This window comes from Ctenopharyngodon idella, chromosome 20 (genome assembly GCF_019924925.1).
Source record: "Ctenopharyngodon idella isolate HZGC_01 chromosome 20, HZGC01, whole genome shotgun sequence".
NCBI lineage: Eukaryota > Metazoa > Chordata > Actinopteri > Cypriniformes > Xenocyprididae > Ctenopharyngodon > Ctenopharyngodon idella.
This window is the reverse complement of record NC_067239.1, coordinates 12,732,653-12,867,749: the sequence shown is the minus strand read 5'-3', so window position 1 is coordinate 12,867,749 and position 135,097 is coordinate 12,732,653. Positions and strand designations below refer to the sequence as shown.

Here is a 135,097-nt window from a genome sequence, read left to right as displayed (position 1 = left end):
CTTCACTTCAAACTTGAGGAGGTCAAAGTCATTGAGATACTCCATGGCCAGGGGGCTCGGGGGCAGAGAGGGCAGTGGCAGAGACGAAGACATCACTGTATCAACAGGAAATTGTTGTTGTCTTTCAGTTTTAAAGGTGCACAACAACAGAGAAAGAAACAATAATGTGCCAAATTGTTTAAATTATTGTTTCTTTGAATCGAAGGCTTCCCGTTTTATCATCTGAAACTGGCAGATGGAAAAAAGGAGAGAAAATAGTAAGTGGACAGCCACAGTCTTCTTCATCAATACAGCAAATCATACTAAGTTACGGCCTAAAATAAAACATACAGACTGTTTGGGTGAAATTGATAAAGCTTTTCAAAAAGATGTTCAGATCATTCACCACAACATTCCCGAAAATCTTTTTTTTTTTTTTTTTTTTTTTTTTTAGGACCATTAAGATTGTGGGCCATTTGCATTTTGCTTAACTGTCAAATTATGTCAATTGTGAAGTATTTATTTTAACATCCTTTGTATTTGTTACTGTCTTGAGTTTATGCAGATTGTTATTGGGGATCAGAATTAAAGAAGGTCAAGATCAAAAAGTCAAAGTCACTTTAGAGCTTTTCATTTCAACTCCATATAGTGCAGGTACTGTATGTTAATATGTGACTAAATAATAGTTCTACTACATTAAGAGGTTCTGACTAACATACTTATGGTTGATGTGCTGGTAAGATATTATACACATGAGATTCAAGATTCACATGAGACAAGATGATTCCCAAAACTGGCTTGATATTACAATAAAAGCTGATAGTGACACCTTTGTTATAGAATAAAATGTAATATAATGTAAGACATTAATTATCACCATCTGGGTTTAAAACAGTTTTTATGAAACATTTCAGAACCTTTGTGATAAATGGCTCTTCATTTATTGGCTAATTATGAATCATGTTGATGTGTGGGTTGCAAACAGTTTCAGATTAATAGAGGAAAGGCCTAAATCCAATCCCATTATCTTAATCCATCAATCTAGTCATTCCACAGAACGGCTGCTCCTTAACATAAGTGTTATAATTTACAGCTGTACAACAATAGTGAATTTGTGAGGACTCATAAAATATAGATCAAAGTACTTTCATTACACAGACAACTAAACATCTTATCATAGAGAAAAGAACCATTCAAAGCATTTTGTGCTAAAAACTGAAAACTAAGGCATCATTTTTAAAAACTGACATTCGACATGTTCAAATGTACAAAAATTTAAATGTACAGCTTATATTTTTTTGTTTTAATACAGTAACGCGCAAAAAGACACGCTTAAATGATTAGACCATAAACTATATTTACTAAAAATCTACAAATATGAAGATACAATAGTAACATTTTTGTACTGAAACATCTTGAGATTATGCAGATTCTATATTTTATTATCTGACCTTTTATACAGTACGTTGAAATTAACATGTACTGAAGTTATTTAAAAAAAGTTATTTTCACTTCATATTGAGCAAGACATACTTGTATTAAGAGACTAGTTATTAACTATTAAAAATTTACAAACAATAATATGAAGAAATAAATATTCCTTTTAATTATTAACTGAACATTCATGTGCAATGCTAATGTTAATTACAACATTACAACAGTCCTGTGACGGTCAAACTTTTAAAACCATTTTTAAAGTTTCCTACAATCATTATTTAAATAATTACTGTGGATCGCTGCTAAGAGAATGATTTTCCTTCAAGTGGTTTCACATGTTCTTTACTTTTATAGCAATATAAGACAAGATAAAGTGGGAAAAGAGGATTTGAGAGTGGAATAAAAGAATGAGAACGACATGAAAAAAGAGTATAAGGATAAAACTAGCACAAATTTAGAGAGACAGAGAAAGAAATGTGTTAAAAGTCCATATGTTCTTACCGTGTGTTCATGTGGACAGCTCACACACATCCTGAGGTAATGACTGACTGATTGATTCCTGCCATGAGTGTGTATGTGTCAGTGTGAGAGCTTGTGTTTGGTGTGAGTGTGTGAGAGCCACTTTGGAGCTGATTGTCACTAACAGTAGCCCAGCCCTCCCCCCTCTGACCCCCACTCCAAATCCCCCTCCATCCCGTCTCTCTCTTTCTTTCTCTCTGTCATTTTTCCACCAATCAACTTATTCTGAAAATGGTAAACTGTCAAATGAGGGGCACACTTAGTAAAATCTAGGTTGATTTCTCCATTAAAGTTCTAAAATAAGCTGTTCAAAACACAATTATAAAACTAACAATAGAAAAAAAGGATTTTTTCAGCCAAATAGGTAAGGACTGTTACAAATCCATTATCTTAGGCCTTAAAAAAGTCGACGTCCAAAACCCAAAAATAAAATTCCTGTACATGTAAAACTAAAAGACAGTGAAAATGTATACATGAACATGAATTTACAGGTGTTCTTGTTTAACCACATGACTCATCACACCTGTATATATATATATATATATATATATGGCTAATATATGTCTGATAAATGATATATATATGTCTGACATGACCAATAGCAGACCAGTTTTTATTATAATATTCATAGAGAAAACAGGCAGAAACAGGCCTGATTATAAGCGATGAGCTCAAATGGTTCTCACTAGTCAGAGAGTCATTACATGCTGCCATCTAGTGCACTGACTGAAACATCACCTCTGACTCTTCAATATATTGGTCGTACAAATATAATGCTAGTAAGAAACAGTAAAAGAATGGAAAAACTATAATAGTACTACACAGTGTCTTTGCGTTCTTTTAAAATGTAATAATGGTACAAGCATCTATAACTACAGTACTTACTATCAGAAGTTTGTGTCTTGATGACCTGAAACAATTAATGAACCAAATTCATATTGTATGTAGTCAAGAAATCCTTTCTATCGAAATTGCAAACATAATTTTGAAAAAATCCCAAAGAAATGGGATTTTCTTTATATTCTAACATAAACCACTGTAGGTCTTTTAGAACAATACCCAAAGAAAATCCTATAAACATTTTTTTATTAAACAGACTTTATGAGTAGAATTTAAATAATAATAATAATAGTCTTGAAAATTCTCACATAATTTATTATAGGATCTATTTGATAAATAGTTGATTCTCATTTGATCGTTTTAGGATTCAAAATTACAATGGTGATTACATTAGGAATCATGAAATTCATAATAATACATTTGTCTTGTGCATAACAAAGCTTTTGTTTTTGTGGCTTGGTGTGTTAAGCACTATGTAATTGTGGAGGTTTACTGGTGGTCCAAAAATTGCCAAACTAGCACTTTTAATGATCCTGGGGGGCTGAAGTTGTTAATCTGAGGTTCCTAATAATGTCTCGTTGAGGAATCAATGTGGTAATAATGCCTGAGTAAATCTGATTTAGACACTGGGAGTAATACAGTGAGATGTGTAATCTCTCCACACACACACACACACACACACACACACACACACACACACACACACACACACAGTAAGATTCGCTATTGTCGTGGGGACTCTCCATAGACGTAATGATTTTTATACTGTTCAAACTGTATATTCTATCCCCCTACACTAACCCTACCCCTAAACCTATGCATCACAGAAAACTTTCTGCATTTTTACATTGTCAAATATAAACATCATTTAGTATGTTTATTAATGCATTTCCCTCATGGCGACTGCTGGCTGGTCCCCACAATGTAGGTGCTCTCAGGTTTAACTATCCTTGTGGGGGCATTTGGTCCTCACAATGTAGGTTAAACAAGTACACACACATGCACACACAAGAATTTCTCAGTGGATTTTGAAATTAGCATGTTCTTGGAAACTATACTTATAAAACACATTAGTACAATAAAATGACATATCTAAAAAAGAAAAAATCTTCTGTTATGTTCAGTGGGAACATTTTAAGTCTGATATATAATTTTTAAAATACTGACTGATAAGTTTTTGAGTAATACTTTTGAAAAGAAACCTAACCACTAATCACCAGTACTCCAGTTAATTTCACAAAAAGAAAAAACAATACAAATATAATAAATTAAATAGTATTTACCTTCATATCTAACAACCAAAACATAATATCTTCCTGCAAATGCCCTGATTTTTCCCCAAACAAATCCTCAAATGAGGTTGCAAGTATGATGAGAAGATTAAAGTGTGCAAAAGAGAGAAAGCCAAGCAAATTTGGTAAGTTTATGGAAGTATTTTTTTCTTCAAATGGCCATTTTACAGAAATCTAGAATGATGCATTTTAATGGAGCAAGCAGAGCCTCCAGCACGCCATCACTGTGTCCCCATCTGATCCTGTAGATACATGTCCTAATCCACACTAACACTGTTACAAGCAACAGATTAACTATTTCATCCAGCACCCCCCATCCCCCACCCCACAGAAAACACATTTTATAATATTACATCCACAAAGGTTTAATACTGTATGAACAGTTAACAACAAGAATTTTAAGTAAATTTTAATGGATTAAGAAAAAAAGTAAATTTAGATGAAAATGAATTGGCAGAACAAAAAATAATTTTATAACAGCAATACAACTGTATAAACAATTGTGATGTTATATCAGTTTAAGTCAGTTTTGAAGTAACATTCCATGTTTGATTTACTCCTATGAAATGCAAATTAACACTCTCACCTACCTTTAATTTGGACTTTGCTCTACTCCAGTTCTGAGTATTTCAAATTAACCTCTTAAACCTGAAGCTCAGAAACTTGGCATTACAGTGAATGTAAGGAATATGACAAACTCTCAACGAGTGCTTTTAAATTTGTTAAAATAGAGGCATGCCATTTTTATTGTAACGTGTGCGTAGGCAGGCAGGCGGGTTGAAGACAAAGATGAATAAAGTTCCAATACAAGGTTTAATATAATCCAAACAGGTAGAGCTACAAGCACACTTAACTGAAACGAGACCGGACAAAGACACATCAACTGAACTGAACTTATATACACAGATGATTAACTAAAATGATAAACAGCTGTGATGATTAGTGCAGTGTCCATGGTGACTGATTGTGGCGGGAAAACAGAACAAAGGAGCACATGTGATGAAAACAAACAAACTGAAAGTCCATGTGGTGTGAGGGTGTGACAGAACGCCCCCTCCCGGAAGGCGCGTCCTTACGCCGTAGAGAGGAGGTGAGGAGGATGAAGAGATGGTGAAACAGATGATGCAGGAGGCGGTTCCGGAGGTGGAGGTCCGACCAGGAGGAGGCGGAACAGAGGAATCCAGGTTGGTGAAGACATAGGTTGGAGCCAGGGAGGAGCATTGAGTAGGAAGTGCCAGATGGTGACCCAGGCCACAGCCAGGATGGTGGACCACAGTGACGGCGCTGGAGGGAGAAGCCATGGTGGTGAAGGCTTCAGCGCCACCTTGGGGACGAGCAAGGGTGACAGAGACGAAGGAGGTGGAACCCACGACGCAGATGGAGTGCTGATGGAGAGGAGTGATGCAGGAGACCCAGACGGCCGCGAAGGAGCCGCAGCGACGACCCCGAGAGATGGATGCAGGGATCCGGAGAACTGAGGTGAAGCTGGAGTGACCAAGGGCGAGGGCGGGGCGGAGGCGGAGGCTGAGGGAGGGCGGAGCTAGCCAGAGCCATAGAGGCGGAGGGCCGGAGGGCAAGGGATGGCCCGCAGGTTCGTGGCGAAGGTGACGCGATGTCTGACTCGGGTGAAGCGGACGGTCCAAGGGAGCTCAGCGAAACCGAACATTCGATGGTCACTGCAGATGTCGAGGGAGGGAGGCACGCAGGTGGAGGAGTCAGGGCGACGGGTCGAGGTAGAACGACATGATCAGAAGCTGGAGGCGGAGCCACGGGATCCCCACGCCCTGGGGGAGGTGGCTCACAGTAGGCCCGCGATGTAACCTTGCCACTGAGAGGAGGCAACGGATGTACAGCAGGACTGGTGGGAAACAACTCGGGCAGGACAGCAGATGTGGCTGAGACGACAAGCTGGCAAGAACATTAAGAAGAGGAGGTGGGAGTGGGAGGCTGGGTGGGACCAGTGAATCCAATATAGAACAGTCAGGCAGATGAAGGGTTAAATCTATATTATTGCCCAGAAACTCACTCTCAGTGACGGGTAGGTGGGCAGGGCTTCTGACCAAACCCGCGACTCCCACACATACTCCCTTGGCGCAGGATGGGACAGCCGACTCATACCCCCCGTCAGATGCATTCTCTACAGGCTCCGGTGTGATGTCGAGCTCGGTCACTCCTCCTAGCGCGGGCTCTAACATCGCGGCTGAGTCATTCGCTTCATCTGCGGTGGGTTGTAGCTGTCTCATCTCGCTGTCTGTGGGTTTCTGGCTGAGCACTGGGCTTGGCTGGGTTCTGGACTGGGGCCGCATGCTCTCCAGACACATCAGAATTCCCTCCAACTCAGGCTGGTGGTGTCTAGGAGGTTGACGGGGCTGTGAAAGTTCACCTCGATCCAGAATAGGGTCCTTAGGGTTTCACCCTCGAGCAGGCTGGTGACGGCAAGACGGGAAAACCCAACAGTGAAGGAGAGAAAGACATGGCTCTCCTGAGCCACAGCAATGAACTTTACCCATTCATCCATTAGGGTGGTCCGGTCTTCTGAAACGAGACCGGACAAAGACACATCAACTGAACTGAACTTATACACAGATGATTAACTAAAATGATAAACAGCTGTGATGATTAGTGCAGTGTCCATGGTGACTGATTGTGGTGGGAAAACAGAACAAAGGAGCACATGTTACTAATGAAAACAAACAAACTGAAAGTCTATGTGGTGTGAGGGTGTGATATTTATAGCCTGAAAAAAGGACCACTTTACTTGAAAATGTGATCTGTAAAAGCAGATCTAGTTTCTTGGGTTTTAGTTCCTGCCTCATTAGTTCACATGGTTTCTGATTGTCTTGTTAGTTTCCATGGTTACTGATTATGCCCAGGTGAAAAAACAGTTCATAATGTACTTAAAGTGCTCTATTTTCGCGCACTAATTTTGTACTTAATATACTAAAAATTCTTCTTTAGTACTTCTTAAGATAATCTTAAGAACATCTGTGTACTCAACTGTGCTATTTTGAGACACCATGAAATATGAACTAAAATGTGCTTTTAATATACTATCTCTGTATTTAAAAACTATATTTAGGTACCACTTGTAGTACACTATGGGTTCAAATGTACTATAAGTAGTATCTAAATACATTTTTTAAATACAGAGAAAATAGAGCACTTTAAGTACATTATAGAAATGCACTTTTTTTTCACCTGGGTGTTTGCCACCTGCTTCATGCTCAATTTCTTGTATATAGTGCTGTGTTGGCCAACTTGGTTTGTCTGTTATTGTTCTTGTGTTAACACATGCAGCTATGCTATCTTTTGTTTCTTCTGCAGATTCTTGTGAGATATTCAACTAAACTGCTGTTTAAAGGATCCCCTTTGCTGCTCTCCTTATTCATCCCCACTACTACTTGACACTTGTGTTTGCCACTTTCGCACCAGATAGTTATAGGAACTCAGTTATAGGAGCTAGCCATGAGGATAGTTCACTGGGTTCCCTGGTTGCATTCGCACCAGGAATAGGAACTCTGAAGCGGCCGACAGAGGTGTCTTTAAGCGCGGCATTTACAAACGCTAAAAACCGGTGGATGGAGGATGCCGTGAACGGAGCTGTGTTTGTTGTGTCATGGGTTTTGTGATAACGGAAATGGAATGAAACACATGATTGAAAGAGCAAAAAGTGGGGCTAAAGACAAAATCTCATATGAAAACTTTCAGTATTACATATCATCGAGGCGGGGGAAAAGAACACAACCCCGCAAACAACAGGTAAATGCCGTTATTGCTGTTTTCCATGTTTGTGAAGTAAATATTTTTACATGGCTTTTTGGTGCTGGTGTTTGACATGCGTTTGACCAATCAATATACACTTACGTCACTGATAGCTCCTATAGTGCTGGTTTAGACCCTACTCTGAAGTAGGAGCTAATTTAGTTCCCCCAAAAGAAATTCCTAGAACTAAAATCGTTCCTAGTTCCTGAGTTGCAGCAAAATCTGGGTACTTCAGCCAATAGTTTTAGGAACTGTGAAAAGGTTCCTCCGGTGCGAAAGCCCCTATTAGTACCTTTTTGCTTTTGTACCTTAGGGTACTGCCCCAGTGACAGCAGTGTATCTTTTTTTCTGACAGTGTATCATAAGAAAAAGGCTAAAACACCAAAAATAAAGCTTTGAAAATAAATAAATAGATAAATAAAAAAGAAAATAATTACCTGTGGCAGTTGTTTTCATGAGTTCACACTTACAAGTGATGTAAAAGAGTAAAATAAGCATATTTGGTGTGCTATCTGAGGAGAGGCTCCGAGCTACATAGCCTACATTTTAGATCTTAATTTGAATATGGCAACATTTTTATTTTAAAATCTTTATTTGAATATGACAAAATTTTCATTTAAAATCTTTATTTGAATATGGCATCATGATACCTCGTTCTACAATATTTCTATGAATAAATCACAGAGTTATCAGCCCCTATCAGCCATTCACTGTGTGCATAGTTAGTAAGCGTGCTGATATCATCCATAGCAACGAGGTCAACCCTGTCCTTTCTCTTAGCTTAAGACTTCTCTCTATTCCTTAGTAAAAGTTTGTCTCAGCAGCTTTGTGAATAGGTTTTAAGAGAAAACCCTTAGCTAAGAACTTTTACTGCTATTTAGGAGAACTCTTAGGGGTAAGATAATATATTTTGTGAATATGGCCCTAGAGCTTCTAACGGCAGCTGCAGTGACACAATGACTTTACCAATCTGCAACTGGCTCTTTTATTTAGAAGGTAGGATGTATTCCACTATATTGGGTGTTGCACTTTCTCAATCATAAGTAATATGAGTGCACAGTCTTAGTATTTCTAAAGTCTTTGACATTCATACAGACAGTATTCAAGATGCTACTGTAAGTTTCTGCGTGAATGGATCATTTCAAAAGGGGAACACAAATAAAACAAGGAACCTGGCTGTGACAACTAATGACTCTTGTCGAACAGGTTTCACATACACTCCCCTCATTTGTCCATAATTGGACAAACTGATAAACCTGCCTCAACTAATGCCATTGGTTAAAATAGAAGTTGACATGTCAGAATGGTTTGGATGCTCAAACAAACAAAACACTGGTTTTAATGCACCCCTTTTTAGGGAAGTAGGCATTCAACAGCTTTTCTTCAATAAATTGTTTAAACACAAATATATTGGATAATAATTTAATTCAATTAATTAAAAATAATTTTGTAATATACTGTATGTACATACAGAATCCGCAAATTTCTTCTCTTGGTCATTGAGGAATCATTTTAGTGAAGAATATAGGTTTTCTACACAAATGGTGTATCTTTGTAATGTTCCAGTTTTGCAGTGTGTTATTAAAGAGTCATGTACTGGATTTAAAAAAAATTTTTTATTATTATTTCATAATGTTTCCTGAGGTGCACTTATAATGTTAATATGACTTTTAAAAAAAAAAATTGTCATAGTTTAGAAATAAATGGCTATTTTCTACCCTGATTTTAGTCCTCTGATTTGAAAGCTGTTTGAAGGGGCGTGTCTGCTGTGAGACAGTGTAAACACTCACTGCTGTGATTGGCTGTCATCTTTGCATATGAAATGAATAAGTATTACATGTTGAACCCTCTCGAATACTTTTACCGCATGTTTACTATTACAGCTGTTGGTTTAAAAATGAAATATGTTACTTACAGTTTGCAGGGTCCTTGCTGGTTCCAGAACAGTTGGCATAGCCAGTATTGGGGCAGTGGTGACCTAATGGTTAGAGAGGTGGACTTGTAACCTTAAGGTCGCGGATTCGAGTCTCAGTACTGGCAGGAAATGTAAGTCGGGGGAGTGAATGAACAGTGCTCTCTTCCACTGTAATTACCCACAACTGACACAACTAACCCCCAATTGCTCCCGGGTACTGCAGCAAAAATGGCTGCCCACTGCTCTGGGTGCGTGTGCACTTGGATGGGTGAAATGCAGAGCACAAATTCTGTGTACGGGGCACCATACTTAGCTATACTTCATGTCACTTTCACTTATCATATTGCAACTTGTTCTTAAAACAGTTGCTGGTAAAATATACGGTACTAAAAGTCAGCACTGACGTGACTAGGATGTTCATTAAAAATAAACTAAATCCATTTTTCACTGACATCGGGATCCTTCGGCAGCTTACAAAGATGATGTTTTTCCACAGCCAGGAACAGCACAGTGTCTGCGGCATCACAATCTTGTTATTGTCACAATCTTATTGTAAACAACTATCCACTCACTGCTCATCGACTGAACACCAGTGGGTGGGGCCAACGATGCAATGATGTAAAAGTAGACATTGTTGCCTTGCTCCAGAGGCAGTTGTATGCAAATGATTGTGCCCCTGTGATGTCACATGCCACCTCAGATCCAAACGAAGATTTTTTACAGCTTGATTATATAAATGCTTTTTTGATGATGAGGACGTTTTAAGAAATGGAACTTGCAGAATGTATTAATGATACAAAGACCTCTTGTATGCCAAAAGATCAAGGAAAATTTGATTTCTCAAGTCATGACCCCTTTAATGCTTTCTTGTATGTTTTCATATATTTTGGTTAGTGTAGGCCCAGGTGAAAAAAAAGTACACTTCCATAATGTACTTAAAGTGCTCTATTTCCTTGCACTAATTTTGTACTTAATATACTAAAAATTCTTCTTTAGTACTTCTTAAGATAATCTTAAGAACATCTAAGTGTACTCAAATGTGCTATTTTGAGACACCGGATATGAACTAAAATGTGCTTTGTATTTAGTTATAAAATGTGCTTTATATTTAGTAAAAATGTATTTAGTTACCACTTGAAGTACACTTGAACCCATGTGGGTTCAAGTGTACTACAAGTGGTAACCCAGACAGCAACATAGTGTGGCCCAGATCCGGCCCACATCTGGTACATGTGGATTACACCTGGACCAGATGTGGGCCGGATCTGGGCCGACACTATGTTGCTGTCAGGGAACTAAACACATTTTTTTAATACAGAGATAGTATGTTAAAAGCACGTTTTTGTTCATATTCATGGTGTCTCAAAATAGCACAGTTGAGTACACTTAGATGTTCTTAAGATTATCTTAAGAAGTACTAAAGAAGAATTTTTAGTACATTAAGTACAAAATTAGTGCGTGAAAATAGAGCACTTTAAGTACAATAAGTGTACTTTTTTTGCACCTGAGAGTGCTTCTATATTTCTATATTCTATATAGACATGTAAGTGAGTGTAAACATACTGTTATATCAATATGCACAAGTGACATGTCAGAGCATTTTGTGTGTGTTTTTTACAGTGTGTAAACATGTATATGAATGTGAATATAGATATGTATCTGTTTATGCATGGAACATGCAGCCATGTCTGTGTGTGATTAACAGACTGGATTAAGAGGCTGATTCTACCACAGTAATCCGGTGTCAGATTAGCAGATTTGACTGATCTGGTAAACTGTCTGTAATGTAGACACCTCCCACCTGTGTAAAGACACACAGCATTAACTGAAGAAAATCCCAAGCACAAATGAACAAAAGATTGCTGTTTTTCAGTTGTTTACTGCTACTGTGCATTCTGTTGAATAAAAAGCTTTTGAACTGCACTGTTTTTATCAGCACAAGGAAGTAGTTTAATCTATAATTTCACAGCACACACTGAAATTTTAAAATAAAACTATTTTTATTAATTAATTTATTTAAATTATTGTTTTCTATTGGATTATCAGCCAATTTTAATACAGGTTGTATTGATTTTTTAATTACTTTTATTTACTTTTAAAATTAAAAAACTTCCTTTTAACTGAAATTAAAATGTCAGTGTAGATTTCTGTTTGTGTTTTCTAAGGGATATGCTTTATACATTTTCTGTTATGGGTCTTTTATGCTGTGTCATTTTAAGAAAAAAAAAAGTTTGATATTTAAGAGAGTGAAATCATTAAATATTTGGACCTCATGGTTTAAAGTACTGAGGTATGTTTCTCTTACAGATTTACTCTTATTAATTTTTGTTTGTTTGTTTGGTCATCTTTTATCAGGAAAAAAATCTAAGCAAATTTTTATCTGATATTTTTTTTTCACCAAACAATATGATTTTACACAGAATTTACTCTATAAATCAGTTTGTTGTGACGAGTTTAAAATTATGTTGTGTTTAGGGTTAGGCTTACTAATGATAAATAACTATTGGTACTTAGCAAAGCTGTAAATAATTAACATTAAAGGAAATTAATTAATAAATCGGTTAATGGATCTGCCATTGAAACATATTTGTTCACCACTCATTCTAAAATATTGGTGATCCTTCACCAATCTAAAATATTGGTAATCCTTCAATGTGGTGGTTATAGCCCTGTTACCACTGTATGTGCCGGATGTTGGAAATACTAGATCAGCAGTAACCTTTTCATTCAAAATTATGAAAATTGGCCCAAATAGCATCATTTCAGAGAATGACCAACTAACAGCTAAATATTCTGTTTTATCACAAAACAAACAAACAAAAAAAGCTCTATGCTTTGTTTTGTTTTGTCTAGGTGGGCTTTTGGCTAGAGTTAATTACCTCTGTCTGGTGACAGTGTCTGCGTTTGACCCTGAAACCCTCAAAACAACCACACAAACATGGGCATTAGCTATAATCTGGATAGAACAAAGCAGAAAAAACTGGTATAAGTGGCAGACAGTAAGTGGTAAAAAGAGGGTTAAATGTAGGTAAGAAGAGGGGAAGAAGTAAGGGATCAAAGGATTAGAATGGTCGATACATATTATCTTAGCCTCCATTCTGAAAGATGACACTAAATCTGTTAAACTCACCCACCCACCCATGTGTCCTACCTCTCACTCAACCCCACTCATCAGTTATGTCAGTTTTTGAATTGTGAACAATGTATATTCAAACTACACAAAAATTTTCACTCAGTGTATTGCCAATAAATAAATTCACTCTTTCATACAAAAGGAAAATGAGTGATAGCTATACAAGAACTCACAGCAGAGTGACTGTCTCAGATTTGTTTATTATACATCATATATATAACACACACACACATATACATACATATATACATATATATATATATGTGTGTGTGTGTGTGTGTGTGTGTTTATTACACATATATATCAACTGGATGCAAAAAGCATCTTTCTCCATTGACAGACATTTAAAATGGGAATTCTCTGAAATTTGTTTTTTGCAAGTAATATATGTGACTAATATTTTACTACATTATAGCTGGTGTTTTGGATGTATTCTTATTGGAGGATTCTTAAAACTGTGAAATAAACTTATATTTTGCCTTGTTTGCTGCATGACACCTTGGTCAAGTGAAGGAAGAGAGGAAAAAATAAGAGAGTGAACATAGTTAACTGTCAATGTGATTTAGCTAAACTTGAGACATTTACAAAGACCAGCCAGCAGACAAAAAATGAACCCCTTCTGTAATTACACTGACTTGCTCTACCTGTGATTTGTGTCTTTTTTAGTCTTTATGTTGGCAGTGTTTGAATTTGTTGCCAATCATGTTTCTTGGGGAAACAAGATAAGCCTTATGCATCAAGTATATGTCCATCTGCAGATCCGCACAGCCATACGTCATTACAGAATACCAGACCAAAATGGATTATGCAGCTCAGTTCGCTGCCTTGGCTCGTGAGAGCCCAAACTTTTTTATTTTTACTGAGGGAATTTGTCATCTTGCACTCACCTGACCCTACGACAACGAGAACCTGAAGTCAGTTTTCTGGATCGGGGCTAACTTCCAACATCCTGTCTACCTCACAGACACCAAGGGACTTGAATGGAAGGAGGCTGTCATTAGGTGTTTTTTTTTTTTAAATAGGTGTTAACATGACTACTAGTCGAACAGTATGACTAAATAATATTATTTCGTAATTATTTTGCAATATATATTTAACTTATTTTAACTTGTTGAAGTAGCCTTCTTCTTTGGCTAACTTGAAGGGGGCGGGCGCCCCCTATTGACCGGCAACCACTCATTACAGTAGGAATGTCATCTACATTTTGCAAGAGGAAACACAGTCTAGAGAACAAAACAGAAATGGTTTGGAAATATTACTCACCGGTGCGTTTGTTAATCTTTACTCTGACATTTTCTATTACCTCAATTGACTGGCTGCATTTCCTCTTGCAACATTCATGTAGTTGCTTTTCCTACTGTAATGAATGACAATATACAGTATCAATTCAAACTACAGGTTGCACAGTAAATAACAGAAATGCTTTAAAAATATTACTCACCCAGTGCTTTTTCATACATTTTAATCTGGCATTCACCATTTTTTTATTTTGCTTTAGTAGACTGGCTGTGTTTCCTCTTGCAAAATGTAGATGCCATTCCTAATGAGCTGTGTGTGCTTGTGTGTGCTTTTCCCTGTTTGCCATTTCAAAGTCCTGAGTCGATCATCTGTCTCTTCTTCACATGGACATATTCAGGTAACCATATTCAGTCATATTCAGGTGAGTCTGGCAACTTGACAAATATGTCTTTATTTTGGAGATCAGAGTTTTTGCAAACTTTTTATATTGAAAACTATAATACTAACTAACTGAACTAACTCAAAGGATTTACTATCTTGTGGCTCCCTTTAGTGGATAACATTAGTATTAGGGCCTTCATCTGAATCACATTGATAAATGGTTGATAATTTTTCATTATTACAATTTTTTAAATGATTACTCTTTCTTTTACTGATAATATACCCACATTAAACTCAAATTCACTTATTTCATGTTTTAACAGCAGAAGTTTCAACTTCCATATTTTAGCTAAGCAGTAATGGTACATTATTATATCATTATTATATTATATTATATTTAACAATTACATTCAGTCCTGCGTTAACAGTGTGATTCAGTCTGTGTATATATATATATATATATATATATATATATATATATATATATATACACACACCATATTGCCAAAAGTATTGGGACACACTTCCAAATCATTAAATTCAGGTGTTCCAATCACTTCCATGGCCACAGGTGTATAAAATCAAGCACCTAGGCATGCAGACTGCTTCCATAAACATTTGTGAAAGAATGGGTTGCTCTCAGGAGCTCAGTGAATTCAAGTGTGGTACCGTGATAGGTTGCCACCTGTGCAATAAGTCCATTCGTAAAATTTCCTCACTACTAAATATTCCACGGTCAACTGTTAGCCGGTATTATAATGAAGTGGAAGCAATTGGGAACAACAGCCACGGAGTGGTAGGCCACATAAAAATCACAGAGCGGGGTCAGCGTATGCTGAGGCGCACAGTGCACAGAAGTCGCCAACTTTCTGCAGAGTCAATAGCTACAGAAGTTCAGATTAGCTCAAGAACAGTGCGTAGAGAGCTTCATGGAATGGGTTTCCATGGCCGAGCAGCTGCATCCAAGCCTTACATCACCAAGTGCAAAGCAAAGCGTCGAATGCAGTGGTGTAAATCATGCCACCACTGTATTCTTGAGCGGAGGAGAGGTGTTCTCTGGAGTGACGAATCACGCATCTCTGTCTGGCAATCTGATAGATGAGTCTGGGTTTGGCGGTTGACAGGAGAACGGTACTTGCTTGATTGCATTGTGCCAAGTGTAAATTTGGTGGAGGGGGGATTATGGTGTGGGGTTGTTTTTCAGGGGTTGGGCTTGGCCCCTTAGTTCCAGTGAAAAGAACTCTTAATGCTTCAGCATACCAAGACATTTTGGACAATTTCATGCTCCCAACTTTGTGGGAACAGTTTGGGGATGGCCCCTTCCTGTTCCAACATGACTGCGCACCAGTGCACAAAGCAAGGTCCATAAAGACATAGATGAGCAAGTTTGGTGTGGAGGAACTTGACTGGCCTGCACAGAGTCCTGACCTCAACCCGATAGAACACCTTTGGGATGAATTAGAGCGGAGACTGCGAGCCAGGCCTTCTCGCCAACATCACTGCCTGACCTCACAAATGTGCTTCTAGAAGAATGGTCAAAAATTCCCATAAACACACTCCTAAACCTTGTGGAAAGCCTTCCCAGAAGAGTTGAGGCTGCAAAGGGTGGGCCAACTCCATATTAAACCCTACGGATTAATAATGGGATGTCATTAAATTTCATGTTCACGTAAAGGCAGGCGTCCAAAAACTTTTGGCAATATAGTGTGTATATATATATATATATATATATATATATATATATAATGCCATTCATGACCCCTTTAAATTTCTGTCATTCAGTACTTACCCTCATGTCATGCACCTTTTGAGGTCCGGAAAGGTATTAAAGATGTTGTTAAAATTGTCCATGTGACTACAGTGGTTCAAACTTTTTGTGCACAAAAACAAAACAAAAATAATGACTTTATTTAACAATTTGAACTGTTGTCATACACATTTAACATAGTGAGTGCAATGCAGGCTTCTGTGTTTATGTCCGAATGCCAGCTCAGTATTGGCCGACGCTGCACTCGTGAGCACGATGCATGCGTGTGATGCTGACGCAGGAGCCGGCCAATAATGAGTCGGTGTTCTGATGTAGAACCTAGAAAACGCTGAACTGTGTTCGTTACACTACCTGCGTATAACAACAGTTCAAATTATAAGTTGTTAATTTTGTTTTGTTTTTGTACACAAAATGTATTCTCGTCGCTTCATAACATTAAGGTTGAACCACTTTTACTTAATGACAGAAATTTCATTTTTGGGTGAACAAACCCTTTAAATCATTTTATCATGGCATTCCTCCAAAAAACGTTTTCATTTAATCCATGAAAATGAAATTACTTTTAATATTATGTAGTATGTAATATGTGTTACAAGTGGTTATATATAAGTAGTGCACGAAGACGAAGGAATCAGAAAACAGCCTTAAAAAAACGTACTCAGGAACACAGAGAAAAATGGGTCACACACACCTCAACGTTAATGCAGACAGGACAAAGACTGCAGGAACACAAGGAGTATAAATACTAAACCAAACAATGACCTAAGGAGTTAATTAACAGACATTAGGTGAACTGAATACAACAATCAAACACGCTGGGAAACTGGGTCAAATGACAGGGCACACTCAACTTTGACAAATGCAAAAAAAAAAAAAAAAAAAAACTCCATAAACTCACACACCATAAATACAATGGAAGGCAGTGAAACAAACCACTTATATTCATAAGTGATAAATTCAAACTTCCTAGCAAAGCCCAAAGTATTCAAATTGTCCAAAAAAAAAAAAAAAAAATCTATACAATAAAGCATGACTATAAATTAAAGCTCCAATAATAAAATAAGACATGCACAGATTCAGTACGTTTAGCAGATAAACAAGTAATTTTGTATATAAATTTGTCCACCACATAATGACAGAAATATTACAGAACTCCGCTTCTGGCACTGATGCTGTCCTGAAACCGCTTGCACTGGTTCTGCAGTGACACCCAGAGGTGTTTTCAGACAAGCTTAGTGCTATACAAAACTTTAAAGGTACCATTCTTCATTTTTCTATCTCATGGTGCAACCATTCCATTCTGCTAATAAGAATTAAGCTTTTCTCACTATAGCCTCCATTTTTTTGTCCTTTGTGTGTTTATTATTTTTCCTGTGTTAGGAGACACATCTGAAGTTGATACATGAACAATAACTGAGACCTTCAATAAATCTTTGAAAGAGGAATGTCTGAGCATGAAAATTTTCTTCTAGGTCTGTTCTAGTATAATCACATTTTCCTTTTTACCTGTGAGGAAGGGTGGAGCATCAGGTTAATGATTTATATCTATCAAGCTGATCTTTCTGTCAGAACACACCGATCTGGAGGGAGTGAGAGCTTGAGTGTTCAGGTAGGTTTCATTAACAAATAAAACAAAAATTTGATTATGGTCAGTCGAAATGACAAACATGTATTATTTGCATGGATTACCAGTGTGTATCAGTGTGTTTCTGTGCTTTGTGGGCAAGGGCCTTCTATTTATATGCTACGCCTTGCAGTTGGCAGTATTCTAGACATGTGACGGGACAGAGCGCTCTAATCTAAAGAACATTTTATCTCTGCACAAGTATAAAAGATGTTGTCCACCAACTCTGTATAAACCCTCAAATTTCCTTTAGCAAGCAATGATGGCTGGGCACTAGCAGGATTTCAGTCGACCCTGACCACCTCTTCAGTCATAAAGTGTACAGCATAGAGGGCAATAAGGCTAGCTAATCATTTCCTCAAAGGTTAACATTGGCCTTAAAATGCTGCTATTAAACACACTGCTTCATAAAATGAAAGTAATTTCTACTTGCAGCATAAAGTTTGGCCCAGTTTGTAGCTTATTCTACTGTCAGCATCAACAGACAGTCCATTTACATTTGTTTTGTTTCTACATGACATTTAAAAGCAATTTTATCTGAATTAGATGATACTACAATAATAGACTGAAATGCTGAAATTATTTATTAAACAGTGTCTATTTGTGACTGGCTGTATAAAAAAAACACTTAAGAAATGTATGTAAAAGTGTCCTTTGTGATTGTTATTTCTGTTTTTCTAATAATGGCGGTTGATACATTGGCTGATGATGATGATGATGATGATGATGCATCAGCCATTGTGTTATAAGGTAAATGAAAGGTATATTAATTCTTTGACTTATCAGAACAAGCATTATTCACTAAGTGATGTAGCATAATGTAGAGGTGTTAGTGAGGCCAGCAGGGGGTGCTCACCCTGTGGTCTGTGTGGGTCCTAATGCCCTAGTATAGTGATGGGGCACTATACTGTCAAAAAGCAACGTCCTCCAGATGAGACGTTAAACCAAGGTCCTGACTCTCTGTGGTCATAAAAAATCCCAGGATGTCCTTTGAAAAAGAGTAGGGGTGTAACCCCAGCATCCTGGCCGCTTTGAGTACTGAGAAAAGCCCTATATAAATGTAACAAATTATTATTATTTATTATATGTGTGTGCAAGCACACATGGAATGTCCATGAGCTCTAGGTACTTACATACAACATAAGAGAATAGAGAGAAAGAATTAAATGAATCAAAATAAAATATGTACATAATGTACAGTTAGAAAAATTAAAACAGGCTTTGAGAGATATCCGTGATGATGTTACCTGACCATTACCTGAAGGTTGACAAGTGAACAGTCAGTAAAAAAAAAAAAAAAAAAAAAAAAAAAAAAAAATATATATATATATATATATATACACTAATTACAAGCATAGATAAATACAATATATCAAAGATACAAATAAAGTAAACTAAAACTGTAGTATTAAGTAGAGATGTAATAATTAGGCCTAAATGTAAGATAACACTGTAGTGTTCACTGTATAAGTTAAATATAGATTAATCTTTGGTAAAACTGTGTTTTATTGTTTGATTATCATTAATGACACAGACAGCAGCAGCAGGTATTTATAGGCTGCTGTCAATTTAAGACCAAATGCATGGATCCAATAAAATTGATACACATCCAATTTCTTTCTGAACTGTTTACGTTCACTTAAGGCACAACTGTTTCTCAACTGCTTACATTCACACCAGAAGCACACAAATGCGCCTTTCTGTGTGTGTGCGCTTCGGGTGTGTGTGGCTGTGCACACAGTTAACAATGAGTGAGTACCGAATTAAGTTCTCTGTCGCCTCCCCTATGCGTTGGAATGGTTTAAAATTGCTTGAATGTGTAAATTGGCAAGACAAGACATGTGCGAATGATAAACTTTCAATATATGATGGTTAATCTTTGCAATTAATGCACAAATCACATGTGTGCCGAACCTTGGGGCCTGGTCTGTACAGATCACAGATCAACTATTCGTTACACCCCTGACAGTGACTGACGGTTATAGAAGTGGACAGAACAGTTTCGAAGACAGCTGAGTAGAACTGTCATTATATGGCAGACTGAACTTCTTCTGTTGACAAAAGATGTAGAACCTCTGTTGAGCTTTTTTCACAATGGAGTCTATAGGAGTACCACCAAAGTCCCTTTCAAGCGAAGTCTGTTCACTCGGCGGCCATATTTGCAATGCCTCCTGGCAGCTATTTCGGGCATCCAAGACCAAGTCCTATCTATCTGAATGGGGAAACCCTGAAATCTCAAAAACTGTTTGCCGAACTCACAATTAAATAACATATTTCAAATCAACAACAAAATCTAACATTAACTGCCCCATGCAGGGCCATTGACTGTAGACTGTTTTTTTTTTTTTTTTTTTTTTTTATTTCATTTGTCAGTGTGTTTTTGACCTGTTTGTACAATAAATTATCCACACTTGTGTAAGCACCCTTATCAAATAAGTCTTAGTGGAAACACACATCTTCACAGAAACTGATAATTTCACAGTATCAGTGAGCTTATCCAGATCAGTGACTGCGGCTTCAAAAACACTCAAATCAGTGCAGTCAAAACAGACTTATAGTTCCTGCTCTGTTTTATTGGTCCATCTCTTCACAGTCCTTATTACAGGCTTAACAGATTTAAATGTCTGCCTGTAGAATGGGAGAAGATGAACCAAACAGTGATCAGTCCCAAAGCTGCCCGGGGGACAGAGTGATAATGCATCCTTTAAAAGAAAGTAGCAATGGTCCAGTATGTTACTGTCCCTGGTGGGGTATGTGATGTGCTGTCTGTGTTTAGGCAGTTCACAGGTGAGATTAGCTTTATAAACACAACAGAGAATGATAATTAAAGAGTCAAGGTATTGTTGCTTCTTGTCTGTGATCAAATCAGATAGCTGTTGCAGCGTTGCACTCTCACAGGCTTGACGGCGGATGTAAACACACTAGAATAAATGAGCAAAACTCCCATTCTATTATTGCTTTTAAACTGTTTTTAAATTTGAATCCACTAACCTGGAAACCTTTTTGATGGTCATCCATTCATTTTGAAGACTTGTTCAGTGAATCAGCATTTTTTAATTTTTTTAAATGTTGCAGTTACATATTAACTGTTAGCTGTGTGACGTTTGAGTTTTTACTGCTGTTTTTTAGTGTCATGCTGCTCTAGTAAAGGTGAATCTCATCAGGGCAATGGAAGCCCAACTCAAGAAAATACGAAAAATGCTGGAGAAAGAATGCCAGATCAACCAGGAACTCCAGAACGAGAACCAGGAGCTGAGTAAGATCACTATATCAAGATATAAATGATTACTGCTCTTCACTGTTTTTCTGATTTTTGAGTGCACATTTGTATGTGATGGTGATTTATTTTAATGCACACTAGAATATTGTCTTCTTATTACAGAGAGACAGCTTGAACAGAAAGACAGATTATTACAGGTGCTGCAGGGACGATTGGATGAGCTCGGTAAGACAGAACAAACTAATGGATTCACCTCCATCCCCTTTCATTCCTTCATAGGTTACTATTAATAAAATATTATTAATTAATTATAACATAAAACATATGTTATAATTCATAAAAATGATGAAGGGTTTTGCTTAAAGCCCACACAATTCATATATCAGTATATATCAGTTTGGACGATTGGGTCACCTATTGGGTAGTCTCAGCCTCAGATGTCACGCCCAAGAATTTGGGGGATTTTTGAAGTCCTCATCTGGTTGGTTGAATTCTACAGGATGTCCGGGAGACGTGTGTGTCACGTTCTTTAACGGTCCGCCTAGAAACAAATGCCATGACGCGAAACCCCCTCATGGAAGAAGAAATCCGTCATGTTTACAGCTGTGACAATGAGCGTTTTCCAGAGATCAACTAAATGTTGGGTTTTCAAAAGTATGTAAAGTTTGTGGCTCCATTGTTGCAGTAAACTTGCACAACCATCTTAAATGAATAATTTATTAGATGCACGCCGGTCTGTTATTGTAGGGACATCGACTTTACATTTTCACGCCCCTAAACATGACGCAGAACAAATTGAACTCTGATTGGTTGCGTTACATGTCAGTCAAACGTCGAGACCTTCTGCCGTCACTCTGAAGGTCTGGCTACGCGTGACTACCTATTGGGTGATCAAAAAACATGGAAGAACTAACATTCGAAGCATTCAGCTGAAGATCATTTTCCACAATATCCCTGATCATTTCAGTCTGATCTTTGTCCTGTGTAAAGTTTAATACATTAAGATAAGTTCATTTGACTCACTTTTAATGTTGTCTGTCAGATTGCGCCCCTCAACAAAACAGTAATGAAATGCCTGAGGTTCGACAGAGTCGGGCAGCTGTCATGGCCCCGGAGCAAGTACCAGCAGTTCTGGAAATCACTGCCAATAGAGTCAAAAAAACCGCTAGGTAACTTTAAACACATACTAATAAAGAACCCTATGAATCTAATTCAACACCTGTCTCAAAATAAATCGAAAAATACTTTTGTTTTACTAACCGTCATGCTTTGTTTGTATGTGTCTGGTAATCAGTGAGGCAGCTCAGATTGTGAAGGCCATCCATAAAAATGACTTCCTTCGTCGTCTGGATGAGGAGCAGATCAGTATGATGGTAGAACTGATGAAGGTTCTGGACTGTCGTCCTGGTGATGACATCATCAGAGAGGGCACAGAGGGAGACAGCATGTACATTGTTGCTGGTGTGTATGTGTTGCTGATTTCGGAAATGCATACTAACATACTACCCTTACTGTTTCTTCCATATAAAGTTTTATTTGTGGAGGTGAGTCATGTAATAATTACCAGAGCTTCTCTGTAATTTTATTCCCTTCAGAATCGCTCATCTCAGTAAGTGTGCCAGATTTTTTACAGTCTGCGTGTTCATATATCTGTAAAGATTACAGTGTCTTTTACCTTCTATGAAACAGCCTGTAAAACAACCCCTGATAGCCTACTAGTGAACTGGCATGCCAGTAAAAAGCCAGTGAATCTGTTATATGCAGCACATGTCCAGCCTGTAAGCTCTTTGTTTCTCAAGTGTCTGAGGTGGACGTTGGTCATTCAAAAAGAACACAAATAGGTGTGCTTCTTAACTTATCAGCACTGGCTGCATATGGACTTATAGGGATAGTTCACCCAGAAATGAAAATATACTTGCCCTCATGTCATTCCAAACCTGTATATGACTGACTTTCACTGACTTTCACAACATTCACAAAAGAAGAATGTTGATATACTGTGTTTTGGTTATCAGTGACAAAAAAAAAAAAAAAAAAAAAAAAATTGTTCTACAGAAGAAAGTCAGTCATACAGGTTTTAAAACAATATAAGGGTATTTTTTGGGTGAATTAACCCTTAAAGGGGTTGGCTTAAGCATGTTTTATCACTGCCAATCAGATCACTTTGTTGAAAAGTTGTATTATATGATGAGACCCACATTTTTAAATTTTTCTGTATTTTCCATAAACTATAGACTCGTTAATGTCAAAAATTCTGCTGCATTTTGATATATTCTCATGTTTAACATATTCTGCATAATTAATTAGCACCTAAATACATTGTTGATAAATAAGTTACATGTCTGACACAGGCATCTCTGTGATTTTTAGACTTTGCATCCCCTACAAATCGACTATGCATACATTACAGACATCCACAGTAACAATTATTTTACAATATACACTACCTGTCAAAATTTTGGAATAATTAATTAATTAATAAATGATGGAATATTATTTAATGTTTTTAAAAGAAGTATCTTCTGTCCAACAAGGCTGCAATTATTTGATCAAAAATACAGTAAAAAGAGAAATATAAAAATAGTAATGTCACATGATTCTTCATAAATCATTGTAATATGCTGATTTGATGCTCAGTTAATATTATTATTGGTGCTCAGTTATTAATAATGGTTCTTATTATTATCAATGTTGAAAACAGATTCTGCTATTTAATATTTTTGTGGATACATAGTTTTTTTTTGATAAATAGATAATGTAATAAAATGTAATTATTTGAAATCAAAACCTTTTGTAACATTATAAATGTCTTTACTGTCACTTTTGATCAATTTAAGGCATGCTTGCTGAATAAAAGTATTTCTTTCTTTCTTTCTTTCTTTCTTTCTTTTTCTTACCCCAAATTTTTGAATGGTATTCTATCAGGATTTCCACAAAATATTAATGTTTTCAATATTGAGAATAATAAGGATTACATGATCCTTCTGAAGGATCTTAATTATCCCACATTTTTAAATGTATGGTAGTGAATGTCTTGAAAATGAATCTCATTTGAAGACTATTCGACAGTCGAAATGCATCCACTAGCAGAGATGTTGCAATATGGTATATGCCACAGTAGAAAAACATATTTGTGTGCATGTTAGTGGTCAAGATTACAATTATTCATGTATGTATGTAAGAGTGACAAAGAAACATTGATTAATGTGAACATACAGAGCAAAATGCCCCCCAAGGTCGACACGAAAAAGCACTCAGTAAAGTGTCATGAAATTCTCTATTTCAGCACAGGTCAGTTTTCACCTCAGTCTTAATTAAAAAAATAATGCATATGTTTGAAAGAAAGTACACAAGCACAGACTGTGAGAATGAATTGATGAGCCTAAATTCCATTTCCATTCCAGCGGGGGAGCTGAAGGTCACTCAGGCTGGACGTGATCTGCGAACTTTGAGCTCTGGCGATATGTTTGGGGAACTGGCTATTCTATACAACTGTAAACGCACAGCATCTGTCAAAGGTCAGTTATCATTCTGGAGTGATGGCTGAACATGAGTGATGTGGGTCACCCCCTACTGATGTGGTAAATAAGTGTTTTGATACTCTCTTACCCACAGCCATCACTGGAGTAAAGTTATGGTGTATTGAGAGACAAACATATCGAAGCATCATGACCAACAAATCCAAGAAGAAACGAGAGCAACTCATGGGCTTCCTGAAAACGTAAGACATTCTCGCATCACTTCAAGCTTATATTTAGCCTGTATTAGTAAAATATCAGATGCTTTGCATATTGTGCACTTTGAATCTTTACTGTTTGTATATTATTCATAATGTGTGTCAGTGTATTATTGCTGAGTAAGTTCTATTGTTTATGATTGTTTCCAACAGCGCTCGCACTTTGAAGGCCCTGAATGATGTGCAGCTGTCAAAGATTATTGATTCCATGGAAGAAGTCAGTGTGATTTTACTCTTATAAATAGTAAATAGACTCATGATTTTTATAATAGGGAAATATTCTAAATGAAGGATGTCGTACGTATTCTTTAAGAAAATATACCAGACTTTGTGTCAAAGTAAGATTTTTTCTTCCTTTACTTGCTTAAAAACTATGTTGTATTTTACTGTGCTAAGATTTATTGCTCTTAAAATAGGGCCCAAAGTGTCTCATGTCTTTCCGAGAGAAATCCTCACATCATAAAGTACCCATTAACGCAAATGATATACAGTCACTCACTGACCAGAGACCTTAAAAAAATGGTCTTGAGACATCATTAGGATTTTGTTGTTTGCAGTAGATTTATTAAGTCAAACTATTGTTTAAGCCACTGGTTCAGTCCTGGGCCTGGGGACCCACCGCTCTGCACATTTTGGGTACGTTTACATGATAACGATATTCTTAAAATGTTTTTCCTTTGAGTTTTCCGGCGTACAGACGACACCATTGTCAAAACGATCTCCATTCATACGAATCCGTAAAATTGACTAAAAACGCTGTATTCTGCTGGCAGGCCATTAGATTGCGATGAAACACTATAGACTGAACATGTAACGTGCATGTGCATGACATCATCATTTTCACAGATTCGCGTTTTTGTTGTTTACACGGAGACAGTTTTAAAAAACTTGCACTTTGAAACCTGTTTTCAAAAGTTTGCGTTTTCAGGCCACCAAAACGCTGTTGTCGTGTAAATGAACGGCCAAAACGCATAAAAAGTTTTCTGTTTTTAGTTGAAAACGGTGTCGTGTAAACGGCCCCTCAAGCTTGTGAATCAGTATATTGTGTACACGAATTCGGGCACTGGTAAGGACCTTCTTCTATCTTCTATCGCATGTCATTATATCTATTGAATTGGCTCGAGTGTTTTAAAGGAACACTCCACTTTTTTTGAAAATAGGCTCATTTTCCAACTCCCCTAGAGTTAAACAGTTGAGTTTTAATGGTTGCAAGGCACACTCCCTGTGCAAGCAGGGGTCACAGGCGCTGCGTAATATCATTGCGCCTGCTGCACCCATGGTACGGCAGCAAAGTTCCTTGATAATTACGCCGAAATGAGAGTATAGTTCCTAGCCATATCGGCCTAGAAAATCGCAACTTTTCATTTTGCGTCGGTCTTAGTACACGGAAGAGTCAAGATTTAAATAGGAAAAATATTGAAACCCTTTGGTCATTTTTAAGCGAGATGCTAATGGTCTAATCAGATTCAATGAACTATGCTAAGTTTTGCTAAAAGTGGTACCGCCAGACCCAGAGATCGGCTGATTGGATTTGAAAACGGTAAAACTCAACTGTTTAACTCTAGGGGAGTTGGAAAATTAGCCTATTTTCAAAAAAAGTGGAATGTTCCTTTAAGTTTTTCGCTTCAGAAATGTGACGTAATTTCCGTTAAGGGAGCATATACAATGGCGTGTTCAGAGCTTTGATGCTTCCTCATTTTTGCGGTGCATTGTCAGATTTGTTAGAGATGGAACGTTCCAGTGCACTGGAAGAATTTTGCAATTGAGCATCCATACAAAATGTGAAGAGCGGTGGGTCCCCAGGTCCAGGATTGAAAACCACTGTTTTAAGCCATTTAACATTCACATTTGTGCATTTGTTGAACTTGATGTACAATAAGGTGACCAGATTTCTGAAATGGAAACTGGGGACATTTCCTATTTTAGTGGTCAAAATATTACCAAATTCTCATTTGTTATTATATATTTATTAAAAAACAGGGACAATACATTTTTGAATGTTTTTGTTTTTAATTGTTGTGGGTTCCTTATAGGCTATTATTACATTAATAATTATGATTTAGTTTTATAATTAGGATTTTTGCTCTGGTTTTAATACAATTCACCAAAAAACTTTTACGCTATTAATAGTAACCACTGTAAAAGCAGTTCAAAACAATATGCCTGTTATAACATGATACAAAAGCGCATTACATTATTTTGTTTTAACAGAAATTACAGTTTTAACTTTTAACTATTTTTAACTATTAATTTGCATTTTAGACTCATTTTAAGCACAAAGTACGTGTATTATTTTATTTTATTTTTTATTTATTCATATCTGAGTGTACCTTCACCACGTAGTTAAGACGTGTGTGTGGAAATTGCTGCGTTGTGACTGCAGAACTTTCAAAATTGTGCAAAACAATCTTGCACCCTGTTGAGGCCCTGTTATAAAACATACAAACAGTATTACTTTATTTTAACATGAATAGTTAGTATGTTACTACCTTGAAACCGATAACGATGTTTATTTTGATATTTGACGATAATGGCGCTTTTTGCTCTGGTCCACATCCAGATTACGTTCCTCATGAAGTAGCGGCGTGCGCGCAACCAAGTGTAGCTGCACAGCCCCCTCTGTTGGTGAACATGATCACTACACAATTTCTCCAGCAGGTTGCTGTATGCTTGTCTTTTATCAATGTATTTGAGGGTTGTTTTGAACGAGCTATAAAATGGGGACATTTCCGGGGACAGATCTAGGGGACAGACCACCAAAAACCGGGACTGTCCCCCGAAAACGGGGACGTCTGGTCACCCTAATGTACAACAGTCTGATTTCTGAAGCAAACCCGCTGACAAAGTGAATACATACCTAAAACACTTTGTGTCAGAGTTTGGCCAGCCTGAACATATCAATATTTCAATGAATCCTTGACTTAGAGATAGGAAAAACAAAGGAATGGTCAATGAGTGTAACACCCTCATTTTACTAGTACGATGAATGTGTATTTTAGTGTAGTCACTCTGAAGTACTGTATGTTTAGTAACATGTGAATGAAAGTTAAAATTGTGATTATGTTTTGTTTTGTACATCTGGAATATTTTCTTCTAAGCTTGATCTGATTACTCAATGTCTTATCTATGTTTGTACCCCTGCAAGGTGAAGTTTCAAAACAACGAAGTAATTGTCAGAGAAGGAGCAGAGGGCAGTACTTTTTATATCATTCTTAAAGGAGAGGTAATTGAAACTCATTAAACCATTACTCATTTGCTCTCTTATCTCAGGGTAGTTTTATTCTTGAACATCCTCTGCAACACTGATTACATTATTTATGTTTTATTTCTGTATGCACACAAGTATTATGTACATGACTTGGGAGTGCCTGCATTTAATGAGGGTTTAATCTAAATATGTGTTTTCCAGCACCTCTATACATGTAACCTTACACAAAATACATGAACCTTTTGTGCAAGTCTATACATGAAACTTTACACATATTTCTCAACCATATTATAAAAGATGGTACAGAATGATCTCTGTGTGTGTGTTTGTTTTAAACATAATTTTAAATAGTCCTTAATTAAAAGAAATCTTACAACTAGTCATGATTTTGTCCATTTCCTATTAGGTATTAGTGACAAAACGAGTGAACGGACAGCAGAAAATCATTCGTAAGATGGGTGAAGGAGAACACTTTGGAGAACTGGCTCTTATACGGTAACCATGTTCACTGTTACTTAGTGACAACGTCATTAGCAGTATATCAGGAATAAATATTTGTTCTATCTGGTTTAAATGTAAAATTCAACCATATCTTCTATTGTGTATAATCCAGAGAGATCCTTAGGACAGCCACATGCACAGCTGTTGGAGTTGTCACTTGCTTTTCCATTGATAAAGAGTGAGTTTGATGTCAGTCACGACAATATTACTTCACTTAATTTGCACAAATGCAGTCACATAATTCCTTTGATTTAGGATTTGTTTGAAAAATGAACAATGTCCTTGATTTCTCACAGAATTTTTGAGGAGACCATTCCTTTTGAAAGCCTTGAGCTCCATGACGAGTGAGTTTTCCTGCTTTGTGACTTCTATATTTGTAAAGATATCTTCAGCTTAGTCACTTGTAATGTGTAGTGTATTTTTTTTCTCTCTACCTGTAATCAAGAGGAAAAGCCATCAGAAAGTCCTTTTTGATTGTGGAGTGGAGCCTCTGTTCACCTTACTGCAAAACAGATACTCCTTTTTGTTCTGATAAAGTACTGGTTCTGTGCTGGTCTAAAATAACTGATAGTACCAAGATAAATTAAAACAAATATAGTTTGCTAACACAAAATAAATGAAGTGAAAAAAGGCAGTGCCTCCACATCACTGTGATTGGCTGATTACTCTACCACTGAACCAATGCTCATGTTCACAAACAGTCTGCAAATCTGCATCATGTCCATGTCTGCAACCTGAATTTGCTAATGATGGGTATACAAATTATTTTGTCCATAAACCAATTTTTGCACAAAATGATTTACAAGCAGTGAGCATTTCGTCACTAGCTATCTAACTGGCAAGTGTGATATATTTGACAGATGGTAGCAACATTTTGTGTTATTCCTGAACGGTTTACAGGTGGCTCATTATCAACTATTATTGTGCATTCTGTTCTCCAGCTAGCTTCAGGTTTTAAATTGTTAAGAGTTTATTATTTTATCTAGTGTTTTGCATCAGTTGTTTTGATTATTTTCATTCTGAAAAATGTTATTGATCACAAATTGTTTTTGTAGTGCTGATTCACTGGAAGATGATGAAAAGCCAGAACAATTTGGGTAAGATATTTTGTTAATAAAACAGTTCATTCAAATAGGACAGAGAACAAACTCAGTCGTATGACTTTAAGACTATATTACAGTCACAATCATCTTGTTTCACATACACTACTGTTCAAAAGTTTGGGATTTTTTTTTTTTTTTTTTTTTTCTCAGAAAGGACGCATTACATAGATAAAAAAGTGACAGTAAAGACATAATGTTGCTGCTCTTCAAATTTTCTCTTTATCAAAGAAATATGATAAAAGACACTGGATCACGTTTTCCAGATGTTCCAGGTTTCCAGACACAACCATTTTCAAGTGTGATGATTATAAGAAATTTCTTGAGCAGCAAATCAGCATATTAGAATGATTTTATTATTATTTGATATTGATATTATTATTGTACTAATATTTTAAAATTAATGTATTTCTTTACTGTTAATATTTCATGAATTTATAATATTTATACATAATGGTTCAATATATAACATCTTGTTAAAACCTTTCATTAATCTGAGTTTGTATGAATCTAGTTTTTCCTATAAGCATACAGCAAGAATTATTGTAGTCTGCCTGTCTATTGCTAAGTAAAGCCTTTTAAATAAGTTAGAACATGAATTATATATAATGTAGTCATTTCTGTTGAATTATATAGTATGTGTATTGCTGTCTCTAGGCCTGAAACATCTCTAATGCTGAAAGATCTCATCCCTGTACCGTACCAGGAGGGAAGTTATCAAGGAGAACCTGTCACTCTTGGTGTTGGGGGATTTGGAAAAGTGGAGCTGGTATGAGAGAAGAGTCCTTTTTATTTTTTGTCAGTACAGAATGTCAGAATGTCTTGTCAGAACAAGTTCAGAATTCAAAAAGCTGTTTTGTCCATCCATACTATAGCAATGTTGTTCTGATTTGACCTTCTCAAATACTAACATATTTGATTGTTTGTTTACCAGGTAACTACCTTGCAGCACAGAAAGTACTTTGCTATGAAGAAGATCAGTAAACAGCATATTGTTGCAAAGAAGCAGGAAGGACACATCCTTCTAGAAAAGAAAATTCTTCAGGCAATCCGATGTGACTTCATTGTTAGGTTAGTGCTGCTACCTACCTCACCTATTATCATATCTTTTGTTCAAACCATTAGATGGTTGTTCACATATAATCTTCTGTCTGACTTTTCTCCTCTTGTTCAGGCTGCATGCTGCCTTTAAAGATTCTCGCTACATCTATATGATAATGGAGTTTTGCCCTGGTGGGGAAATCTGGACCAAGCTAAAAGAAGCGTAAGATATTCATGAGTTAGTGATGTTTGAGGAGAGCATCCATATTAAGCCTACTGTTGTTCTATTCCTGTATTACATATAAACTAGCAGGGGCACTGTAGCAACCACATAATGCATTAAACAGCCACTCAGAACATCTTAGATAACACATAGCAACACCCAGTGGCCTGTTGCATAAAGCTGGTTTCAGTTGCTATCCAGGAAAGTTTGAGATTAATTTGAGCAAACTCTGGTTTTTCGGGCTCAAGAAGGTAGATTGGTTTTTAGCGGTGTTCATCGCCATGGCAACTTACACGGCTAACCTGCTCCGGTGAAGGTTTTATGCTGCCTTCACATGCTCTCAGAATTATCATAAATACGAGTTTCCAAGGTAAAAATTGCACATGAACGCGACATGAATTGCGCCGGCTCTCCCGCGAGAAGTGAATCAAACTGCCGCTCTCCGTGTGATTGGTTGTTTGTCGCACGTGTCACACTTTCAGGTGCACGTGCTTCAGAGTTAATCACAAACTCTGGATCAAACCTGAATTGACAGAGAATGTTTATACAGAGCGTTGTGAGCCCGTTGAACCTGATGGATTTGTCAACTCTAAACCTACTCTGAAACTCAGAGTTTGTTCAACTAGCTTCATACAACAGACCTCAGGTGAATAACCACAACAATTTAGAATAATCTTTCTTGCTCATTTTTCTTGAATATGGTAAACCTTTTATATAAAACTACTATCACAATTCCTATGTGGGCGCATGTGTTGTCATGTTGCAGAGGACGCTTTGAGGAGAATATAGCTGTGTTTATAACAGCGTGTGTGGTTGAAGCCTTTGCATACCTCCATAACAAAGGGATCCTGTATCGAGATCTGAAACCAGAAAACCTCATGCTGGACTCCAAAGGATATGTGAAATTGGTAAAATAAATGTTTTTTCACTTTCTACAAATAGATAAATCACAGGCATTTACATTGATAAGCTGCTAATACGATTGTGATAAATTTGTCACTGACAATTCAAAATGCCCACTGAAAGATACATTTTATCAGTTTTCCCCAGGTGAAAAAAAAAGTACATTTCTATAATGTACTTAAAGTGCTCTATTTTCGTGCACTAATTTTGTACTTTATATACTAAAAATTCTTCTTTAGTACTTCTTAAATAGCACAGTTGAGTACACTTAGATGTTCTTAAGATTATCTTAAGAAGTACTAAATAAGAATTTTTAGTATATTAAGTACAAAATTAGTGCGTGGAAATAGAGCACTTTAAGTACATTATAGAAGTGTACTTTTTTTCACTGGGTCATACTGCCAGGCTGTTATAGATCCTCATTACCTTAAAAAAAGATGAAGAATTATTTTAGATATATTTTAACATTATATATTTTAAAATTTACACATTACACATTTAAACATTACACATGGCATCTGAATTCATTGAGGAGTTTGGTGATACACATTTTTTTCTTGCTTCTTTACATGCCAAATTTGTGGAGTGTGCATGTTAGTGCAAGCTATCTCTCTGAATTTTTCCCATCTCTGTCATAGAGAACTATAACTCCTTTTTAGAGTTGCTATAGCTGACAAATTTGAAAAGTCTTTAAAACATAACAAGGAACTAAGCCAAATTCAAGGTATCAAATGTACCTAAAAGCATATGGTCCCCTATTAGTCCACTAAATGCTGGAGTACCCTACATGACTTTTAAAATCAGAGCAGATTTTAAAACACTAGGCACTACTAAACACAACATTCAAACTTGGCCAAACTTGCAGGCAGAACACCGCCGGAAGTGCAAGCCCTCTTCCCTGATATGATATCAGCTGCACATGCAGCCCAACTGACTCAAGAAATGTCCCAGGTTACGACTGTAACCACGGTTCCCTGAGAAGTGGAACGAGACACTGAGTCATAGTGTTGAAACTATGGGGAACGCCTCCAGCGTGACCGGTGTCTGAAGTACGTGTGCTAAACGCCAATCTGTGGCATATTGACAAATACTTACTCAATGTGATATAAGCCCTAGCAGTAGCAGAATTGTTGCCATACAACATGGCTGGTGCCCAAAAATCTTAGCACCCGGGCAAGGTCTCAGACTAACCCACCCCCCACAATTATCACAGGCTATCCTGTGATAATTTTCTGACAGTGTCAGAAATTAGCATGATCAGCTCACAGTGTGTTTGTTGCTAAAACCTACGTTTACTGACTAGCCAATTAAAATGAAACATGAAATGGCATACTGATCAATGCGACATGGCGCTAAAACTGCCTCTTTCCCTGAGCCATGACCACATCCAAATTCTCCTATTTCACTCCCTCCCTCCCTTCCTCCCTCCCTCATTGTATATAACATACCTATACATACAGTATCTCACAGAAGTGAGTACACCCCTCACATTTCTTGTAAATATTTTATTATATCTTTTCATGTGACAACACTGAAGAAATGACACTTTGCTACAATGTAAAGTAGTGAGTGTACAGCTTGTATAACAGTGTAAATTTGCTGTCCCCTCAAAATAACTCTACACACAGCCATTAATGTCTAAACCGCTGGCCACAAAAGTGAGTACACCCCTAAGTGAAAATGTCCAAATTGGACCCAAAGTGTCAATATTTTGTGTGGCCACCATTATTTTCCAGCACTGCCTTAACCCTCTTGGGCATGGAGTTCACCAGAGCTTCACAGGTTGCCACTGGAGTCCTCTTCCACTCCTCCATGACGACATCACGGAGCTGGTGGATGTTAGAGACCTTGCGCTCCTCCACCTTCCATTTGAGGATGCCCCACAGATGCTCAATAGGGTTTAGGTACCCTCAGCTTCTTTAGCAAGGCAGTGGTCGTGTGTTTAGGGTCGTTATCATGTTGGAATACTGCCCTGCGGCCCAATCTCCGAAGGGAGGGGATCATGCTTTGCTTCAGTATGTCACAGTACATGTTGGCATTCATGGTTACCTCAATGAACTGTAGCTCCCCAGTGCCGGCAGCACTTATGCAGCCCCAGACCATGACACTCCCACCACCATGCTTCCATGCTTGACTGTAGGCAAGACACACTTGTCTTTGTACTCCTCACCTGGTTGCCGCCACACACGCTTGACACCATCTGAACCAAATAAGTTTATCTTGGTCTCATCGGACCACAGGACATTGTTCCAGTAATCCATGTCCTTAGTCTGCTTGTCTTCAGCAAACTGTTTGCAGGCTTTCTTGTGCATCATCTTTAGAAGAGGCTTCCTTCTGGGACGATTTTGATGACCAGTTTGATGCAGTGTGTGGGATATGGTCTGAGCACTGACAGGCTGACCCCCTCACCCCTTCAACCTCTGCAGCAATGCTGGCAGCACTCATACGTCTATTTCCCAAACACAACCTCTGGATATGACGCTTAGCATATGCACTCAACTTCTTTGGTCGACCATGGCGAGGCCTGTTCTGAGTGGAACCTGTCCTGTTAAACCACTGTATGGTCTTGGCCGCCGTGCTGCAGCTAAGTTTCAGGGTCTTGGCAATCTTCTTATAGCCTACGCCATCTTTATGTAGAGCAACAATTCTTTTTTTCAGATCCTCAGAGAGTTCTTTGCCATGAGGTGCCATGTTGAAATTCCAGTGACCAGTATGAGAGAGTGAGAGCGATAATACCAAATTTAACACACCTGCTCCCCATTCACACCTGAGATCTTGTAACACTAACGAGTCATATGACACCTGGGAGAGAAAATGGCTAATTTAAATGGCCCAATTTGGACATTTTCACTTAGGGGTGTACTCACTTTTGTGGCCAGCTGTTTAGACATTAATGGCTGTGTGTTGAGTTATTTTGAGGGGACAGCAAATTTACACTGTTATACAAGCTGTACACTCACTACTTTACATTGTAGCAAAGTGTCATTTCTTCAGTGTTGTCACATGAAAAGATATAATAAAATATTTACAAAAATATGAGGGTCTGCTGTAAAAATATACCGTCTGATGCTAATTGAGTTGATTAACTGAATAAGCTCCTCCTGTGTTAATTAAGCTATTTATCTGAACATGCTCCCCCGTGCTTTGTCAATAAACCATCATTTTGTAACTTTATTACTTTGAATTTGATGAACTTAAACCATTTAAGGCAATCGGTTTCCTCAAACCATTTAAGTAGCTATATAGTAGTTAAGACTTAATTAGATTTGTTACCTGAATTCAAACTGAATGAGTGGAATAAACTTAAAACCTTTAAGTTGAGTTTACTCTAATGATTGACTAAACCAACACCAAAATATAAGTGAATTCAATGTATATGAGTTTACAGTACTCATACTTATTGGTTTTAAAACTAAAATGGTTTAAGGCAATCGGTTTCATCAAATGCCCTACTGTTACCGTAACTTAACAGGTTTTACAGTATATGACTAAGTGACTGCATTCCCTTACTCTTTTTAGTGTACATAAAGCAGTGTGTTTGGCCACGGGTGCGGTAGAGCATCCACATTCATAGGCGCACCATCTCTTGCCAGAGAGAAGAATAGAAGGCAATGAGTGTTTTCGTGCAAGGCGAAGAGATCTACAGCAGCTCGGCCAAACATCTCCCACAACTGGCTCACTACCTGAGAGTGGAGAGTCCATTCTCCATACAGACGGTTCCCTCTGGACAGGAGATCCACCCCCACATTCATTATTCCCAGGACATGTGTTGCCTGTAATGAATGAAAATGCTTCATGCCCCACACAATCAGTTTTCATGCTAAACTGTGAAGCTGAAGAGAATGTGTGCCTCCCTGGCAATTTATGTATGCCACGTTGTGTTGTCTGATCTGATCAAAATGTGGTAGTTCCTTAGGAACTGCACAAAATGTTTCAATGCCAGAAACACTGTTAACAATTCTAGGAAGTTTGTGTGTGTTCTGTAGCAAGACGGGCTATTTCTCTCTCAAAACTCTCTCATTCACTACAGTCCCAGTGGAATAACCGAGACAGTTAGGGCCATCAGTCCCAGAAGATGTAAACATAGTCTGAATGGGACCTTCTTCCCTGTCTGAAAAAGGGATAAACAGCCGCGAATTGACCTGATGCACTCCTCTGACAGAAAGAATTGATACAGGTCTGAGTTCAGTCTGAGACCCAGATAGATTATCTTTTGTGTGGGCACCTAGCAGCTTTTCGTGTAGTTTATTTTGAAACCTAAGTTCTTTAAATGAGATACAAGCATTTTTGTATCTGTCTCCGCCTGCTGCCGTGACGGAGCACACAGCATATTCTCAGTGGAGTCAGAGCTGCTTCGACACACTCTTGGGGTTAATGAGAGCCTGAAAAGAACTGTCAAAAATTCATAGGCTGTGCCCCGATTAGCAAACCTGAGGAATTTTCTGTGTGCTGGGCAGATGCTTATGTGAAAATATACATCTTTCAGATTGACTGACGTAAGCCAGTCTTTGGGATAAAAAACTGTGATAACATTTTAAACGTCAACATTTTGAACTTGTATTTTTACTGAGGTGTTTGTTGAGGTTCTGTAAATACAGAATGGGATGGAGAAAAGGAATGACAAAATACCAGGAGTAAAAGCTGTGATGGCTGTGCTCTGGTGGCACAACCCGAATTGCTCTTTTGCTCAATAAAGAGGTTATTTCTTCCTCTACAACCTGAGCTGACTCCCCATCTGCTGCTGACGTTAACACACTGTTTAAAAGCGGTGGAGCTGGGGGTTGCAGCTCTGAATTGGATATTTTTGTGTGTATTTTTGTTTTTATTTTCATACACTTCTGTGCCCTTGGCCCACTACCTGGATACACAGGGAACATTTTTATTTTTTTTCACACACTGTTGACTTTGCCAAGCATCTTGCTATTTCTTGCATAACTCCACAGTTGGAGAGGGGAGAAACAACATGTGGAGCACTGGGTGAACTGGGTGAACAACACTCCAACCTGAGAACTGTTTTCCTCTGAACACTGAACTTGAATCAAACCCCAACACTTCTTTGCTGGAGGGGGAAAACAAGGCTTTTGCATTATAGAGAGGGGCATATCAAAGTGCTGTAGCCCCTCTTTCGGCCTCTTCTTGCCTCCTTGAGGATTAGCCGGGTGATATTTAGCTGCTGCAGCTGCAAACAAGGCCTTATGGCTGTGGCTGTCTTGGGTTCAACTCTGCCCGCATTGACTGCTGGGGTGGGGTGGGGGGTTGGGGCTAGGTTTTCGGTACCCTGACTGTCCCCCCTGGGAGCAGAGGAAAACCCAGAGAGAGATTGAGAATGAAGTGGGGACAGCTAGCAGCGATATATATTAGGGAGCCGGGACTCCCGCATCACGTCGTGATTGGTCTGTCAACTGACAGACATGGTGTAATTTGTGCTTCTAAGATCGGTCATGTCCGAGGCATTTCCCATACCAATACGAATACCAAGCGAATGTTTGAAAAAAAAAAAAGTGCTTACAATGCCTAATAATCTGACTCAAGTTACAAATAGCAGTCAGTAAGGCAATAGAAACATTAGTGAATTGTTTTTGTTGAGAGACAACATAGCGGAGCTTCCCGAGCTTCAGGTACAGACAATAAAGTCCCTTTCTCACCTGCGCCACGCATCGTGTTTGGCTCAGGCTACACACCCGCTGGACAAAAGTTGCAGCCCAGAAACATCCCGAGCACAGGAATTCAAGAAGAAAATAAGAAATTACAGGCACAGGACAATATCTGCAGACACAAACATCACCTCACACTTCTAGTAGACCATAAGTAATTATTGAGAGTCTATACTATAGTTATTTATTTTTTCCAAAAATCCTGCATAGTGCACTTTTAAGGTGACAAAGGTAGAAAGAATATTGTATCGATATGCCAAAAACTGTCCATCCTCCAAAACTGAATGTCAAGAGCAGCCATAAGAAACTTGTAAAAGCAACACTTTTCATATAATTATTTTTTTAATTTATACAAATTAAACAATAAAGTGAAAGTTGAGAGTGAATATTCTGTTAATAGGTGACAAACACTGTCAGAAAAATACATCTCATGCTGTAACGGTCAAGTGCAGTAAAGTCCAAATCAATAAATGTTTTTTTAATACATTAATTTATGAATGTTATAGCTGATATACCCTTTCTCTTTCTTGCTCTTCTTTTCTTCCTGCTCTTGTATTCTTTTGATTTCAGGTTGATTTTGGTTTTGCAAAAGAGCTTTCTCAGGGTGAAAAGACATATTCATTTTGTGGTACTCCTGAGTATATATCTCCAGAGATCATTCAGAACCAAGGCCATGACTTTGCTGCTGACTTCTGGTCACTTGGTGTTCTAATCTATGAGCTACTTGTGGGCAGGTAATAAAGTTTTCTCATATATTGTTTTCTGCATGATGCAACAGTAAAGCCAGTGTGTACACGGTACGTTTTTTTGCTGTCGTATCAGCTCGCAGGCATTTTTTTTTCTCTATAGGGAGAAATCGTGTGGAAATCGTTGATGCTCGAATGGTCGCGACTTGCTACAGCGTGCACATACATACACTGACACACACACACTCTCTCTCTCTCTCTCTAGATGTTTTTGTTGAAAGGAATGGCTGTGCTGTTCTTTGCTTTTCATCAAATCATTTGCCCAACTGTCTTTTTTTTTTCTTTTTTCTATCCGAAGCTCTAGCAGCAACATTGAAAGCTCCAGTCTCCGCGTTTAGCACAAAAGCTCATGCAATTGCCGCTGGCTCACCATGCAGTGCCGTGTACCAGCTGCTTTGACACGATAATCATGTTAACTGACTGGCGTGCAATGGCTCACAACCTCTCGAGTGTCCGAACTTGCACAGTGTAAACCCGCCTTAAATGGTTGTTTCATCAAAGAAGTTCAAGGGGGTGAGGGGTTTGTTATACAAATTGTTAGAATTTTAATTAGTGAGTAAGGTGTTTTAAGTCTTGTTTGTCACAATGACGCATGGTGCACAGTGCAAATAAATTGCCTTTCAAACATATTCATTTGCAATTATCATTTCCAATATAACTATCAGATTTAGTAAATCATTTTGCATGAAAAAATTTTCATTAACAATGTCCATATTTTGCATGTGAATGGAGGAACTCCTCAGAATTACATATTCATCATTGGAAACCTGCAGAAAATGATGCAGTGCTGTGCACATTTGAAGGATAAAATTCTTTGTAGACCACTTTAAGGCAGGCTCACACTACATGACTTTTGGTTGGATTTTGCTGTCGCGGACAGATTTCCAAGGTCTGCAACAAAACCCCAGGATCGCGGCCAAATCAGAACTCGTTGCGGTCGCTGATGCTCATTAAAGGCTGATTTATACTTCTATGTCGAGTGAACGCCGTAGCTACAGCATAGGCTGCATTTATCTTGCATAGCCTACGGCGTAGCCTGATGTGCACCTCTCCAAAAATGTAACAACACATCAATCCTACGTGGACCGCAATCGCTGTGATTGGTCTGCTAGAACCCCTCCATTAGGTCAAAAAACTGCCGCAGAGAAGAGCGAGTGTTTTCAACTTCCATAGGAATGAAAAAAACACTCTGTTTCAGGGGACAAAAAAAAAAGTTGTTGCCTATTTGTCGCCTCTGAAAACGTACATGGCATGCTGCTTCTTCTTCAGCTTTTGCCTTGATACTCAACATGACCGCAACTCTGCCTACTAGCAAGTCTGCATGTTGCACGTCAACGTGGACAACGACGCAGAAGTATGAATGGAATAGCCTACGGCACAGAGGCTCCAGAGTAGGTCCGATGCATTAGTATAAAGGTCTTTGCACACAGTCCAAAATTTTCATATGCGTTTTTTCATATTCGTCATCCTAAAATTTTGCCACGCACAGAAACCTTGCACGCCGAAAACATTTGCAAAACAATACAAAATAGAGTCTTCAAGCAGTGAGGATAATTTTGTTGTCCTCTCTCTTCTTAAAAAGAGAAAAAGAAAGAGGAAATATTGGGTTCATCCAATTCTGAGATTGCGTAGAGAGGAGAGTTCCACCTCCTTATCAAGGAGCTGCAGGATTATCTTGAAATAATCACTGTAGGTGTAGGAAATACTGGTGTTACACATAAAAACTTTTCTATTCCATCTCTTTGTATTCCGCACTTTGTCAAACAGTGCTTTGTGCTGCAAGACGAAGTGGATCAACTTGTCAAGACACCATTCTGGATTTTGGCTTTTGCTTGTACAGAGGCTCTGAATTATCAAAACACGGATGCGAAAAACGCAGAAAACTGAACCCAATCCAAATTTTTTTCTGACGGACAAAAGTTTCAGAGGCAGTGTGTAAACGTGATTGACACAACGTGAGGTCGTATTTATTTTTTAACGTGCAAAAATTCGGACGCGAATTTTGGACTCAGTGTGCAAAGACCTTAAATCAGCCTTAAGTATGAGTGTAACGATTGGGCATTCAGGCAGGCAAAGGAACATCCACATGCAATAAGATTTAATAAAAAACAATCCACAAGACAATAAACACAGGGTGGCCAGAATTATCCAGGAAGCAAACAAAGATCCACGACTGGAACAAGGACTCAAACAGCGATACAATTAACGACTGACCACCGACAAGAGAAAAGCAGGGCAATAAATACAGAGCAGAGCCAATGAACTAATGAATCACTATGGAAACAAAACGGGGAGATTAATGTGGTTATATGAGTGTCTATGGCAACAAACAAGGGAACAGAGTAGCTGGGAAACATGAGGTGAACAAAGCAACAATGGAGATAACACAGAACTTAACTTCAAAATAATAGTCCAAAACTACAGACTCAGGAAACACAGGCAGGGATTGTGACAATGAGCAGGTCAGCAATGTGAGCTGAGCCCTTCTGCAGCAGTCACAGACACTGCAATATTTTCAAACCTGTTCGATATTATCGCCACATGGTCTTGTAGTGTGTGCAACAAAATGACAAGGTGGAACTAATCTAGCCAATCATAGTGCAGATGGAATAAACAGAAAAATCTTGCAATCAATTGCATAAATTTATCAAGTGAACTCCTGTAAGAAAACTTTTTTTTTCGCTGTTGGTTGGGACTGCCTCGTTACCAAATGTAGTTTGTGCTCCTCGTCAGCATTGTGTTGTGTAGTGTGTATGCTGCTATGACAAGACGATGACAGATGACAAGAAATCTTGTTGTGTAGTGTGAGCACCACAGCAATTCAGGTAGTCTTACAGTCCTGTAGTGTGAGCTTGCCCTTATTAGATCAGCTTATACAGTATCTGAAATGTATGCTATCAAGTTTGCATTTTTTTTAAGCAAATCTTTAAATCAGGTCACATAAGACCTTGTGGGTGATAATGATTAAATTATTTCGATAACACTTTATTTTACAGTGCCGTAGTTACATGTTACTACATGTACTTACTATAGTAATAACAGTAAATTATGCATAATTACAAGTAACTAACCCTAAACCAAACCCTAACCCTAACTGTAACTCCATAGTAAGTACATGTAGTTAATTAATAGTACTCAGTACTTATTTAAGTAATTACAATGTAACTACGGCAGTAAAATAAAGCGTGACCATTATTTCCTTATAATTGCGTTTAATTATAAGGCTTTTTTTTTAATTATAAAAAAGACTTTCTCTTGTTTAGAGCAAATTTAATGATTTGTAATAATAGTTTTATTTGTCCTAAAGCCCACCCTTCTCCAGTTCAGACCCTCAGAAGATTTATGCCAAGATTTTGGATGGTGTGCTCAATTTCCCTTCATATATGGGGGAAGGTGCCAAATCTATCATCAGTAAATTGTGCAGGTAATTACCAAAACTATAACGAATGCTTCTATTTACACATGGTGAATTTATTTGTCGCAGTTTGTGATTTGTTGTCACCATTTTTCAAAATGTTTTTTAGGTACTTACATTGTTAATTTTCAGTTTATGTGTTGTTTAAATGTCTTGCAGGCCACGTCCTGGACAGCGTTTGGGCAATACGAAAAATGGAATCAAAGATGTCAGACATCACAGGTGACCTTTATGAACTTGTACTAAGTACTATTGTACTTAGTTCAGATAAATATTTTCAATAAATATAAATATTTCAGTAAATATAAATGTTATATCCCACAATTACAATTTAGATGTATTGAATTTAGTCATTTTGATGTGTATAAAAAATAAATAACTTTACCACCAACAACACAGAATGCTAGGCTGTTGTGTAGCAATTTTTATTGTTATTAATGGCAAATTTTCCCTCAATTATTTCTCAGGTGGTTTAACAGCATTAACTGGTATAAATTAAGAATGGGGCAACTGGAAGCACCGACTGTTCGACTCATAAGAAAGGTCACATTTTGAACTTCATTCATATTCTTTACACATCATCTGACAAAATGTAAAAAAAAGTACTTTAGCAAGAATGTTTCTCTTTAGTACAAAGCTCTAAATATACAGCTCTAAATAATACACCAATAATCAATGGTGGCTAATGGTCAAATTTTAAAATCTGACTCTGGAAATCAGATTCAGGATCTAAGTTTAATGTCTAATTGTTTTACATTTCATTACTAGCTGTCTTGTGTTGTTTGTACCACAGCAGTTTTCCAAAAAAAAAAAAAAAAAAAAAATCTAATAAATTCTAATTTCTAATATCTGGGCTCTTACATTGCCTAAATGGCAATACATTTTGTTTTGGTGGAAACTGATTTATCTTGCAAAACATCAAGTTTCAGATGATTTTTTAAAACTGTTCAGGATGAAACTCAGATGTATCTACAACACAAGCAGCAAAGTAACAGAGTCTGACTGATTGTGTCTTTGTGGGTTTTTGGTTTTCAGGGTCCCTGCTATATAAACTTTGACCGCTTCCCCTATGATAAGACTCAAGCAGAGGAGGAGTTTTCAGGCTGGGATTGTGATTTCTGAACATCAACTAAGTCTTGAGGTCTCTGACTGTGCTCTCACGTATAGTAAAACATCCACAAGATATCTCAAGTTATTTGCTCTAAAATGTTCTCAAGGTTTAATATTCTAATCTGCATGTGTTAAAGGAAGATAAGAACAGTAATTTTATGACTCTTGGCATACAATATGATTGAACTTTAGTAAAAGTATCTTTCACAGACAGTGAACAAGTAAAAAGTAAAAATTATTTCCTCTACCAGAAATTCAGGATCCTTTTTCAGCCTGCCAAAGTTCAAATCTCCTGCTTTTTTTTTTTTTTTTTTTTTTTTACTATTTTGAACATAGCAGTTTTATTCTTAAATGATTTCAGATGTGATGGTTGGAAGACCAGCAATTTATAAGGGTCCAAATTCTAGAAGTTTCACTCTAGAAACATTAGAAAAAGAACATTTAAAAAGAACATTTATCTTCTTATTTTTCAATTTAATGTGAGAATCTACAGACAAATCCAAAAGGAGGTTACAAATCCTGGACTTCAGAGATCATGTTTGTTCCTTTCAATAAATGTACCTAAAAAAATAAATAAATAAATAAATAATAATAATAATAAAAAATACATGCACATGTAAGACCATTATGCCATTCTTGTTAAGACTTATTAGTTGGTTAATAATAACAATGTGAATGTATGATTAAATACTATTTCAGTTACTTTATTTACTTATATTTTTAATGTACTGAAAGAATGAAATGTTAATATATTAATGTTACTTACTTGGCAGGATGTTGAGATTTTTACTTTCTATTTTTTGCAGCCTGATAATTTTTTTTCCCAAATGACTGTGATTTTGGTTTTGTGCTATTATTGTTGAGGTGTTATAATAAACATTATAGTATCATCATATAATAGAAATTGTAATTTAAAGAATGCAAAATGCCTTCTTAAAAGCACTGAAAAGCAGCATTTCTGCTGCTGTTATGAATAAATGAACTTCTTACTGTGCTCATACCTTTAAGGAATAATGTTGGTAATCTGTAAGCTTCCAAATGATCCAAATCAAGTCAAGTCAAATTCATTTGTATAGCACTTTATTCACAATATACATTGTTTCAGGGCAGCTTTACAGAAAGCTATACTGTCTAAAATGGCTGAGTGTTTTAAAATAAAGAAAGTTTTTGGGCTGGCTGATATGGCAGATAGATCGATATCAAGATTGATAATCTATTACTGTATTTATTGTGTTGTCTAGCACATATATATCAGTGCCACAGTGATTCTTGCACATGTTTGAGCAGATGGTTTTGTTCTAAGTGAGAGTAAACAATTCTCAAAAAGCATGTGATTGGTTAAAAAAAGTAATTAAAATTCATTCATGGCCTCTTTTATCCTGGCGTTCAATGCTGAGGAGGACTTAGCCTTGAAGCCTCAGTAAAACTGGTCAAGACTGGTTTACAATCACAAACAATGAAATGCTTGAATGCTATTGGTTTGTGCTATAGTTGGTCTTTGGAAGCAGGAAAAGCCTTCAAAAGTAAGAGACTGAAAAAAAATTATGTATCAGTGCATGGAGATGAGCAAGGAAGATTTGTTCAAAAATAATGATTCATTCACAAAAGGAAGCACCACTTATTCCCATTTACTGTAAAGATTTATTGCCATACAACAGCCACATCAATGTATGCATTTTATAGTTTATATGAAAAAGGCTGGTGCAGTTAAGAACACATTAATCTAGGGCTGCCCCCTAATAGTCAACTAAACGTTATGTAGGGCAGGAAATTCAAACGTTCGCCTATCATCCATCGACCTCAAATATGGCTCATCATTTGAAACGTAAGTAGTAGCAATTTACATGGCTGCTCGCTCTAATGTTAACCTAGATAAATGTGCACGATCACTTGCATTTTTTCAACTTAAAATACTTTGTCATTTTTTGTCATACAGATAAGAGTAATACATCATTCCAAACTGTAACTACTTTTATTTGTGTACACTCACAATAACCACAAAACATTATGTTTTGTAAAATAAAGAAAACAAACAGCATGTGTTTTCTGGTCACCCTGAACAGCAGCGTGTCACATAAATGAACCAAAACTCAGCGTATAGGCTATTTGCCTCACAGACATAAGAAATAAATCTATAGAAAGCTTGAAACATCTACTTTTAAACAAACCAATTTGAATCAAAAACATATACTCTCCGATTATGCAATCTATATGAAAAGTGCATTTCTCTCTATAGTAAGCATCAGCATCTTTGCAGCCAACATTGCCCAGTATAGGCCTATTTAAGTGATTAAAATAATATAAACGTGTGATTAGTCGATTAATGGCTTAAATGAACGACTACTAGTCGACTAGAAAAATCTTGGGTTGGGGGCAGCCCCACATTAATTACACTTATTATCAGCTTAAATCCCCTTATTTTGGTTGAAAGATGCAGAGCACCAATATACAAACAGTGAGTGTCTAACATACAATCATTTGTCAACTCTGAATATACTTTTCTTATATCTCCCCTAATATATTTGACCTTTGCCATAAAGTTATCTTACAGGGTGAAAATACTGAATATAATTACAAAATGCAATATAAATTCTAATTTGCATCATTTACATGCTTACATATGGGAAGTATCACAAAGTCTCTGTGCTTTAGATAAACTTAATGCACATTTAATAAATAAAAGTTAAGCCTGTGAAAAAGCAAAAACAAATGCTTCTAGCTCAGTATCACATATTATTAATCTACTATGACAACCCTTCTTCTAACCTTTGCTCTTCATCTTTTGATGCCTGAAACTGCTCTTACATTGAGATCAGTGTTTACTGTACACCATCTTGCCAAAGGACAGTATTTGAGCTGTGTTTGTAATTTATCATGAAGTTCTGAAATCAGGTGATCTTCAAATGTTTCTCCTGGAGTTCAAAAGCTGAACAGACCCTTCAAGACACATTAATGCATATATTGCAGGGTAGTTACCTGTACTCAAACATAAGTAGCTTATTTTTCTTTCATATTATCATCACTGTCAGGGTTACAACCATCTCAAACTTAGATGCAGCCAGCATCACAGAAACAAGGTTTTCAAAAGCCTTTAGAAACCAATTATTATGCAGCTTTATGGATATCACCATGTAGCATATGGTAAATTTGTAATCAATAGAATGAACAATGGCTCATTGGAAAAACGTGCCTCTACCTTTTTCAAAACTCCAAAAACATACCTATCTGTACAGAAAATTCACTGCAGTTTCCAGCTGAAATTAAAACTAGAGGCAGTGAAATGGTAACGTTCATACAGGTTTCACACAAATTATGAGTACATGGGCATATTATCAATTAATAAAGACTTCTTTTCACATCCCTGCACAATACTGTTATGACCTCAAACACTTTTACTATAGTGCATGATTTCTAAACTATTTTTTTTTTTTACATTTGTATTACACAACCAGCTCCACAGGCCTATGGCTTTTCTAATTTAGTAAACTTGCTTGGTAGCTCACCCGAATAGCGTCCAAGCATTGCTCTGGCGATGCTAAGCACTCGGGACAAATTTCCATGAAACACGAGCCAAGACACTCGACAAGAGATAAAAGCATTGTAGAAGCATCTCACGTTTGCTTTTATTAACTCTATCAGTTGGGTTTAGGGTTGGGTTTAGTGTAGATAGTAGGCTTACATTACTTTTTAAATGCGATAAAGTTTTGATATTTTAGCGCCACTTACCATTCTGCCGTGATACATAACAACATATGATGCAAGAGTCACGTGGAGAAAATTGAATGCGCTTTTAGCGCCACTCACTGGACATTTGAAAATGCAGCGAGATGTGCAAGAAGCAACGTAATATAATTTTTTTATATCCCCAGAAATGTCGCCCAAGGCACGTTTTCCAATGAGCATGGGATAGAATCTGGATCACACAATAAGGGTGTGTTCACCCTTGTAGTTCAGTTCATTAGTTCTTTTGGTCCGAACCAAAGAAGAAAATAATACTTTTAGTCCTAGTTTGCTTAGTGTTTACACTGTCATTTTAAGGTCAAATCTAAAAGTACAAAAAAAAAAAAAAATAAATAAAAAATAAACGGCCTGTGTGATGTTTTTTTTTTTTTTTTTTGCCACCGAACATCCAAAACAATGCTGTGTGCTGGGGTAAATGCATAAGCTGAAAACTCACAAAGAGCTTATAAATTGTGTAAAGGAGTCAAAACAGCGCCAGGAATTTCTCCGTTGCACACAAATGAAGATGTGCTGAAAGGAGACGGCGTTTCCCATGGGCAACGTCGCGACTATGACAAGAAATACAGGTGCCCTTTTTAAGATCACATCTTGTGACATCACGTCCTGTTATTGATTTGATTGGATGTCTTTAGTCTGTGTTGTGTTCATACATCCATCAAACCACACTAGAGTTCATTTGGAAGCGGGTCTCAGTCCGCTTGTTTGTGTGCGCACCAAGATTTGGATGGCAGTGTTCACACTTATTCAAATGAACCGCACAAACAGAGCAATCCCACCAGAGTTCATTGTAATAGAACCAAACCTGCCAAGTGTGAACACACCCTAAGAAAATACTTTTTTTTTTTTAAACTTAAAGATCTTAATTGCATCCTTATTTTTTGTTGTTGTCAAAGCAGAAATGAAGCAGAATAACTCTGTAATATTACAATCAAATTGAAATCAGCATTTTGTTCAGCCAGGTAAATCCACCCTTAACAACAAGATCAAGGCATTTTAGTTAACTGCATTTTAGTTTACTGTTTATTCTATAAAGTGTACAGACTTTATAGAATAAAATTAAAATTCATTTAAATAGGTGTGTTCACACTTGTAGTTCAGTTCTCTTGGTTCTTTTGGTCCAGACCAAAAAAGAAAATTATACATTTAGTCCTGGTTTGCTTAGCGTTCACACTGTCACTTTTAACACCAAACCTAAATATACAAAACAAAATAAAAAATGCGCTCACTGTATGTGCGTACATACGATGGTATATGATGGAGCTGACAACTTGTGAAGAGCTTATAAAATGTGTAAAGGAGTCAAAACAGTGGTAGAAATCCCTCTGTCACACACACAAAAAAAGATCTGCTGTGAGGACACATTGTTATGAAGTCTGTACTGAACTGTGATGGGCAACATCGCGACTATGATGGAAAAAACAGGTATGCTTGAGCATTCTGTCCTTTTTCGGGTCGCATATTGTGACATCATGTCATGTTTTTGGTTCATTTACATATCTTTGGTCTGTGTTGCATTCATATTTCATTTTAACCCCACCAGAGTTTGTTTGGAAGCGGACTGAGACACATTTTTTAGAGGTCTCGGTCCGCTTGTTTGGTACAGGTTCCGATGGCAGTGTTCACACTTATTCAAATGAACCGCACTAACAGAGCAATCGCACAAGAGTTCATTTTAATAGAACCAAACATGCCAAGTGTGAACACACCCTAAGATAATACTTTTTTTCTTTGAGCTTATCTTAATTGCATCCTTATTTTTTGTTGTTCTCAAAGCAGAAAAAAACAGAATGGCTCTGTAAGATTACAATCATATTGAAATAAGCATTTTGTTCAGCCAGGTAAATCCACCCTATACAACAAGATCAAGTCATTTTAGTTAACTGCCTTCAAGAAAGTGTACAGACTTTAGAGAATAAAATTGAAATTCATTTAAATACACCAGTCCTGAATGCTTTCAGCTGTGAGTTTACTACAAGAGAAAAATCTATTTCTGTCTCCTTTAGAGTGCCTGTGACACCTTTGAAACACTGATTCATCTTAGGAAACACTTCATCTATAAAGAATCTTGTGTCTGATTTGTCTGTATCTCTTTATTCCCTCAAGAGTGTCAAATGGGTACGAGAAGGATGAAATTTACAGCCATGGCTTGACAACTATAGTAGTCCTTGCAGTGGAGCTGGTGGCTTAAAATGTGTCTCGGATCTCCATGGCAACTGTGCAATCTCTCCGTCTCAGCCCAACGATCTGAATGTCAGAGGCTGCAGGGCTCGCTAAACAGAATAATACAGTTACATTAAACTGAGCTGTAATGTGGCATCAGCACAAAAACAATCACGTATTTTAAATATTTTAGTTTACCTGGATTGAATTGAATGATCATGGAAACAAATTCATTGCATTCAGTAAGTTCATTAACAGTAGTTGTGATGTTCCAGGGCATTTAGAATGGTACCTTGAGGTCTGATTGGTTAGGCTGGGGAAGGCAATTTGTATCAGGATTGTGCATGTGACTTTCAGTCCAGGGCATGAGAATCATTCAACACTGTATAGAGAGAATCAGAGATTGAATATTAAAGCATTAGACAAAGACACCACCACTTAAATTCACAATTGTGCCCCCCTGTCTGAGAACACTATATATCATAGAACACCTAAGTGAACATTCATGGCTGAAATAAACATTTCCCAGATAGCAAGCAATGATAGAAATAATGTTAAATCAATGTTAACTACATTGAATCAATATAACTTTTGCACCTGCAATTAATGTTGAAAAAATGTTGAAATTTCAACAAAAAATCAATGGTAATGGCATTGTGATATTGGTTCATCATCATGCTTGAAAAAACAAAAAACAAAAAAAAACCCTGTTCATTACCTGTTCATTGACACAACTCACCAGTGCATAGATTATAAGAGAGACTGTAGGAGACATGCATTCAATACAGTGACACAGCAGAGTCATGTGACACTGAAGACTAGAATAATGATGCTGAAAATTCAGCTTTGCATCACAGAAGTAAATTACATTTTAAAATAAATCCAAAAAGAAAACAGTTCTTTTAGATTGTAATAATATTTCACAATATTGGTAGTGTATATTGGCATATAAGATGCACTGCTATCTTTTTGTTTCAAATGTGTCCTCTGATAATATCAAAACAGCTTTAGTTGATTACATACTGAAGGGTCTTCTGTAAGCCTGTCAGGGTTGCCATAGGAAACAGTAATTAACCATGAACTGAATGCACCTGTTCCCAATTAAACACAAAACATAAGTAGCAGAATCATCTGAGAAAGGTGAGTGTTCTCCTGATAAAATCCAATTACTCTTCTCATATCCTTCTTCACATCTGCATTGGAAAAGGTCAATGGTTTGAGCTTGTCTAATCTGCATATTGAAGATGCATAGACTTATTGCGTTCACTAACCGTGGGTCAGCTGTGAGTTGGGACTGCTATAATCACATTCACTTACCTTTTAACTATGCCTCTGTGCATCTGGTCATGGACGGTGCAAGAAAGCTGAGTTGGGAATGTTCAACTTAAAATGTCAAGGAATTTCCTAGCTCTTGCTGCAGTATATGCCTGCGGTTGGGACAGAGTAATACAAAAGTTTTTTTTCTTTTGGAAAGAGTGATGTTGTGCCTTCATTATGCTGGACTTTGCAGACATTGTTTTGGAGTGTGGTAGACTCGAGAAAAAGCTGGTTAGCATTCCCATTCATTTCAATTGTAGGTGCTCAGCTGCAGCATGCAGTGCTGGAATGCTAACATTCAGTAAATGTCATGCTGTCTATATTAGACTTTTCTTGCAGAAGAATGAAAAAAAGACTTTCATGCATTTTAGAGCTATCAAAAAAAGAGGGGGGCGCACTTGTGAAACATCTACAGTATATTAACCTGTAACTATAATCATATAAATTACAAATAACTCATTATATGTTGCTAACAAAAATTATTTAGGCAGAGTACATGGATACTTTTGCATGGCCTTCAATGGAGAACAATGCTCTTTGTCCACACAAATGGTGTCTGTCTGTTTTCTTTATATGATATGTATAGTCTTCTCTTTGTTCTCTTATTTTTCTTTTTGTCTTATCCTTCCTTATACATCCTATATTTTTGCTCCCACAGTTTATCGGTGAATGTCTTTAGTTCCAGTTCATTTTGTTTGTATTTTATTGATATCTCGATGGTCAGCGTAATCCGGGATAAGGCCGTTGAGGAATAAGCTTCCATTTCTTACAGATGTGTAGGAATATGCCTCTCTCTCATCTCCGAGGTTAACTGAATGTGCACGTTTCCCTGGTGTCATCTGCTGATTGACAGGTGGGCTGAGGTATATTTCAGCAGACAGTTTGCGCTTGATCGATGCAGCACGCTGGAATTTGTCATAAATGTCGACACTCAGTCGCCGACGAGTCTCCTTAAACTCTGCGGACACGTTAGCAGTCCACTCAGCGGCGTGAGCTCGAAACTCTCCTACCTATGACAAAAAAGAACAAGATTGATATTGTAAAAAAAACTTTTGTAAGTGTTAGTGCACCAAAGACTGTCAAAAATAAAAAAAAATGTTTCTTTTAACTTAACTTTTTGAGTTATCATTTTACATTGACTCAGTTAAGTTGTTTACGTAGAATATTAAGTATTTCAACTTGACAAATATAGTTATTTGAACTTATGAAGTTTAGTTGGAATAACTTTACGAAAGTAAAACAAACTTACTTTTTTAAGTTTTCAATACCACAGCTCATATTCATTTAACCTAATTTGACTTATTTTCTTAGTAAAACCAAATAAATAATTATTTATTTCAATTGTTCTTATGTCAAATTATTTTATTTAAAATGTTTCAGCCATATTTCGGTTGAAAACTCTTTCATTCACATTTAAATTCATTTCTACTGCAAATAATAATTGATCTGCAGCCACTGAAACATCAACTGCAAACAATTAAATTGAATCTCTCAAGATCTCAGTAGAATATGATTAAACAACTCCAAAAACAGCTTTACCAGTTTCACTCACTTATGCATTTATTTATTTTTGAAAATAACAATTTAGTTTGAAGTCACCATTTTGGTGAATAGCGATTCCTTTAGTTGTGCACTTAAACCTTGAATTTTTCAATTAACTTTTTTTGGCTGCTTTAACACTGTTTAAAAAAACTTGTTTGTTGCAAAGAAAGGCAGAGATGAGATAAGGCGGTCCTTTCTACTTATTAATGGTATTAAGCATCATAAAGCGGTTTGCTTCACTGATAGTTAGGGTTTAGTGTTATTATCTAAACTCTCTACTGATCTTGTGATACTGCATCAAGGCAATCTGACTATTTAGAGAATTTATAAACATGCAGGACAGTAAGTTTTAAAATACAATAGCACTCAGACACACACTGACATCAAGAATCAGCATATGAATCTCAACAATGGTGACAATCAACAAAAAACTTCATGCTGCAGTGCATTCTGGGTCCACCAATCAAAACTCATCTATGAATTTTAGTAGTTTGTTTTGTCAGCATTGTTAAGGTTTGTATGATGAGTGTTGATGTTTAAGTGTTTCTAAATGCCCAGATTGAAATTGTTGCACAAAAGATGTTTCGGATATTCTCAGTTTGTGTCAGTGTTAATGCACTAGTGCACTTTCTATCACAGCTAAATTTGTTTGGTTAAAAAAAAAAAATATTCTCATAGCTCAGTAGGGCCTCAATCTCACTACTACTGTATTTGCTTTGAAACAGTCATTTAAACAATAATTTAAATCGATGTACAACTATCATTTGAATGCTACAAGTGCTCTTAATGAAACTCTATTGCAATGGATGTAATGGTGACTTCAAACAAATTTTTTTCAATAAAATAAAAATCAACATTAATTAGAGCTAAACCTCTGTTAATTCTCAGAAACAATTTATGAAAGAAATAAAGGCAAACTGGTCTGTAATAAGTGAAGATGGTAAAGCTGTTTTTGGAGTTGTTTAATCATCCTCTGCTTTGATATATTTCAGTGGCTGAAATTAGATCAATTATCAGAGAACATGAATTTAACTGTATGGATTTTAATGATACATCTATGGCTCTTTTATAGTGTTGTTTTGCCACATTTAGAGCTTGACAGACATAATGACTACGAACTGCCACTGGAAAAAAGCAGTGCAAAGTTTGTTCAAAAAATCTCCTTTGGTGTTCCATGGAAAAAATAACACCATATGGGTCTGGAACAATATAAGGGCGAATAATGAAATAGGGAGCAAATCTTTGAGAAAAGCAATGTGATATTTAATTTTGCCAGCTGCTAAAGGAAAACTGGAGACAGGTGGTAGTTTAATGATTTTTTTTTTACTTGTCTATATACCATAATTTAAGTAAATAAAACAAATGTTTGTGCTTTGTATTTAGGAATATACCATTTCTGATAATAATCTTGTTTACAAGAAGTGACAAACTTTTGAAGTCAACATGAATTACTGTTTATGACCCATTTGACCCAAAAATTTTGAGTGATCTTATTCATTGGAAATTGATTCGAAATTCAAAATATTGGAGTTCCAAACCAGAATGCAGTCAGATATAAAGGCAAGGCTGCAATTGATAAAATATTGCAATGATGACAAACGTTGTTCTTTAGAATAAATTGCTCTGATTAATTATTTACATTATCAAAGACTTTTTATCCAAAGAAACTTACAGTGCATTCAAGGTATACAAACTTGCGTAGCATATATTTTGTTCCCTTGGCATTGCTAGCGTTGTGCTCTTCCAGTTGAGCTACAGGAAATCAATTTATCATGCAGAATAATACTAAAAACATTTATTAAATGCTTAATACAACTAAAAATAAAATTCATCTTATGGGTTTGGAACAACATAAGAATAAGTACATGATGACAGAATTTGTATTTTGGGTGAACTGACCATTTAAGAAAGTAAATAGGTTCAGTTTTGATTTGATGTTGACTTCAAAACATTGAAAAAAGACTCGAGAGGTGAACTAATAATTTCTGTTTTCTTGAGGTGAATGGTTTTTAAAGTTAAACTCTATTTAAGTGCTGATCAAATCGACGTAAAAGGTCAAATTGGTGTTATCCAGCATTATTAGCTAGATTTGCTAGTAGGCGATAGCATAATACTCATCCACAAAGTAGTCAATGTAACTTGAAACATTTAATGCTCTTCTCCATTTTACTGGATGGTGTGACAGCTGACAGCCTCACAATGCGATGGACATAATTTACAGTAATCCGGGGAAGTTTTTGTAAACAGCGACACTAAAAAGTCATCTTTTCCTCAGTCATTTTGACAGCTCTAGGTAAGGAACAATGGCTTACAGCACAGCAGTGGATGTAAATATGCACCCTGAGGAAAAATGCGGAAGTGACCGTGCATAGAGTCCATTCGGAGAGAAATAAAACGCACAGAAATTTAAACGCAAAACAACAAAACAAAAATGCAATTCACAAGTGCGTATTGAACCATGAATATCATACCAAACAGTATTATATTGATAATTGTGGCATCCCTAATGAGAACACACCTCCTCCTTTGTTTTCTTGGATATGACACGAAACCAGTCTCCAATCATACTGAGAACAGCAGCGAAGTATGCTAAACCAATCAGGATCCAGAACCACACCAGGGGCTTGTAATAGTCCAAGTACTCCAACTCAGAACCACCTGAACAAACAAGAAAAGATGCTAGAATCCCTTTTGCAAACAGCTATGCATATGCAGTCACATGTGTTCTGTCTATGCTCACCACTGCTCTCTTCATGGTGGCGTCGCTCACCCTCGCCTGCAACAAAATCTCCGAAGCCGATGGTTGTCAAGGTAATGACGACAAAGTAGATGGACTCCAGCGCACTCCAGCCCTCAATGTGTTTGAATATGACGGCCGGCAGAGTGACGAAGAGGAGACAACCAAACAGAATGAAAAGAACAGTAGAGATCACACGGATCTTGGTTTGACTCACGTTCCACTTCTGAGGAGAGAAAAAAAGCATGGATGGAAAGATGGAGGCGTTCATAGATGGATGGATGGATAAATAAATATATGAAGGGTTAGTCAATCCATGGATGGACAGTTTGATTTGAAAGTCTGATAAACTGATTTGAAATCCATGGATGGACAGTTTGTATACATACAACATGTATATTTAATACAATATTAAATATACACGTAGGCAGCAATTTACAAAATCCACCGAATACAGTATATGAAGATAATGTAAAGAAATAAGACATGTCTAAGACTTTGATATGCTAGTGCTGATATATGACTGGGGCCTCCAAGGTCACTTATAGAAGTTATAAAGTTATAATACAAATTTTTAAGACACAGGTATGTAGCTTGTTGTAATAGTTATTTGAAAGAAAAATACTAGACGAATAAAAATTTCTATGTGCCTTTCTACTCTCTAAAAACAAATGCTTAGGAACTGCAAATCAGCTGCCCAATTTTCAAGTTATTGTCATATTGGTTTCGGGTTTTTTTTTTTGTGTTCATGTTTTTTATTTTGAAATTCTCATAGTCGTGGTTCTTGCTCATGTGATTCTTTGACCTCATGTGATCATAGGCTTGTTTGAGATGCATCGGTGCTGTGCAGACCGATCGGCGTATGACATCAAAGTACAACAGCGATTCAAAAGCATACCCAGATAGCATCAATGATCGAAATAACGTTGAATCAATGTTAATGTGTCAACGTTAACTGCATTGAATCAATGTCACTTTTGCACCCGCAATTAATGTTGAATCAATGTTAAAATTTCAACAAAAAATCAATGGTAGTGGCATTGAATCAGGGTTACAATGTGATGTTGACTCAACATCATGCTTACACTCTCAGAAAATGAAACACAACTACAACTGACTTAAAGCTACACAGCCTGAAATCAACTGAAGATAAAAGGAGACAATCAATCTCTCAAGATCTGAGCAGAAGTTCTTTTTGAGGATTAACAGAGGTTTAGATGTTGATGTTTTATTGAAAATGTTTGGTCACCATTTTGGTGGTCAGTGGTTCCTTTAGTTGGCAGTTTGACTCTTGCCTTTTTGTGTGAGTTTGTGGTCTTTGTAACAGTGTTTACCAAAACACATCATCTGTTGCAAAGAAAACCAGAAACAAAATTATAGAATGATTTAATTTTCATTATCATAAAGCAAAGTCATTTACTAATTGTTCTCCTGAGCAAAAGAGCATATTTGTTTTTAATAGGTGTCATTCACCAAAAATACTTCCTTAATACAGATCAGCCATTCTGAATCTTGACTTTTAAAGTGCAATTTAAAAAAAAAAAAAATCTTTAGACACACAGACATCAAGAATCAGCATATGAATCTCAACAATGGTGACATCCTTCGTGCCGCAATGCATGCTGGGAGCCACCATAGTATCATGACTCCCAGCATGTATTGTGGCATGAAGGATTTGAACCATTAGTAAATGACTTTGTTTTATGATGAAAACTATATCACTCCATTGTTTTGTTTCCGGTTTTCTTTACAACAAATGATGTGTTTTGGTGAACACTGTTACAAAAACCACAAACTCACACAAAAAGGCAAGAGTCAAACTGCCAACTAAAGGAACCACTGACCACCAAAATGGTGACCAAACATTTTCAATAAAACATCAACATCTAAACCTCTGTTAATTCTCAAAAATAACTTCTGCTGAGATCTTGAGAGATTGATTGTCTTCTTTTATCTTCAGTTGATTTCAGGGGGGGAAATTAGTTAGTGAATGTTTTGGTTTTGTTTTGTTTTTTTCATTTGTTTAGCGCTGCTCATTTTCTTTTTCTCTGTGGCTTGTTTTAATTTATTATAATTTCTTTTCTTTGTATGTAGCTGTAAATAGGGATTTTTGGTTGGTGTTTTCATTTGTGTAAACTTATATTCTTTTTGTAAATAAAGCAAACCACTTTTTGTCACGTTGATTGTCCTTGTGTCACTCACCCACAGTACTCTCCAGAGACCAAGATTATAGGTTGTGTTTAAATTTTATTATGTGCGTCTTCCTCATACCTCTATGCCACCAGGGGACATAACAAACCCTGATTCAATGCCATTACCATTGATTTTTTGTTGAAATTTTAACGTTGATTCAACATTAATTGCGGGTGCAAAAGTGACTGATTCAATGCAGTTAACGTTGACACATTAACATTGATTCAACATTATTTCGATCATTGATGCTATCTGGGATAAGGAATCGTTTGCTCTCGCGGTACTTTGATGTCTGTCTGTGCAACGCCGATGCATCTCAAACAAGCCTAACGTCTTGTGTTTCCCTAGTCTCATCTGTGATGTTCTGATTGGTTCCCTTGTTTCATGTGTCATGTTCTCATTGGTTGTTTTTGTCATGTGATCCCTACAGTCCTGTATTTAAGCTAGGGATGGGCATTTTTGTCAATTTCTTATTTTGATCATTGATAGGTCTCAAAAAACAAGTACTTGAGTACTCGGGGGTGGGCGTGCAAAGTAGTCATGTTATTTCTGAAATATTAAACCTTAATTCTGCGTTTTTATTGTAAGTAAAAGTAGAGCCGATGCAATTGTTTTATTATACATTATTTTATATAGGCTTCTAATTTTTTAATATTACTTTTTCTCTGTGTTTTTATTATCAAATGTGATTTAAAATGAACACACAGGATACTTTGCTTTTAGGCTACTTTATTCAACTGTAATTTTTAAATAAAACCTCTCCAATATTACTTTAGCAGCATTTCAACTGTGCTTTTGAAACAACAACAAAAACGAACAGCTTAGTTTTTATTTTCAAAGCTAAAGAAAAAAAGTTTAACAAAACGACTGCTATGATAGCCTAAATAAAACAGAGATGGAATGATTTATATAACTCAAAACAAAAACATCCTGTATATTTACCACAACTGCTGAAACTTAAACATAGGCTACAGCCTACATATTTTTGTTCAAAAAGAGGAGATCACAATTAGGCCAGTGCTGGAAAAAAGGCGCTCCGCTGGAACAGATGTCGCAGGAACAGCTAAGTACCACTGGGCAAGGATGCTTACCGATTCTCATTTACCTTCCACCACAGTAAAGGATCCTGGTTTTCGGAGATGCATGGATCACTGAAGTAGCTTTTGATTTCGGTGTCACGTGAACAAAAATCACTTGCGCCATAATCCTCACCAAAAAGAGTGTCGAGCGCCGTAACTGCTGCTCAGTCAGGCTGAGAGTCACTTTGTATGGGTGTGACAGAATTTGTAACTGTCGTAAAGCTGTTTCAGATTCTCCTTTACTCTCTCTTGAAGCTCTGTCTCAAGAAACTTCAGGGGCCTCATTTATAAAGTGTGCATATGCACAGATTTGGTCTTAGAGTGAGCGTACACTTAAATCCACACCAACGCTCATATTTATAAAAACCACGGCTGTCTTGAAGTCCGACACTCTTGGAGACTCACCGGTCTCTGTGTTTAGGTGTTTAGTGATGAGGCTATGTGTGATCGGATATACCATCGAAAAGCAAACATGCGTCTCACTGCACATTGTTTTTGTGGCGCACTTCAGGACTAGAGAATGGGTATCAGTTTTTCTACAGTCTGCCAGTGCTCATCTTTCAAGTCAAGTGTCTTTGCATCTGCAAGTTTTGTAATATTGCGATCTGACACACCGTGCTGTGGTGAAAATGTGCCACCAACCGGCAGCTATCACGCTTTTTACAGAAGCAACGCTGAATTGATAGGTAGCTGCAGGGTCTGTGCGAAGCAGGGCACCAAAACCATGTTACATGCGTTATCATGAACACACGCAATTACTTTCTCTGATCTTGACAGCCACTGTTCTGTTGCATCTTTTAGGTAGTTGGCTAAGTTCACAGCAGTGTGTCGTTGGTCAAAACTGCGCGTCTTTAAAACTGAACTATGTATTTCCCATTCAGCAATGTAATGGCAAGTTAGTGTGGTCAGCGAGGTCCATGAGTCCATAGTGATAGCTGTCTTTGACAGTTTGTCCTTCATTGAAGAAGCAGTCTTTTCATATAGAGCATCTATTCTTCCCGTGACTGCACTGCGCGATGAGATGTAACACTGGGGCTCAACGTAATGCATCAAATCTAATCTTTTCAGCTCTGGCTGCATTGCATTTCTGTCTGACACTAAAAGATGCGATGCTTGTCTGAGTTGCCTCTCTGGTATTGCAAGACATTTTATGTACAAATACTAGATGATAATGCATTGTACTTGTGGTAGATTTGTGTGATAGCTTGGAGCTGCACATCTTGCAATGAACTGTATTTTCATCTATTTTGTTGAAGTGAAGCCAGACATCACTACGCAACTTTGAAGCCATGTTTCTCTCTGTTTTTCAGTCTGGACTTTGGACCGCATGCTCTGGCAATGCTAACCAACCAGAGCTCAAGGTGCCGCCCAAAATTCTGCTATAACCAATGAGAAAAAAAATAATAAACTCAAACGATCATTGTTTTTATGATCGATCGTCCTTGTCACGTTTGAGTACTCGTGCCCATCTCTAATTTAAGCCCTTTTGTTTGCCTTGTTACTTTGTCTAGTATTGAAGTAAGTAGCTGTTATTCTGTTTCCATGCTTCTGTGTTCCATGTGCCAGGCTTTATTGTCAAGTTCATAGTTTGTTTTGTTTCTTGTCAAGATTGAGTTTATGTTTTGTTTCATGGTTTTGGATCTTCACTATTGTAAATAAACTGCACTTGGGTTCTCTTCACCATCATATTCGTCTGCTCCATGTCAGCACTGTTACAGTTATCAACTATTTCATTAGTTATCTTCAATTTAATTAACCCAAGTTGATATAATGATCAACATTATTATGTCAACAGAACTTAATGTTTGCACTTTTCACAATTCAGTAATTTTCAATTGAACTTAAAACCATGCATTTATTTAAGTTGTAGTCGTAGGCCCCTGAATTTGTTGTGTAGTTGTTGGGCTAACTTTGTTGACCAGCTGCAATGAATACATGGGAAGAGAAAACGCATTGATAAGCGGCACTGTGAGGAGAAGAGATGCCCAGATGGAATCAGGCCCAGGGTACTCAGGGCATGTGTGAATCAGCCATTTGCCTGGTTTCTCTCAAGGTTTCTTTCTCACCATATGGAGTTTTGGTTCCTAGACACTGTTTCTCTTTGGCTTGCTCAGTGGTGGTTTATAAGACAGTTAATACACTGTAAATTGTGAATTGCTGAATTGTGATATACATAGCGTATGGAAGCATCCATAGTTCTATAAAGTTTCTGAGGGTCAGTTTTGGTCAAAGTTCAGAAATATTGTTCTAGTCCTTCCCTGAGGAATATTTGTATGTATAACTGAAATGGGTGGCACAGTCCAGAGTCATTTCTGTGTGGAGTTTGCATGTTCTCCCCATGTCAGCGTGGGTTTCCTCTGGGTACCTTCAGTTTCCCCCCACAGTCCAAAGACATGCAGGTTAGGTGAATTTGACAGTCAAGATTTCCTGTGTGTGACTGTGTGAGAGCCATGTGATGGACTGGCCATCTGTCAAGGTTGCTTTCCTCTGCCTCTGGCCTAGGAAACTGGGATAGGCTCCAGCCCTATGACTTAGAAGGTTGAATAAGAAATAGAGAGAGAGAGATAACTGAATTGAATGTAAGTTGTCTGGTTCTGCTCATTGTGGCATCAAACTTTAAAGGTGCACTCAGTATGTTTTATGTATAAAGAAATGAAAAGCACTTATGAGAAACATCATTAAAATTATGTACACTCACATGAGACCAAGACTCCAGATATATCAGTCTTCTAAAAAAGCAGTTATATTTTACATGGAGTTGGTCACTGTATTGATGTCACATGTCTAGCCATGTCATTTATTTGATTAAGTTACTGATAATAATAGTAACAGTAGTAGTAGTAACAATTATAATAATAATAATTTATAGTACAAATTATTATTATTATAATTGTTATAAATATAGTGCTTTTAAAAGCATAAGCATAAAGCATAAAGTGTATAGAAAAAACAAGCAAACCAAACAATATACTGTAACAACAAATACAATATACATACAACAGACTCGCCATATCAATGCAGCCCAAGTCAACAGCACAGTTCAAAGTTATAGCAAACAATAACATCTGTGTGATGGAACAATATAATGTCCAAACAAGCAAATCTCTGCTAGAGTGATGAAATAAACTGCAAAGACTCATAGCTTTCATGCCACAGATTTTAAAAGGGAATAAAAACAGACAATAAAAGCTTTAGAATCAAGTGCCAACTGTAGAGACACAGCAATAACAGTTGCTAAATGTCTCTGTTTAACACACAGCCACTACCAACGAGAGTATAAGCATGTACCAGTACCAGAGAGTAGCCAAAATTTGCTGCATTTTAGACCTTAAAAATTTAAACAGGTCATGAACACGTTGAAAGTGAAAGGGGCATTGCGACGTTACACGCTATAACAGGCGCTTCAATACAATACAGCATCATCATGCACCCGTTCAGAAAGACAAATATCCCAGTTTATAATGTTTATTCAGCCTCAAACAGTTGTGGCATGTCATGTCCAAATGCAGGTAATTGTTTATTTAACAATAACATTACTAAAACAAAATGAGAACCAGAAAACGGAAAAACACACTAGAGCTTATATACACAAAGACTGATGAGGGTAACAAGACATAGGTGACAATAATCAACTTACAGAAAAGAATCAACTTCAGTAAAGAATGATCTGGGCCGGAAGCCATGGATAATGCCATCTAAAGGAGATGATAGCAAAGCATGCTGCAAATTTTGCAACACGGACAAACAGGCACACTTGAAGGATTTGAAGGACCACGCTGAAACCAAGAAGCACAAAATGCGGTGCCAGCCCACAGTTAAGGCTTTTACGTTCCACCACTGGTTAGTGACAGCAGATTGCACTGACAGAAACCTCAATCAAGAAGATGCGCTCACTTTACATTTCAGTGTGGCAGCAAGCTCTGAACACTGCTATGCAGTGCAACTTCTGAGTGAAATGTACAAAGACCAACAGCCTTTAATTGCATTTTCTCCATCCTTTACTGTTGGAAATAAAAGCTGTCAACAAGTGCTTTCAGTTAGAACAACAACTCTGGGAATTAGACCTAAAATCCTCCAGTATACACCTCTAACTTAAAGATGCTGACCTGGGGACCACATTCAGTCAGAAGTTGGAGGCAAGTGCTCTGTCACATGAGAAAGAGCAGGTAGTCTTAACACAATGTATGGACCTCTTAAAGAACTCCTGGCGAAGTACCAAATGTGTTTGCCTGCATCCATGGAGTTCCTGTGGAAGTTGGAGCTCCTTTATCCTGCTTCTGGTGTGTCCAACAGGTCACAGAGAGTTGCCTAAGGAGTTCTTTTCAGGCTCACCAGATTCACTTGCGACTCAGCTCTTTGCTCCACAGCCTATGCTCACCTCTGATTCATGGTTCAGGCTTACTTCCGCCTTATGGGCTATGGATTTGGTGTTTTGTTTAGGCGTTGGGAGCTGCTCATTTTGGGGGGGGGGGATATGTCATGTCAGGTCTTGTTTCATTTTCTTAGTTCATGTTTATCATGTCAAGTCGTTTATTTTGAAATTCTTCATAATTATAGTGTTTCCATGTGTTTCCTGTTCATGTCACTTTTGCTTCCCAGTTGTTCCTTGTGTCATGTTCTCATTGGTTCATTATCTTAATTACTTTCAAGTGCCTTGTTTAGTCATTAGTCCATATGTATATAGCCCTCATGTTTCCATAATTTCTTGTCTAGCTTTGTACATTGTAACCCACTGTTTGCGAGTTCAGTTTATGGTTCATAAATCTAAGTCCATTAGTCCAGCCTAGGTTCAAATCTAAGTCTGGTTTGTTTTATATCTGGTTTACAGTTTATAAATGAACTGCACATGAGTTCTTAATTGCCTTCAGTGTACTGAATGTTACAACCTTCCGGTGAAACAACAGACTTCTCTCTGGTGAAGTATGCAGGACTTCTCCAATCATTTAGTCCATTTAAACCCGCCCCGCAAGCTTGCGTTCATCTGCCTTCACTTTTGAGTACAATGCCCACATCTCAAGATCCAATCAACAACTGATGCATGAAACCGTTGGCTGCATGTCGACTGTATGTCAACTATATGTTGACTGTATGTCGACTATATGACTTCTTGATGCTTCGGTAGATTTCCCCTTGTAATTTCATAATTTTCTCGCCTTCTACCATTATATTTAATGTTTCGACATAACCTGATACAAAAGCTTGTGCTTTCTGAACTAAGAGATGAGGGAGAGAGGAGGACAAAAACAAGAAACAAGTAACGAGGAACAAGAAAACAGAAATGAGCCAAATATACCAAATATAATATCCAAGGACAAGACCTGATAAGGAATATAGGAAGCACAAGGGCTACACACCTTCACACCTTTTTCTGTAATTAATCATGATTAAACACACCTAACTTTAAAAATAGTAATATAAATTTTAATATTGTAATACATATTTTCACACTGAATCCCAAAGTGAATGCAGAACATTGTGCAACATTATACAACATAAAAATGGTACATTTTAAGTATTTTTTTTATATATTTTATATATTAGGCAGCAAGTAAGCGGTCTGTTCTAGAATTTAATGTGTTGAAAGCAGGAAAAATGGGCAAACAAAAAGATCTGAGTGACTTTAACAGGCCAAATAGTACAAGCTAGATGACTGGGTCAGAGCGTTTACAAAACGGCAAGTCTTGTAGGTGTTCCCAGTATGCAGTGGTTAGTACCTACCAAAAGTGGTGCAAGGAAGGATAACCAGTTAGCCAGCATCAGGGTCACGGGCACCCAAGGCTCATTGATGCACAAGGGGAGAGAAGGCTAGACTATCTGGTCCAGTCACATAGAACAGTGATTCCCAACCACGTTCCTGGAGGCCCCCCAACACTGTACATTTTGCATCTCTCCTTTATCTGACACACCCATTTCAGGTCTTGGAGTCTCTACTAATGAGCTGATGATCTGAATCAGGTGTGTTTTATTTAAGTAGACTTGGAAAACATGCAGTGTTAGGGGGCCTCCAGGAATGTGGTTGGGAACCCCTGATGTAGAAGAACTACTGTAGATCACATTGCTGAAAAACTTAATGCTGCCCATGATAGAGAGATGCCAAAACACACAATGCATCACAGTGTGCTCTCTATGGGCTGCGTAACTGTAGAATGGTCAGAGAGCCAATGATGAGCCCTGTCCACCACCAAAAGTGCCTAATAGGCAAATGAGCATGCATGTGCATTGTTTATCAGGGGAAGAGTTGGAAGAAGGATGCACTAAGAAGAAGGCAGGCCAGTGTTATGCTCTGGGCAATGTTCTGCTGGGAAACCTTGGGTCCTGGCATTCGTGTGGATGTTACTTTGACATGTACTAATGACCTAAAGATTGTTGCAGACCGCATACACCCCTTCATGGCAATGGGGTCCATTGGTAAGGGCCTCTTTCTGATGGCATGAGCCCCTTTCAACAGGATAATTGACCCTCCCTTATGAAAAAGAAGTTTATTCAAGTGTGCTATTAGTATACTTCTTTTAAACTAAAAATAAGAAAGTATACTTTCAGTCTACTTTTTATATACTTCTCAGAAATATACTTTATGTACTTCTGAGAAATATACTTAAAATTGCACTTAAGTATACTTGACTTATACTGACAGAAAAGTCTAAGTATATTTGGCCTCTTTGATCGAGATATACTTAAAAGTGAATTTATAAAAGTATAGTATAAAAGTACATTGTTTGAAAATATTGATTTATAAAGAAAACAAATACATTCCTAATTCTGAGTATCTGAATTTTTGTGTAGGCTAGTCCACTGGTAGTGTACATAGAAATTTACTTCAAATCATCTTCACTCTTTCGTCGTCATTGACTGAATTTTCAGGCTATACGGTAGGGAGCGCTGTTATGCATCTTCTGAAAGAGTACAGAGAATCTCCGGATCAAAATGCAGGAGAAGAAGCTGAAACAAGCGATAGAAGATTACTCACGCAAATATGAAATAAAGTGATCATCAAACATCAAACAGCATATAAATCAAAACTGCCTAACATTACTGAATGTGGACTATGAAGCTTTGGAGGTGTTTATGTTCTTGATCTACTCCACCTGTGTTTGATCATCGTTCTGAATCCCATCCGGACATAGTCTCTGATAAAAATCCAATTTTCTCAGCTTTTTGTTTAAAATGTTTCTTTTTTTTTTTTTTTTTTTTAAATAAAAACTTACCCACATTTAAGTGTTGATAAAAAAGATTCATGAAGCTAGAATAAAATGTTTTTAAAATGGAAAAAGTTAAAGTACAGTTAAAGGTATTTCAGTTATAAAAAATACCTAAATAGGAACTTAGTAGTATGCTTAAAGTGCAAAAATAATATATATATATATATATATAGTGTACTTTCATATATTAAAAATGTACTACTAATATTAAAGTAGTAAACTACTAGTATAAAGTTTACTTGTAGTACAGATGCAGTAAAAATGAGAAACGTAGCTGTGAACTAGTTGTGTACTTAAAATTTACTACTGTTACACTTATAGTACACTTAAACGTATACTTCAGTTGGTCCCAAGCGGTATTAAAATAGTACACTTACAAGTTTACAACTAGTACATTGATACTAGTATACTTACTACATAAAGTATACTTAAAAAATATACTTGAATATTACTTAAATATACTTGATAAAATAAACTTGAAGTATACTTCTTTTTCGTAAGGGCTGCCACACTACAAAAATTGTTCAGGAATGGTTTGAGGAATATGACAAAGAGTTACAAAGAGGCCTCCAAATTCTCTATAGATCTTAGTCTGACTGAGCATCTGTGGGATGTGCTGGACCAACAAATCCGATCCATGTGCCCCACCTCACAACTTGCAGGATCTGCTGCTAATGTCTTGTTGCCAAATGCCACAGTACACGATCAGAGGTCTTGTCCATGGGTGGAGTCCATGCCTCAAACCCTTGCATCAGAGCTGTTTTGGCAGTGGTAGTGCAAGGGGGACCTACACGATATTAGGCAGGTGGTTGTGGTTGATCAGTTTGTATAGTAACAGTGATGTTTCTGTCTCTGTCAATATCAGATCTCTTTGTCTGAATGAGAGCTGAAAGTTCATTTTTATTTTGCACATCTTCAGGAAGGGGAAAAAGATGCTGCGTTAATTACATTAAATATTTTTAATTTGTTAAACAGAAAATATTAAATAATATTTTTTACAACCCTTATTTATTTTGGATTAATCTGTTCAAGATGTTTAGAGATATGTTTGGGTAAAATCTCCTGCTGCTTCCTGTTGTTGTTTTTCACAAAATGTATTTTTTCATTGTCTGCCACCCAGTATGGGTCAATATCACATTTTTCACTGTTTACACATGGCCACATAAAATAAATAAATAAATAAATAAATAAAAAATAACAACAAACCTACTTTGACTTCAGAAGGATAAGTACTGCATTATGCTGTCAGGGTGGGGAAGTTAGGGGCAGTATTTAAAAGGGTAATGTCGTAATATTTATTTTTTTAAATAAAGAGTAGACTCTAGTAATCATCTGTGATAAAGTTTTAAAGTGTGTTATTTTAAACTGGTATTTTAAGAACTAATAGCAGATTAAATTATGGAACAGGTTTTGTCACATATCTCTGTGGAACGCCTTTGATTTTGCTGTACAATCAGGAAATCAACAGAGAGCAAATATATGACCTCTGAAAGTGACTTTATCAGCTGTGAAGGTCTGTGTTAGGTTAAGAGTGGACAGAGCACGGATGAAAGATTGGGATGGTTGGCAGTGTTAGGAATGTGATGTGACATATAGCTACTCATGCACTATTAATCTCCTGAATGAATGGAGAAAAATAGGAGACACGAGGAAAATATGTGAAGAAATGAGTTCACAGGTTAAGGTGACTATGATGAGAAATGGATGTGGTTGGCATTTGACTCTAAACATCTCTGTTCAATGAGGAAATAGTTAATTTGATTCAGTATCTCAGGCATGTACAGTATACACTAGCATTGGGTACACCCCCTGTGTAATATCACTTATTCCAAATGATTGAACATTTTATCTGTCAGTTTTATGTTCTGTTTTATGGACTTTTAGTTTGTACTTCCTGGTTTAGCCTATGTATGTTGCCTGTCTCCTTTGTTTCCATTTTCCCGCCACTTGTTTGTTTCCATGGTTACAGATTATGTTCACCTGCTCCCAGTAGAAGCCCTTGACCATAAATTTAAGCCAGGCATACACCGTGTGATTTCTGTGTGATTTCAGCAAGGTACCAACTCACACTGTACGAGTACATCACATGTGATGTAAAGCCAAAGCTCACAATTTATGTGCTCACACTATACGGTCAGATTGTTGAACTGCGACTTGACTGCTTATACTATACGTGTGAAATACATGTGATAACCAGATATCGGTGATATCAAGAGGATTTAGCATTTCCAATTAATTTATTAAATTGTTATTATTAGGGTGCTTTTATTATTAAATTGATATTACAATTAATTTACAATTATCTATAGTCTATATGTGTCACAGACACGCCAGGCTCTACACTCACCCAATCACATCGCACTCCCTCTCCTGAGTACTGACAAGCCACACCTGACGCTCATTCTCACTCATCACCACAGCCACATAAAAGACACGCCAGTTCACTCAGTCACTGTCCGGTCTCGTTAACACATGCCAGTGTTTACTTACCTCCAGGACTCCCTTGCTCGACTACTTACCTGTCTCCAGCGTCTTCAGTGATTCCTAGTTTCTCCTCGTCTCCTGTGTTTCTCCTGTGTGTTCGTCTGTTCCACGTCTCCCGGCATCCACGCTTCCTAAGAACACACAGACAAGTATCAGTTCCAGTTCATCGGCTCATCGACCCTATCATCTGCCATCACTCACCTGCACTCTGCTCACGCTCTGCTTTACCTGAAATAAACCTGTTAACCCTTACCTGTGTCTCCGCTCCCTTCTGTATGTAACAGAAGACCGGACCAACACCGCCCAGGTAACAGCATGAGCACCCCGGATCCCATTCAAGAGCTGGTCGATGCACTTCGTCGCACCTTCACCAGCACCTCCACGGCAACGACACCAGCGAACACTTCCGCATCCACCGCCGCAGCTCCTTCTCCTCCCGTGGTCGCCAGTCCCATGGCCAAACCGGCGCCCTTGTCTGGTCTGGCGGAGGATTGCAACGGTTTCCTCCTGCAATGTTCGCTGGTCCTGGAGATGCAACCGCACTTATATCCAGACGATCGATCGAAGGTGGCTTTCATAATCTCTCAGCTTCACGGAAAAGCACTGCGATGGGCTGAACCTCTCTGGAACCTAAACAACCCCGTTGTATCGTCCTTGTCAAGTTTTACAACCCACTTCAAGGAAGTTTTTGGTAAACCCGCCTGGGACTCGTCGATTGGTGAGAGATTATGCAATTTAAAGCAAGGTGCACTAACTGTGTCTGATTATGCCCTCCAGTTTCGTACCCTCGCTGCTGCAAGTGGCTGGAATGAGCAGGCTTTGATTACTACATATCGTCAAGGCCTCGATCCACGTGTGCGGTTGCATCTCGCTGCATACGAGGATTCCATCGGGCTCGAGAAATTCATTCAGCTATCCATCAGATTCGCCACTCGTATGCAGCTGTGCTTAGAAGAGCACCAGGGCCAGCCGCTATTCCCCTCCATTCTCCGCCAGCCAGAGTCCGTCAGCTCCCCAGAACCAGCAAACGACAACATGCAGATTGAGCACTCACGCCTTTCAGCAGCTGAGCGACAGAGGAGGCTGACCCAGAATCTCTGTCTGTATTGTGGTGGTGCCGGGCATTATATCGCTGAATGCCCCCTGCGTCCTGCCCGGCCTTTGGTGAGTGCCATCCTGCCCACTTTGAATAAAATGAAACCACTCACAATTGTAGTAAAACTTACTGCCGCTGAACTTTGTCTTTCAGCCAGTGCGCTCCTCGATTCTGGGTCAGCTGGAAACTTCATCTTCGGAGCCCTCTGTCGCCAGCTGCATCTCAAGACCACCCCAACGCCGAAGATCTACCAGATCCACACGATAACAGGAAAACCATTACGGAAAGTACGTTACAGCGTGGGACCCCTCCGTCTCCAAGTGGGAGTGCTCCACACCAAGGAGATCCAGCTGCTGGTTCTGGAGGAGTCTACATCTGACGTGATCCTAGGGCGCCCATGGCTTGAGCAGCACAACCCCACCATCTCCTGGAGGACAGGAGAAATCCTGAAGTGGGGAAACCAATGTTTCCATGACTGTTTTCCTGAACTCCCCGTGTCCAGTTCTCCAAGTTCCCAAGAAATCCAAGTCGGGGCTACTACAGTGGAAAGCCCTCTCGAGAAGCGTTCCACGGACATCCCAGCCTGTTACTCCCACTTCAGAGATGTCTTCTGTCCTAAGCAAGCCTCCAAGCTGCCTCCCCACCGGCCATGGGACTGTGCCATTGACCTCATCCCAGGTGAGCCAGTGCCCAGAGGGAAGATATATTCCCTATCCGTTCCGGAGGAGAAAGCCATGGAGGAGTACATCGACGAGGCTCTCAAGCAAGGTTACATCCGACCGTCCACTTCCCCTGCTGCTTCTAGCTTTTTCTTTGTGGCTAAGAAGGACGGAGGCTTGCGGCCCTGCATTGATTACCGAGCACTCAACCAAATCACCGTGAAGTTCCGTTACCCCCTTCCTCTCGTCCCAGCAGCCCTGGAACATCTACGCGGCGCCACTGTGTTCACCAAGCTGGACCTCCGCAGCGCGTACAACCTCATCAGAATACGTGAGGGGGACGAGTGGAAAACGGCTTTCGTGACCCCTACTGGCCATTATGAGTACCTCGTCATGCCGTATGGACTGGTCAACGCCCCCTCCGTATTCCAAGACTTTATGCATGAGGTGCTCCGGGAGTTCCTGCACCGGTCTGTCCTGGTCTACATTGACGACATTTTGATCTACTCCCGGAGCCTGGCCGAACATCGCCGACACGTTGCGGAGGTCCTCTAACGCCTGAGAGATTACCACCTCTTCCTGAAAGCCGAGAAGTGCACCTTCCATCAGCCTTCCGTGCAATTCCTCGGCTACGACATCGACCACAGTGGTGTCCGCATGGACGAGAGGAAGGTCACAGCAGTGAAAGAATGGCCCATTCCCTCCACTATCAAAGAGTTACAAAGGTTCCTAGGATTTGCCAACTTCTACCGCCGTTTCATCCAGCACTACAGTTCCATCACCGGTCCACTCACCAACCTCCTCCGTGGTAAGCCCAAGTCTCTGTCCTGGACCCCAGCCGCCACCCAAGCCTTTGAGGCCCTCAAAACCGCCTTCACGACCGCTCCCCTCCTGGCTCACCCTGACCCAGAGCTCCCCTTCATCGTCGAGGTTGACGCCTCAACCACCGGAGTGGGAGCAGTATTATCTCAGCAGCAGGGGAATCCCAGCAGACTCCATCCATGCGCTTTCTTCTCCAGGAAACTCAACCCGGCGGAAGTGAATTATGACATCGGCAACCTCGAACTCCTCGCCATCAAACTTGCCCTGGAAGAATGGAGGCATTGGCTTGAGGGAGCAAAACACCCTTTCGTCGTCTTAACAGACCACAAGAACCTGGGATACTTACGAGATGCCAAGAGACTAAACCCCCGCCAGGCCAGATGGGCCCTGTTCTTCACAAGATTTAATTTCACCATCTCCTACCGCCCCGGATCAAAGAATGTGAAAGCCGATGCCCTATCTCGTATCCACAGCCTCGATGAAAGCAACGAGGATCCAGAGCCCATCATCCCCGAAAGACTCGTAGTGAGTCCCATCTCCTGGTCGGAAGAGACGCTCCCCGAGTCCAATGCCTCCACCAGCATTCCGCCGGGTTGTCCCCCCGGATTGAAGTATGTACCCTGGTCACGACGCACACCCCTCATCCACTCAACTCATACTTCACTGGGCACTGGCCACCCCGGGGTCAACGAAACCCTCTCGCTGTTAAAACAGCGCTTCTGGTGGCCCAACATGACATCCAACGTCAGGAGGTACGTACAAGGGTGCAGGGAATGTGCCATCTCCAAGAGTCCACGCCATCTTCCCTCCGGAAAACTCCAGCCTCTGCCCGTTCCCACTCGTCCCTGGTCACACCTAGGAGTGGATTTCATTACCGACCTTCCCGTCTCCGATGGATGCACATGTGTGCTGGTAATCATCGACCGCTTTTCCAAGTCCTGTCGTTTAATCCCCCTGCCTGGACTCCCCACTGCCATGGAAACGGCAGAGCTATTATTCAACCATGTATTTCGCTACTTTGGATTACCTGAAGACATTGTATCAGACCGTGGATCCCAATTCACCTCCCGAGTCTGGAAGGCCTTCTTCAAACTCCTAGGTGTGACCGTAAGTCTCTCCTCCGGATACCATCCACAGACGAACGGGCAGACGGAGAGGAAGATACAGGAGATCGGCCGTTTCCTATGTACCTTCTGTCACAGCCACCAGGACTCCTGGAACCAGTTCCTGGGCTGGGCCGAGTACGCCCAGAATTCGCTCCGTCAACCCACTACAGGCCTTACACCTTTCCAATGCGTGCTTGGCTACCAGCCCCCACTCTTCCCCTGGGATGGGGAACCATCAGACGTTCCGGCGGTGGATTACTAGTTCCGGGAGAGCGAGAGGGTCTGGGACTCAGCACATCTGCAACTCCAGCGAGCCCTACGCAGGCGCAGGTTGACAGCCGACCTTCGACGCTCCCACGCACCCAACTACCAGCCAGGGCAGAAGGTTTGGCTGTCAACCCGGGACATCAGGATGCGCCTGCTCTGTAGGAAGCTGAGTCCTAGGTTCGTTGGCCCCTTCACCATCATCCGGCAAGTCAACCCCGTCACCTATCACCTGCAACTCCCTCCTGAGTATCGTATTCACCCAGTTTTCCATGTGTCACTCTTGAAACCTCACCTTCCCTCCACAGAGCCTGGCGACCCCGAAGATCCCCCTCCTCCACTCATCGCAGAAGACGGGGTAGCCTACCAGGTGAAAGACATCCTGGACTCCCGGCGTCGTGGTGGGTCCCTTGAATACCTGGTCGACTGGGAAGGTTATGGTCCCGAAGAACGTTCATGGGTCCCGAGGAATGATGTTCTGGATCCCAGCCTCCTTGACGACTTCCACGCCAGACATCCCAGCAAGCCAGCTCCCCGAGGCAGAGGTCGACCACCACGACGTCGGGGTCCGCGGTCCTCAGGAGCGGACCGTGGAGGGGGGGGGTAATGTCACAGACACGCCAGGCTCTACACTCACCCAATCACATCGCACTCCCTCTCCTGAGTACTGACAAGCCACACCTGACGCTCATTCTCACTCATCACCACAGCCACATAAAAGACACGCCAGTTCACTCAGTCACTGTCCGGTCTCGTTAACACATGCCAGTGTTTACTTACCTCCAGGACTCCCTTGCTCGACTACTTACCTGTCTCCAGCGTCTTCAGTGATTCCTAGTGTCTCCTCGTCTCCTGTGCTTCTCCTGTGTGTTCGTCTGTTCCACGTCTCCCGGCATCCACGCTTCCTAAGAACACACAGACAAGTATCAGTTCCAGTTCATCGGCTCATCGACCCTATCATCTGCCATCACTCACCTGCACTCTGCTCACGCTCTGCTTTACCTGAAATAAACCTGTTAACCCTTACCTGTGTCTCCGCTCCCTTCTGTATGTAACAATATGTCCGAACACTGTAATAATCAGTCATTAATGAAAATTAAGAGCAGCTTTATTTTAAAAAACAAACAAACAAACAAACAAAAAAACCAACTTGTTTAACACAAAATAGTTCTATTCTAATTTTTTTTTCACTAGCCTATGTATGGGCCACAAGAGAAATATTAAGAAAATAAATTAAGACCGTTATCAGCATATGTTAAAGTAGATTAGTCTCTCGTTGTCTCTGAGAAAATATGCGCCGTTAACGTCGCGTCAGATGGCGAAAGCTCGGCCAGTTTTTACTTTCACTTTCTGTAGTAAATAATTGACTGGGGTTTGAGACTTCACCGGCATAACTCTTGCGCAAAGTTTGCAAATTGCTTGTGTGATATCCACTGACTCGCCTTCATGGTTTAAAATGGAAAAATTGACAACTTTAAAATAATATATAGAGGTCTATGTTTTAGTTTAATATTTTGGTGGGGCACTGCCCCACCTGCCCTTACAGATGAGCCATGGATGCCTGCACCTCCTAGTTATCCCCTGCGTAATTAAGCCCTGAGTTTGTTTCTGTTCATTGTCCATTGTTGTCTTTCATTGCAAAACTGTTACATTCTTATTAGTGCTTGTATTACCTGTGTTTGTTCATGGATTATTGTTTTTATTTTGGTTTTGTTTAATAAAACTTAAAGTGAAGGTGAAATTTCAAGGCCAATTATAGTAACCCATACTTGGAATTTATCCTCTGCATGTAACCCGTCCAAGCTAGTGCACACATATTAGGAGTAGTGAACACACACACTGCAAACCATGGACGCACACACCCGGAGCAAGGGGGCCATTTTGCTGTGGCACCCAGGGAGCGATTGGGGGTTAGATTCCTTGCTCAAGGGCACCTCAGTCATTTCCTGCCGGCATTGAGAATCGCAGAATTTATGCCAATCGCACGCCACAGACCCCGAGCCTGAGCCCACGCCCATCTCAGGCCCTGAGCCTACGCCCGCCACAAACATACAGCCAGAGCCCAGGCCCACAGAGGACCCCCTTTCAGTGGAGAGTTCCACCCTGGTGCTAGTGCCTCCATCCGAGTTCGTCGTGGAGCCTAAGTCAGATTACCTGCCTGCCCTGGTGCTAGTGCCAGCTGCTATGTCTGTCCCAGAGGGAGTGCTAGTAGAGCTTGACATCCTGGAGCTCACCCCTGAGGTTAAATTGTTCCCTCCAGTCTAAGTTAATGTAATGGACTCTCTGGTCCTGACCAGTTCCCTGGCCCTTCCTTCTCTGGTTCTGTCCAGCATCCAAGTTTCATCCTCGCCACTGGTTCCGCCCAGCCTCAAGTCTCCTATGTTGTGGATGGTCCCAACCAGCCTCCCATTCCCTCCGCCTCTAACAACAACATACTGTTCCTGCCTCCACTGCATCCCTTCAGTCCCTCGGCTCATGAATATTCCTTTGCTGCCAAGCTTATGGGAGTCATCTTATCAGCCAGTGTTTTGGTATATGCACAGACATTCATGGTGTTATCTATAAATGTCCTCTCCGCAACATGTTCTGCACTCATACAGCCTCAAATCATTACACTCCCACCTCTTGTGCTTCACTGCCGGGACCATGCATTCACTGTGGGCACCCTGGCTAGTTTCATGCTAAACATGCTGGAATCCATTTGAGCTGAACATATTTGGTCTCAACTGACCACAGACTGGGCCTCATTTATCAAACGAATGTACGACAGAAAATTGGGCGTTTGCTCATTTCCACGCAAAATTTGGCATTTATCAATATGGACGTGAGCGGTGACTACGATCAGATCTCACGTCAGGTCTCGCAAGGTGTATGCAAGTTTTTGAGTCAGCGGGAACTTGCGTGCAGCATAGTAAATCTGGTGGAGAACTGTTATGAGAAAATTTAGATTATTTTCTTGACCGACAATCACTCACTAACCGATCATTAACCATTAAACGACACTATTAAAATGTCAAATTAAAACTAAATTAGCATAGATGAGTGTCTTAAAATAGCCTACCACAAATGTTTTTTTTGTTGTTGTTTTTTCTTTCAAGGAATTTCGCTTTGTCGTAAGCTGATTTTTTCATTCAGATGTACGCTGGATTCTATGTTTATTTGATAAATGAGGGCCATTGTGCTCCCAATATTCATCAGGCTTCTTTTCATGCTCTTTATTAAATTTAATTTTGCAGTTTTTGCTGAAGAGCAGGCATAGGTTTTTTCTTGGATACCTTCCAGAGGTTGTTTTGCAATGTCCTTCGAACTGTCTGAGCTGTCACAGAAACTTTATTGATAGCCCCTGTACAAAGTCTGAAGCACGTGCCTGTCTGTTTTCAGAGCTAGATTGTGCAAGAAGCCCACTGTCCATGTTATCATTTTAGAAGGATGGCCACTGTGGCTCTTATGCAGCCTCAAATCATTACACTCCCACCTCTTGCGCTTGTGTTATTGTTTCAACTATATTTCAGTTCCTCTTTGGAGCCATGGTGCAGACATGCTGATAGACACAGCCCATAGGTTCAAAGCTATTAAAGTTCTGGTGTTCATAGGTCTAACCTTATATTTTCTAACCATGTTCATGCAAGTAAAGTACTCACTTTTGTTTCAGTAATCACAGGTGTATTTACTATTGTTGCATTGATTTTCTATTTTGGGGGCTGTATTTTTAATATTTTTAGTTGTTTATAACAGGACATAGACTATTTGTCAACTTAGGAAATAATGTAATTGTTGAGAGGTGATACAATTTATAATAATTTGACATTTTGGCTATATTGCACAAGGGTGTACCTACTTCTGTTGTATACTGTAAATCAACCCTGCTTCTGGAGACCCACTGTCCTTCAGCGTTTAACTCCAACCATAATCAACACCTGAACCAGACAATCAAGGTTTTCAGGATTGCTTGAAAATTACAGGCAGGTTTGCTGATGCAGGTTGGAAATAAACCTTGCAGGACATTAGGTCTCCACGAACAGGGTTGAAGATCTCTGTATGTTTTATAAACTTAATGGTTTTGTACAGACTAAAAAATATAATAATTATTATCATTGTAAATATTAAAAAACTGCTTTAACTCACATCAATCATACTCTCTACTTTAGAAATTGCCTTTCCGAAGATTGTTCCAAGCTGGTCTCCCACTCCTGCCAGCAAGAATCCAAACAGAGGAATTCCCAACAGGGCATAGATAATACAGAAGATGCGTCCACCCTCTGTGTGAGGTGAGATATTCCCAAATCCTGGAGTGAATAAAAGTAAAGTTAAAAAAGCATTTGATACTCAAAAAGTATTTTAAATTACTTTTTCAAATATTTACAAATTATTACCTCTTGAGGTTTGGTTGTATTTAGTTTAAAACACAAAATGTTTTACCAGCAACATGCCACTGGGGGTTGGGGGGTGTGGGGGTGTGCTTTTCAAACTATAAATTCAGCCATGATTTCGAAATTCAACGTGTAATACATTTTTATTATTCAATTTCTCTTGATGTAAGGTAGTTCAGTGTGAGAAAGCCACTCATCAATATGAATTCATATGAATTATGTACTGTATGTCTGTGTCAAACACTGCATACATAACATGACTGCATGCACTGTAAAAAAAAATAATTTTGACAAATTGTGGAAATTCACAATTACATATTGGCTCAATAAATGTCTTCCAAATAAATATCCCCATGCAAAAAGATGCATTGTAGTAATCATAGCTAAAGGTATTCACTTAAAATGAAAAATTTACTGTTCACAGAACATATTTAATTGTGCTCAGTCAATCTACCAAGTCAAAGTGAAAATTCTGTGTTGGGTGAACAAGTCCTACAAAAAAACTGTACAGGCATATGAAAAATGTGCCTGAGGAAAACCGTTGGTATGGAGAATTCAAAATGCGGATTCGCAGGAGACCGAAACAAACATCATTCCCAAGAGAATACAGATATTCATCATCACAAGTTTTAAGATGTGATGGTGAGTACTGAGCACTGAAATTATTCTCCAAAGTTTTGCTTTAGGACCTGGTATGAAGTTTAAAAGTCATTTGTAGAATCGCGAGTTCATGCATTTATTTGTTTCATGATCAATGTTTTCCCACATAATTATCTGATGGTAGCCAATAGTTTTATTTTCCACATGTCATATAGTATGTCTAAACTAATAAGCAATAGCTCTGTAATGCTGTCTGATGGTGACCATGAATACTGTATTTTTTTTTTTGTTCCAAACTCAATTTGTTCAAGTTACAGCTGTTTAAATAACAATTGTGTCAACCCTTACATTATTTATTTGAACTCTTGCAGCCAACAAGGATTATCATAAAACATGCATAAAAGAGAATTTAAAAAAAAAAATCTGGTCACCAAAAGCACCTGAAGAAGAGAGAGAAGTGCAGCAATGACTAAAGGGGTCCAGAAGATAATAAAGTTCTTTTTCAAGAAAGCTGAGTGCTTTATTGTTGTATAATTGTTAATTGGCTTGCATGTGCTAAGCCATCTGTTAGCTTTTCGGCTGTGGGTAATAAACATTTTATTCCTTGGACATACAGTAAATGTAACATTGTGTTAACCACTGGTTTTAACCGTTGAGTATCCACAGTTACATTTGATTGTCAACTTACATCAACTGTCTGTAATCATCACTGTGTTTTTAAAATACTCAAAGAGGTCAGTACCAATAGCCTTGTGGGAAGCGTGCCTACATATAGCGTTTTTGTGTTTTGGGCTTGAATCCCAGCTCATAGACCTTTCTCGATCCCTTCCCCATCTCTCTCCCAATTCGCTTCCTCTCAACTAGCGTGCTGTTGCGGTGCATTTATGCCCGCAAAACGTTAATGTTGCCACATTGATAAAATTCAGAGAAATTCCATAAGGCCAATTGAAAAATTTAGATGTGACCAGTCACTAGAAAATTTTGAGTTGGAGAGGTCTGAACTTTTTTCCACCACCTGGAAGAATCTGTAGTGATTTTAGATTAGCCTCACACAAGGGCACCACAAATGTAGTGATTTTATGTCCTTAAATATTAATATTAATATTTTGTATTAATATTAATATTGAGTCAGATGATTCTTTCCTATATTTCTGGGCACCAGGCAAAGACTCCTTGACAATAAAGAACAATCATGGAAGATTGTTGACTGAATTAGAATTTTATAAATTGGAGGAAGTTTGTCATCTGACCAATCTGAAGGATTTAGTGAGATTCGGGTGAGATTGTAGAGCCTCTGATTATCACCACAATGGCACAATTATGGCACAGTTTGCAATAAAAAAGAACTTATTAACAAAAAGATATACAAGAGTAAAATATCACACTCACTAAATACTACTAAGGAAAATGGCTAAACTACTAAGAAAATTGAATCAATAATCAAACAGAAACTACAAACTACTACACACATGGACGTTAACAAAATGAATGCCAAGTAAATGAGCAATGGATTGGATGAAGCAATGAATGGGTAATTAGCGGTCTATAGGGGAGTCAATTGTGGCCTTTCTGTATGCTGGTATGAAGTAGTAAATAAACATTTACTATGAATACAGATAATGTGTCTGATGTATCTATCTGTATACGCTGACCCTAGATAAACAGTCTCTACACAAATAGCAATCTTATATAGCAACAACCTAATGCCAAGGCCTTTAGGAAAAGGTTTGGTTAGCTTATATTTATGTTTCACTTGGTCGGGTGATCAGTCAGGCAATGGGAAACATCTTCCACTGGTATCCTTCCGTTTGCAGTGGGAGAGACTGAATTGCTTTCCAACAGTTGCAGAGCTGCACTGAGTTCTGGGGTCTTTGTGTAATCCAGAGAACTTAATCTGTAATCTGGATGATCCGCAGGATCTTCTGTAGGTTGGAGGTACTTGAGTTATGCAGGGAGCCAAAGTCCTCTGCAGAAGCAGTTGGGCTGCTTGAAGGTTCATGCAGTTAAAGGTTTACTCACAAGAGTTTAACCTTGGTCGTGCTGTTGTTCTTCCCTCGTCAGGTCAGAAACTCAGAACAAGTGTTTGTTCACTTGGGAAAGCCTTTATTCCTTCCCGTTAGGGAGGGGATTACTAATCCCCGCCTTTCCTGCTATGGTGATGTGATTGGGTGTCCAGGTGTCCAGGTGTCCACCCATCATGTCCCACCTTCCCATCCTGTGGAACTTGTTGCATTATTCCAAAATACACAGTTAAATAAAACAGTGTCTTTAGGACCTTGAAAATGCTTCATAACTTTTCCAAACCTTTCTCAAAGTCCTTGTGGCAGTGTTCTGGACTCATAGAGAGTGCATTGGCTTTTATTCCAGGTGCGCTTTCCACTGTGAGTGCACAGTTTCCTGGATGAGTAAAAAGATGTATAGGACATGTTCCTTAGAGTATTCCTGTTCATTTTTGGTGTTTAGATATTGTCTTTCTCTTGAGACCTTTCTTTGTTCTTGCTGTGCTCTAGTCAGAACCGGTTTGGTAGCCCTAGGAGTCCATGATCGTTCACACATTGGTCTCAGGCATGGAGGGCTAAGGTGAACAAAGGCAACTCGTGATGAAACAGCCTGTGATCAATGGGTCGTTGATGTCATCTTTCCTGCCCTCCACTTTTGGCAGTCCTGATTACAATAGTCATTTAGCTGTCATTAAGGGTCCTATCACACCCTTTTGTCTTGAGCACAGTGGGATAAAAGGATTTTTGTTTTGATGTGTGAACTTCTGTTGTGAAGCTCTGGTGCCATCATGTCTGCTGTTCACTACAAATCATACTAGGCTCCCATCCAGGACCTGTAAGTTCATCCTGCATCAGGCCAAGGCATTAAGAGATCTGCACAAGGGTAGTTCTGATCTGGGTTTGATGCAGGAAGTGCACTCTGCGACTGAATTTTCTCTCCAACTGTCCACTGTGGAATTCCCTGACCGAGGCCCCCCTAGGCACAGACGAGCTGGCACTGAGCTGGCTGTGGGGCCTGTGCAAATATATGCTTCCCCCATTGAGCTTGATTGCACAGACGTTGTGTAAAGTCAGGATGGACAAAGAACAGGTTCTGCTGGTTGGTTCATATTGGTCCACCTGGACTTAGACCCAGACCCGGCTCATTCTCCTTGCGACGGCCCCTCTCTGGTGAATCTCCCTGAGGAAGGACTTTCTTTCTAAGGGACGGGGCACAATTTGGCACCCATGCCCAGACCTCTAGAACCTCCACGTTTGGCCCCGGGACAGGACACGGAAGACTTACAGTAAGTGGACTATCACCAGCAGTGATAGATGCTATCACTTAGGCAGGAGTCCTCTCTATGAGGCGGCATATGGTTTGAAGCGGAGTCTGTTCGCTAACTGGTGTGCTTCCTAAGGTGAAGACCCACAGAGATGGACAGTTGGGTCAGTGCTTTCCTTCCTGGGCTAGGGTCAGCCCACACCAAACCTAAATAGGCCCAGTGCGGGCTTGCCCAGGCGAGGCCCACAACTATGGGCTCACTGCGGGCTCTGTGAGCAGTCCACACTAGTGAACTGCCCACATTAAGCCCATGATGGCCGAGTGTGGGCCAGCCCTGTTCGGGCCCAGAGCAACTTTTGTGCCTTTGGGCCCATGCAGGTTTTGTGTAGGCAGCCCACTTTCTTTTCCCATGCTCTGTTTGGCTGTATTTTTATACAGTATTTTCTGTTTTCTTAAATTACATACAAATGTATGTAAAATTACAAAAATAATCTGTAATTAATACAATAACAAAACAGTTAGATGATAAAACGGTCAAATGACTGGCAGTAAAGTAAAATCTCCTTATTTAAATAAGCTGAAAACACTGTCACATGACCAGCAGCAACAGAACATTAAACGCTAACAGGTCCAGCGCTAAGGGGCCAACGTTTTGCCAATGAGTAAATTCACAGGGGCCCTGTGCTGGTAGCCAGCCTGCTGGGGGCCCTTATGCTAGCCCTAAGTGGGCCCATAAAGGGACAGTGCAGGCTTGTTTGCAGGGTTTGCACACAGCACCCTTCTCCTCCCTGAGCTGATAACATGCTTTTTTTTTTTTTTGTCCATGTGAGTTCCCCCGGGCCGGTGAATCCTGGACATATTTTACCCTTCGACACCCTGCAGCAGTCGAATTTGGAAGAGGGATTTAACGTCAGGCCCAGCAATCATGATGTATGCCCTTTCTGGTCAGCCTGTGTACTTGGACTAGGTGCTCCATATGTAGTAATTCCCTGATAGAAATTCCATATGATGTATTTTCCATGGTATGGTTTCCCTGACGGTAAACCCTCGTCTTTCCCTAGTCACTGTGTTGTAGAGCTCCTCCATTTTCAGGTAAGACCTACCGCAGAGACTTCTTTCCATGTGTGGTACTTCCCGGTAGGTAAGTCCATGTGATGTATTCTCCTGCCTTCGGGCAGGATGTGGCCTCTGTAGTGCTCTTTTTTTCTACACAGAGAAAGGAATGCTTCCCCCACGCTAACTTCTGGTCTGCGCAGCTGTAAGGTTAAAAACACCTGAAGTGACCTATTCTCATTATAAGTACTGTCATTTCTGTTCTTGAGAGGTACGAAGGACTACGCGGCTTACGGTTAAGGTTACGGCATGGCGAGTGCACTTGCCGACATCTGGTTACTATTGCAACCTCCGCTCCCTGATGGAGGGAACGAGACGTTGTGTCCCAACTGCCATAACACTGAACTACCCCTTGAATGGCTGGGACACACTCTTGGCTCCTCAGCACAAAACTGAATGAGTGGATACATGCCATCTCCTTTTATACCCAAATGTCCAATGGAGTGGCACATGCAAATTCCACTCACCAGTTCTCATTGACATTTTCAAAAAAGTATCAGAGGTGTTTGGGGCTCTCAAGTGCGACCCCTAGTGTCAGCACATCAACGTAACGTCTCGTTCCCTCCATCAGGGAACGAAGGTTACAATAGTAACCAAGACATTCTTAAAAGCCTTTAAACAGAACAATGTTTGATGTAGAAAAACAACAACAGAATTCTTACAAAATTTTAAGCAAGTTGAGTTTTCTTTTAGGCAACATTTGATCACACAACTTAATAATTAGCTAATTATTAAAAACTACACCACTGTACTAGATTACCTAGCTACAGCCCTGATTCCAGATACACAGTATTGAGTGAGTTTGAAGTGAGTTTATGAGCATCCACAGTGAACATATTCTCAAAAGAGCACTGGATCCAGAGGAGTCACCACGCAACAGGTTTACTATTGTTAACTAAACTAAAACCATAAAAAAAAAAAAAATATTGCTTGAAATAAAATAAACATTAACAGAAATAAAAAATATATAATAAAAAAAACCCTAAACTTATTTTATTTCAGCTATTTGCCAAGGCAACATTTCCCATTTTCATTTAAATAAGTTGAAGTAGGCCCACTAAAATAACTAAAACTAAATAAACTGAAACTTAAAGGGTTATTTCACCCAAAAATAAAATTTCTGTAATTAAGTACTCAACCTCATGTCATCCCAAACCTGTAAGACCTTCGTTCATCTTCAGAACACAAATTAAGATATTTTTGATAAAATCCGAGGGTATCTGAACCACAGTTCCTGCATCAGCATCACACTCATGCGTCATGGTGCTCACGTGTACAGCTTCGGCCAATACTGAGCTGGCTTTCGGACGTAAACATAGAAGCCTGCACTGCTTTCACTACGTAAACTGCGTATGACAACAGTTCAAATTGTTAAATAAATTTGTTATTTTTGTTTTGTTTTTGTGCACAAAAAGTATTCTCGTCGCTTCATAACATTAAGATTGAACCACTGTAGTCACGTTGACTATTTTAACAATGTTTTTACTACCTTTTTGGACCTCAAAAGGTGCAATGTATGGGATGATATTGCTGCCTATGTGTGGTTCAGGTACTGTCAACACCCTCACGCATCGTGGACTTTCAGTTTGTTTGTTTTCATCAGTCACATGTGCTCCTTTGTTCTGTTTTCCTGCCACAATCTGTCACCATGGACACTGCACTAATCACCACAGCTGTTGATCATTTGAGTTAACATCTGTGTATATAATGCCGCGTTTCAGGCAACCTGTAACCCGTGTTTTTCCAACCTTCTACCCGTGAAAGTGCACTGGAACGGCAGTCAAACCCGTGACTTCCCACGTGAACTCGTACTAGATCGATGTACTCCCAGTTCCGCGCTCTGACGTCACATAGCCCACGAAACAACAATGGCAGCCCTTACGGATACGGTGTTTATGCAAGTGCATGGTAAAATAACGTAAAATAAAAGGTATAACAGCTTCTCTTGCCTTATGCGCCGTTTTTCCTCCTCTGTTTCCCTTAAATAAGCAAGGAGTAAGCACCTTTGGCGATAGAAACAATTGTAAATGAGCATAAGCCCCGTATGGTCCGTCATGCTGTTTTGTTTACACTCAGGCAGTTTGCCGTGACTTGCCTGGAACGCTACAAAGTCGTGAGTCGTGGTTTGAAGTCGTGACTTACAGGCTCAAAAACCTGCCTGGAACGCAGCATAAGTTCAGTTCAGCTGATGTGTCTTTGTCTGGTCTTGTTTCATTTATGGTTGTGTTTGTAAGCTTTCTTCTTCGTTGGATCGTACCTGTTTGGATTATTAAAGTGAACCTGTTTATACTCATCTTCGTGTGTGATTACACAACCTGCGCGTTACAGATACCCTCGGAATTCTTCAAAAATATCTTAACTTGTGTTCCAAAGATGAACGAAGGTCTTACGGGTTTTGGGATGACATGAGGGTGAGTATTTAATGACAGAAATTTCAAACACTATAATAGCTTATCAATGATACTAACATTAAAGTTTCATGACTGTGAACATAGAATATAAACCAGTCTTCACTTACAATATAAATTTAAGAGTTAAGGTTGCCAGGTCCAAGTTTTTAAGGTGGTTTTCACACTGGGCATGTTTGCTGCAGTCTGAATCCAAATGCAATTGTTCCCGCCGCCTCCTGCAGCATGAGTCACTTGATTCTATTCAATCTTGGTACATTTGCGATCATATTACACCATCACAAATGTGCATGGCACATGATAGTGATGGCTAACTAGGTTTTAGAACAGTATTATAGTGTTTGCGGTTACACTTTATTTTAAGGTGTCTTTGTTACACTGTAGTTATACATTTAAGTACTGTGTAATATTAATAAACTACATGTACTTACTACATGGTTAGGGTTAGGGTTTGGTTTAGGGTTAGTTGCATGTAATTATGCTTAATTTATAGTTATTACTATAGTAACTGCATTTAGCATATGTAACAATGACACTGTAAAATAAAGTGTTACCGTGTTTGCTAATGTGCTTGCATGTGTACCTATGGTTGTAATAACTGTTCCAGCGAAGAAGAATGAGTTGCTGAGGTCCCATAAACTGCTCTGATTGGATGAGTTTCCGGAAGGGTTCACTCCTGCTCGTAACGCTGACACCACTTGCTATAAGAGAAAAAAGGTTAGTATAATTACATGTATTCCAAAAAATATTTACAACCCGAATTCCAGAAAAGTTGGGACGTTTTTTAAATTTGAATAAAATGAAAACTAAAAGACTTTCAAATCACATGAGCCAATATTTTATTCACAATAGAACACAGATAACATAATAACAAATGTTTAAACTGAGAAATTTTACACTTTTATCCCCTAAATGAGCTCATTTCAAATTTGATGCCTGCTACAGGTCTCAAAAAAGTTGGCACGGGGGCAACAAATGGCTGAAAAAGCAAGAAAATTTGGAAAAAATTCAGCTGGGAGAACATCTAGCAACTAATTAAGTTAATTGATATCAGGTCTGTAACATGATTAGCTATAAAAGGGATGTCTTAGAGAGGCAGAGTCTCTCAGAAGTAAAGATGGGTAGAGGCTCTCCAATCTGTGAAAGAGTTCATAAAAAGATTGTGGAAAACAATGTTCCTCAACATCAAATTGCAAAGGCTTTGCAAATCTTATCATCTACAGTGCATAACATCATCAAAAGATTCAGAGAAACTGGAGAAATCTCTGTGCGTACGGAACAAGGCTGAAGACCTTTATTGGATGCCCGTGGTCTTCGGGCCCTCAGAAGACACTGCATCATTTACCGGCATGATTGTGTCAATGACATTACTAAATGGGCCCAGGAATACTTCTAGAAACCACTGTCAGTAAACACAATCCACCATGCCATCTGCAGATGCCAACTAAAGCTCTATCATGCAAAAAGGAAGCCATATTTGAACATGGTCCAGAAGAGCTGTTGTGTCCTGTGGGCCAAGGCTCATTTAAAATGGACTGTTTCAAAGTGGAAACGTGTTCTATGGTCAGACGAGTCCAAATTTGACATTCTTGTTGGAAATCACAGACACCATGTCCTCCAGGCTAATGGACTATGAATGCTGAAAGGTATATAAAGGTTTTAGAGCAACATATGCTCCCCTCCAGATGACGTCTATTTCAGGGAAGACCTTGTGTATTTTAGCAGGACAATGCAAAACAACATACTGCAGTCCAGATATTTCACCTATAGAGAACATTTGGTGCATTATTAAATGTAAGACGACCACGAACTCTTCAACACCAAAACTCCAGAAACTCATAACCTCGATGCCCTGATGTCTTCACACTGTATTGAAAAGAAGAGGAGATGCTACACCATGGTAAACATGCCCCTGTCCCAACTATTTTAAGACCTGTAGCAGGCATCAAATTTGAAATGAGCTCATTTTGTCCATAAATTTGTAACATTTCTCCATTTAAACATTTGTTATGTTATTTATGTTCTACTGTGAATAAAATATTGGCTCATGTGATTTGAAAGTCTTTTAGTTTTCACTTTATTCAAATTTAAAAAATGTCCCAACTTTTCTGGAATTCGGGTTGTATATGCACACTTTAAGTTAATACTGTTTCTACCTCAGCATATGACATAATAAAATATTTAATACACCAAATGCAGATTTCTTAAACACTCCAAACAGGTAATCCCATCCTAAAGTCACACCATTGGCTGAGCAGGAAGTTCATATGTTGAGCTGCAGTATTTCAGTGCTAAACTAGAATAGACACTGTGGAGTGCATGTCTGAAGTAGACACATATCCACACATTTGAAGCACAAGCCTAAAATTATTCTATATAAAATGGCCGCAGTTATGAATGCTTTGAAATACAGGTATAACCTGTGACCCATAACAAGTTGTTCTGATATTCTGATAATATACTCCCTTTTGTCATATGTGAGACCAATTTTCCCCATATCAATATTCTTTTGTCTCCATTCTGAACATATTTACTTATAGTAGTGGCCAAAAGTGATGTCCAGATGGGGATATTTGCACAAGATTTGCTTTTAATGACACTTCAGGTTATATTGAACAATCAAAATAAGTGGATTATGTTATATTGGGAACAGGCCCGTCCCCATCAAGCCCCCCTGTCAGACTGCAGAACACGGCTCCAATCTTCCACACTACAATCCTTAGTTTCTTTGGCAAATGCAAAGTGATTATCGCCTCTTACCAGCCTCATATAGCCATTGGCTTACAGTTCAATAAGAAATTGGAGATTGGGGGTCTCATCCTGGTCAAGCTGTTTTTAGGTTGGTCCCACATTCAGGCGATTTTTCATCTGTCACCTGTCAAAATGCTCACTAGTCTTCCTTGACCAGCCACAACACTTTACATTCTGCATGGCAGTACTCATAATTCTGTGCACATTGTGACAATCTTGTTTTTCTTTACGTAGTTTTCCTTGCTTTACCCCTGGCAGAAAGTCATATGTTGACTGAGAAACAGTAGAATTCTGCATGTGGAGCACAGCAAAAATAAACTTGATCGTTGTACTGCTCTATCTGCACTGGTCCTGCAACACATTACAAATGTGCATATTCTAACCTGTTAACATGGGCACTGAAAAAAATACATACCACATATATGCACTGCAAACTGATCATCTGTGAAATGCGCATAAGCCATAAGGTACAATGCTGGAGGGGTTGAACTACCCAGTGGAGGTTTGTGATGTGTGATGCAAAGAGCCTCAGGCATGCTGCATCCAGTAGCAATCAGCAGCACACTTAAGCAAAGGACAGAAGCATTTGAGACGTGTGTGTGTGTATGTGACTAGAACACAGATGTGGGAGCTTTGTTAGATTCAACAGCGGGAGTGGAGGTGTTAGACTTGAAGGAACATATAACTAAGGACATGAATGATATATTATTTGACCACTTTCTCCTCTTTCTTGCACAGTAAAGTCTAAAGGCTGTTCTGCCTGACACTGTATAGTTTTCCAATAAATGACATTATATTTTTTCCTAAACTGTTATTAATGGACACACTGGCTTCATACGAGGCTGGAAGATACATAGTATACAACCTTTTTATTTTTTTTTAATAACAAATTTGTCTTTTTGTGGTTTACTCTACTTCAATAAAGTACTTGGACATTGCTTAACCCTTTCTAATTTTTCTGATTTTGCTTTTCATATACCAAACGCCACTTTGTTCATTCTTAAGGTGATCTTTTGCCTGTATGGTGATTAGAATTACTGTTTTGGACTGTCACTTTGAACTGCAGTACTTCAAACTACTGTGCTAAAGAGTAGAGCCTGCATTTAAGTCCAGGACTGGGCCAAGGACTTGCATATGCTGCATGTTGTTTTATTTAAAAGCAGTAGCTGTGTAGTTACTGATGCAATGATAGTCTATTTATAAGTTACGTTATCTCATATATGTGTGCTACTGCTAGCTGCAAGAGATTAGTAAATTTATGTTTAGTTATAACTGTTTGTTACGTAAGGAATTTGAGTCCACTAACATATATGGGAATATACTGCAAAATATAATGTGATATATATTACATAATACATTTCCATATATGTGAAACGTCTCAGGTTACACATGTAACCATGGTTCCCTGAGAGGGGAACGAGACGCTGCGTCGCAGTGGCAACGCTTTGGGGATACCCTTCAGCGTAAGCGCTCCTGAAGACGTGTACAACTAGTCCAATCGTGATTGGTGCAACGTCATCCCATGACGTATGCCGGCGGAACGCGGAAGCTATAAAAGAGCTGTCAAACACAGCTGTTTCAGCTACTGATCTGAAGCAAGCGGTTGACAGGCATGCAGGAAGTATGGCAAGGGGACGCAGCGTCTCGTTCCCCTCTCAGGGAACCATGGTTACATGTGTAACCTGAGACGTTCCCTTTCGAGGGAACTCGCGCTGCGTCGCCGTGGCAACGCTTTGGGGAACGAATACCCGCGTCGCCATACTGACGAAATGCCTGTCCTGATGTGAGCAAAAAAAATGGCACAAACTAGGACATAAGCAGTTGGGAACCGGGCGTGACCTGTAGATCCAAACTATAGAATCTAATAAAGGTGTGAGGGGAAGACCAACCCGCCGCATCACAAATGTCTTGGAGGGAGGCCCCCGACCATAATGCATAGGACGATGCCATACTTCGAGTAGAGTGGGCCTTAAGAGGCAGAGGTGAAGGCAACCCGCGCACCTCATATGCCTTGGATATGGCCTCTACAATCCACCTGCTGATGGTAGGTTTAGTAGCCGGGCAACCCTTCTTTGGGGGCCCGAAGCATACTAATAACTGATCTGATTTTCTCCAGTTAGAAGTCTTCCTGACGTAGCACTGGAGGGCTCTGACTGGACAGAGCAATTGCAGCCTCTCGCGTTCAGCCGACGTTGGAGGATGAAAGGCCTGGAGGATTGTGGACCTCGCCACGTTGGTGGGTACCTTTGGTACGTAACCCGGTCTAGGGTGCAAAAAGGCTTTGACTCCGCCAGGGGCAAACTCCAAACAAGATGGAGCCACAGAGAGAGCTTGTAAGTCCCCAACTCTTTTAAGGGATGTAATAGCCAACAAAAACACCAACTTAAGTGTGACAAATTTGTCAGATGCTGTATCCAAAGGCTCAAAGGGTGCCAAAGACAACCCTTCTAAAACAACAGTCAGGTCCCAGGAGGGAATCCTGACTTGAGCCGTAGGCCTCATCCTCAAAGCTCCACGGAGGAAACGAGTTATTAGATGGTGTCTCCCTAGGGATGCACCATCTAAAGGTGTGTGGAAGGCAGATATAGCCGCCACATACACCTTCAAGGTAGATGGTGTAAGACCAGCCGAAAAGCGGTCCTGGAGGAATTCCAGCACTGAAGCCACCGGGCAGTTAACTGGGTCGAGTTGACTCCTCCTACACCATATAGAAAATACTCTCCACTTGAGGAGGGAGCTCTAGAGTTAAGTATGGTATCTACCACCTCAGCAGAGAGACCCTCCTTTATGAGCTGGTCCCCCTCAGGGGCCAGACCCAAAGTTTCCACATCTCCGGCCGGGGGTGAAATATTGAGCCCTCGGCCTGAGTCAGGAGATCTCTCCTGAGCGGAATCTCCCACGGGAGACCGTCGAGGAGAGCTACTATGTCCGAGAACCACACTCGGGCCGGCCAACATGGGGCTACCAACAATAAATTGACCCCATCCTGCCGAACTCTCTCTAGAACTCCCGGGAGCAGAGCGATCGGGGGAAAAGCGTACAGCCGCAGCCTCGACCACGGCTGTACCATAGCGTCCAGCCCCAGAGGGGCTGGATGAGCAAGGGAGAACCACAGAGGACAGTGTGAGTTCTCTTGGTTTGCAAAGAGATCCACTTGCGCCCGTCCAAACTTTCTCCAAATGAGCTGCACCGTCTCGGGGTGCAGTCTCCACTCCCCGGGCCTCAGCCCCTGCCTCGACAGGACGTCTGCCCCCACATTCAGATGTCCCGGGATATACATTGCCCTCAGAGAGAGCAATTTTCCCTGAGACCAAAGGAGGATCTGATGGGCCAGCTTGCACAAGGGGCGCGACCTCAGACCCCCCTGGTGATTTATATAGGCAACCACTGCCGTATTGTCTGTTCTGACTAGGACATGGTTGCCTCTGAGGACTGGGAGAAAATGCTGCAAGGCTAGCCAAACGGCTAACATCTCCCGGCAATTTATGTGCCATGAAAGATGCTTTCCACTCCACAGACCTTGGGTAGAGCGGCCTTCCATGACCGCCCCCCACCCCGTGTTGGATGCGTCTGTCGAAATTATCTTGCGATGACAGGACGCCCCCAAAACAGGGCCCTGGGACAGGAACCAGAGTTTTTTCCATACGACCAAGGAACGAAGGCATCTGCGCGTTACCTTGATCCCACGGAATGGGTTGCCCCTCGGGGAAAACCCCCTGGTCCTGAGCCACCACTGTAGGGGTCTCATGTACAGCAGGCCAAAAGGTATCACGTTGGACGCTGCTGCCATGAGCCCTAACAGTCTCTGAAACTGTTTTACAGAGATGAGTTGGCCTAGCTTGATCCTGGATACCATGGCCAGAACCGACTCGATACGTGCGGGAGACAACTGTGCCCGCATCGTAACCGAGTCCCATATTACTCCTAGATACCCCGTCCTCTGGACGGGAGTTAGCATGCTCTTCTTCGCATTCAGTCTCAGCCCCAGGTGTTTCATGTGGTCGAGCACAACATCTCGATGTTGTGCCGCCAATTCTTGAGACTGAGCTAACACAAGCCAGTCGTCTATATAGTTGAGTATTCGAATTCCCTGAAGTCTGAGGGGTGCTAGAGCAGCATCCATGCACTTCGTGAACGTGCGAGGAGAAAGAGCTAGGCCAAACGGAAGGACCCGATATTGGTACGCTACGCCCCCAAAAGCGAACCTCAGGAACTTCCTGTGTTCCGGAAGGATGGAAATGTGGAAATACGCATCCTTTAAGTCTATCGTGACAAACCAGTCCTCGGACCTGATTTGGCTCACGATGAGAGGCAACGTCAGCATCTTGAACCGAAATCTCCTCAGAGAGCGGTTGAGCTGACGCAGATCTATAATAGGACGTAATCCTCCATCTTTCTTGGGAACTATAAAATACCGGCTGTAGAACCCGGTGTTTCTCTCTGGGGGGGGAACGATATCTATGGCCCCCTTTGCCAGTAGAGACTGAACCTCCTCCTCCATCACTTGTGTCAGCATGGGGCTTACTACCGTGTTCAAAACTCCGTTCAACCTGGGTGGGCGAGACCCAAACTGAAGTCTGTAGCCCTTGCGAATGGTGCGAGTGACCCAGCTTGACACATTGGCTAATTTTTCCCATGCTGGAAGGAAATTCACTAAGGGTACCAGCCTCTCGGGGCTGACCCCAGCCATACTCGATGGAGCAGGTTGGGTGCCCTGAAGCGCGTCTGCGGCAGGGTTCAACCGTTTTATATTTTCTACAGGCCTCTCTATTGAGAGCGAACCCCTCAGCGTCACAAGATTGTGCGAACACTGAGTTATGGGTTCGTTGGAAATCGTTGTGCCCCGAAGCGCCGAAGGCGGCGGGGTTAACAAATCGATTTCCTGAGGGCTCCACGGGGGAGCAGCTGTAATAAGCTCCCGCCCTGGAGGGGGCGCCCTCAGAGGCCTGACAAAATCGTCAGGACCTCTTTCCCGAAGCCCGTCTAGAGAGAATGACGTTCCTCAGATCCGTCTTCTCTCTTTGGGGCTTCGGTTGAGAGTGTTGCTTCTGCGCCTTAGGTTTTGCAGGGGGCGCTCGAGAGGCAACACTCTCCTTCTGTGCCTGCCGGTATGAGGAGCTCGGCGTATATGGGCGGGGCTGCTCTTTGGGTGCAGCCCCTTGGGATTTGGATTTTAGCGGGATGAACCTCTGAAATGCTGCCGCCTGTTTTTTTGACTCCTGAAATCTCTCGACGACCGTTGAAACGGCGTCGCCGAAGAGACCAGATGGCGACAGCGGGGCATCAAGGAGGAAAGTTCTATCCCTCTCCTTAATGCCCGAGAGGTTCAGCCAGAGGTGCCTCTCCGTTGCCACTGAAGCTGCCATGGAGCGGCCGATAGCACGAGCCGTCTCCTTTGTGGCACGGAGAGATAAATCAGTGGCCCGACGGAGCTCTTTAATATCGTCGGGCCGCACCTCCTCCGCCTCATCCATTTCCCTCAGCAGGTCGGCCTGATAAGCTTGTAAAAGTGCCATCGTATGTAAACAGGCACCGGCCTGACCTGCTGCCATATACGCCTTGCCCACCAAAGATGATGTAGTTCGGCATGGTTTGGTGGGCAGTGTCGGGGCTTTGAGGGACGACGCAGCGTCAGGAGACAAATACGCCGCCAGGGTATCCTCCACCCTGGGCATCGTCCCATAACCGTTCTGTTTGAGCCCCACCAGGGATGAATAAAGATGGACGGTGGGGCTCGAAAGCCTCGATGAATATGGTTTATTCCAGGACCTCGCCACCTCGGTGTGGAGATCCTGGAAGAACGGCAAACCCCGACGTGGAGGTCGTTGTGCTGACTGGAGGAAACGTTCATCAAGCTTGCTTTTACTACGCTCCTCCTGTCTCTTGGCCGGCCAATCGATGTTTAATTTCGCCACGGCCCGAGAAACAACCTCCACAAGCTCCTCATACTGTGGTGATTGGGCTGGCGAGTCACCCAAATCACTCATATCACAATCAATACTGAGAACATCCACCTCCTCAGAAGCAGATGGACTCAGCATTAAAGGCTCGCACGGGGCGGAAGAAGCCGCGGAGCGGGCTTCCGGATCCCGGTATTGAGCACTGGGCCCAGCGGTTGAGGGTTGAGAAAGGGCCGCAGCCGTCTCAACCCCCGCCGCCAGGTCCATCTGCGAACCCCACGACTGCAGGCGGCGAGCTGCCTCAGCAGCCGCGGGACCTGAGCCGCGAGGAACGCCAAACTGGCCACTTTCAGAAAATAAAGCCAGTCGGGAGCGGAGCGTTTTAACAGGGAATGCTTCACACGCTGGGCAGTCAGCCTTCTCAAAGGCTGATCGTGCATGCTCCACTCCCATGCAGTAAACACAAAACTTATGTGCATCTCCCTGCGTTATAAAGCGCTGGCAGGGAGGAATGCACGGTCTAAAGTTCTGCTCACTGCTTTCACTCGCCATTTTTTTCTTTTTTTTTTTTTTTTCTACGGGACAAACAACACCAAATAAGACGGACAGAGACACAGAACGCTTGCTGAAGATCAGAAAGCTGAAACAGCTGTGTTTGACAGCTCTTTTATAGCTTCCGCGTTCCGCCGGCATACGTCATGGGATGACGTTGCACCAATCACGATTGGACTAGTTGTACACGTCTTCAGGAGCGCTTACGCTGAAGGGTATCCCCAAAGCGTTGCCACGGCGACGCAGCGCGAGTTCCCTCGAAAGAGAACTAGTGCTTATATTTTTCAATATACTGCAATATAGGCATTGACCATGTATGGGTATATATTGATACATATAAAAATATTTAGAAATAAAGCCAAAATAGCATTACATGTAATATTCATTTTATCCTTTATTGTGTACATATATTTCACATACACATATAAATGTGAATATACAGTGCACAGCATAAATGAGTACACCCCCTCTGAACAAATATAAAAGATGTATTTTCTTTATGATCACTGATCCAATTCATGGAAAGATGGCAAAACTAAAATGTATTAAACATATACATAATAAAAACTGAGAAATATATGTCATTAATAGCCATAAAATAAGTAAATTAGCCTACTATTAGTAACTATTACTATTACTATTAGTAAAATAGTAAATTATTTGTTTAAATTAAGGATTGCAGAAATGAGTACACCCTAGATTTAATTCAACAAATGTATAATATTCTAGCACTTAGTATGCCTCCATAATTTTGAATATACTGCTCTGACCCTTCTTGGCACAGAGTGTACAAGTTCATGACAAATTGTCACATCTGTCCTGTTTAACTCCTGGATGATGAGCTCCTTAAATGCCCTGATCTTTAATGGAGAGTGTTGCTCAACTCGTCTCTACAGAATCCCCCACAGGTGCTCAAGAGTGTTAAGATTGAGTGCAATGCATGTCCACAGAAGGTTTTTCACCTTGGGAGAATGCATATCCTCATTGTCATGTTGAAAAAATGCCCAACAATGCAGAGAATGAGGAAAGGGTAACATCTTCTGTTTCAAGTTTGTGTATTAAATTACACAGTGGTGTGGGAATTCATGACAGCACTGATAAAGCACAACTCCCTCACACCTTCAGCACTCATACATCCCTATATAAGAGCTTTACTACCACTGAACTTTACTGTGGGAACCAGGCACTTCTCACTGTACTCCTCCTCTAGCAACACCATAACATATTGGATGCTGTTAGATCCAAAATGATTGATTTGGTCTCATGAGATCAGAGTATTGATTCCCAGAATCTATATTTTGTAAATGGGCTTTGGAAATGGTTAACTGACTTTATTGTGCTTTGGCTACAGTAGGTAGTTCCAGTGAGAACAAGAACCATGCATGTCATTTCTGCAGGCTGCATCTTACTCTGTGAGATAAACAGTCACTCTTTTCATAGCTTTTGCTGGCTCTAAGACACTCGCTTGGTATTTCTCCTGCTCTTTGTCTAGCAAAAAAATCCCTCGTCACTAAATGAAAGCTTAAAATGAAGGCCTAATTATTTCAGGGGCCTTGTCATAAGTCCATTGTTTTTGAATTTTGGTGTTACTTTTGCTATATTTTCACACTTAAAACAATGATTTGGTAATCCTCTTGTACCACTGTCCTCTTTTGTGCTAAGAAATAAGTCTTCTGACAGTTCTCTCCCAAGTGGTTCTATTGTTGTCAGCATTAAGTCTGAGAATGATTCAGTGGGCTATATAACACTTTTAATTGTCAAGAAATTACTTCTCTTTAAATGTTTTGGTTTAACATACTTACCTGTTGATCAAACATTGCCTTAAACTTAAACCAGAAAACTTTTATTTAGTAACTTTTAGGAGGGTGTACTCATTTTTGCTACACAACATTTTATCACCTTGATAAAAAAATCTTATTTTCCTGAATAATTTTGACATGCTTCTTTGGTAATTGATTAAGCAGACTTGCTGGAACATTATATCTCTAAAGAACCCTAACATGTCCTCTAAGTAATTGAGTAATTGCTGACTTTCAGAAGTTTCAGAGGGGGTGTACTCATTTATGCTGCGCATCAAATCTTATTGGTTTTATATTTAGCTGTATTTTTAAACTCTGTAATTCTGGATACAAAGCAAATATAGCAAACTAAATATCAAACAATGCAAAGTCTATTTTTAAAGTGTACAAAGCTTCTCTGCTCTCCAGGTTTAAACTTTCAGGCCTTTTTCCACATATCAGTTAATCCAAATTGTGAATAGAGATGAGAAAAGCATGCATATTTTTTACAAGCTCAAACTCCCTAAAAACCACTCAAATCTTTAACACACTCATGGCATACTGCCATTTTAAATTATTAATACGTTATCTGATCAGAATATGCATTTGTTATTTGGAGTATGTGAGAGAAACCCTATACTGATACATTTGAAACTAGAAAAAGCAGAACATGGAGAAAATGGTAGGAAAGAACTGGAATGCATCCCAGCATGCAATGTGTGGAAAACACACATTCAATGGAAAATATACAATCCTCAATTTGTCAGATGTGCATGTATTAAGGAAACACTTTGCTGTAAGGTGACAGTATTAACCACTAATTCATCATGCTGCTGCAAGCATACAGTGTTGAAATGAATGACAAAGTTCTCAATTATTCAGCATTTTCAGTTTACATGGTCCCATACCACAAATACCACAGTGGAATAACCCTGGACCAACAGGTTTTGTAGCACTGTGCGATTTAAAGGGGCAAATAGCCTACAGAAAATGTCATAGTGTGCAGCTGCATTTAGGCATAAGGTTCTAAAGCAGGGATTTGTTAAAATGAAAAAGGGTCATTATTGGTCATGTGAATGTAACTGTAAATCACAAGTATAGACAAACATGAACACACACTCTTCCCCTAACCCTAACCCTAAATTCATAGGGAAATGATAGGTGAATAGAGAATAGCACAGAGGCACCTAACCCTGGTTGTAAGCATATGTGAAAACACCATTTTACTAATTACTTAAAAACAGCCTACAAATAAAAAATAAATATACACATTTGCTATATATTCTATATTGCAGCACTATTTGTTGTCTCTCCATGTTACTTTGAGCTTGGTTGGTTAATCTAAACGTCAACAAGGAATCTGGCCAATGACAACTGTGCACGCCTCAAATTTGAATATACATCCGTTCGGTTGGAGTGTGTCGCTGCTCGGCTTCTAATCTGCAGTACTGCTTCGGTCGGTGCTCTAGTAATGGCTTTTACATGGATTATTACATGGATTATTTTACATCTGACTGCAAAATTCTTATTTTGAGAGAACATGGGTTGTGGGATATCGATTGAGAATGAAAAAACGCAAATACGAACACAAGACATTTACCAATGGCTAACTGACATATTGCAAACGCAGAAGGTAAATATCTTTTATCATATATACTGTTTTCTACACAGAATACACAGAATAAAATATTGTTTAAATATATTACAATATATTGAATAATACCTAAGGAATTTACGCTTTCATATTTTGAAAAATATGTGACAATATATTTACTTATATATCATAATGTAATTTCATATTCAGTAATATACTTCATAACATATAGTTGTACATGTGATAAGATAAGGTACTGCATGTGTACAAATATATTGAACATATATTTATTCATGCAGTATATACAAACACATATATAGAAACATACTAAAATATATTTCAAAATTATTAAAGGTGAAATATGTAATATTTTCTGTCTGCTAGAAGTCACTAGAGGCCTATTCAAAACAAAGGCGTAGCTTGATGACGCCAAGTTTGAGCGCGGAATCTTGGGACATGTGGTCTTCCCCTCACAGCAGGTGGAAAACATCTGGGATAGGACTCGGGAAGAAATCATGTTCATGGATGCGATTATTAACGTTACTGTAGTATGAAGCAGAGCAGGACCGAGTGTTGTGGGAGCTGAACGAGGCCGCTGGAGCGATTGCGCAACACACGCCGCAAGCAGCGGAAATTTTATTATGCCACAGTCGTCGGCGCTGCTTCTGTTTTTCCCGTCATGAGTATGAGGTAACGCAGCTCTGTTTATCATATTAGATACATTTGAGTGTGTTGAAAATGTTATAACGTTACTCTGTGCATTTGCTCGGTGGCTGCTGTGAGACATTTGTTACACACTGCAGTAAGCTAGATCGATTTTAGAATATCTTATTAAATGCTGGATGGCTTGTGTTAATAAATGGCATGCAATTAATTTTAAAACGTATTGTATGATGGAGAAAATGCTGTATTACTGTTAATAAAAACAAAGCTTCATCTGATTTTGCTATGTTAGCTACTTCACAAAATAGTGTTTTTCTGTGAGGCATGGTAAAGCATGGTACTCGCAAAAAAAAATCAAGAAAATTAGATTTAAGCAATAAGACTAAATGTGTTGAGCTATATAACAGTAATTAGTTTTCTGTCTATAAATATATCAAAACAGTTGTTCCCTTGTCTATTAAAACATGTAAATATTAAAGCGTCTTTGGTGTTTCCATGGTTTCTACAAAATAAAACCGGAAGCCGAGGGTAATGCAGGTATGACGCAATTGACAGGCGACTCCTCACACGTCCCGGAGCCTTGGTTAAAATTGCAATTTTCTCACTATTTACAAATAGTTGCAAACATTTGGGATATTGTAAGTACTCAAGTGAACAAAATATATAACACTGGCCTAGTGGTTTTTGGATACTTTACTGCAAAATTCTTACATATTGCACCTTTAACACTATCCCCCGGGTTCACAGACAAGGCTTAAACTAGTCCTAGACTAAAATGCATGTTTGAGTTGTTTTAACTGAAAGCAAATTGCACTGACATATCTTAAAATAAGTCAGTGCCATTGTTTTGTCTCAAGATGCACATCAGCAATGTTTTTTTCTGGTGTACTTTTATAGAAGCTACTTAAATATCCTAATTGAACTAAGGTCTAATCCTGGCTTAGGCTAAGCCCTATCTGTGAAACCGGGCCTATATGTTTCATATATATAGCTAGTTAACAATAGCACAAGCACACCTACATGTACTAAAGTATTTAGCAAAGAGATTATTACTGTGCTTAAGAATGCACGGCCATTACTTTTTAAATAAAGTATCATATAATCATTACAGAGTTTGGCCAATCGTCAACAGGCTCTACTCTTCAGCACAGCGGTAACCCCAAAAACTCACACATACCAGAAACTCTTTTAAATTCCAAAAGCCCAAGGCACAGGTAAACAGAGTAATCCAAATAAACCAAGCAGAACACAAAAACCATGAAAGCAAGAAAACCAGGGTAGTACCCAGAAATGCAGTACAAACACTTTCAAGATCTAGCGAAGGAGTGACTGTGTGAACTAGGTTTATATAAGGTGGGCTAATGAGGCTAAAAACAATTGTTTTCAGCTGAAAACAATGAGTGCTGATGAGTCCAGGCAATGGATTATGGGGGATGTAGTCTTTGATAAAAATGGCAATGAACAGGGGAGTGCCCTCTGGTGGCTCTCAAGGGCACTCTAGCACAAGACCGTAACGTCTCGGTTACGTATGTAACCCTCGTTCTCTGAAGGAGGGAATGGAGACGTACGTCAGTAATGACCGACGAATTGGGATATCGCTAGAGAGCCCTATCAGCTTCGAGTGAACTAAAACAAGCCAATGGAATTGGTGTGCGATATTTGCATAATGCGCATCGCCCCCGCCAGGTGGTATAAATAGGGGAGCAGATGCAATCGCACTCTGTTTTTCGCTGAGGATGCAACCTAGTCTGCACTGCAGCGAGGGTACAGAAACTGTGGCTACGGGATGTACATCTCCGTTCCCTCTTTCAGGGAACGAGGGTTACATATGTAACCGAGACGTTCCCTTTCAGTCGGTCACGTTCGACGTACGTCAGTAGTGACCGACGAATTGGGAACCCAAAATAAAATGCCACCGTTATGGACCCCTTCCAGCGTCCAGCGCAAGCTCTAGCCACCTGGCGCACCAGTGGGACGGAGAAGGGGGCGAGCTTACGCCGTCTACTGCTGTTCCAAAATACCCACTAAGTAAACTAGACAACACTGGGGAAGCGAACCCATAGGGGACGCTGCGGAGACCACTACCTACCCAGCAGGGGAGGAATTTACGTGGAGAATACACATATGGACTGGCCGTGGGCAGTACGCATATGGAGTCCCTGGGATGGCTCCAGCCTAAGCATAGGGGGAGACTCATCTGACAGGTGACAGCAGAGCTGGCTCTGCTAAGGGAAAGACATGGGATCACCGTGGAGAGTTGACCGTGGACAATACACCCAGCCAAACATCAACGTCAAAGACGGACGTTTAGCCTGGCATCAGGCACTCCGCAATGTCCGAGCCGAAAGGGGAGGCGGAGGAACTCAACAGGGTTCGCCAAGCGGAGAACTCGACTGGAGTAAGGATGCCCGTATCTGGCCCAGGGGGCGGGAATGACATTGCAAGCCGACACTAGAATGGGCTCTTCGCGTCTACCGGCTGCTGGAAGCGAGTACACGGGAAGATACCGGTTCTACATGAAGGCTATAGAATCTAGCGAACTTGTTAGGTGTCGCCCAGCCCGCAGCTCTACGGATATCTGTCAGCGAGGTGCCGTGCGCCAGCGCCCAGGAAGAGGCCACTCCTCTGGTGGAGTGGGCTCTCAACCTGAGCGGGCAAGGCACGCCCTGGGACTCCAGTGGGCCATCCTCTGCTTGGAGACAGCCTTTCCCTTCTGCTGGCCTCCGTAACAGACAAAGAGCTGATCTGAGGTCCTGAAACTTCGCGTTCTGTCCACATACAGGCGCAGAGCGCGGACGGGACAGAGCAAAGCTAGGGCTGAGTCTGCCTATGACTGCCTATGACTCTATCTGAATGACCCCGGAGAGATGTAAGTACCAGGGTGAGATCCCAAGAGAGTACAGAGGGAGGGCGAGGCGGATTTAGTCTCCTCGCCCCCCTCAGGAACCTGACGATCAGATCGTGTTTCCCCAGAGATGTGCGGCGATAGCGGCAACATACACCTTGAGGGTGGAGGGAGACAGCCGTCCCTCCAAGCCCTCTTGCAGGAAGGAGAGCACAGATCTGATCGAACATGATCAGGGGTCCTCTCGGTGAGAGGAGCACCATTCAACGAACAGGTTCCACTTCAACGCATAGAAGTTCCTCGTAGAAGGAGCTCTAGCGGAAGTGATAGTGTCTACAACCGCTTGCGGGAGATCACCTAGAACCTCCGCGTCCCGTCCAGGGACCACACATGGAGTTTCCACAGGTCGGGATGCGGGTGCCAGAGGGTGCCCCGACTCTGAGTCAGGAGGTTCTTCCTCAGAGGAATGGGCCAGGGAGGTGCTGTCGCGAGGAGCGTCAGGTCCAAAAACCAGGTCCGAGTGGGCCAATATGGAGCCACTAGCAAGACCTGCTCCTCGTCCTCCCTGGCTTTGCACAGGAGCTGTGCGACGAAGCGCTGCCAAATCAGCTGGACCACCTGGGGATGGAGTCTCCATTCGCCTGGAAGAGGAGGCTGCCGTGAGAGCTCGTCGGCTGCACGGTTGAGCACGCCTGGGACATGAATGGCACAAAGCGACTCCATAACAAGAGATGGCGGGCGAGTTGCGACATGCGGCGGAAGCGTAGACCACCCTGATGGTTGATGTACACAACGGCCGCAGTGCTGTCCGAGCATACCAGTATGTGCTTGTCTGTCAACGGCTCCCGGAAGTGGCTCAGTGCAAGACGTACTGCTAGCAACTCGAGGCAATTGATATGCCACTGCAGTTGATGCCCCGTCCACAGACCCGACACTGCATGCCCGTTGTACGTGGCCCCCCACCCCGTGGCAGAGGCATCTGTGTGGACCACAGCATGCCTGGACACTTGTTCGAGGGGAACTCCAGCCCGCAGGAACGAAGGGTCTGACCACTTGGTGAGAGTGCGACAGCAGTTCGGTGTCACGGGGACACGGAACGTACCGCGCTGCCACGCCCATCTCGGGACCTGGCCGCGGAGCCAGTGTTGAAGCGGCCTCATATGAAGCAATCTGAGCGGCGTGACCGTGGCTGCGGATGCCATGTACCCCAGGAGCCTCTGAAAGAGTTTTAGTGGGGCCGCTGTCCTGCACTTGAGCGTACTCAGGCAGTTCAACACTGACTGGATGCGCTCCTTGGTGAGGCGCGCTGTCTGGGCGACCGAGTCCAGTTCCATACAGAGATAAGAGATCCTCTGCCCGGGGGCGAGTTTGCTCTTGTCCCAGTTGACCCGAAGACCCAACCGGCTGAGGTGAGCTAACACCATGTCCCTGTGTTCGCACAACTGCTCTCGTGAGCTGGCCAGGATGAGCCAGTCGTCGAAGTAGTTGAGAATGCAAACGCCCTGTTCCTTGACCGGAACAATGGCCGCCTCCACATCCTTCGTAAAGACGCGGGGCAACAGGGCCAGCCCGAAGGGTAGGACTTTGTACTGATATGCCCGACCGTCGAACGCAAACTGTAGAAAGGGTCTGTGACGAGGCAGAATTGAGACATGAAAGTACGCGTCCTTCAGGTTGATCGCTGCAAACCAATCCTGGGGACGGATGCATTCGAAAATGCGTTTCTGCGTAAGCATCTTGAACGGCAGCCTATGAAGGGACCGGTTCAGGACACGCAGATCCAGGATTGGCTGTAGCCCACCGCCCTTCTTGGGTACAATGAAGTAGGGGCTGCAAAACCCTGACTTCATATCGGCTGGAGGGACCGGCTCGATTGCATCCTTCGCCAGGAGGACAGCAATCTCCGCGCAGAGAACAGGTGCATTGTCCAGTGACACCTGAGTGTAGTGGACACCCCTAAACACCGGGAGACGCCGGGCGAACTGAATCACATAGCCGAGTCTGATAGTGCGAATGAGCCAGCGGGACGGACTGGGGAGCGCTATCCAGGCTTCCAGACACCGAGGCAGCGGGACCAAAGGCACCACAGACGTACCGGGGATGGGGCAGCGAAGCAGAGTGCTGGGACCCGACTCGGACGGCATAGCGGCCCGAAGTGGGGTTAGACTCCGCAAGGTGACAGTGTGTATGGGAGACGGCTGGGAGGTGGCCTTAACCATCACACTGGGACCTTCTGGCGATGTGAGAGGGGGCTGCGAGTGACAAGGCGGGGCCTCGCACACTGACAGCCGTGCCCTCTTGTGACCTGGAGGATTGGGAAACTGCTCTTTTTGTGTAGAAGTGGGTACCGCTGGAATCCGGAGAGCCAGCGGCGGGACAGACAGAGACACAAATTCCCCCCGGCCCTCCTCTGGGGGTGGGAGAGATGCTGGAATCCCGAAGAGCTCCCGAAGAGCAGAAAACCTTCCCCTCCAGGTCGCCCGTCTCAGGATCGAGTCTTCCTCAACATCTTGCCACCTGGCTTGGCTTGAGCAGGCTGGGCGCCGCGTCCGTGACCGGCTCCCTGCTGTTTGGCGGGTGTAGGCTGCTGCTTTGCCGACTTAGCAGGGGCGGAGGACGAAACAGGCGGGAGCCCTCAGCAACGAGCAGACTGAGGCTGTGCGGCCGGCGGCGGGGTGGAGGCAGCAGCGGACCGCCGAGGCAAGACATGTTTAATGGCCTCAGCCTGCTTCTGGGCGGCAGAGAACTGCTGGGCAAAGCTCTCTACCGCGTCGCCGAATAGGTCAACCTAAGACACGGGGGAGTCCGACTGAAAGGGAACGTCTCGGTTACGTATGTAACCCTCGTTCCCTGAAGGAGGGAACGGAGATGTACATCCCGTAGCCACAGTTTCTGTACCCTCGCTGCAGTGCAGACTAGGTTGCATCCTCAGCGAAAAACAGAGTGCGATTGCAAAATTAGTTGTAACTCATTCCGTGAATGTGTTTACATGTGTGTGTACAATACATTCACATTTATATGGGAACATGTACAATATATGTACACAATAAAGGATAAAATGTCATGAATATTACATGTAATGCTATTTTAATCTTCATTTCTAAATATTTTATATGTATCAATATATAGCCATATATGGTCAATGCACATATTGAAGTATATTGAAAAATATAAGCACTAGTTCCCCATATATGGAAATGTATTATGTAATATATTGCATTATATTTTGCAGTATATTACCATATGTTTTTGTTATGTAAGAGATAACTGGCCCAAATCTCAGCCAAATAATAACACATAACCAGCCCTGAACTGGGCCAGAACAAGTTTTACCACAACCATGAAATACAGATACATGTATTGAATATGTTTTGTTTTGTTTTGTTTTTAATTAAATTTTTTTTTTTTTTTTTTTTTTTTTTACGTTTGGATAGATGCTGAAATATACAACACAAGCAAAATCCTTAGTGAACATTGCTCAGTGTTTATGAGTCCAATCTGCAGTTTTAAAGGGACAATTCACCCCAAAATCATTATTTACTCACCCCCAAGTTGTTCCAAACCTGTACGAATTTCTTTGTTGAACTGCTGAACACAAAAGAAGATATTCTGAAGAATGTCGGCAATCAGTTGTGGTACACCCTAGACTTCCACAATATTTTTTTCAATACTACGGAAGTCAATGGTGGCCCCCAAATGTTTGGTTACAAACATTCTTTAAAATATCTTCCTTTATGTTCAGCAGAACAAAGAAATTTATACAGGTTTGGAACAACTTGAGGGTGAGTAAATTATGGCAGAATTTTCATTTTTGGGTGAACTATCCCTTTAAGAGAAAAACTGAAGCAGTCTTGAAGTTAATGAGATAATTAAGTGATTAACTGATTATTGAGCATTAGTAAAATCAACTGCAAACAAAAGAAGATTAAACCACTATTAAAAATCTGTCAATATCTGAGCAGAGGATAAAACAACTCCAAAAACAACATTACCAGCTTTACTTATTACTAACCAGATTAACTTTATTTTATACATCTACAGAAGTTCTCATTGAAAATAAAGAGAGGTTTATTCAGAGGTTATTAACATTAAGAGGTTTAGTTAATGTTGATGTTTAAAGCAAAATTGTTTATTTGAAATCATAATATGGTGAGCGGTGTTTGCTTGGTGGGCTCTTGACTCTATTTTTAAATCAATTCTCTTTCAACAATTACAATGTGTATTACTGAGAGCACTTGTGCATTGATAACGAAATATACTAATTACTGCACTTGAGACATTCGAGCAATTGTCTTAAAGTGGCTAAAGTCACTAGCTTTTGTGTTGAAGTATTACAACAATCTGAACAAAAGCTCTATTAAACAAATGTAGCATTCATGATAGAAACATCTCTGTTAAACAACAGCATGAAAAGCAAACACCTCAAAATTGACATCTTTTGTTTAAGAGCCTTTCAATGGTTATTCAGATGTATAGACATCAACACTAATCATACAAACCTCAACAATGGTAACAATCAACAATATGCAATATATGTATAAAAAATTCAGATAAAAAGATCACCTCTGAATATTACTAAGCAAGCTTACAAAACACAGTGAAAACAACAGCAAAAATAAAAGCAGAAAACAGTAAGAAAATTCATCTGCATAATTTATTCATGCTGCAATGCATGCTGGGAGTCATGGATGAGTTTTGTACCCATAATGCATTGCAGCATGAAGCTTTTTTATTGATGCCTGTGTGTCTAAAGGATCCAGTAGCTCAAAACATTTTGTGCACATGTTTTTATTCTCTTTCAGAATATCTGATTGTTTTAATGCTGTTGGATCTCACACTGCAAGTTCCACATTGGGTTGGTGGCACGAGTTAAAATAAAATGAATAACATCACCATTATAAATACTTAAGAGATTTTAGGTGAGCTTATTAAAAGCTCACTTCATAATGTTTTTGTTATCATCAACAAGGAACTGACAACACTTGCCCTCATATGATCGTAGTTTTCTTTGTTATAACAAAAAAATGTTTTATAGACACACAGATACAGCTGCCAGATAAAAATTAACACAAAAAATATGTGGACCAAGAGCTCAACTAAAACAAACAATGATCACCACAATGGTGACTTCAAATGAAACATAAAAAAATCTCTATTAATTCTCAATTAGAACTTTTAGAGATAAAAGTCAATCAGGTTTGTAATAAGTGAAGCTGGTAATGCTGTTTTTGGAGTTGTAATCATCTTCTTGCTGAGATCCTGATAGACTTAATGCGGCACTGCACATACCGAACGGGTTGAGAGTTGCCGAGTACAATTGGGGGTGGAACTGAAAACAGAGCCGTCAAGTCTGCTTCTGTACTGCTTAATAGAGCGCCATCTGTACAAGAATAAAGTTCAACATAAGCCTATACTATTTAAATACCAATAAAGTGGGTCTTTATCAGTGTTATTTTTATAACATGACAAAATATAACATTATTGTTATATGAAGAGATTTTGCTGTTATAAAAACATGGATTTGAGATCATTAGCAGAACCGAAGGTGTCAGAATAAACACAAAACACTTCTCGTAGTCATCATCAGAGCTTGTGCAGCCACTCTGGAGAAACTGCACCGCTGAGTCAGCAATCTTCTCTCGAATCACTCTCGCGGTACTTTGATGGCATACGTCACAGTGATGTGGCGTTGGCGCTGTCTCAAGTTGGACAAAATGTTTAACCAGCATGCGCTGCTTAAAGTCAGACAACGATTGGTTAATGCAGCGCTGCATGAAGTCGAACAAACCTATAGTTTTCTTTTATTTTTGATTTTACTAATGCTCAATCATCACTCAATTAATCACTTATCTCATTAACTTCAAGACTGCTTCAGTGTTTCTCTTAACACTCTGTATAATGGACTCACTCATATAAAAACTGTGCAATGTTCACTGAGGATTTTGCTGTGTATGTTGTACATTTCAGCATCTATCTAAACGTACAAAAAAAGTTTTGTATCTGTACAGTTTTTTTTTTTGTTTTTTTTTTTTTTTTACATTCAAACATAACACAACAGTTATATACGGAGCCCCTAAAGGGACTTAAACTTATCTCATGCTCACAAGAAATTTTCGCACGCTCAACGCGTTACAATTTGGATAGGCTGTCGGTTAAACTGTTTTATTCACTTTGTTCTGCAGACGAAAAAATTAACTACAGTGGCAGTGGTATGCAATGATTTCTCTCATAATAAAAATAATATTACCAAGCATAATTTTATTTCAATCGACAGGAAAAATAACATTAGGAAAATAGCTGCACCTGTTTCTGATAGTGTAATATTTTTGTGTAGATAAAGCAATTCAGAAACAGGTGCAACGAATAAAACGAGCACAAAACTTGTAAATAAATTAATTTATATATATTATATTATTAATTTAATAATATATTGTTCAACAGAAGCATGGGTCGGAGTTTTCTGTGTTGACAGCTCCGTAAAGTAGCCTCATGGAAGTGCTGTAGTTTTGCTGTACCCTATACTAAAAATCTGAAAAGTAGAATAGTAAATAAAATTTTAATTTACTTCTGTTTTTGAACAAATAAAGCAGTAATTGCCGTGATGGGCTGATGGCGCAATACGGCTGTGTGCATTGTCCCATGTTCAAAGGTCCATAAAAAAGGCTGATATGGTAAAAGGTGCTCAAAATTTGGCTTTCGTTAGGGTTGTGCATGATATTTCAAGGCCTCATGTCCACTTTAACAAATTTAACTCTGTGGTGCCGCGAATAGGCTCAGTGTGCATTGTCATATGCCAAATTTAATGGTTCATGAAAAAACCATTGGTACAGTACAGGTGCTGGTCATATAATTAGAATATCATCAAAAAGTTGATTTATTTCACTAATTCCATTCAAAAAGTGAAACTTGTATATTATATTCATTCATTACACACAGACTGATATATTTCAAATGTTTATTTCTTTTAATTTTGATGATTATAACTGACAACTATGGAAAACCCCAAATTCAGTATCTCAGAGAATTAGAATATTACTTAAGACCAATACAAAGAAAGGATTTTTAGAAAGTATGAACATGAAAAGTATGAGCATGTACAGCACTCAATACTTAGTTGGGGCTCCTTTTGCCTGAATTACTGCAGCAATGTGGCGTGGCATGGAGTCGATCAGTCTGTGGCACTGCTCAGGTGTTATAAGAGCCCAGGTTGCTCTGATAGTGGCCTTCAGCTCTTCTGCATTGTTGGGTCTGGCATATCGCATCTTCCTCTTCACAATACCCCATAGATTTTCTATGGGGTTAAGGTCAGGCGAGTTTGCTGGCCAATTAAGAACAGGGATACCATGGTCCTTAAACCAGGTACTGGTAGCTTTGGCACTGTGTGCATTTGCCAAGTCCTGTTGGAAAATGAAATCTGCATCTCCATAAAGTTGGTCAGCAGCAGGAAGCATGAAGTGCTCTAAAACTTCCTGGTATACGGCTGCGTTGACCTTGGACCTCAGAAAACACAGTGGACCAACACCAGCAGATGACATGGCACCCCAAACCATCACTGACTGTGGAAACTTTACACTGGACCTCAAGCAACGTGGATTGTGTGCCTCTCCTCTCTTCCTCCAGACTCTGGGACCCTGATTTCCAAAGGAAATGCAAAATTTACTTTCATCAGAGAACATAACTTTGGACCACTCAGCAGCAGTCTAGTCCTTTTTGTCTTTAGCCCAGGCAAGACGCTTCTGACGCTGTCTGTTGTTCAAGAGTGGCTTGACACAAGGAATGCGACAGCTGAAACCCATGTCTTGCATAAGTCTGTGCGTAGTGGTTCTTGAAGCACTGACTCCAGCTGCAGTCCACTCTTTGTGAATCTCCCCCACATTTTTGAATGGGTTTTGTTTCACAACCCTCTCCAAGGTGCGGTTATCCCTATTGCTTGTACACTTTTTTCTACCACATCTTTTCCTTCCCTTCGCCTCTCTATTAATGTGCTTGGACACAGAGCTCTGTGAATAGCCAGCCTCTTTTGCAATGACCTTTTGTGTCTTGCCCTCCTTGTGCAAGGTGTCAATGGTCATCTTTTGGACAACTGTCAAGTCAGCAGTCTTCCCCATGATTGTGTAGCCTACAGAACTAGACTGAGAGACCATTTAAAGGCCTTTGCAGGTGTTTTGAGTTAATTAGCTGATTAGAGTGTGGCACCAGGTGTCTTCAATATTGAACCTTTTCACAATATTCTAGTTTTCTGAGATACTGAATTTGGGATTTTCCTTAGTTGTCAGTTATAATCATCAAAATTAAAAGAAATAAACATTTGAAATATATCAGTCTGTGTGTAATGAATGAATATAATATACAAGTTTCACTTTTTGAATGGAATTAGTGAAATAAATCAACTTTTTGATGATATTCTAATTATATGACCAGCACCTGTAAAAATGATCAAAATCTGAAATGTCGTTAGGGCAGTGTATTTATATTGTCCCATATAAAAATTATTGGAACAGTAAAATGTAGGCTACTACAATTTTGTATTTCACAAGACCAAAACCCCCTTTATTAAACCACTTTGTCAAATTTAACGCATCCTTACAGGAAAATGCTTATTTGCTTTATTCTATTCTAACAGCGCTTATTGTGAGCAGAGCCACAGACATAAAGGACAGATATAAAGGGAGGCTCACGCTTAAAAATAAATGACAAATGAATAAGTAGCTGGATTCATCCTCATACTAGATGAAGTGCTCTAACAAACTCCAACATTTGAGCACTTTCAGCCCTGCCCAATGCGTTCAGCAATATTGAGCCATCAGCCCATTTCACGGCGTGGTTTCTCGGCTGTCACAGAGGATGCGTTAAAGTGGACACAAAGCCGTGACATTAGAGATATACTGCCCTAACGAAAGCCAAATATTAATTCATGTGCATCCATAATCTTGTTTTCTTCATAGTAAAATGGCAGTGACGCACAAAGGAAATATGTTATAGACAGTATACATTAAACGGAAATTGTAAAGTGTGAGCACGCGAAAGTTTCTCGTGAGCACGCAAATGTTTCTCATGAGCACGCGAAAGTTTCCCATGCGTACATGAAAGTCTAGTGTCAAAGTCAATTTGAAAGATGGGCTAATTGTGACTTTTTATCTCACAATTCTAATATTTTCTCACAACTGCGAGTTTACATCTCGCAATTCAGACTTTTTTCTCACAACTGCGAGTTTATATCTCGCAATTCTGACTTATTTTCTCAGAGATCCAATTCTGAGGGGAAAAAAGACATTATGCTTATTCTGACTTTACAACTTGCAATTCTAAGTTTATATCACGCAATTCTGAGAAAAAAAAAGTCTGAATTGTGAAATAAAAAAATTCACAATTACCTTCTTTTTTATTCTGTGGCAGAAACAAGCTTCCATAAGCAGCAGCAGCAGGCAATTGATTGAGAAAATGGCACTGCCCCCCACTGGCCAGACAACAATTGCTACGTGGGACGAAGTGTACAAACGCATTTCCCAAACATTAGATGTGCCATGGAAAACCGTGAAGGGCATAATCAACAAGCATCATCAACCCAAAGAACAGGGCACCTGTCCAAAATTGATGTAATTCACTAAACACTTTTTATTTTAACACAAAAAGCTACATCTTATACATTAACCACCCACAAACTGGTTTAAAAGGTGCAATCACCACTGAAGTAGCACTGCACAATAAGAGCAGGTCACTGCTGCATCCTCCAAAATATGGCACTCTTAATCGGCCCCAAATAACTGCACTATGCAAATTGATTTCAGCACAGACTTTGTGGGCATGTTTATGCGTGATCTAGACAATTCCTTTAGTGAATCTAGTAAACTGTCTCACTGTACCAAAGAGGGTGGAGGAGGGATGCTGGAAAACTGTTGTAGAACAGAGGTAAGTTGGCCATTAGGTAAATTATCTGTGTGTTCATCCTGAACTTTGTTAATGAAACATTGTTTCTCATCCTGTCAATCAAGCAGAGCGATCACTGCACAATGCAACATATAACAGCAACAGCATACACAGCTTTCTTAACTGTAATGGATACGACGTAGTATAGAATCTTGATTGTAACATTTCAATGTCCAGGTCTAGGACACAAGGTAAAGCTGTGTTTTCTTTTTTTACATAATTTGCAAATGTGAATATCAGCATAAGTTGTCAAATTGAAAGGGATCAGACAGTCCATACAATATACTTGTATGATAGCAGTTGCCATCCCGGGATGGCCGGTGCTCCGATGTTTGCTTCTTTTTTTAAGTGTGTTTTTGTTTTCATGTTATTTTCATTTCATCATTATTTTATGGGCATTAAAGAATTTGTCATGATATTTCATCAAATAAAAATAATAAATAAAATGTTCTTTTTAAAAAACAAAAAACAAAAAGAAAATTAGTAAAATGATCCCAGCATCAGGTCAATAGATGTTGACATTATGGACAGATAAGCAACCTAAAATGTGTAACCCAAGTAGCCCAACATGTGTTCTGTCCAATATTTGGTTTGTGTGCAAGTCTGCTGTTTCACCTTCACTAAGTATTCCAGATCTGAGGAATTGACACAGCGATGCTGCTCAAGGAATTCCAGTTTTTCCACCAGGATGGCGAGTTTCTGTGATGTCTCGTGAGGCTGTTCCAGCTCTTTAAACACAGTTGCTCCAAGAATCAAGTACAGCACCACCAGCAGGAAGACACTCAGCACTGTTTTCCAGCGCATGACGGTTACACGAGGCTCAAAGTCTTCTGGAGACTTCCGCAGCACTGGCTGAGCAGAGAATGAGAGACGAGGTTTGGAGTTATGAATGGCTGTATTAGGATCAAGGAGGTCAGGAGCAGCCACTAAAAAGAAGGGAGATAAGATTTCAGTCTTTAAAATTTGCACAGAACAGAATAAAGTGAATGAATGTGCTTACTAATTACATAAATTTTACAGTGTTAAACATGTTTAAATCATCTTAAACTTTACTTTTATGTTTTTAGCAGTACCCAAAGCAACATACAGGATTGCTGTATGTGGCACAATGCACATAGTTTATGCTACTTTTGGGTACTAGTTAATATTAGCAGCCATGCTACTTTTCCATATCAAAGAAAATATCACATTACACATCAATAATGTACATTTCAACATATAGAGAAAGTGGCGATGGGCAACTTTGTACAGTATTGTGATGCAGTAACAGCTTCTTTGAAGTATGAATTTGAAAAAAAGAAGTGTGCAGTACTCGTAATTTGCATATATATTGCATAATAATCTGATGCAAGGAACACTTTTATATGCATATTGATGACCATAAAAACAAGACACTTCATCAGATTCCCATGCTGTCTTGATTGATTAGACTGTATACTGACTTTACCAACAAAGCACAGATAAGTACACATTAAACCTCTGATTTAGTTCTCTTCTTTCTATACATTGATGATTTGTTCTGTGAGTTTCCTGGCCAGAGTCAGACAGCCATATCTGAACACTCTTTCCCCAGCAATTGATTTTCTGTCATATATGACACAAGGCTTCCCTGCCATTGATGGGTTTCTACTGCAATCCATCCATGTTTTCACAGTTATATGGGGGGGGGGGGGGGGGGGGGGGGGGATTATATGTAAGCATCTTTTATGTAAAATATCTTGCTCAGGACAGTACTTAATAAAAAAAATAACATGCATTTTGTATGATCTCTCTTATTTTGTTACAATTTTGCACATTTTCACAGATTCTGCAAGTGGTTCACATACTTTTTCTTGCCACTGTATATGTAAGTGTGAACTCGTAAAACTCTGCTTACTCTCACCCACATTTTAATTGCACACACCTGCCCATCATTACCTGATCAACAAGGACATCATTTAGTGGCTGTTTACACGACACCGTTTTCAACTAAAAATGGAAAACTTTTTTATGTGTTTTGGCCATTCATTTACACAACAACAGCGTTTTAGTGACCTGAAAATGCAAACTTTTGAAAACAGGTTTCAAAGTGCATGTTTTTGAAAACGATACCATTGTCATCTCCATGTAAAGTGCAAAAACGCAAATCTGTGAAAACAGTGACGGCATACGCATGCGTATTACGTGTTTAGTTTATTGTGACAAATACGTGTTTATTTGTCAACGTGGAATTAAGATATTTCTGTCAAAGCGTGAGAATTCCGTTTTATTAGCCGCTATAGGGAAATAATGAGAAGAATATCAAAGTGCAGTAAACTATTAAAAAAAGGTGGATAGGCATGCGCGGTTGGTGCGAGTGCTCTGTATAAGAATGCGTATGCGCAGGCACGTCAAAGTGACATCGCAAACTACTTGTCTGGCATGCGTAATACAGCATTTTAAGTCATTTTCGCGGATCCGTGTGAACAGGGATAGTTTTGATATTGTTGTCATCTGTACAACGAAAAAACGTTCCGTTTTTAGTACATCGTTGTCATGTAAACGTACCCTTATACTCTGCTCTGACACATACTTTTTCTGGTCTAGTCTTTGTCTACCAAAGGCTGCTCAGACTCTTGAGTTGATCTTACCTGATGGATATACTTACATGGACTTCTCCATCGTCTGTTCACCATCGCCTGTTCTCCATTATTGTTATTCATTGCCTGTCTGTTCCTTTGCTGCCAGTTTCTGGTTTTGGCCCTTCAACCTAATGGATTCCTCTTTCATCATGGGAGAAGTGGAGGAGGACCTCAGCTGCACTGATCCAGTTTCTTCAGGGCCTCCACTGTCCCCTGCGGTCATCCCAGAACCTCCAGAGTCCACTCGAGATTTCCTTCCCGCTGACCCCTCTAGCGCCCCATCCTCCAGTCTGGACACCCCATTGACCCCAATGTGGAGGAGGAGGCGAAGGAGGAAGTAGCCTGCCTCTGAACATTCTAGAGAGAGCTACCGAGTCTGGTGGTCCCAGAGCTCTTGAGTCCGGTAGTCCCAGAGCTCCCAAGTCTGACAGTCCCAGAGTTCCCATGTCCGGTGGTCTCAGAGCTTACAAGTCCAGTGGTCCAGGTGGTCCCAGATCAATTAGTCTCAGTGGTCCCAAGTCCTGTGATCCCTGTCACGGCCATGGAGGCTCAACTTTCTCTCCTTCGTCTTGGGCCACAGAGGCTAGTTCCTTGCAACTTCATCTCGGCCACAGAGGCCATACATTGCTCCCTCATCTCAGCCACAGAGGTTGTTCCTCGCTTGTACATCTCGGCCATTGCATCAGAGACTGTGTCACTCTCCTTCTCTGGTTCCATCTGCTCCACCCTGGTCCTCAACCCAGCTGGTTGCATTGGGCTGGTATCCATTGCGGCTGCCCCTGACTAAAGATATTTCTAGTCCACTAGTAGTTGTCCATTTAAGCCATTAACTAATCACATGTTTATATTAATTTAATCACTTAAATATACTGAGGGGCAGAATATATGCCTTGTGCTCAAGTGCACGCATAAAGCTTACCACAAAGCACTGGCAAAAGTAATGATTATGAATGTATCAGAAAAAAATAGCAAGTTTATTATTAAAAATTAACATTTCAATTGTTTATTAATAAACTATTGTTTTCTGAGACAGTGTCAGCAAGATGATGATGATGCTGACTTGTCATCTCTATAGTAACGCACCTATAGAGAGAAACGCAATTTTCGCAACGCAAAAGAGTATTTGTTTTCGATTCGAATTGGGTCATTTAAAAGTAGACGTTTCAAGCTTTCTATATTTCTCATGTCTGTGAGGGAAGTAGCCTGTACGCTGAGTTTCGGTTCATTTATGTGACACGCTGTTGTACAGGGAGACCGAGACGGCAGAAAGTGCATCCTGTTTGTTTTCTTTATTTTACAAAAGCACAAATTTTGCTGTTTTTGTGAGTCTACACAAATAAAAGTAGACCCTTTACAGTTCGGAATGATGTATTACTCTTATCTGTATGAAAAAAAATAACAGTGTTTTAAGCATAGACTGTAAAAAAATATGGACGTGGTGTCCGTGACGTCACCCGTAGATTTCTGAAGAGCACTTTTGAAGCGAAAATGAGGCCGCTGCCCTCTTAGCAGTGCGTCACTCCCGGATAACTGAAAATGGGCAAAGAGGCGGGACGTGCCTGACGTGCCTGGTTGCTGAAACCATGCCCGCCTAGCTCGACGTGATCATGTTAGCAGGCAAAGGAGCTATCTATCTATCTTAGATACTATCTAAAATATTAATAAAGATAACAAGTTATATCATTAGAAAGTTATAAAGGTTTACTCTCAATATACGGTGTCTTTTTTACGATATATAGATGCTCCAGCATCAGTAATTAATTTGTGTTGGGTGTGCAAATAACAGCATGAAAAATCAAATGGGACTTCATACCTTTATAATGAAATAGCGATCGCGAGATGAATCCAAGCGGCACTTGGGTAAAAATGTCCATGAGTGTCCATTGAAAAACAAAAAACTTAAAAAAGTACTTTTTGTCCACAAAAGCGTTAAATCCATGAAATATTGATATATTATCCATTGTTTGCATCACATTTCTTCTGAATGATCTGCTCTCTATCATCGTTCTTCAAGAAATGATGCAAAATATAATTTTTCAAAATAGTGCAGCAGTTTTAGTTATAATATCCAAGCAGTGCTGTCAGAGTTTAATATTCTCCCACCATTGTCATTGTAGTAAATCTCACAAACAAAACTTTAAGCCAATGCCACGATCCAACAACGTGTGTTCTGTTTATCTTCCGCATGCGTGCAAATGTACACAGACGCACATCAGTCTCGACCATTAACGCAGCAAGCCATATTATTTTATAACTGTATAAAATAGTCCCGAAAAAAAAAGCACAAACACGGCAGAGATGCCAAATTCAGTGGCTGGAATTAGCTGAGGTGACGGCTCACAGACAGCAGCGGCAATCTACCTGTCACTCAAGTGACCACGCCCATAATTATGCAGAACTTTAAGGCTTAATATAATTTAAATGGATGAGTTATAAAAAAATTCACCCCCCTCAGAGTTATCATGAAGGGCAAAATTAGCAGTATAGACCAAAACCACAATTTGATCCAGGCTGTAAACATGTTTTTTTCTGCTGTAAAGTTGGCCATATTAACATGTGGGTCAATGAGATTCTGCTCTCTTTTGCAGCCTGTCCCTAGCGGCCAGTCGATGAATTGCAGTTTAAGTCACTTCCGTATTGGCTTCACGAGAAACTGGGGGAGGTTGCCTCTTGGTTTTAAGTTGAAAAAAAATCTGTGATTGCGGTGGCGCCTCCATGTAGTGCAGTAAAGCTGCCTTTAGTTGCCTTTCACACGCCGCACGAATGCTTTGATATATAATAGCGCACTTTTATCTAGGTTAACGTTAGAGCAAGCAGCCATGTAAAGTTGCTACTACTTCAAATGAACTGTTTCAAATAATAAGCCATATTTGAGGTCAATGGATGATAGGCAAACGTTTGAATTTCCTGCCCGACATACTGTGATCACCACATGGACCCGCCTTTAACGACCTGTCCCTCACGGACTGTGTGACTTCGCAACTTCCTGTAGAGTTTTTTTCTGTGACTAGCCGACTAATAAAATCTTGGTTGACTAAGCCTCTTCTAGTTAATGTTTAGTCGACTATTAGGGGGCAGCCCTAGAATTCATCTCTGCCGGCTCAACCATGGTCTCCTGCTCGGCCAGCTCTCCTAAGGCTCCCGTTTGGCTGGCACTCCAGAGGACCCTCCGCTAAGCTGGAACGCCAGACATCTCTTGCTTAGCTGGCACGCCAAACGTCTCCCACTCTTGCTGGCACACCTAAAGTCTCCCACTCCGCTGGCACTACTAAGATGTCCCACTCCGCTTGCACTCCCAAGGTCTCCCACTCTACCAGCACTCCCAAGGTCTCCTGCTCTGCCGACTGCTACACCTTGGTTGCTTCCTCCATCACCTCCATCAGGAGACCTCCATTGCCATTGCTCCTCCAACTACAAAAGTACAGAGGCACCGCCACAGATACACCAAGCTCTATCTCACCTTCCTCACAGTCATTTTCACCCACGTTCTAATTGCACACCCCTAGCCATCATTACCTGCTCAACAAGGACATTGTTAATACTCTGCTTTTTTTCTGGTCTTGTCGTTGTTTACAAAGACTGTTCAGACCCTTGTGCTGATCTTACCAGTTGAATATGCTTACCTGGACTTCTCCATCACCTGTTTTTCATTACCTGCGACTTGAATTTCGTTGTACAACCATTCATATGAAAATATGTTAAGATGCTGTTTTAGAAGCACCATGAAACCACTCAGAGTTACATTCTCTTTCAATAATGTCAGTAGCAATGCTGGTTGCATGTGGTATGACTCCTATGCATTTCATCATGATTCAGTCAAATAAACACAAAATGTGCAGAGTGGTAGGTCCCCAGCCCTTACGCAAAGAAAATATGAAAAGAAAAATATGTGACAATATATTTACTAATATATCATAATGTATGCAATTTTATATTCAGTAATACACTTCATAATATATAGACGTACATGTGATCAGATATGGTACTGCATGTGTATAAATATATTGCAGATATATTTACTCATGCAGTATAATCACACATATACAGAGAATATATTTCTTATATTTTATAATTATTTACATTATAAATGTCTCATATTTTCAAGCTAGTTAACAAAAACACAACTGCATGTACTAAAGTTAGCAAAGCGACTATCAATGTGCTGAAGAGCGCACAACCATTACTTTTTACATAAAGAAATTATAGTCTTAATGGTGTTCAGCCACTCGTCAACCTAATCACAGGATGTACTGTTCAGTACAATGTTAACCCCAAAAACTCAGACATACCAGAAAACCTTTTAAATTCCAAAATAATAGAACATTACACACTAACAGATCTCCTCCTATATTAAAATTGAGCAAAACACATTAAATAACACTTAATTTTATCATTTACTATCCTTTAACAGTCAGAAGCAAAGCATTCTGGGAACTAGAAATCTGTTGTCACCACTGATTGTAACTCATTCCGTGAATGTGAGTATATATGTGTGTACAATACATTCACATTTATATGGGAACATGTGTGTGCAATATATGTACACAATAAAGGATAAAACTTTATGAATATTACATGTAATGCTATTTTTGTCTTAATTTCTAAATATTTTATATGTATGAATATATAGCCATACATGGTCAATGCATATATTGCAGTTTATTGAAAAATATAAGCACTAGTTTCCCATATATGGAAATGTATTATGTAATATATCGCATTATATTTTGCAGTATATTCCCTTTTTTTTTTTTTTTTTCTGTAAGGGAGGACCTTATGAGCTGTGATGCAGCCACAGACCTGGTGGCAAGATCATAAGCTGGGATCTTATCTGTAAGTGGAGAAGTCATTTGGTGTATGCGATCGATGAACACATAAAGAAACGTTTGAAGGTTTTGTTGTGTGGGCAGACTTTCAGCTTTGAGAGTCAAGTCCTTGGGGTGAAAAAGCTTGCATCCCAGTGATGCTGTTTGTGGCAATTTTATGCAGTTTAAGATATGATTCTAAAAGTGATCCTTAAGTGTGCTTGAGCAGATTGATGGCCTCAGAATCTGTGGGAACAGATATAAGGCTGCACTGTAAAAAGTGCCTCTTTTAATCATTTTTTTCTGCAGCCTGTAGAAGACTATGACCATATATAAATCTTTTTAAATTTTTCTTTTGTGTTTCACTGAAGATTAACACTCACGGCTGTAAAAAAAAAAAAAAAAAAAAAGGCTTAGGGTTAGGGCTAGGTTTGGGGGTTAATTTTTTTTTTTTTTTTTTTTACTGGCCGGGCATCCTGAGCAGGTCAGAGTTTTAACTCACCACACTCAAAACAAAATTTCATATCGATTTTCGTATTAAGATTCAGTATAATGTCTACCCTAATTAAGGTTTACTTAGGGCCAACAGACACAAAGATGATCACTTCATCTGGCCGACTGAAGTTCAACCAATGTCAATGCCAACGTTTATGTCAATTCATATACAGTTGGTAATCAACAGTATCGTATGTACAGACATTACTAGTCCAGAATTCAGAGACAGGGAGCTTTAAATTAAATATTTAGAGGCATTAATTAATTTACATAGTTTAGGGATAAGCTGTAGTTTATAAAAAGGGGTACACTTTGAAGTCATTACGGCACAGGTTAATACCAAACAGAAATCTAAATTTCAAACTGCAAATACTGTATCTTTACTGCACTTTAACACTGATGGATGGCTATGGTTATCACACAGCATTCATTAGAAGGGATGGGGTAAACAAACACTGAAAAGATGTAATCAAGCTACCAAGCTGCTATTAGGGGAATCAGCAAACTCAGTAAATCAGGGCTAAAACACACAAAATGCAGATGCACAAATTATTACAATTACTCACACATTAACATCAAATGATGCAGGATATTCATGCTGAGGGTGCTGCAACAAATGCCATGCACAAAAAAAAAAAAAAAAGGTTTATTAAACATCTGTGCATTGAAATGTAACTAACATCTTAAAGGGTCATGAAACCCCAGAACACATTTTTTGAGATGTGAACAGATATGTACAGGTTGCATGTCACTGAAAACTCTAATAGCACTCATAAAGTTTTTCAACAAGTGAAAATTGGTTATTTTTGCATTTTTCAGAGCAATTTTGTTCTTCCGGTTTGAAAAGCAAAGTCGAAGCTACGTCACAAATCTGATGTAGATTCGGGCATCTGAGTGTGTCGATAGGCTTGCGGAGGGCGAATCTGCGTCACCGGTTTCTCTGCATTAATTCATGAGAAAAAGCTTGTTCAGTCCAAACCCTGCTCATAAGATTATAATTGTGGCATGAGGAAGTATCACTTTTGTGCTTCAGTTTAGTTTTAAATTGAATATTTCATTCTGAAAAATAGCCCTTGATTCATTAAAACCAAAATACTGATGTTGGGATTTTGGGAACCTGAGAAAGAGCACAGTTTGTCTTTTTAAGTGAGACTGTTCTCACCTTTATGTTTAAAGCCTTTAAGATGTGGCATTTTTTATTATTAATTGTCCTTACTTTGTTTTTTCTTTCTTTTTTTTTTTTTTGCAAAATTCTGGGTTACATTGAGGCACTTACAATGCAAGTGAATAGGGCCAACTTGTAAACATTTGAAGTGTTCACTGTTTAATAGTATAGCCTCAAGACTTAAATAATCTGCATGTAACATGATTTAGTATTAACCTACTAGCATTTTCATTGTAAAGTTTTTAATTACAATAAAATTACAATATGTCTTGAACCCTGTGACTGTAAAATGATGATTACTCAAATACTGTTTTAACAAGAATTTAGGTACATGCTTTTATCAACAAGCTTTTACATTTCTGCTTGTAAATTCATTTTTATTGTAAGTGCCTTACCATAATATTATTATTTTTTTTTTTTAATAAGGGACAAGGAAAAATATTTTTTGTGTTAATCAACATTGTGCCACAAATGCTGTCGACTGTACATTAAATGCTTATTTTGCATTGAACCCTGAACAATCCTTTAACATTCTCAAAAATGAATTTTGAAAATATTTTAAGATTAACTGCACCTTTTTTTTTTTTTTTTTCAAAAAGTTGTCTTGGTAATTACAGTATTGCCTATTGGGTTGCACAATTGTAATTTAGAGTAGTCATCTCCCCCACCCCAGAAAATCTCAGCACCCCAACTCAAAACATCTATATATCTTCTCATATCGATACTACTTTTAAACTGTTCTCCAAATTAACATGAATAACATTCAGGTGAAATATGGATGAAATGGAATGATTTAAGCATATGCATGTATCACATCTCTTCGCGATACGCAATGCAATTGATAATTTATGAACCATTTCAGAAGGTTGCCCGGCAGGGTTTTTTTTTTTTTTTTTTCTCCATGTACTTATCTGCTTTTTTATCCAAAGGAAATTATTCACTGATACGTTCATCTTGCAGTATTGTCGCGTATGAGCTTTAGTTCAAATAGAAGACTATATCAAATCCAAACCTCAGGAGCACCCTCTCTCTTCCCCTCTCTCTCGTACACACATACGCACGCATAATAACACATCTGATGTATTATAAAGCCGGTTGTGTTTTTGTGTTTATGTAACTTACTTCTTTAGTCCTCTCCTCATCGACGCTCGCGTTACCGTGTGGTCGCAGCGTTTCGGTTCAATTTCTGCAGCTCCATTTCTTCTGATCCGTAATAGGGGTGTTTTCAGCTGTTAAACTGCCAGAACCTCACAGAAATGTACAGCTTGTTGAATGAGTGAATCGAATCGCACCTCCTCTAGATCACAGACTTCAATGACGCAAGACGCGCGAGAGCGGTTCGTGATCTGTGATGGTAGGTTTCAACCACGCTGATCATAATTGTGTTCTTGACTAAAACTCAGCCCTGCTGACACACGACTTACCAGATACGTTATTTATTCGAACTTTTGGTAATTTTAAAGACTTTATTAACGTAACAACGTCTTCGTACGGTTTCCTAATGTTCCAAGATAAGCAAGTTATATCATTCCTTAGGAAAATGAACCATGGTTTACTACAAGACCCCCATCCACCAAAAAATAAATAAATAAACATGGTTAATATAGTTAACCATTGTAACCACAAGTTAACCATGATTTTGCTATACTTACCATAACCACACACACACACACACACACACACACACACACATATATATATAAACATGGCTAATTTCTGTAAGGGATATAGGCCTACATACTCTATTGTTCTACTCACCAAATTTTGAAATTTAAAATGTGTCTCCAATTAAAAAGTTAAAACGAAATTAAAACGTCTCCAGTCCAGTCACAGCATAACTATAGGCTACATTTCCTTAATTCTGCATGTGTTTCTTTTTGCCAAGTCAAGCTTATTAAGTTATATGCCTATATTATGCTACATGCATTATTATGTCAGACTAGTAACCCGAAGGTTTGCAGGTTCGAGTCTCAATACCGGCTGGAAATGACTGAGGTACCCTTGAGCAAGGCACCTAACACCCAATCGTTCCCCGGGCGCCACAGCAAAAATGTCTACCCACTGCTCCAGGTGTGTGTCCACAGATTGCAGTGTGTATGTTCACTACTCACCACTCCTAATGTGTGTGCACTAACAGGATGGAAGAGGACAAATTCCAAGTATGGGTTATTATACTTTGCCTTCACATGTCACTTGATTATGCTATTAAAGGGATAGTTTACCCAAAAATGAAAATTACCCCTTGATTTACTCACCCTCAAGCCATCCTAGGTGTATATGACATTCTTCTTTCAGACGAATACATTCGGAGTTATATTAAATAATGTCCAGGGTAATCCATGCTTTATAATGGGAGTGGATGGTGGCCCAAAATTTGAAGTCCAAAAAATTGCACCCATCCATTATAAAAGAAGTCCACATGCTCTAGGGGGTTAGTCCACACACTCCGGGGGGTTAATGAAGTCCTTCTGAAGCGAAGCAATGTGTTTGTGTAAGAAAAATATCCATATTTAAAACTTTATAAACTGTAATCTCTAGCTTCTGCTAACTGTCATACGCGCGTTCACAAGAGAGTGGCATCCCAGCTTATGACGAAGGACGCAGGTGCAGTGTGAGCTCTGGTGACGAACACGGAAGCGCAGAGGAGAGAGCAAAACAAAACACCGGTCACCGGTCACAAAACTAAGGATTTGTAAAAAAAAAAAAAAAAAAAAAAAATGTCAGAGGATTTCGATATAAGCCAAGAGGAGACTGAGTTTTTTGCCCAGCCATGTTTGTTTGAACCGGAGTATACCGACCAGGAACTCCAGGAGATGGAGGAGGCTGCAGGAGCAGCGGCACAAACAACAGAATTGAGACGGGGAGCTCATGACCCCTTGCACACGGCATCAAAAATAGACTTGCCGCCTATCTTTAGCGAAGTGGTGCGGCAAGCCGCTTCTGAAACGTGCCGCGGCACGGCTGGTGTAAACACAAGCATTGACTAGAATGGCTGCAGATCAGCTCTGGTAGCCGCGTCGCAGCCGTAACGCGCCACCGTGGTGGTGCTCATGCGGGATATGCGAAGCTATACCAACAGAGGTTGAGAGTGTTTACTGCCACGAATGGGCGATTGGAACCTTTAGAAGTTTTTGATGCTGCCGGTGAGAGGACTAAGCGCTGCTGTGTAACACAATGCTTTCTGCCTTTGTTGAGCCAAATTGTACTCAAAGTAGTATTCTCCTTACCTCGTATAAACTGGAGGCATCGACCAAGGCCTGAAGGACCTGGTGGTACACAGTCTGTGGAGTAAGTTTTTTTTTTTGTGTGTGTAAATATTATCGAGCGCAGCGTTAGTTCAGTCAGGCCACGTAGGCATAGTGCTGCGACCAGCTGATGCGGTCAGCTGTCAAATCGCTCCAATCACTACCATTCTCCTATTAGACACGGGACATATATACGTGACATTACTGCTCGGTAAGTATGCTCAAACTGCTTGCAAGCTTTGCGATACAGCGACAAACAGCATGAAAATTACGCTCACGTTATTTCTTTCACATCTTACCTGCTGCTTCCTGGTTATGGATACTTCGGACATCCTAGGACAAATCCTATCCGAAGAGTCTCCGGACGAGATTCTGGATCATTACACCGAAGACGACGATCCAACCCAGCTAGTGAGACACAGCTCTAGGATAGCAGCGAGGAATCCTTTCTCCATCAATGAATGGCCCAAAGAAAGGATCTTGGCCACCTTGTACTCTCTCAATGTACAAGTGCCTCCGAATCTGAATCATGATCAGCTCTTGACTCTTTTACAAGAAGTCAATCAAGACCCGCAGCCCCCATCTACCAACGCAGTATCTTCTCTTCCCCGATCTACCGGCCGTAAAGCCACGGAGAAAAGAAAAAATATCTCCACTGATCAAGCGTCTCCAACTCCAAAGAAGGTAAAATCATCTCATCCCTGTCAAGCTCCAGCCCAACAGGGAGACGACAGGGTTCTCACAGCGCTGCTGTCAATCCAAGGAACCCTCTCCGACATGGACAACAGGATCCAGGCGCTGGAATCGCAGCGCTCGTCTTCTGCACCTCGGGTGATGTTTGACGGGCAGACTTCCAGCTCGACATCAAACTGCGCCCTTACTCCCGACTTGGCTCTTCCTAGAAGATCTCTTGGATCAGCGTTACCTGCCTCTTCCACCGGGGTGCCCTTTTCCCCCCCAGCAGCTGCAATTTCTCCCCAACTGCGCGCTCAAATCCTGTCAGGTAACGACATAAACTTGGTTAAAATATTGCTATGCACAGAAACTAACGAAAGAAGGATTGTGGATTGTGGGGATATATCTGTCATTCTTAAAGAAAACGATCCAAGACTCAAAACCAAAGTTTAACCATGGCAGAATTTAACGTTGCTTCGGCGTGTTCAGAGACATTATCTGTGAAGTGTATCCAGACAGGAGAAAAGAATTAGATACCTATCTAGCTATTATTTCGGATCTCGCCATGTCTTACGGAGGCACACTATTCTACGAATACCACAAATCATTTTCATCTAAAGCAGCAATGTACATACAATGATTTATTCAGCGACTGGACTGGTCCGTGGTCAATCTTGCACTCATTAGCAGACACTTTACAGGCCACCGAGCACTGTCATGCTCACTCTGCAGTTCGTTTTCCCACACCGCATCTCTCTGCCCTAAGACTGCTTCAACTCACGACACTAGCGGGAACAGTCACCTGAAGTTTTCTTGTCCACGCCGCACAAAATTTCTAAAAAAGAAATAAACACCAAGGAGCTATCTAAAGCTCTGGAAAAGCATCCAAATCGCTGTTTTGTGTCTTACCTCATTCTAGGACTCATGCATGGGTTCCTAGCTGGTCTTTCCTATCTGCCCACTTTCTCTTTCACCTGTCAAAACCTCCAGTCGGCTATCAAAGATCCACAGGCCGTAGATGATCTGATGGGGAAAGAATTGAGAAGGGCTACTAGATCGGACCTTTTGATCAACCTCCTTTCAAACTTTTCCGCATTAACCCTTTAGGAGTTGCAGTTAGGAAATACTCAGGGAAAAAATGTCTAATTATTGATTTATCCGCTCCCCACTCCATAGTAGGGGTTCCAAGCATTAACAGTTTAATTCCCTCAGAACCATTTCCCCTGGCTTATTCCACAGTGGACAACGCAATTAAACTCATTAAATTAGAAAAATTGAGAAAAATTTTATTTTTCAGTCAGACTCACTTTCGGGTGTAAAAGCAGCCCAAAGATTTTTGATACACTGTCTGAAGCACTCTGCTGGGTCTTACTAAATAATTTCAAACTACCATTCGTTCTTCACCCGTTGGATGACTTCCTGCTCATCGACTTTCCAGATGCCAACCCATCACGCAGCATCAATTCCCTGGTTAAAGCGTTCAATAAATTTGGCACTCCTTTTTCAGAAGAAAAAACAAAAGGCCCATCTCGTGTCCTCGATTTTCTGGGGATCACGCTAGATTCAGTGAAAATGCAAGCATCTCTTCTGCTAGACAAACTAGAAAGGATTAGAGGTTTCATCAGAACTTATTCCCAATTACCTACCTTAACAAAAAGGGATCTTCTTTCTCTGCTGGGCCATCTCAATTTTGCTATGAGGATTATTCCCCAAGGTCGTTCCTTTATTTCCAGACTTTTAGATCTGTCTAAAATGGTCGAGAAAATGCATGACATGGTCACGTTAGATGAAAGCTGCAGGTCCAATTTAACATTCTAGTCTAAATTATGCGACAACTGGAACGGCATTTCCTTCTTCTACGAAGAAGATATAGAAACCTCAGTAAAACTACAATTCTTCACCGATGCAGCTCCTTCCGTCGGGTTCGGGGGTATTTTTAACAAACAGTGGTTCGCAGAAAGATGGCCAAAAGAACTTCAAGAACTTGAACTGGCCCCCTCTATCCAATCGACAGCACTCATGGAATTATATCCTATAGTGATTGCTTGCTTATTATGGGCAGATCAATGGACTAGGAAAACATCCTTGTTTTCTGTGATAACGAAGCCACAGTGAACATTATTAACAAGGGTCGCTCCTCTGTGCCTTTCATTAACCGTTTTATTAGGCGCCTAACCTGGATCTCAGTTATGAACAATTTTACAATTAAAGCTACTCACATTCCTTGGGCTGGATAATAAAATAGCTGACTCTCTGTCTCGGTTTAATTTCCAGGAATTCAGATGCCTGTGTCCAGGAGCTGCTTCATCACAACTGGACTGCCCGGACTTCAGTCAAACAGTCCTAGACTGAATGCAACATTGCAAAAATACCTTAAATCAGCCGCACACTACATGAGATCAGGGCAAAAACAACACTTAAAACTTAAACGACACTTAAAACGACACTTAAAACTTACGACTCTGCGTGGTCGTCTTTTTCAGATTTCTGCAACGCTTTCTCTGTGCCTAAACTCCCAGCTAACATACCTATCATATGTGCTTTCATTACGCACTGCTTCGAATCCAGAAAGCTTAAGCCTTCTACCATCAAGATTATGATCTCAGGCATTCAATTCCACATTAGATGTTTAGATTCTTCCTCCCAAAGCCTGTTACAAAATCCCTCCATATGCCTTCTCCTCAACGGGTTAAAAAAGGAAAGTGCTGCAGTTCCAGATAAACGACTACCGCTGTCTCTCTCACAGGTGCACACGATGGTGGATAAATTAAGATCAGGCCTCTTCACGCCGCACACAAACTTGCTTCTAGAAGCAGCGTTCCTCACTGCCTATTATGGATTCCTCAGAGGAGGAGAATTCACTATTAAACACCAAAAAATTCGACCCTTCACAAGATCTCACAATCAAAGACATATCATTTCACACCGAATACCTTTCCATCTATCTGAAACATTCCAAAACAGACAGAGATAATAACGGAAGTACCATCAACATTTCCAGAACCAACAACAGATATTGTCCCCTCACAGCCATGAACCGGCTGGTAAGCTCACGCAGTAAATCAAACCCTACAGATCCACTTTTCATCACAGAGAAAGGAGAAGCTATGTCCAAGCATTGGTTTGCCTCACGTCTCCAAACCGCATGCCCCCATTGTGGTATGGACCCCGCGCTTTATACCAGCCATTCATTCCGCATAGGCGCGGCAACCACCGCAGCTTAAAAAGCCTCCATACCCATGCTCAAAGCAATGGGTCGGTGGTCATCATCAGCGTATCAACGATACATTAGGCCTACAGGATGTAATATTAGCGCAAAAAGCCTTGAGCAGCTCTTCCATATATAAAAAAAAAAAAAAACTCACTCTGCATTCTCGTAGTATTCACATACCATAAGGGGCATGCTGCTCTCCTACCCCTCATGCCAATCTCAGGGCGACAATGCTGCTTTGTTTTGTGGTTCTCCCGCTGGAGAGAACACCACTGCTGTATATTTGGAGCCAGCAGTCAGTCCCTCGCAAAAAAAAAAAAAAAAAGGGGCTGCTGTTTTCTCCCGCTGGAGAGAACACCCTTTGCTTCTATAACTGCAGGGGCCTGCTGTTTATCCCTCAGCAGGGGATGAACACCCCTTGCTACTTAAATTAAAAGAGGGGCCTGCTATTCTCTCCCTCCTTTTAGAGGGGAGAATACCCCTCTGATAGCCAGTAGGCTACATTAAGAATATCTCAATAACATTGTCTTTTCTCTTTTGCAGGAATGGAACAAGGATGGTTTTGGGGGGTTCTTCTTTGGGCAAGTTAATACCTCTCATTATGTTTGGGGGGTTAATGTTAAAGCTCTTGTATGTTCAATTAATTTTGGAGCAAGAACCCCCATAAGGAACCATACCGCCAAAGATAAATTGTGTTCAATAAAATCAAGTAACTTGCCAAAGAGGTCCTGTCTGAAATCGAGCGCAGCGTTAGTTCAGTCAGGCCACGTAGGCATAGTGCTGCGACCAGCTGATGCGGTCAGCTGTCAAATCGCTCCAATCACTACCATTCTCCTATTAGACACGGGACATATATACGTGACATTACTGCTCGGTAAGTATGCTCAAACTGCTCGCAACCCTCCCTCCCTCGCCATTATAAGCACGAGCATATTACTGTGCACCTTCTGGTTGTCGTCTTCTTTTGTTTCAGATCACTAAGGCTTTCAAGTCCCGGCTGGCATGGACCTCACTGCTGAGAGACACTCATCCTCATAACCAAGCTACAGTATAGACGTCCCACTGCCATATCTACACGATTACCATGTTCGCTTTTAAAGACATTACTAAGTGTCTTAATTGTCTATGTATTTTCAAGCTGATGGTTCTGGGGGGTTAATGTTAAAGCTCTTGTGTGTTCAATTAATTTTGGAGCAAGAACCCCCATAAAGAACCATACCGCCAAAGATAAATTGTGTTCAATAAACTCAAGTAACTTGCCAAAGTGGTCCTGTCTGAAATGTTGTTATAGGTGTGGGCTAGCTGCATTCAGTCTATGCATTTGTTTTACAGTCAGGTTGGTAGCATACCGAGTTGTGCTAGTTTTAAATGTTAAATTGGATGTAGAGATTAAAAAAATAATAATAATTTTAAAAAACTTTACAACAGTTACATGAGCGATTACTTAAAAACTTCATATAGCAATCATATTACAGTATTTGCTGAAACAACAGCGCAGGCGTAGGCACAGCTGACAATTTCAGAAGTCATCTTCCAGAAGTACTTCCACTCTTCTCTGCCTTGTAATCCTCGGAGCGAAAATGTTGACTGCACAGCACGCGTTTATATAATTTTTCCACGGGTGTATTTACATCCCAGCGAATAGCGAGCAGCCATAGCTTCAATCGTTCAGGATCCTTTACAGGGAATTTGTGAAATGTTAATGGTGCATCTCCCTTTGATGTCGGCGCACGTAATCTCAAGACTTTAGCTTTGTTGAAGGAACCTGGATATTCGCAAGAAATCATCATTTTAACTCTAATAAAATGTAGAGTATAGCTCAAACAGTTCGCGTGAATTTCCTTTGCTGTACACAACGTTCTCGCAAGACTAGCATATTCTCACCGGAGCTCACACTGCGCCAGCGTCTGACTTACGTCATAAGCTGGGACGCAACTCTCTCGTGAAAGCACGTATGACAGTTAGCAGAAGCTAGAGATTACAGGTTATAAAGTTTTAAATAAGGATATTTTTCGTACACAAATGCATCGCTTCACTTCAGAAGGCCTTTATTAACCCCCCGGAGCTGTGTGGACTTCTTTTATATAATGGATGGGTGCATTTTTTCTGTCTTTAGAATTTGGGCCACCATCCACTCCCATTTTAAAGCATGGATTAGCCTGGACATTATTTAATATAACTCCGATTGTATTCGTCTGAAAGAAGAATGTCATATACACCAAGGATGGCTTGAGGGTGAGTAAATCATGGGATAATTTTCATTTTTGGTTGAACTATCCCTTTAAGCAATGTGAACCTGGAACACGTTTATAAGCAACTTCCAGGATGCAATGAACCTTTAGAAGCTTAAATTTATATAAATTTATGTTTTATATTCTTGGTTAGCCTTTTAAAGGTTAAAGGGTTAGTTTACCCCAAAATTATCATTTACTCACCCTCATTTTGTTCAACTGTCCTTCCATTGAAAGTCCATGCAGCAAAAGAGTTCATAAAGACATTGTAAACATAATCCATATGAATCGAACAGTTAAGTCTTCTGGAGATACACAAGATACACAATATACAATATTTATAATATTTTAGTAATTTAATGACTTATGAAAGTGACATGTGAAGGCCAAGTATTTGTCCTTTGCATTTAACCCGTCCAAGTTAGTGCACAAACATTAGGAGTAGTGAGTAGTGAACACACACACTGCAAACCATGGAGTGTGCAGCCATTTGTGCTGTGGTGCCTGGGGAACAATTGGGGGTTAGGCTCCTTGCTCAAGGTTAAGAATTGAACCTGAAACTTTTGGGTTACCAGTCTGACTCTCTAACCATTAGGCCACGACTGGCCATTATGGCAATGCAACTGCCACATCATGGGCAGGGACGCCGCTATTCTGGCAACATTTTTATAACATTATTGCATATTCAGTAAGAAACAATAAAGAACATTTTAAGATATATATTTTAAGATTAACTTTTAAATGCTTTTTTTTTTTTTTTTTTTTTTGAAAAATACACTTTTTGTGAATTTATGCATTCAGCAGAAACATTTATGCATTCAGCCATACAGTGCATCCAACAATGGAATGCACTGTACTCATTATATGCAATTGCATGAAAAAAGTACTGTGTTCCACAGAGAAGCATTGGGGTAAATTTTTTTGTTTTTTTTGCATGAAATTTCTTCAGATTGGATTTCTCCAAACAACCTCATTTTAATCTGACAACCTAATTATGGAACATAATTTACCTTTGTGTTATTAGTCACCAGACTTAACCCAGTTCCAGCTGTAATTATCAGCAGTCTCGTGCCTATACAGTCAAATCACAGCCATGCTAATATTCCGAACAACAGCACTCTTCCTCATGTGATATTGTGGAAACAACATTAGCAGGAACACATAAGCAACTGGAGAAGACAGAAACTGACATTTTTGTCAGGTACAGTGCCTTCTGTAATGTTTTGTTTGTTTGTTTGTTTTGTTTTTTCCCTTCTGTACTGCACAGTTTTAGATTTTGTGTGGCAATGAAGTGGCACACAATTAAATGTGGCAATGAAGTCAAAGAAGCCATTAAAAGACTGAAAACATTGGTCAAACATTTGGTTTACCTAAATCTACTGTTTGGAACATTATTAAGAATAAATGTGGCATTGGTGACCTTAGTAATTGCAAAAGGACTGGTAGACTTCCACAGGGGATGACAAAAGAATTATCACCATAATAAAAACAAATAACAAATCCACAAACACCTGTCAGTGACTACTGTTCACAAAATATTTAATTAACCAAAATAGAAGTAACACTGTGTTACGGTGTGGTGCTGCAGGGATCAGGCAATAGACGGAAATCCACAAGTAAGGGTCTTTAATTAACGTCGGAACAGAAAACCAACACTAACACACGTAAAGTTAACAATATAACGGACAAGGAGTGCAGGGAGTGAGTCCAACTTAAAGGGAGTGCTGACGAGGACCACAGGTGCTGGGAATCCGGGGAGATGGCGGGAAGACTGATGAGGGAAGTGCAAACAGGAGTGCGGAACAGGAGGATACTGGGAAACGGAGTCCGGGCAGGCGTGAATGTGACATTACCTCCCCCTCCCCGGAAGGCGTGTCCTCACGCCTCAGATGAAACAGCGGGGCGGGGGGGTGGGCACCCTGGAGACCTACAGGCAGGTGCGGGGGGTGCAGGCGGGTGCGGAGGTCTCCAGGGCGGGTCAGGAGCCCTGGCAGGCCACGGCGGGTCAGGAGCCCTGGCAGGCCACGGCGGGTCAGGAGCCCTGGCAGGCCACGGCGGGTCAGGAGCCCTGGCAGGCCACGGCGGGTCAGGAGCCCTGGCAGGCCACGGCGGGTCAGGAGCCCTGGCAGGCCACGGCGGGTCAGGAGCCCTGGCAGGCCACGGAGGGTCAGGAGCCCTGGCAGGCCACGGAGGGTCAGGAGCCCTGGCAGGCCACGGAGGGTCAGGAGCCCTGGCAGGCCACGGAGGGTCAGGAGCCCTGGCAGGCCACGGAGGGTCAGGAGCCCTGGCAGGCCACGGAGGGTCAGGAGCCCTGGCAGGCCACGGAGGGTCAGGAGCCCTGGCAGGCCACGGAGGGTCAGGAGCCTTGGCAGGCCACGGAGGGTCAGGAGCCCTGGCAGGCCACGGCGGGTCTCCTAGCCCACCCCCATCTTTCCCACCCACAGATACCCTTCCCCCCCCCAAAAAATATTTTGGGAGACTCAGGGGTTCAAAGGGCTCGTGGGTTACTGGAGTGGGTTCAGTGGCGGTTGGGGTGGGCTCGGCGGCGGCTGGAGTCGGAGCGGGCTCGGCGGCGGCGGCGGCTGGAGCGGCGGGCTCGGCGGCGGCGGCGGCTGGAGCGGCGGGCTCGGCGGCGGCGGCGGCTGGAGCGGCGGGCTCGGCGGCGGCGGCGGCTGGAGCGGCGGGCTCGGCGGCGGCGGCGGCTGGAGCGGCGGGCTCGGCGGCGGCGGCGGCTGGAGCGGCTGGCTCGGCGGCGGCGGCGGCTGGAGCGGCTGGCTCGGCGGCGGCGGCGGCTGGAGCGGCTGGCTCGGCGGCGGCGGCGGCTGGAGCGGCTGGCTCGGCGGCGGCGGCGGCTGGAGCGGCTGGCTCGGCGGCGGCGGCGGCTGGAGCGGCTGGCTCGGCGGCGGCGGCGGCTGGAGCGGCTGGCTCGGCGGCGGCGGCGGCTGGAGCGGCTGGCTCGGCGGCGGCGGCGGCTGGAGCGGCCTCTGGGGCTGCTGGAGCGGGCTCTGGGGCTGCTGGAGCGGGCTCTGGGGCTGCTGGAGCGGGCTCTGGGGCTGGCGAGGGGTCTGAAAGCGGGGTCCAGTCCATCCCCTCATACTCCACCAAAAGACCCACTGACACTGGAACGGGCTGCTTGGAGGCAGAAAACTCAGGAGACTGGGGCTGCACGGAGGCAGAAAACTCAGGAGACTGGGGCTGCACGGAGGCAGAAAACTCAGGAGACTGGGGCTGCACGGAGGCAGAAAACTCGGGAGACTGGGGCTGCACGGAGGCAGAAAACTCAGGAGACTGGGGCTGCACGGAGGCAGAAAACTCAGGAGACTGGGGCCGCACGGAGGCAGAAACCTCAGGAGACTGGGGCCGCACGGAGGCAGAAAACTCAGGAGACTGGGGCCGCACGGAGGCAGAAAACTCAGGAGACTGGGGCCGCACGGAGGCAGAAAACTCAGGAGACTGGGGCCGCACGGAGGCAGAAAACTCAGGAGACTGGGGCCGCACGGAGGCAGAAAACTCAGGAGACTGGGGCTGCTTGGCGGCCTTCTTCCTCTTCTTTGCCGGCTTGGGGTTTGGGTCCGGCAGGACCCCAGGAGAACACCCACTGGAGGGGTAGACGGAGGAAACCGGCGGTTGGCGAACTGGCCAGGCCGCCTGTTTTTCTGTGGGGACTGGACGAGAAATACATGATTTTTCTTGAACCTCTTCAATTACGAAATCAGAACAATTCAGAAACAAAATCAGATTGATTGCATCGACTAGGGAAAAATAACAGGCAGGTTCCTTAAAACGAATCATGTCCTCATCCAGTCCCGCCAGAAAACAGGCGTTCAAACATGCATCTGGCCAATTCGCCAAATACGCAAGCTCGACAAATTCCTCCACATACCTCTCCAGCGGGCGACCGCCCTGCCGGCAGCCACACAGGCGATCCACAGCTGAAGCTTGCTGGGGAGGCTCGGGAACCAGGAATAATCCCATCTTTGTAGATTACCAGTCAGTTTTTTGGGTCCGTTATTCTGTTACGGTGTGGTGCTGCAGGGATCAGGCAATAGACGGAAATCCACAAGTAAGGGTCTTTAATTAACGTCGGAACAGAAAACCAACACTAACACACGTAAAGTTAACAATATAACGGACAAGGAGTGCAGGGAGTGAGTCCAACTTAAAGGGAGTGCTGACGAGGACCACAGGTGCTGGGAATCCGGGGAGATGGCGGGAAGACTGATGAGGGAAGTGCAAACAGGAGTGCGGAACAGGAGGATACTGGGAAACGGAGTCCGGGCAGGCGTGAATGTGACACACTGCAAGATGAAATGCATGCAATGCAGAGCAAAAAAAAAAAAAGAGGCTAGTTTACAGTTTGCCAAGATGACATATGACGCAGGCTGAGCTGCAAGGATACAAGCCACAGTAGCTCAATGCCCAGCCTATTTTGCTTTCTTGCTTATGGTTAGGGTTGCAAAATTCCAGGAATTTTCAAAGTTGGAAACTTCCCATGGGAATTAATGGGGATATATGGGAATTAATGGGAATATATGGGATTTAACAGGAATTAATGGGAATAAGCTGGAAATTTGCAAAATTGCAGGTTAGCCTAACATGGAACTTAAATCTAGTTGCAGCATAATCTTGGTTAAAACAACCAGATTTAATGCAAATTTAGTTAAAATTCTACCCTGTGCATTCCTCAATCACATACACACAGCACACTATTTACTGCAGAGCTAAGGAGTCCCCCCATAAAAATATATATTTTTCATATATTTATATGGTATTACAGTTTAACTAGCAAATGCTAAATCTAAATGTATTTTTATGTAGCTAGCTAGCCAGTAAATCAGATATGTTAAATGCTATCTAACACAATTTCATTGACAATTTAAGAAGCTAGCTATCATGGTGCTAGCTAGCTCAACTCTGATGCTGTTTCTTCTGCTAGCCAGTTTTCTGTTATCATACAAGAACATGGAGGACATGGAGGATGCTGATGAGGATCAGATGAGAAGCTTGAGAAAAAATGCTTTCATTTTGTATTTTTAATGTGATAAATTGAAAATAAAAAATGTATTATTCAACATTCATGCTTTTCTGTTTCATACAGAGAAAACACCAGTGGATGAGGGTGACTTTCAACTTCCACATACTATTAATTTGAATGGAATGAGTGTATCTAATTCACATTTCCATGATGTACAAAGAATTGGTGGTACCAGCCATTAACAGTCTCTCCACTGTTCCTGCTCAACACATACATACCTATCAGCCTCTGCAGGCCGGGGGGCACCCTCGAGACTGCGCTCTACTCCCCCTTCTCCAAGGCCACAGACAAGGCAAGAGAAAAGAAGGCAGAGAGATGAGGAGAGAGGAAAGAAAAAGGAAAAAATAATTATTTGGTCCAGTTCCCAAAATGCACTGCCATCCGGTCCTCCACCAGCTGGGTGAATTTCTCCACAATGCCTGGTGGTGGCACTGGATACCCCTCGGCGGATGACCTTTAGCTACCCCATCTCCTGACGCTGACTAGAGGTGACAGCTCCTTCCATGTCGGTGTCCAGCAGCAAGCACCGACCCGTTCTGCCTTCTTTTCCCCATATGGCGGACCCGTTCTGCCTGCGTTTCCCCATACGGCGGACAGCAGCAGGTCCTATCGAACTGCGGTGACTCCTCCATCTCCTTCCGATGGCAGCCCCCTCCCAAATGGCGGCGAGTGTATCCATCCCTCCTAGGAAGTCATTCCTTGAGCTTCCATGGAGGCAGACTCTGTTCAATCAATACTTGCAGGCACCGCGAATATTCCCCCAGCAGCGAGGGGTTTTTGACAGTGCATTCCTCCTTCCTCCTGGGTTTCTGCACCAATGTAACAATGTTCAAGTTTGAGGAAGAAGGAGGCATGAACTGGCAAATGATGAATGTAAATTTAATAACATAATAAACATAAACAACAAAACAAAAGTAAGCAGCAACCCCTCAGACGAATGCAGCATATAAACATAAAAAAATATCAACATAAAGTCCCAGGCCTGGGAGTGTTCCAGAAAGCAGGTTATCCAACATACCTGGGTACATTTACTCAGAGTAAGCTGATAACCTCAACTTTCAGGATATGTAACCATAGCAACTTACTGTCTGAACATAACCTGCTCCATTTTCTATATAATGTGTTTCTATAATATGTAAATGCATATGTAATACATCTCACAACCAATGAGGAAGTAAAATGGCTATACATAAAAAACAAACTTATACAGCCATATCTTTGAAAGCACTTTTTTAGATCAATCCATCTCAATTTTTTAATTTATATATATAGCATCAAACAAACAATATAATTATTCTTAACAATAATAAAAAAAAAGATTTAATGATATTAAAAAAAGACTGCAAAACCACCCAGTAGGTGGTGATATGCACAAAGAATGTAAAATTAATATAAGAATGTAATTAGGGATGCACCGATCCGATATTCAGATCGGGTATCGGCTCCGATACTGCCTTTTTTGCCGGATCGGGTATCGGCCGGACGGGACCGATCCAAATCCGATACTGTGCGTATCAGTATATGGCTGTAATACATAGTCTGTGTTATTGTTAGGCTCCACAAAAGGCACAAAAACATTAAAAAGCACCAGAAAGTTTCTGTGCACTATATTCCAAGTGTTCTGAAGCCATTCCATAGTTTAATTTGAGGTACAGATAAATATTTAAGTCGTTAAATTAAAGTTCACGTAAATGCCTCCCTCCGCTACGGCTGTCAGTCATTCTCCATTCAGCATTCAAACTGCGTGTCGCGTTCGGTTACAACAGTCAACACAATGAAACTCTCTCCAAGATGAATCAATGTTTCTATTATTATACTTCATCTGTAGATAACGATACCGGTAATACAATACGCATCAATATATCTTCACTTTGTGCTTTTAACTTTTCAATGCGAAGCACTGCCGCTGCGCGCTGTGACTCCATGATGCTTCAAGCGCATCATTCTGCACACGGGATGCGCATAAGCGCTTTGTGCTGCTCTGTATGGGAACCGTTCATATTATAATACTTTTGCGCAATGAAAGATTGTTAATAGCATTTTTTTGTTCTGTTCTATATGTTGCTGCCTTATTAAAAAAAAAAAAAAAAAACTTCGCAATAAATTTAAAAGAAATGTCTTTTAATTTTATAGTATAGCCTATATTTATATATACATATATTTAGTTTATGTTATATGACTCAAACATTCATGAAAAACAAGCCATGAGTCATTGATGAAGGAATCAGCTGGACTCCTGTTTATTTTGAATGTCTACCGAGCTAGTTAAGCTATTGGTTTATTTACAGTTGTTACACTAGACTTTCGATATATGAGGTTGCGTTAGACTTTCGCCGTCATTTTGACGGACAGGATCGTAAAAATACCGTCATAATTATTACCATGCATCATTTTCATTTTTATATTTTAATAAGACATTTAATAGCTTCTGATTTCGTCCGCATTTTCATATTTATTCACAAACTTATAGGATAAACAAATTGGCTATGCATTTATTTATATTATGAAAACAAAGTATTATGGAAAGAATGGTAAGACTGCGTCACTTTTCAGTTTTCATCTTGAACACTTTTTGAGGATCGTGAGTGAACGCGATCATCTCTTCCTCTTTACTACTTTACAGAAGGAAATAAACATGAATGAAAATCAAAAAATATGTTGAAAGTTGCAGTAGTTTACCGAAATCTGTATCACGTCAGTTCAATCAGTGTTGCAAACAATGTCA

The 135,097-nt window shown here is 40.3% G+C and overlaps 3 protein-coding genes across 5 annotated transcripts in view; 1 reads left to right on the top strand and 2 right to left on the bottom strand.

The window, feature by feature from the left end:
- Positions 1–991, bottom strand: part of nrl (neural retina leucine zipper) — a 7,736-nt gene extending 6,745 nt beyond the window's left edge. Inside the window, exon 1 of the mRNA XM_051875588.1 lies at positions 1–991. This exon is cut by the window's left edge and continues 504 nt beyond it. Within this exon, the coding sequence (XP_051731548.1) occupies positions 1–93 (93 nt within the window). The 5' untranslated portion in view covers positions 94–991.
- A 16,832-nt stretch (positions 992–17,823) lies between these two features.
- Positions 17,824–42,808, top strand: prkg3 (protein kinase cGMP-dependent 3). 2 transcript variants are annotated; one of them, XM_051875581.1, is made up of 22 exons: positions 17,824–17,874; positions 21,019–21,145; positions 21,272–21,334; positions 22,152–22,278; positions 22,404–22,570; positions 24,514–24,627; positions 24,725–24,830; positions 24,999–25,062; positions 27,991–28,068; positions 28,460–28,548; positions 28,667–28,732; positions 28,851–28,898; positions 29,610–29,651; positions 30,312–30,423; positions 30,589–30,725; positions 30,829–30,918; positions 31,685–31,826; positions 38,046–38,209; positions 41,529–41,645; positions 41,796–41,858; positions 42,104–42,179; positions 42,672–42,808. In XM_051875581.1, exons 2-22 carry the CDS (start codon positions 21,058–21,060, stop codon positions 42,756–42,758), a joined length of 2,040 nt encoding a protein of 679 aa, XP_051731541.1. In that variant the 5' UTR covers positions 17,824–17,874; positions 21,019–21,057; the 3' UTR covers positions 42,759–42,808. The 2 variants fall into 2 exon arrangements, with proteins under 2 accessions (XP_051731541.1, XP_051731540.1); XM_051875580.1 differs by lacking the exon at positions 17,824–17,874 and adding an exon at positions 17,958–18,639.
- Positions 42,809–43,042: 234 nt separating this feature from the next.
- Positions 43,043–126,316, bottom strand: kcnk2b (potassium channel, subfamily K, member 2b). Of its 2 annotated transcripts, none has more exons than XM_051875586.1 (9): positions 119,098–126,316; positions 109,526–109,836; positions 83,484–83,601; positions 75,271–75,431; positions 54,247–54,469; positions 54,025–54,164; positions 49,965–50,974; positions 48,846–49,029; positions 43,043–48,757 (listed from the first exon to the last, which is right to left on the bottom strand). In XM_051875586.1, coding segments are annotated over exons 1-7 (1,278 nt in total). In that variant the 5' UTR covers positions 119,099–126,316; the 3' UTR covers positions 43,043–48,757; positions 48,846–49,029; positions 49,965–50,650. The 2 variants fall into 2 exon arrangements, with proteins under 2 accessions (XP_051731546.1, XP_051731547.1); XM_051875587.1 differs by having other exon boundaries at positions 48,940–49,029.
- Positions 126,317–135,097: the final 8,781 nt, after the last annotated feature.

Excerpts from the sequence above, each read along its gene's own strand:
- kcnk2b (XM_051875586.1), bottom strand. Across the intron at positions 75,432-83,483 it reads AACAGTTATTACAACCATAG|GATTTGGGAATATCTCACCT; the intron begins GTACACATGCAA and ends TATTCACTCCAG. Across the intron at positions 50,975-54,024 it reads CCAAGAAAACAAAGGAGGAG|GTAGGAGAGTTTCGAGCTCA; the intron begins GTGTGTTCTCAT and ends TTTTTGTCATAG.
- prkg3 (XM_051875580.1), top strand. The coding sequence starts at position 18,595 with ATGATGATGATGATGATGATGATGCATCAGCCATTGTGTTATAAG. Across the intron at positions 24,628-24,724 it reads ACGCACAGCATCTGTCAAAG|CCATCACTGGAGTAAAGTTA; the intron begins GTCAGTTATCAT and ends TCTTACCCACAG. Across the intron at positions 41,646-41,795 it reads ATCATCAGTAAATTGTGCAG|GCCACGTCCTGGACAGCGTT; the intron begins GTAATTACCAAA and ends AATGTCTTGCAG.